The sequence below is a fragment of the Peromyscus eremicus genome, chromosome 8b, assembly GCF_949786415.1.
Source record: "Peromyscus eremicus chromosome 8b, PerEre_H2_v1, whole genome shotgun sequence".
Taxonomy (NCBI): Eukaryota; Metazoa; Chordata; class Mammalia; order Rodentia; family Cricetidae; genus Peromyscus; species Peromyscus eremicus.
In genome coordinates, this window is record NC_081424.1 from 4,536,901 (window position 1) to 4,681,079 (window position 144,179).

Below are 144,179 nucleotides of genomic sequence, written 5' to 3' on the forward strand. Positions count from 1 at the left end.
TCTACAGATTTAATGCAATTCCCATCAAAATGCCAACACAGTTCTTCACAGACTATGGTGATATTTTATTTGTGATGAAATATGATTTTATTTGTATGTTAATAAATAAAGTTGCCTGGATATCAGAGGTAAAAGTGAGCCATTAAGCAGAAGTCTGGCAGTGGTGGTACACGCCCTTAATCTGATCACATGGCAGGCAGAGTCTCTGTGTGGTCAAGGACACAGCCAAGCTTAGTGACCTGAACCTTTAATTCCAGTACCAACCATAGAGACCTGGAGGTCTGTATAGATAGGCAGTGATGAGGAAGTCATGTGGTTGGGTTTAGAGCCAATGAGAAGGCAGAACAGAAAGGCAATAAAAAGACAAGTCACACAGGGAGAAAGTCTCTCTCTCGGGGAAGCAATGGCGGCAAGGTGGTTGGATAAGGTAGTCATGGCTCTTGCTCTAATCTCTTTGGCTTAAACTCTGTATTTGGCTCTGTGTTTCTTATTTACTAAGACTGTTTAGAATTTCATCTACAACAGACCTGGAAAGAATAATACTCAACTTCATATGGAAACACTAAAAACCCAGGATAGCTAAAACAATCCTGTATAATAAAGGGACTTCCAGTGGTATCACCATCCCTGACTTTAAGCTCTACTATAGAGCTAAAGTAATAAAAACAGCATGGAACAGGCATAAAAACACACAAGTGGATCAATGGAATTGAATCAAAGATCTGATGTAAATCCACACACCTATGAACACCTGATTGTTGACAAAGAAGCCAAAATTATACATTGGAAAAGGAAAGTATCTTCAACAAATGATGCTAGCATAATTGGATGTTCAAATGTAAAAGAATGCAAATAGATCCATATCTATTTTCCTGCACAAAACTCAAGTCCAAGTGGCTCAAAGACCTCAACATAAATCCAATTACATTGAACCTGATAGAAGAGAAAGTGGCAAGTAGCCTTGAATACATTGGCACAGAAGACAAATTCCTGAATATAACACCAGTAGCATAGACACTGAGATTAACAATAAATGAAACCTCCTTAAACTAAAAAGATTCTGTAAGGCAAAGGATACTGTCAATAAGACAAAACAGCAGCCTACAGAATGGGAAAAGATCTTCACCAACCCCATATCGGACAGAGGCCTGATCTCCAGGATATATAAAGAACTCAAGAAACCAGACATCGAAATACCAAAAAGTTCAATTAAAAAAATAGGGTACAGATTTAAACAGAATTCTCAACAGAAGAATCTCAAAAGGCTAAGAAACACTTAAAAATCAGTTCCACATCTTTATCAGGAAAATGCAAATCAAAATGACTCTGAGATACCATCTTTACACCTGTCAGATGGCTAAGATAAAAAATGCTAATGACAGCCTATGTTGGGGAAGATGTGGAGCAAACAAAACACTCCTCCAGTGCTGGTGGGAGTGCAAACTTGTACAACCACTTTGGAAATCAATATGTCAGTTTCTCAGAAAATTGGATATCAGTCTACCTCATGATCCAGCTATACCAATCTTGGGCATGTACCCTGAAATGTGATCCTAGTTAGTCTTATCCATAAAAAACAGGAATCAAATATTGGGGTAATAACCTGAAAGATCAGAGAAGCAAAGGAGCAGCCACTAGTGACTTCTTACCTCTCCAGATCTCCTGAAGGAATGGGAAGAGATCCTATCTCCACCCACTTTATATTTCTGACTCCACCTAATGATTGTTCTGAGATTAAAGGAGTCAGCCTCCCAAGTGCTGGGATCAAAAGCTTGAGCCTACACCCCCGGTCCTATGTGGTTAACTATTGGCTAGCTTGGTTCTCTGATCTCCAGGGAGGCTTTTTTTTTTATCAGAATACAAACAAAATATCATACAACAATACACAAAGGATGCTCAATCATATAACAAGGACACTTGTCCAACTATATTTATAGCAGTGTTATTTGTAAGAGCCAGAACCTGGAAACAACCTAGATGTCCCTCAACAGAGGAATGAAATAGATAAAGAAAATGTGGTGCATTTACACAATGGAGTATTATTCAGATGAAAAAGCACTGACATCATGAAATTTGCAGGCAAATGGATAGAACTAGAAAAAAATCATATTGAGTGAGGTAACCCAGACCCAGAAAGTCAAACATGGTATATACTCACTCATAAGTGGATATTAGATGTAAAGCAAAGGATAACTAGGCTACAATCCACAGCCCCAGAGACACTAGGTAACAAGGAGGATCCTAAGAGGGATGCATGGATTTCCAATGGAAGAAGAAATAGATGAGATCTCCTAGGTAAACTGGGGATAGGAGGGAGTGTAGGTGAGGGAATGGGGTTATGGGACCATGAAAACTTGGATTGGTCTAATTGGTGCGAGACAGATTGGGAGAGTAATGAAAGAGATATCTTCGTAGAGGGGGGCATTTTGGGATTAGGGAGAAACCTGGTGCCAGGGAATCTCTTAGGAATCTACAAGGATGGTCCCCAAAATAAGACTCCTAGCAATAGTGCCTGAACTGGCCTTCTCCTGCAATCAAATTGATGACTACCCTAATTGTCATCAGAGAACCTTTATCCAGTAACTAATGGAAGCAGATGCAGAGATCCACAGCCTAGCACTGGACCAAGTTCCAGGAGTCCAGTTGAAGAGAGAGAGGAGGAGTTGTATGAGTAAGAGGGGTCAAGATCATGATAGGGGAACCCATAGAGACAGCTGACCTGAGCTAATGAATGCTCACAGATTCAGGTCTGACAACTAAGGAGTCTGCATGGGACTGACTTGGGCCCTCTCCATGTGGGTAACAGTTGTGTAGCTTGTTTTGTTGTGGAGCCCCTAAGCAGTGGGATCAGGACCTGTCCTTGGTGCATGAGTTGGCTTTTTGAAACCTATTCCCTGTGTTCATATGCCTCTCCTTGATTCAGGATGCCTTGATTCAGGGGGAGGAGCTTGGTCCTTCTTTAACTTGATATGCCATGATTTGTTGACTCCCATGGGAGGCCTGCCCCTTTCTGAATTGAGGAGATGATGGGAGGTGGGGGAGAAGGAACTGGAAGACATGAGAGGGAGGCGAAACTGTGATTCGTGTGTAAAATAAATTTAGAAAATGTAATGAAAAAATTATCAAAAAAGCTAGAACATACACTTAAAGCTAATTTTATTTATACTAAATTAAATTTCATTTTTCTACCAAAAGACTAACATGTTCTCATGATTTAGGACCTTGAGATTTACCTGAGGAATATTAAAAGTGTTTTCTTAATGATGGCATTTAGTGAATCTCTCAACTCTCATTAAAGAAGCATCTTTCTGCAGTAGACGGAAACTTACAACTGTTCAAGTGGCAGAGAATAAGAGACTGAGAATTATTCATTCTAAGTAGGACATCTATAGGCATGGCAGGCATGGCATTAGAGCAATAGCTGTGATCTTGCACCTGATCAATAAGCATGAGGTAGAAAAAGAGCTAATTGGGATGGTGTGGGTTTTTTTTTAATCCAAAAAGCCCAACCACAGAGACAAGCCAAAAAGGTCACATCTACTAATTCTTCCCAAACAGTTCTACCAACTGTAGACCAAGTATTCAAATATATGAGACTGTGGGGCCCATTTATGTTCAAACCACCACATTCCACTTAGTAGTCCCATGTACTTGGAGCTCTATCATAATTTAAAGTGCATTTAATTCAACTTCAAAACTCTCCATTGTCATCATAACCTTGACACAGTTTATAAGTTCAAAGTCTCTTCTGAAACTCAAGGCAATCTCTTAATTATAACTTCTTATCAAGAGCAAAAGCAAAAAGTAAATTACATACTTCCAACAGTCAATGTCACAGAATATACAGTGCCATTACAAAGAGAAACAAATGGGGCATAGTAGTGAAATGCTCGACTGAAGTAACACCAAAACTAAGCAGATGAAACTCCAAATTTCGAAGCTCTATATCTGATGACCCTTCAGATCTCCTATTCCTTGGCTTTATTGACTACAACATACTTCTCTCTCTGGGGCTGCTCCCACACCCTGTCTGCACCTCTCCTTGGCAGGTATCCCATGGCTCTAGTATCTTCAACATTTTGAGTGCCCCAATGCAATCTAGACTTCAATTTTACATCATACAGTGGCCTCTTTGAGCCTCCATGGGAGAACTACCCTGACAGAACCTTATTTCAGCAGTTTTCCTTGACTGAGGAGAAACATTCTACAATTCCTTTACTTTGGCATCCTTTTTGACTCTAAAGCCCTAACCATGTGGCTGAAGATATCAAGTTCCTCTGCCTGCTTGAGATAAGACCCTGTCCTCTCCTTGAATTATATTTGTATAAGTGTGGTGGTATTGTGTTCCCCAAAATATTGTGTACCCTAATAAACTTACCTGGGGTCAGAGAACAGAAAAGCCACTAGATACTTAGGTTAGGCAGTGGTAGCACACACCTTTAATCCTAGCATTCCAGAGGCAGAAATCCATCTGTTCAAGAATACAGCCAACAAGTATGGCGACTCACACCTTTAATCCTAGGGAGTGATGGGAGATAGCAGAAAGGTATACAAGGCATGAAGACCAGGAACTAAAAGCATTTGACTGGTTAAGCATTTGGCTGGTTAAGCTTTTAGGTTTTGAGCAGCACAGTTCAGCTGAGAGCCATTCGAATATGAGGACACAGAGGATTCCAGTCTGAAGAAACAAGATTAGCTGAGAAGTTGGCCAGGTGAGGTTAGCTATGGCTTGTTCTGCCTCTCTGACCTTCCAGTGTTCACCCCAATACCTGGCTCAGGTTTGATTTTTAATAAAATTAATATAAGAATTAATAAACTAATAAAATTAATTAATTAATATAAAATTAATATAAAAATTAATAAAATTAATATAAGAACTTTTAAGATTCCTGCTACATATAAGATTTGATTTGAGTTGTTCTTTAGGAACAGAGAATTCCTTGGGCTTTTTATTTTCACAAATTACAGGATTATCTCAGTGTGGCCTTCCCCTGAAGGTACCAATCCCTTTTGTTATAGCAGATAAGTAACTAAGATAGGAGTTGGTACCAGGAGTGGGGTATTGATGTGATAGGCCTGAAAATGTTGTTTTTGTTTTTTGGTTATTTGTTTGTTTTTCTTTAGGACCTTTAGGACATGGGACTAGGAAATCAGTTTAGTGCTGTAAGTGGTACTGAATGAGCCATCCTAGCAGGAGCTTGGACGACAACGACACTGAGAGCAATGTGGACAATTTCAGCTCAAGGGGATTGAGAAAAAAAATATTAGCAGATTAGTTAGAGACTGCTTCTGATATTTTTTCCAAAGAATGTGACTGTTTTCTGCCTTTATCTTCAGAATCTGCCCAAGGCAAAATTGAAGAGTTCTGTAATTTCATTGGCAGAGGAGATTTCAAAAAGCCTAATATTGACTATTATTAGTGTGGATGTCGTTCTTTATGCCGTGAATATGTGTTGCTCTGATTGGTTGATAAATAAAATGTTGATTGGCCAGTAGCCAGGCAGGAAGTACAGGTGAGATAAGCAGACAACAAGAATTCTGGGAAGAAATCAGGAGACACCGCTAGCCACTAGAAGAAGCAGCAAGATGTAAAGTACCAGTAAGGCACAAGCCACATGGCAAAGTATAGATTTATAGAAATGGGTTAATTTAAGAAGCCTGAGCCATTAGGTCATATAGTTTAAAAATAAAATAATCCTCTGTGTGTTTATTTGGGACTAGGCAGGACACAGGAAAGCTTTCAGCTACACAGTTCCACAAACTGGGGACCAATTATTCAAATTTATGAGCCTATTGAGGGCATTCTCCAAACCACCACAGCCATACACCAAAAAGTATATGTGTAGCATCAATTAGATGTGATGTTAAAAAAAGGAAAAAAAAAGAAAAGAAAAGTTCCTAATGGAGCAAGAAAGAAAGGAAAAGAATAACTGTCATGTGTATTTTATTTTTATTTAAAACAGAATTGTTTTTCAGTTAATCAAATTTAACTTTAATTATTTTTAGTTCAGAAGTAGATCTAGTTACATAAGGTGAGAATTGGCTACAAAGCCAACAGAGCTGCCTGTCTTATCTCATGTATCATCTCCCTGATTTCTGGCCCCTAGAGCATTATTTTGATTCAAACACAGCACTTAATTCTCACTTTGTTCTCTCTGCTCTATCTTCCAGAGCTCTCCTTTTCAAGGCATTTTATTGACTATTAGCTTTCAATTCAAAATATCCCTTTAAAAAGAATTCTTTATTAGAAACTTTAATGGGAACATTCCATGTTTTTTAATAATGTAAGACTTATTTGTTTAATGTTTCATGTGTCTAATGTCATTCACTCTCAACACCATAAACGTCTATGGAGGCCAATAACTTTTTGAACCACTCACTGTATGATGAAACTGTAGTGAAAAAATATACATAAAAAGCAAACAATTTTCATGTGATATTTTCCAAGTATTTGGCATGTAATTTTTATTTAAGAAATGCAAATCTTTTTCTAAATTCCTATACTGCTTGGATTTTTTTCATATATATAAATTATATATATATATATATATTTTTTTTTTTTTTTTGGTTTTTCGAGACAGGGTTTCTCTGTGTAGTTTTGGTGCCTGTCCTGGATCTTGCTCTGTAGACCAGGCTAGCCTTGAACTCGCAGAGATCCACCTTCCTCTGCCTCCCAAGTGCAGAGATTAAAGGTGTGCACCACCACTGTCTGGCATCTCATTTATTTTTCTAAGCTATATTATTACTGTCACCCCCTCAAATTTTAAAAAATCATTTATTAAAATATTTGTGTTCCTAGAAATTTCATGTTTAACTTTTCACATTAAAAACCTGATGTTTGTTATTTTAAATATATGCAAAATGGATCACTGAAGCTGACCCATTTTTTCTAATGTTTACCATGATGAGAATAAGAAACACCTGGCTTTTACTTGTGTATTATCCTTGTAAAATTAACTTGTGTTGATACATTTTGTTTTTACAGAGCCAAGAAGATAATATGAGGTGGTCGAAGGTGATAATTATTACTTCACAAGGTTACCTAGCAGAAGGTACCACTTGGCAGCAGCTACTGTGTTTGCCCCACCTCATCACCTCAACTACACTACACATGTGCCTTTACATATTTAACTTACTAAAAAGTACATTATTACAAATTACTGACTGAATTCTATCACAATAACACTGTGTGCAGCATATTTAAATCACAGAACTAATTTTACATACATACAAGGAACTGAAATCACTTTTCAACACAAAGACATTATTATTCTAATACATCAAATAGTTTTGTAACTTGTAGAAACAGCTTCACACACTAGAAAGCAGGCTTAGGGAAATGCATGCGTGTATTGAGTGGTTTCTAATAATGAAATGAAGGAATAAATGGCAAGGTATGGTACAGTGGGTCATAGTATAATAGATATACATAACTAACCTTTCTAAGGGAGGTTATTGAGACAATATCAGACAAAGAAAATTGTTAGAAAGTGCTGTGCAATAGGAAACTGTACCTAGTCACATTAACCACTCACCAGTTATCGAAATACTTGCTTTCTCCTGTCCCTCTCTGAAAAAATCCTTGTTGAAGTGTGGTTTGGGACATGAAGGTTTACTTATAGTTTCTTATATACTAACTTTCTCATCACACTGAGGTGTTCCAAGGTCAGCAGTACCTGGCCCAACTTTGATCAGTGATCATAATTGTGAGTCTATGCACACAGAGAGTGCTCAATAAATGGTTGATGGTGATAATAATTTTCATTGCTTCTTTCATAACCAAGATTTATTTTCCTTCTCTCTGTATAGGAAGATAAAAATTAGTTCAATATCTCAAGCTGCTTAGTGCACACATTAAATCCCAACTTCGTTCAGTAGTTTCACCATATGGTTAATTTGTAAAAGAGCTCTTTTTTTTTTTTTTAACTGTATTTTACTAACTGATTCACTTTTCAAATTCCCTCTTGCTGCAATTGATAGGCTTAAAAATAGATGAGTTCTTTTTGTTCTCTTTATTTAACTAGTCATTAAATTCTACTTATATGTGAAGAATCTAGTTGTAGGATTAATGCTTCAATTACTCTGCCCAGGTGGGATTATTAAATGTGTGTGGGTTGCACATTGGGTTGTAGACTTAGGTCCCTTTCCTATATACTTCACATGGTAAAAGATAAGCATATTCAAGGTCGTGTCCTAATTGGGTCAGAAAATCAAAGAAAAGAAATAATCTAGATGGGTCTTCTCAGAGGTTTCAAAGTCTTAGAAGATAACAACTCCAGTTGGTTATTTTTAGAAGTAACAAAATAGAAGAAAGTGCAGAGTCCAGGATTGATTTGTATAATAGAAATTTGTAGCTTAAGAACTATTAGGTAGAAACAAGAATAACTTGTTGCAAATGCTGCAGAATAGCAATATTTTGCAGCAGGTTTGAGAGTTATATTGAGCTCACCATACAGATCAAACAGGAAGATTCTATCCAGAGAAACTAGCCCTTACAGATATACTGAATATTTTCAGAAAGCCACCACTATTGAATATACTGCAATCACTTAAATTTTCACATTGAACTTCTCTGCTGAGTGGCCCCCAAATTGTATAAGTACTATATTTACGAGGACAAGTTGTACCTTTAAGATGAGCTGTGACCTGTTTTTTAATTAATAACTTTAATTTTTTGAGATTACAATTACATCATTCCACTCTTTCTATTTTATCCTCCAAACTTTCCTATATATTACCCCTTGTTTTTCATTAATTATTGATATGTATGTATGTATAAATGTTGTATATTCCTAAATACGTAGATCCAGTCTTCTCAGTCTGCATAGTGACACTTGTATGTATGTTTTCAGAGCTGACCTTTGATAGTAGATAACTAATTGGAGAGCTCTTCTCTCCCTACATGCATTGCTTACGTGCCTGAAGTTCTTTGGGTAGCGTTGAGATCATGTGGTCTTTCCCCAGTCCACTTTGTCACATCTATAGTTGTTGTCCGTGTTCGGCACATGTTTAGGCAGCATGTTGGTAAGACTTTATGGGTGTGGCTTTTGATATTCCTAGGAGACACAATCTCTCAACCTACTCCCTGATCCTCTGGATCTTAAAATCTTCTGGCATCTCTTATCCAATGTTTCCTGAGACTTGGGTGCAGGAATTGTTTTGTGGTTGCATCCAATGGGACTGGGCTCAGCGATTTTAAATTTTGATTTGTTGTAGATTTGTGTAACCATGTAAAGGGTCTCCTCCACACTTTATTGAGGTTTGCTTTCATGGAGTAAGCTATGATCCATTTTTGCTGATGTTCCATGGATATTTGGAAAGAATTTTCAGTAAGCTTCTATTTGTTTTAATATTTCATTTTGTTTCGATTCTACTGCCTTATTATGTTAGGTTTTAGTGTGTCCTTGCTAATTTTCTATTAGTCCTAATCAGTTTCTTAAAAAGATGAAATTCATGACATGTTTTCCCCAGCCATAAAAATATTACTTTTATGTTTTGAAATTTAAAACATGTGTTTCCACTGAACATTGCCATATATTACTAATTGAGTGACATTATCATCATTGTGCAGTTCTTTTTGTTACTTATAATTTTCTTTATTCTGAAGCCTATTTTGCTTTGCTGGGTGTTATTATGCTACTCCAGACTAGCTTTACAAGTAATGCCTAAGGGAATTCTAAAATAGAATCATAAGAATGTTAACAACTATCATGAAAACACATGAAATTACCAAAGTTAACAATAAACTACATATATACAAAAGAGAAAAATAAATAATATTGATATCAAATTACAACCAAGACACAATGTTGAGCACCCAGAGAGGAATAAATTAACAAAGGATAAATAAAATAGTAATAAAACAGACATTCACTTGTATATATTCATGTTTTCCAAAAGTACTGCTGAATAGAAACAAATTAAACTCTTTCACTTAAAAGATGTAGACTACCTAAATTGATCAACAAAATTAGAGAAAACAATAATTTTCCTGAACAGAATTCATGTCATTGCTAAAGACAAACATATACATTATAACTAAAAATTAAATACTAGAAAACAATATATCATGCAAACAAATTAAACATGAGCAGAAAGTAAATGGAATGACATTTCTATGAGATAAAACCGATTATTAAATAAAAAACAGTAAAGTGACAAAGAGGTTACTGTATAATAAAAATGGATTAATTAATTAATATGAAATAATAATTACAAATATATTTACATTTATTAATGAAATAGGTAACTAAGTAGGGCAAATAGTCTTATATCTAATAGAAATGTTATCTTAATAAAATAACAGTCAGGAATTGAAATTTTCAACAATGTAATCAAGGAAAAAAATGCACAAGAAATGTCAGATTTAAACTGTAGCAGGAATCAGATGAACCTACAAAACATTCATGAATATTTAATTTGTGCTGGTTAGATTTTATCAATCTGACACAAACCTTGATATATTTAGGAAGAAGTATTTCAATTAAGGAATTTCCTCAACCAGACTGTTCTGTGGGTATGGTTGTAAGGTATTTCCTTGACTAATGATTGCTCGGGGAAGGCCTGGCCCACTGTGGGCAATGCCATCCTTAGGTAAGTGCTTTGAGCTTACATAAAAAATCAAACTGAGCAAGTAGTGGATAACAAACCAGTTAGCAGTGTTCCTCCATAGTCTTTGCTTTGGTTCCTGCCTCTAGGTTCTTGCCTGTAGTTCCTGCCCTGAATTCCTTCAAAGAAGGGCTATGACCTGTAGAATAAAATAAATCTTAGGACATCACCCAAATGTTTCATAATGCATATCCTTCTCCACTAATAGGTGGAGTACTCTATGGAAAAAAAAAATGTCTGAAAAATTTTGTAATTTGGAGTCACAATGTATTTTATTTCAAATCACAATGGAATAAAAGTAGAAACCATAAGAGGGAACTTAAAATTTTATGAGTAGAAGGAAATTAAATATTATTGATAATGATCATATATTAGTGAAGAAATTTTCCTTTATATGGAAAAATGTAAAAGTTCTTCAAACAAAATTGGAAGCACATCACACTGAACTATAAAATATAGAAAAAAAATCAGTACTAGGAGGAAATTTTATTTAGCTTTACTAAAAATGCCTACATAAAAACTGAAATTTTTCAAATTAAAAAATCTAATATACTCCTACAGAAACTGGAAAGTTAGAGTGCAAATAAATGAAATAGTACTCCCTATGGGTAGAGCGATAAGTCATTAGGAGTCATTTTAACTCTATGTCTGCTTACCAAAATAGTAGTACTATATTATCTCCTAGAGGCCTATGACCTGTCTAGCCACAGGTTCTTGCCCTTATGGACAGTGTCAGGTATGGGTTCCACCTCATGGTGTGGGCCTTTAATCCAATAAGAAAGTGGTTGGTTACTACCACAACATCTGTGCCATTGTTACTGCAGTGCTATTTTTCCTAACGTCAGGCGTTGTTGTAACTTGGAGCACTCACATCTAAGTGAGACTGATGTTTACTTTTCTGCTCCAATAGCATTCATAGCATCCTCATGCACCACAAAAACTAGCTAATAGGCATGAAGTTGCCAAATGAGTATGAGCTAGATTTCTCCATGTTCTATACCTCTAGTAGGTGCTGTCTTCAGCAATAAAGTCTTAACTTTAACTTATGGATCCTAACCAAGATCAATGGTAATAGACAATAATGTTTGGGGTCCATGGAGCCCCACTGGCCAACAACTCAAAAAAGAAGTAACCCATTTCTGCCACTGGGGTCCTTGTTTAGTAGCCTACAGTGTCTAGTTGGGGTATTGTGCCTCCATTATAGGGTAACTCCATCCAAAATCTTTTAATTTATGTATTCAGGTAGCTTATACAGTAGTAGGTTTCCATGTGGTTTTTTTCAAAAGGCCTTTAGTGTTAGCTATAACTCCCCATGCCCCCCCTTTATCTTGTCCTCTGAATCCCACCCCACTTAATCCTTCTGATTTGATTCTTCCACTTTTCACCTTTAAAATTTCTCACCATTCTTGAAAGATCCCCTATTCCTCCATGACCCCTTATTAGTTATGTATGTCTTAATTACTATTCTATTGCTGTGAAAAAACACATTGACCAAGGCAATTTATGTTTTTAAAAAAGCATTTAATTGGGTTTATGGTTTCAGAAAGTTAGAGTCCATAATGGCAGACCAAAGGCATCATGACAAGTACAGCTAGGAGCTTTCATCTTGATCCACAAATAGGAGGCACAGAGAACATTGGGAATGGCAGGAGTTTTTTGAAACTCTAAGCCTGTCCTCAGTCACATACATACACACCCTACTTATTACCAAATATTTCTGTCAACTGTGGGCAAAATAGCTTATGGGGGCTGAACTCATTCAAACCACTACATCTAAGGTGTTATGAATGAAAAAAAAATGTTAAAATTTAAACACTAAGATGACATATGAGACAAAGCATGCTAATTTGTCTTTCTGAGTTGAATTACCTTAATAAGGATGATTGTTTATAATTCAATCTATTAATCTGTGAATTTCAATTTCAGTTTTTAATAGCAGAATAATTTTTGAGTATAACTATACCACATTTTCATTATCCATTAATCAGCTGGTGGACATCTGAGCTATTTCTACTCCCTGACTATGCTGAATAGACCACCAGTGTACTGCTGTGGATATTGCTCTGTATAAATAAACACTGATTGGCCAATAGCCAGACAGGAAGTATAGGCAGGACTAACAGAGAGGAGAATTGAGGAAACAGGAAGGGAAGGGAGAGATGGTCTGGAGCTGCCGCCAGGACAAGGGAGATGTAAGGTACGGATGAGCCACAAGCTATGTGGCAAAGTATAGATTAATAAAAATGAGCTAAATATAAGAGTAAGAGCTAGACAATGATAGGCCTGAGCTAAGTATCTCTGTAGTAAGGACCTTTGTGTATATGCCCCCAAAGTGGTGTAGCTGGCTCATGTGATAGATTCATTCTCAGCTTCTGAGGAAACTGCATACTGATTTCCATAGTAACTGCATAAGTTTGCACTCCCACCAGCAGTGAGTAAGTGTCTCTCTTTCCCTGATCATTCCCCATCATCTTCCATCATTTATTTGTTTGATCTTGGTCATTCTGTCCTGGAGTAAGATGAAATTTCAGAGCAGTTTTATACTAACCAATTGAAAACCTAGAAGAAATTTCTGTTTTGGAGTGCATACAATACATAAATATGGAACCATGAAGTTACTGAGTAAATGAAGGTGCAAATAGCAAGACACAAAATGAACCAGTCATAAAGTTTTTCCCAATAAAGTGTATCCCAAGATTAGATGAGCTGGTGTGTCAGCTTAACTGACAGGTTGACTACATCAGGAATTAACTAAAACACAAAATGGCTGGATATACCTGTGAGGAATTTTTTGTTTAACTGTATCATTTGAAGTGAGAAAGATCAACTTCTAATGTAGAACCTTGAGGTGGGAAGAAATATCTTTAATTCGGATCTTTTGAGGTGGGAAAAAGACACATCTCATATCTGTGTCACACCTCCTACTGTAAGCCTATATAATGACATGGAAGAAGGAATCTTCTGTCTTCACCTGCTTGCTTTGCCTCCCCAGAAAGTCCTTTAGTTCATTGGCATTATAGCCCATTGGGAGGGGCTGTACTGAACACTAGCTAAGATATCCAGTGTCATATACAGAACAATTGCTGGATTTTTTTTTTGTTGTTGTTCATAGGTAGCTATTGTTGGGTTAGCTGAGCCACTGCCTAAAAGTTATTTTAATAAATCCCCTTTCTGTATATATATATATATATATATATATATATATATATATATATATATATATAGAGAGAGAGAGAGAGAGAGAGAGAGAGAGAGAGAGAGAGAGAGAGATTTATTCTATAAGTTTTAAAGAGAACCCTGACTAATAAGATGGTTTCATTAATGAATTTTACTAAACTGTTAAAAAGAACTAAAGTCAATTCTTTTTAAACTTCCAGAGATTCTTGGCAATTTTATTCTACAATGACAATATTATCTTCATACTTAAACCAGATTAGTATACAACCAAAAAGCAAAAGTACATTGTGGTGGTATTGTGTTCCCCAAAATATTGTGCACCTTAATAAATTTATCTGGGGTCAGAGAACAGAAAAGCCACAAGATACTTAGGCTAGAAAATGTTAGCACATGCCTTTAATCCTAGCAGTCCAGAGGGAGAAATCCCTCTGGATCTCGGTGAGTTCAAGGCCACATTGGAAACAGCCAGGCATGGTGACTCACGCCTTTAATCCCAGAAAGCAGCCTTTAATCCCAGGGAGTGGTGGTAGAAAGCAGAAAGGTTTATAAGGCGTGAGGACCAGAAACTAGAAGCATTTGGCCTGGTTAAGCATTTGGCTGGTTAAACTTTCAGGCTTTCTAGCAGTAGTTCACCTGAGAGCCATTCGGATATGAGGACACAGAGGCTTCCAGTCTGAGGAAACAGGACCAGCTGAGAAGTTGGCCAGGTGAGGTTAGCTGTGGCTTGTTCTGTCTCTCTGATCTTCCAGTGTTCACCCCAATACCTGGCTCAGGTTTGATTTTATTAATAAGAACATTTAAGATTTATGCTACAGTACATATCAATATCTCTGATGATCTCAAAACAAAATAATAGAAGATTAAATCTAAAAGCACATAAAATTTTAATTTCCATGACATATAGGATTTGTCTCCATGATGAAATGAGGGTCTAAACAATACACATTGAGAAAGATATCACATCACAGTAACAAGAGAAAGAAAGAATCCATGAGGTCATCTCAATAGAAAAGAAAAATAGTTAAACTTAACTTTCTTCATATAGAAAACACAAAACAAAATGAAAACCAAAAACCCATGTATGGAAGTAATACACAACAGTTAGTAAGTACAATATCTGAAAAACACAATTTTACCTGAGTGGATTACTACAGTTGCCCTGATTCAGCATACTGCACAACCTACTTACATCATTAGTACTGACTACAGACTTAGTAATATTCTGCAGACCAACTAGGTAAGAGACATAAATAAAGAACACCAAATAGAAAAGAAAAATTCAAAGTATCCCTATTTACTGGTAAAATAATTTCATAAAGAAGCTAACGAATCCATCAAAAAATCTAATGATTCCACCAAAAACTAGAACAAAAGAATTCAGCAAAGTAAAGGATACAAGATCAGAAGGTTTTCCAAATACCATTAAAAACTGATGAAAATGAAATTAAAATTCAATCTCATACAATAACAATTAAAAATCTTAGGTAAATTCAACTAAGAAAGTGAATTATCTTTGAAATTAAAATGTGGAATAAAAAAGACAAAATATTGTAAAGATATGCCATTTTATCAGTTATGAAAATTAATTTCATTACATGTTTATATTGCCATGTAAAACAAGTAGATTGAATGTGACACCTACCAAAATACCAATCTCTTCTCATAAATATCTGAATACATCCTCCTGAAACTTGAAAGAAAAACATTTCTAAATAATCAAAGCAATGAACCAAGCTGGTGGCCCCATAGTAACTCATCAATTCAGCAGCAGATCCATAGGCCAGTGAAACAGAATAGAGAATTCAGAAATAAATCCATGTACTTATCACAAATTAAAGTTTTATAAAAGCAACAAAAGATATAGTAGACAAAAAACTTTCACTAAATAAATATTTCTAAAGAAAAAGAAACTGTGTTTTGCTGAAGAGAGAAACTAGACAGATGTTTTTTGCACATATATATACATATATATATGCAAAGAAGAACATCTACATATGTGGTGAATATATATAGATGCTTATTAAATACACACACATGCACACACACACACACACACACACACACACACACACACACTCACACTTACAGGTGTGCTCAAAGGGGTAGCCCACAGTCTGCATGCAGCCCGTGATACCAAAGAAGAAGTCTCTCTGCACAAAATGCTAAATTTACTTACAGTGTCACGACATTTTTTTTTTTTTTTGCAATATTTGTAACTCAATTGCATGGTTTTTGAGCATGAACTTTGAAGATGACAATGGTGCATTGCAGTGTCACAAAGGTTGGCATGCCTGGAAGAACTGAAACTATGAAATTAATAGAAGGAAAACACTTCAGGACAGTGATATGGAGAAAGACATTTTTGGATACGACCTCAAAATCATAAGCTAAGGGATAACAAAATGACTTTATGAGGTTACGTGAAACTAAAAACTTCAGAGCAGTAAAGAAAGCAAAATATGAGCTGTAGAGTAAGATTAAATAATGATGAATTCCCCAACAAGGTGTTAGCATCCAAAAGATCCCAAAGAACTTCATAACAAAACAAATCCAGTTAAGATGGACAAACAAACTGAAAGGATATTTCTCAAACAAAAATATGTAACTGCCCATTATAAAATGGTACAGTGAAGTTTCAGTTTTCTCTTTGGTATATAGATATACAATTCCCAGCACTATTTATTAAAGAGAGTTGCCTCTTCCCTATGTTATTTTGTTTTCTGCTTTTCTTAAATATAATCAAGTTATAAATTGGGGGTTTCATACTGCTTTTAACAATGGAGATCTTCGAAGATTTATAAAAACTACAACCATGGCATTCAGCAATCCTTTACTAGGGTGTATCTAAAGGAATTGAAATAGGTATATAAAAAAGACATAAATGCTTCCATTTTATTATAGAACTGCTCGTTACAGCCAAGACATAGAGTCAGTTGGGCATCCTTTAAAGGTCATGTGGATACTGAGACTGTGGTATGTATTTGCTAACTGCTTTTGAAGACACCAACTGTTAAAGAAGGTTGCTTCACTTTGTGCTAGGATTTGGTGGTCAACATCTGCCCTTGGGGGCAACATGGATGGAACTACATTGCAGTATGTTTAGGGAGAAATGCTAAGTACTGAAAATCAAACACACTTTATTTTCAGTTACATATGGGATATTGATTGTGTATTTCCAAGAGGGAGAGAATAAAGAATCCATTCCCTATTCATAGGAATGGCTATGGGCATGTGTAGATGGGGAAGGATTTTTAACGATATGAGATACAACTGTATTGAAAGAGTAACTGGGTAATTTGCTGGAGAAAAATATATCTACAATTAGCAACAGTAAATTGAATAATACAATATAGAAGCAGAAAGCATTTTAAATGTTCCCAGCAGAAAAATTGACATGTGTCTGAGGTGACATATTTGTCAACTATCTTAATGTGATTAATGTGATTATTTCACATTGTATTCATTTATCAAAATGTCATGATACATATATACAAATGCTATGTCAATAAAAATAAAAACCATCACTTAATGTCTGCTTTTATTAATACAGAATGGTACATCCCCATCTCTTAGCTTTCAACGATTGCACCTTATTGATTGTAACTTGATGTTTCTGAGAAGCATGTCACACATCTGCAGGACACTGCCTTTATTCTGGCACAGTTGAGGCTTCTGTTGGAGGGGAGTGTAGCTGCATCCAACTTTGCTGTGCTGTTTCATTATTCAGCTTCTACTTCTTCTGGTTATCCTGTCTTTGTTTTTCTTTCTGACCTTCAAATGGTTACTTGGGTATGTTTTAATATTCCAATTATATATATATATCATGCTTTTTATACAATTGGGAATTTCCCATCATGCTTTCCTAAACACATATGAACATGTATATAACTTGTAAACTCTAGATATCAGTATTTGTCACTTAATGAAATTTTTGAAATCACTTTATTTTTCCATAATATTAAATATAATTATATTAATAGCAAATAACAATTTAATTAAATTATTAAATATACTTTCTAAAACTTATTAAGAGAGTAATTCCACCATACACTCTCATATTTTTACTTTCTACTGTTCTTTTTTCTTTTCTAGTACTCCAGTTTCCTGTCACTGTTTTCTTTGTGCCTAAAAATCTTCCCTTGGTCAATATTTTAGGATTCATCTGCTAGTGACTACTTTTCATCTGAGAATATCCCAGTTTTCCCCTAATTTCTAATAATAACTTTTCTATAGGTAGAAATGTTATGCATGATCACTAAAACCACTCATGATGTCCTTCAATAAATAAAGAGAATTATGTATGTAGATGATGGAATTATTACTCAGCAGTAGAACCTAAGTAGTTATGTCAAGCAACAGCATGGATCAGTGCTAATGTGTATTTCTCTTGTGGGCTGCAAGAATATATTGTGGAGAGGCCCCAAAATAGCTTGACCACAGAGCATCCATGACAGGCTTAGGGGCATGGACACAGCTTCTGTGACAGGCTTACTGTCAGGCAACATCAAGATCCAGGAAAAGCCTTAAGCTGATACCACCCAGGGATCCACCCAGGGGTAAGGAAGTACCTGACATCCCAAACATTCCAACCCTTAGATAAGGTGGCCAGATGTCCTTGAGTCTAGCACACACCTATTTTTTGTTTTACAGATACCCCCAGACAGTTGTCAGCCAATCAGGGCCCTGGACCCTGGAAATCCCCTCACCCCAACTTTTGCTAGGGTAAAAACTCTGCCCCACCTGAGCTCTGGGCTTTGCTCTCACCACTTTGTCAGACAGAGGGACCAAGCTTCTTGAAATAAAGGCTCTTTGCTTTTACATGGGAGATCATGGTAGTCTTTTGGGGGGGGGGGTCCCTGCGATCTGGGCATAACAATATCATAGAGATTCAGCTGTGTGTTATAGCTATACTTTGACCGGCCAGGGGTCTGTCAAAAGGCAAGCCATTTATTATGACATATTTGGTATTATCCAGTTTTTAATATTTCGGGTGTCTTCTGCTATGAGATTCTTGCATGCGCAAATACTATAGATCATTTGGCAAACAGCTAAGCTTCTCAGACGCTAAACCTCTAGGCAGCCTAGGAGACAAGCAAGCTATAGAGGCTTAGCTTTGCTTCTTGTGCAAATGAAGTTCATACCATCCCCTTCCTCCTTGCCTAGGGCCTTGGCAGAGAGATTGACTGGGAACAATAGGGCGTTTTACATAACCAGGTGCTATAAGGACTGAAGTGGAATTTCAGAGGCTGACACAGAACCATATGTTCAGAGAGAGGAGAGGAGGGGTGAAGGGTGAGGCAGGAACAGAGGACACAGAACCACGTGGCCAGAGAGAAGAGAGGAAGACAGAGGTTCAGTAGAGGGTAAAGCAGATCTCTTGCAGAGTTTATCAGGGCCAGGGGTAAAAAGCCAGAAAGGATATAGATGGTGGACTATGGAACAGAGGACGACAAAGATCAGGTCAAAAACAAAGTGCTTATTAAAACTGTGCAGACAGGAAAACTGGACACAGAAAGGAGCTGTATTTGAGGACAGAACCATAACTGTGTAGATAGAATTGAATTAGAAGAATAAAGTGAATGGACTAAAGAACCCAATGTGCTTAGATTCATTTGATATCCCTCAGATTAGTATCCTTAGTGGCTTGTAGCATCTGTTCTAGACACTGATAGGAATCTCCTAAAGGCAGGCACTTGGGGGGGGGGGGGATTTGTTACATTTCTATGTAAAAAAAAAAAAGAAAGAAAAGAAAAAACTTATTCTGAACATAATACTGAATCAGTCCATTTTTGTGGCTTTTTTCAAAACACCTGACTATAGAAACAGTAAAGTGGCAGTTGTTGGAGCTTTGAGAATGGAGAGTCAGTGAGATAAAGTGTAAAAATCCTATAAGGGCCGGGCGGTGGTGGCACACGCCTTTAATCCCAGCACTCGGGAGGCAGAGCCAGGCGGATCTCTGTGAGTTCAAGGTCAGCCTGGACTACCAAGTGAGTCCCAGGAAAGGCGCAAAGCTACACAGAGAAACCCTGTCTTGAAAAACCAAAAAAAAAAAAAAAAAAATCCTATAAGGAAGTGTCATTGTTAAGTAAGATTGTAGGGGCGGGCAGCTGATACTACAGACTGGCTAAAGTGCAATATCAAAGTATAATCTATGTGGAATAAGTTTTATTACTTAGGTAATTCCAACATATAAAAGAGGCTGTGAAGAGGTAATCAAACTATACCACAAATATAAGATAGAACACTAAGCACAGGAATGGGGCAGAGGGCTAAGCAAGGAGGATCTGAGGCCATTCCAGAAACAATGGAGTTTAAGGATAAACACAAATGAAGAGGAAGGAGGGATGGAATACATGTGAGATGAAAATAAGATCTACTTGGGAGAGTTAGGGGGAACCCCAAGCAGAGAACATAAAATGGAGGAAGGTATTGGGAAAGGAGATGAATAAGAATAAAATAAAATGACTTTTATGCACAAAAATGCCCCAATAAATCTATTACTTCTCATGCAAAGTGCCAAAATGTTTCAAAGAATTTTAAAGGAACTGAAAATGTTCCTGAACTCCAGTTAATAATGTTATCCTCCATCACAATCAGGGTTTATCAGTTCTGAAAACAGGAAGCACCACCACTGGATTTGAACAAAGCAGAGAAAGGATGTTGGGCAGGAGAGGCCAATTCCGTCTGTGCAAAGTGGCATGCGAAGAACCAAAGCAACCCCATTTCAAGCAAGTCCCTCACCCCAGCTTGAAACAGTCTTGAGTTTCAAAATTCTCAGAGCTGCTGACATAGGTCAAAGGACAAAGTCAGGAAGTTTGAAGAGCCATCTGGTAGCAACTGATTAACCATAGGATGCCTCAATGCCAGAGATGGTCAAAGTACAAAGTCAGGATCTGGCAGCAATTGATTAACCACAGAATGCCCCAATGCCGCAGGTAGTCTATAAAGTTTAACAAACAACTAGTTAAAACTACAAAGTAAGATAACACAGAAATTCTGAAAAGCACCTAAAACTTGAGCCAATCAGAACTGTACCCGTACTCACACCCCTAAATGATGTAACCTTGTGGTTTTTGCCTTTAAAAACTGAGCTTGCAGAGGGGTGGGAACCTCCTCTAGCCTCGTCTATGTCGGGGTGCTCCACCGAGGTCCCTGCTAAGGCTTGAATTGAAATAAATCTTGCTTTTGCGTTTTCGTGAGTTTGTGTCTCTGGTGGTCTTTTCAGGGGTCTTGTGCCCAGGGCACAACAGCATGTTTAGTGAGGAAAACATCAGAACAAATGAGTTGCCATTCTGTAAAGTGTCTGACTGATGATCCTGCAAATCTGTCATAAGATTCTGAACAATGTAAGGCCCTGAAGTGCCAGACAAGACAATGTAAGGAGGTATGACAACAAGCACACCAGCAGGAAATTCTGGTTAGAATATTAGAACCAAAAAAGAACAGATTCTAAACCACTCTGAATTAATTTTACAATGTAATGTTAACATTGATTCACTAATTTAAAACTACAAATTCAAGATTGCATTATTGGGAATATTAAATGAGAGTATTTGAGAGATTCTTACAAAGTTTTCTCCTGTAAATTCTCAACTATTCTACCAAAATAACTTATTATATAAAGATGAATCAAGAAAAAAGCAAAAGAACCTAATATAAGATAAATACTGTCTTCCATTTTCAGCAATATAATTCTATCTTTTTATGAGTTACATTATAATCATAAAACACTTGTAGTGTGATTAAATATGGGTTTATATTTACCTAGTTACCTCCTCTACAGAACATGAAGGTAAAAATGAGGACAGAGACAGGATGCAGGAGTGTATAAGAGTGTGGTAGCCTGCATGCTCAAGAAAAACCAGAGTATCTTCTATGTTTGACTAATGACTGTGATCTAGCTGGGAAAAGTAGGAAAGTGGGGAATTCAATACCTCTAGTTATTGCTGACTCCTTCCAAAGGTACTCTTTGAGACCAAAATGAACCATCTTAGAAATAAGACCAAAATGCTTTCACCCTAAAACTAAGGCCTAGGATTTCTCCTTTTAGGTACAGGCGATGAGTTACTGGAATAGGCCATGAGTTACTAAAACCAGTTAGTTCAGATTCCAGAAACCAGGAAGTGCAAAAGTACAGAGTCACAAGGTAGTCACAAGGCAATGACTGCCAGACTATGGAATGTCCTCTCCCTGGTTTCCAGGGTAACTGACCACAGAAATGTCCCCATCTGAGGGCAGCCAATGAGAAATGGTGGCAGGTAACCACTCCCTTAGAAGTAAGATTAAGCCATGATTTCTAGGGAGTCCCTAGAAGCGAGCCAATCAGAATTGTACCCGTACTAGCACCCCTAAATGATATAATTTTGTGGATTTTGCCTTTAAAAACTGAGCTTGCAGAGAGGCAGACACTTCTTCCAGCCTCCACTGTGTTGGATGTATTGGAAGAAGTCCCTTCCTAGGCTTGTATTGCTCTTTTGGATATCTCGAATTAAACCTTGCTTTTGCATTCCGGCATGCTCGTCTTTGGTGGTCTTTCTGGGGGTCGCGATCTGTGCACAACAACTGTGGCTTGAAAGAAACCACAGATTGTGAAAACTGTTTAGAGAAAATTAGCAGCCCCTGTGTGACACCTCTCCTTTGTTTTTTGGTCACCTAGGATTCTGGTTCTGCCCAAGGAAGAGTGTTGTCATGGAACAACTAAAATGTTATCAGAGGTGAAATACTTTCAGAATTTTGATAGTTATTATAAATTAAAGTTTGCACCAAATTATACACATGTGAAACAAAGATGTCCATGTACCCTACACCTTCATTGGTGAATTATTCAACTTAAAATGTAATTTGATGGATTTTATCTGCACATATTAAAATATACTGACTTTGATTATGTCCCATGTTTTCATTTGTGATTATAATCATTCTCTAAATTTATTGTTCTATATAAGTAACCTGCTTTTCTTCTTTATATGAAGGCTTCATATATAAAAACAATTTTCATTAGATTTTAAGTTCTATTATTTTTCATTGGCTTCAGGTCTTATTATTATTTTTCATCTATCTTTTTGGGAAACCTGTACCTATCTACCTTACTAAGAAAAATTCTCTTGGTTCTATAATATTAAGATCGAAATATTTGTTCAAAGTAACCAACAGCCACGAACAAAGCCATTCTTCATTCTGAGACTAGGCTGCATGCATTTGAAGTCTTTGCCTTCCATGTGCTTCAATTTAGGATCAATTCCTCCACTAAAGCCTTGGTGCCACTTCCTATCAGGGATCTCAGAGGTAATTTGCTGAGTGCATTAAACAACCAATAGTGAAAACGCAGGGATTGTAAATGTGTTCCTGTTTCATTGAATGATCTTGCCTCGGTCATTATTAGTCCTACAGTCCATCAGGGTCAATGTCACATTGTGGAAGCCAGCAAAGCCGTTGTAAGGAAGCCACAGCTGACATGTCACAGTCTGCAATGTGCTTCACTAGAAGCTTCCCAAACATTCAACACAGTGTTCAGCAATGGAGATCTCAGTCTCTATTTTCCCTGACACATTGTCAGTGACTTGGTCTTTGACAAGAATTATTTCCAAATAGAAGGGAGTAGTAGCCCCATGCATACCCTTACGTCCTGTGCCAAATCCCAGCCAGAATACATGGAGGAAACACAGTGTCAGTTCCTAACTGTGAAGAACTCTCAGGTAGTAAAAACTCACTGATAGAAAACCTGATCATTTTTTTTTTCCTGAGTATATTTTAAAAGGAAACAAAAAAAAAAAAAAAAAAAAAAAAAAGACTACCTCTTTTCTGGTAAATCTAACTGCTGAGAACTATTCTGAGCCAACACACTAAAAGAGAATCTGAAAACTATCCTCATTCCTCACCTACGCGTAGCTCAGTTTTTATCGATTCTTGTCAGCAGGTGTTAATTGTGTCAGTAAAGGTCATCATCTTTGTTTTTGTTTTTTGTTGGCTTGTTTTACATATTTTGACATTTTATTCCTGCAACAAAATTGACATGTGGGTCAAAGTTCACTATTAACTATTGTTTTGGCAAGAGCTTTACATTCACTGGGGCTCTAATTTATTATGAGTCTAAATCCACGTAAGTATTGTAAGGTTTAATAAGCTGACACACGGCAAGTGTCTCCACATTTTTATTCTCTTTGAAATAATTTAAAGAGAATCAAAGTAACAAAATGCTCTTTATTTAGTTCTCTTGCTTTTTTTAATTACACTATTTCAACAAAGATAATAAAATTCCTCAATGTGGAGTAGACTCAAAAGACACTAGGTCACATATTCTGAGAAACAAAGCTTCTATTTCCACCCTGATCTGAATTTCCTTAAAGTTTGAACAAGACACAGAAAATAATTATCAGAAATAGATACAAGTATCTTACTAATTTTGCTGGCAACGGAAAGCATTTCATAAACAGAAAGAGTCAGAAGACTGGAGAATGATCCACTTGTCAAGAGAATCACAGGAGTGTCCACACAGTCTCCAGCCTCCCCTCAGCTATCACTGGAGGTGGCTGAGGTGGAATGGGACAGTGCCTCAGCTCTGCCCATTACTCTGGGCCCTCCCCGTCTTTCCAAAAGCCTGCAGCTTGAGGAATCAGTTGTTACTCATGTTCCATTAATGCCCAAAATGCATTCTTTATTGGCCTTGTTCACGGAGAAACTATAGAGGAAATAGGTGGATTATAGATAAGAATATGCCAACTAATTTTATAGGAGTGGTTTTTTTTTTAATTTATTTTAACTTTTATATAGACAAATGGAATGCGTTCAGGAGAATGAACATACCACACACCTGTGTGACTTGCTAATAAAGATAAAAATGCCTGTAAGGGCAGACATAGCAGTGACCTGTGAAGCTTACAGTTTCGTTGAGAAGAAATGTTAGAATAATGAGATTTTTTTCAAAGAAACTACCAATTTGGTAAGTCTTTCAACATAGTGGGATGTGATTTTGTGAAACTCTATGACAAAGATCTTCCCTTGCCATGGAATACAGAGAAGTTTCCACAGAGGAATATATAAGAATATGAAGACCAGATAAATAGCAAAAGAAAGAAATAATAATACTAGAGAAATTTGTCACATAAAAAGAGAGAACAATGTGGAAAAAATGCTAACAGAGGTACTGTGAACACCTTAAATAACTAACAGGGGGCCCATGTGCTGGAGCTGGGAAAGAATAAGTATAGTGCAGTGAGAATGTCATTCAACTCTTTCATTCAGACATGAGGAATTTGTTGAATGAATGTACACTGAGTGCCAGCTACATGCTAGTCTCTTTGGGGACAGGCCGGTGAATATAATCTAAGACTCTTTGAGAAAGATAATATCAGGATATGCATAGTACTTCATAGAGAGCTGGAACAAGTGGACATAATGAGAATGGAGATTTTTCTGTTCCAGCCCAATGAGGGTGGTGCCATCCCTGGGCTGATGGTCCTGGGTTCTATAAGAAATCAGGCTGAGCAAGCCATAGAAAGAACACCAATAAACAGCACTCTTCCACAGCTTCTGCATCAGCTCTTGCTGCCTTGTTTGAACTCCTGTCCTGACTTCCTTTGGTGATGAACAGCGATGTGGGAGTGTAAGCTGAATAAACCCTTTCTTCCCAACCTTGCCTTTTGGTCATGGTGTTTCATTGCAGCAATAGAAACCCTAACTAAGACAAGTTGGTACCAGCATAATGCGGTATTGCTGTGACAGAACTGACCATGTTTTGGGTAGGTTTGTGGAAGGATTTTGGAACTTAGGGACCAGTACTTATCCTGGGTACATGAACTGGCTTTTTAGAGCCCATTCCCTATGGTGCAATGCCTTACTCAGCCTTGATGCAAGGAGGAGGGGCTAGGTCCAGCCCCAACTTGGTATGCCAGCCTGTGTTGACTACCCAAGGAAGGCCTTACCCTCTATGAAGAGGGAAGGGAGTGGGATGGGGGTGGAGGTGAGGAAGCAGGGGAAGGAGAGGGAGGTACAACAGGTGTTGGTATGTAAAAGGAAGAAATTTTTTTTAAATAAAAAAAAAAAGAAAGAAAAGCCATTGAGTGCTAAGAGATCAGTAGGATGTTCTTGAGGAGCTTGGAAGAGAAAGAATGTTGAGAGCAGTACAGAAGATTGAGGCCTGGTTTCTGAAGTTTCAGAGGGACATTTATAGACTTACCAGGGACATTTGCTAGTTTAAAGATCCTGTCCTTCTGGTCAGCTGAGGTTGAAGAGTCAGCCACAGTTAACAAAGCAACATCAATGAAGTGAAACCTTTGCCTTACTGGGACAATTGGTTCTGGTCAGCTGGAGCTAAGAAATTAGCGGTGATTAAAAAGAGACCAGCATCTCAGATTTGAAATCTTCTAGGAAGTGTTTCCTGAGAGCACAGAGAAGCTACGTGCCAGAGACGGCCAATGTTGTACCGTGTGCTGGCAGCTAGACTTGGCAATGTGCAAGAGTTACCCAGGTGGTACTGGTTTGGAAGGCATGGAGGGGTCACGGAGAGCAGCAGAGGCTTGGCACTGTGAGATGCCTGGAGAAGCCATTGGTGAAGGTGCAGCCTCAGTGGCAGTTGAAGGCCCAAGATTGAAGGGGTCATGCAGAGAAGTTGAGGGTTGGCACCAGGAAGAGAGCCTGCGAGAGGCTGTGGGTGAATATACAGCAAGGGATCCCAGCGGTTTGGGAGATGTCAGTACCACACAATAACCACCAAGGACAGCAGCAGCAGTGGAGCCAGCCAGAGCCTGGGGGACAGATGAGTGTGCTGCAGAGGGCAGAGCTGGACAAGTGACCCAAGCCCCCGGGAGGAAACTGGAAGACTGTAGGTGGATCCCAGGTAACTGGACATTGTGGTGTGTGTGTGTGTGTGTGTGGTGTGTGTGGTTTATGTGTGTGTTGTGTATATGTGTTGTGTGTAGTTGTGTGTATGTGTGCTTGTGTGTGTGTAGTGTGTGTATGTGGTGTGTGTGTGGTGTGGTATGGTGTATGTGTGTGTGGTTATGAGTTAGGAATTATTCTGCTAAGGATTTGATTGTCCATGACTTTTATAAAATTCTACATTCCATCTTCTTAAAATTCTCATTTTGATTTCTCATGCCCATTGCCTGCCTCACCCTTCTTCATCTTCAGAGTACATTTATTGAATCGGTTTTCATCATGAAAATTGTAATTGCTCATTGTAAATCTTTTCACAGGAAAGAAGACTTAATCATTAGTAGTTTCAATATATTTATAGGAATGCACTAGCACTTACTGCTTGCTTCTTTAATTCCCTTCTATTTATCTTGTCTCTAGTCTACCTTAGAAATAAACACACATGTTCTTAATCAATGACTTAATATTACGAAGAAGCATAGCTCTTCACAACATAATTGTATCAGTTCCATCCTTTGATCATTTTTAGTTGGTATTTTGAACACACCATTCCCTGGTACCCACTTCCTAATTCATTAATTTTATTTAATGTTTCTTACAGCACACATCTTTTATACCTTTGCTCTGATCCTAAAACAGTTTTAAACCCTATAGTTAATTATCGTAATCTTGTTCATATATTCTAGTTCATGACCTATCTTTAGCTTTGTGTGTTTACCTGTTGAATTTGAAACTTGTTTGATCCAAATTTATGACTTTTATATGTCTGAAATTGGTGCACATCAACATAGAAAAAGCAAACGGAGTTCTTAATTACTTTACTATGAATTCATATGCAAATGAATTTAGGTCTTATAGTGACTCCAATACTTCCTGGCAATCACATCACAGCCTCCTACCTACACTTCATCTCCGGTGGTCCAAGACAGCAGCAGTTACAACTTTTCTAATATCTCCCCCAGTATTTAATACCTTCTCTTTGATATTAAAGGTAGTCTTGATTTCTACTTTCTGTAAACCAGGTGCTCCAAGGAAAGCTTCGACAGGTTCCTAATTTCACATTTGCTTAAGGGTTGTCCACACTCAGGGCATCAGCAGGCAATTTCCCATTTTTCTTTTTAGTAAGTGTACCTATAATCACACCATTCACTGACACTACAGCTATTATTACCTTTTCTCCACTATCACATTTTATCTCTTTACTAAATTGTTCTGATTAGGATTCTTAAATTGCTTATTTAAATAAATCTTCTGACCCTGAAAGTCTTTTTTTTATTTATTTTTTTAAATTTTATTTTATTTTACAATATAATTTAATTCTACATATCAGCCACGGATTCCCTTGTTCCCCCCTCCTCGCCCCCCTCCCCTTCCCCCCAGCCCACCCCCCATTCCCACCTCCTTCAGGGCAAAGCCTCCCCTAAGGATTGAAATCAACCTGGTAGACTCAGTCCAGGCAGGTCCAGTCCCCTCCAGCCAGACTGAGCCAAGCGACCCTGCATAAGCCCCAGGTTCCAAACAACCAACTCATGCACTGAGCACAGGACCGGTCCCACTGCCTGGATGCCTCCCAAACAGATCAAGCCAATCAACTGTCTCACCTATTCAGAGGGCCTGATCCAGCTGGGGACCCCTCAGCCATTGGTTCATAGTTCATGTGTTTCCATTCATTTGGCTATTTGTCCCTGTACTTTTATCCAACCTTGGTCTCAACAATTCTCGCTCATATAAACCCTCCTCTTTCTCATTAATTGGACTCCCAGAGCTCCACCCGGGGCCTAGCAGTGGATCTCTGCATCCAGTTCCCTCAGTCATTGGATGGGGTTTCTAGCACGACAATTAGGGTGTTTGGCCATCCAATCATCAGAGTAGATCAGTTCGGGCTGTCTCTTGACCATTGCCAGCAGTCTATTGTGAGGGTATCTTTGTGGATTTCTGTGGGCCTCTTTAGCACTTTGTTTCTTCCTATTCTCATGTGGTCTTCATTTACCATGGTCTCCTATTCCTTGTTCTCCCTCTCTGTTCTTGATCCAGCTAGGATCTCCCACTCCCCCAAGCTCTCTTTCCCTCGAACCTCGCCCTTCATTGCCACCACTCATGTAGATTTCATCCATTTCTCCATCAGTGGGCGATCCCTGTGTCTTTCTTGGGGTCCTGTTTTCCAGGTAGCCTCCCTGGTGATGTGAGTAGCCAAAAGAATCCTGTACAATAAAACAGCCTCTGGAGGCATCACGATTCCTGACTTCAAGCTCTACTATAGAGCTACAGTAATAAAAACAGCTTGGTACTGGCATAAAAACCGACATGTGGACCAATGGAATCGAATTGAAGACCCTGACATTAATCCGCACACCTATGAACATATAATTTTTGACAAAGAAGCTAAAAGTGTACAATGGAAAAAAGAAAGCATCTTCAACAAATGGTGCTGGCATAACTGGCTGTCAATGTGTAGAAGGCTGCAAATAGATCCATATCTATCACTGTGCACTAAACTTAAGTCCAAGTGGATCAAAAACCTCAACATAAATCCAGCTACTCTGTACCTGCTAGAAGAGAAAGTAGGAAGTAGTCTTGAATGCATTGGCATAGGAGATCACACCAGTAGCTCAGACACTGAGAGAAACAATCAATCAATGGGACCTCTTGAAACTGAGAAGCTTTTGTAGAGCAAAGGATACGATCAACAAGGCAAAGCGACAGCCTACAGAATGGGAAAAGGTCTTCACCAACCCCACATCTGACAGAGGACTGATATCCAGAATACATAAGGAACTCAGGAAATTAGACATCAAAATGCCCAACAGTCCAATTAAGAAATGGGCTATAGAACTAAACAGAGAATTCTCAACAGAGGAAACTCAAATGGCTGAAAGACATTTAAGGAATTGCTCAACATCCTTAATTATCAGGGAAATGCAAATCAAAATAACTCTGAGATACCACCACCTTATGCCTGTCAGAATGGCTAAGATCAAAAACACTGAAGACACCTTATGCTGGAGAGAATATGGAGCACGAGGAACTTTCCTCCATTGCTGGTGGTAATGCAAGCTTGTACACCACTTTGGAAATCAATATGACGCTTTCTTAGAAAATTGGGAATCAATCTCCCCCAAAATCCAGCTATACCACTCTTGGGCATATACCCAAGGAATGCTCAATCATACCACAAGGGCACTTGCTCAGCTATGTTCATATCAGCATTGTTTGTAATAGCCAGAACCTGGAAATAACCTAGATGCCCTTCAACTGAAGAATGGATAAATAAAATGTGGTACATATACACAATGGAATACTACTCAGCAAAGAAAAACAATGACATCATGAGGTTTGCAGGCAAATGGATGGATCTAGAAAAAAATCATCCTGAGTGAGGTAACCCAGACTCAGAAAGACAAACATGGTATGTACTCACTCATAGGAGGATACTAGATGTGGAACAAGGATGACCCTGAAAGTCTTACTGAGTGCCATGCATGTTTGGGTTTGTTCTCCCTTGCAGTGATAGTCCCCTGTTAAGAGCTGCTTTTCTTTAATTCTAAACAAAACTACATGAATAGAGCTGCCACCTACAGAAACCGATGCATTGTTTTACTCATGTCCTCTATTTTACATTAGTCTGAGTTTCTGTTGAAACTTCCCCTCATCTGTTGTCACAAGGTCACTTCTGCAGTTTGATGATACTCGCCACATGATCCCAGTTTATTCCCTCCCTCTGGCTCATTTCAGTCTCCCACCTGCTCTTGGCTTTCTTCAGTCTTAATTGTCATTCTCTTCATTCTTAAAGGTTTATCCTCTTCCCCTTGGTTACTTGATTTTGCAAGTTTCTCATCATTTAATCCCTGTAGAATCTTCATTCACGGGCTTTCAAGATGTTAACAACATTTTTCAAGATGTTAACCACTTTCATGATCTTAAATACTCTGAGTGTACTTACCATTTACTTGCTAGATGGTATCTCTCCCGTGGCCTACTGTATTAACTCAGTATCCACTCTTCTACTTCAGGAATCCACTAAATAACTATTAGGAATTGATAAATATAAAATCAACTCTAAATTACTCAGAACAAATCCCAATATACATCATTTCTTGTGCTTTTTGTCTCACAAATATCTAATCCATAGTAAACATAAGGTTATATCATCAGTATATGTCAATAATATGAGCATTTCTAATGTACATGACATATGCATATTATGTCAGTTATGTTGGTCTCCAGTTAAGATTTCTCCAGTGACATCTCATTCTAGCCATTGTAAGGTATATTTTCATAAAGTTTTCATGTGATGAGTTCTGCGTAGAGTCGTAAAATCCAGTCAAACGCGAAGTCCCTGTTGCCATTTGTGTTTCTGATGACCTTCACACCAGCTACAGAGGTTCCCTTCACACCTGAGTCCTGAGCTCCCATGCCTGTTCCCTGGCTGTTATATACCTCCTAGGGTATACCCCTCTTATTTCCACACAGTTGTCTCCTCTAAGCCTCCTCAAAATGTTTCAAATACTGATTCACTAATTACCTCCATTATTACTATCTTTTACAAAGTCACGGCTTCCACAATATGTTCTTTACATTCTTCATTTTTTTTTATCTAGGTATATATTTCATTTAAGAGCCATCACTGACTTTTAGAAAATAAAGAATTCTCATACTCCTACACACACATTCCTCTACTACTAAAATTATATAGTAGTGTGTTACTTTTCATAAGTTAATAAATAATAATAAATGAACTCAACACTGTAATTTAGTCACAATTTCTATGGGTTTTACCTAATATCTTTTTTTCCCCCTGCGTAGACTCTCTTCAGAACATCGCCTTCAGATGTAGCTTTAAGGCTCTCTGGCTTTTTCTTTGGCTATGAAAGCTGTTCAGACAGGCCTTGTTTTTGATGCCCTTGGCAGACTGGAAGGTAATTAACCTGACTGTGTAGACTGTCTCACAGTTGACAAGGGTCCGGTGTCTTTTTCGTTCCTGATTAAACTGGGCTCATGTGTTTGTAGAACACGATCACAGTAGAAGAGCCTCATCTGTGTCACCTCCTACCGGGGTTATGTCAACGCAATGCTGATGTTACTGTTACTGTTGTTCGTCTGGCTGACGTGATGCTTGTCAGATTTCTCAACTGTACAGTTCCTGCTTCCGTCTCCACATTTTAAACTCTTTCAGAAGAAGTCGCTTGTGCAAGTCACACTTAGGCGCAGGGATGATGCTCTGTTTTCTTTGCAGTGGAATAGCTACATAAATCTTTGAAATTCTTCCACACAGATCTGTCGTCTTTTTCCTCATTTATGGCTTTATACATGAAGCAATTTATGTAAGTGCAGTCTGATAACTCTTAATATGTACCAGAACGCAATGATACTATGTACTGGTGTGGACATTTGTGTTGTGATTTGTTACATTCCAAACTATTTTATTCCATTGTCAAGTTGTTAGGACTTTGGGCAATGGGGTTCTAGGGTTCTCTATGTATCATTGCTACATATTATCATAACATGTGCATGTTTTTTTTTTAGTACTTCCTTAATCTATAGCTCTAAAAGACATATTTGCTCATCATTTGTATTTCCTGCCTGACTGTTAAAATTAGATATCTCCTCCTCAGAATTCAGGTTCTTAACACTGCAATACAGTATTAGATAACAAGATCTGGGTGCTAGATGAATTCATTACTGGTAGGAGGTTGCTATATCTAAGCCTCTCCAAAAGATGTTTGTGTCTGATCTGTATAAAGCTAATCCCATCTTCTCATAATGAGGAATAGATAAATGTCTGAAGTGATGGCTATGCAAATGTCTTAGTTACTTTTTTTTTCCACTCTGATAAGGCACCATGACCAAGGCAACTTGTAGAAGAAAGAGTTTGTTGGGGGATGATTTCACAGGGTGAGTCCATGACCATTATGGCAGGGAGCATGAGAGCAGGCAGGCATGGTGCTGGAGAGTAGCTAAGAGCTCATATCTCTGTGTGTAAATAGGAAGCAGTGAGAGCTAACTGGAAGTGGCTTGGGCTTTTCAAACCTCAAAGCCATGCTCAGTGACATACCTCCTCCCACAATGTCACACCTCCAAAGCCCTCACAAAAAATGTTAACAGCTAAGGACCAAACAATCAGCATATGAGCCTATGGGGCTATTCTCATTCAATTATTCAAGCCACAGCTAGAATCCTGATTTAACCATTATGCAATATCTATAAAGATATCATACTAAACCACACAATATGTTTAATTACTAAAAGTCAATTTGATAAAATATAAATTGTTAAAAGGTAAGGTCACATGTGCTTTAGTTCCAGAGCCAATGTGTCATTGTCCAGTAAATTACAATATAGCTGTATAGGATATTTGATCTTTTGGTGACTGTGACAATTACAAAGAAAATGGCCCCCAAAGGGAGTGGCACTATTAGGAGGTGTGGCCTTGTTGGTGTAGATGTGATCTCATTGGAGGAAGTGTGTTACCGTGGAGGGAGGCTTTGAGGTCTCAAATATGCTCAAACCATGCCCAGTGAGACAATTCACTTTCTGTTGCCTGCAAGATGTGAACCTTGTCTGCCTGTACAATGCCATGTCCCACCATAATAATAATGAACTGATCCTCTGAACTGTAAATAAGCCAGTAAGCAGCACCTCTCCATACCTTTGCATCGGCTCTTTCGTTGTGAAATATTACTTTAACTATGTAAAGATGTGTTACATTTGTTTATGCTGCATTTATTTAACTATGTGAAGATGTGCTACATTTGTTTTACCTTGCCTGCCTAAGGCATCTGGTGAGTCTAATAAAAAGCTGAATGGCCAATAGCTAGGCAGTAGAGGGATAGACAGGGCTGGTGGGAAGAAAAAAAAATAAGTAGAAGGAAGAATCTAGGCTCCAGAAAGAAGAGAACAAGAGAGAAAGAAAGGGAGGGGGCTGGGGCCAGACAGACAGACAGACATGGAGGAAACAGGAAAGTAGGACATACAGAAGGAAAGAAAGGTAAAAAGCTCCAAGGCAAAACATAGATGAAGAGAAACAGCTTAAATTAAGTTATAAGAACCAGCAAGAAATCAGCATAAGATAAAGCCAAGCATTCATAATTAGTATTAAGTCTCTGGTGGCCCAAGAAAGCCTGCTACACTCCTGCCTCCAAGATTCTATCCTGTTTGAGTTCCTGTCCTGACTTCCTTCAGTGATGAACAGCATTGTGGAAGTATAAGCCAAATAAACCCTTTCCTCCCAAACTTGCTTTTTATTCATGGTGTTTCATCACAGAAATAGAAACCATAACTAAGATAGTGATCCTAGTGAGCTTTTGCAACTTATCTCAAGAAACTTAGTAGCTAGCAATTCCCCAAATGTACAAGCCTTCTTGTTTATGCACCCATGAATCCTGGCACATGAGTATTTTTCCATCCATGCCTCATCTCTTTTCAAGAGCAAGACAGGAAACTGTTAACAACTAGTAGCCTAGAGAGCTGGAGCATCAAGATGTCATCTTACAAAGATTTATTTCTGTAATGTCATATCCATTCATCACTTGGGTACTTACTCTCAGATTTAGCCTCATGTTTGCAACCCCTTTGCATTCTCTCTTAGTAGCTATTATCTTATAAGTGGTTTATGAATGTTCGTAACAAGTATTCCCTGTGATAGTTGCTACGGGATTTCTCTTTCATGATGGTTCCCTCCCACAAACGCACACTTACACGGAGTTGCAAAAGTGATTATTACTGGATTCTTGTATTTAGTTTCTATTATTACCTTCTATTGCTACTTTAATACAGTGTCGAAAGTCACTATCATAGCAAGATTTGTTTCAGCCACAGAAAAGAATGAAACCCTGACATGCGCAATGACTTGATCGGAGCTGTAGATTCTTACATTAGAGATGAGCCTGATGAAGAAAAACAAGTAGTACCTGACCTCAGGTAAGGTGGAATCCAGAGAAGTTGATTTAGAGGCTGAAAGTAAAATGGCAGTTACAAGAGGCCAAGGAGACCAGGGAGAGGTGGTAGCCAATCAACAGATAAAAAGTTCTAGTTATATGGAGGGAATTATGGTGTGTTATCACGCCATGTGGTGGTTACATAGACACATCTCTAGTGTGCCATTGCTCTATGTGATGCTTATAGATAACAGTAGTATACTTCCAAGAACTAAAAGAAGAGATTGCAAGTTTTCACTGTAAATGATAAATGAATAAGTAGATTTATTTTATTTGACTTAAAATTGATATATTATATATATATCATATAGATAGATAGATAGATAGATAGATAGATAGATAGATAGATAGATAGATATAGATATAGATATAGATATAGATATTTATGCATACTGAAACTTCACCTGGCACTCCATTAATACACATGATTCTTATGTAGCCATTGAAAATAAATTTTAGTTAAAAAGCAAAAAATGGAAGTTTAAGAATTCAGGAAAAAGAAAATGAAAATGGTCCTAATATATAAAAGCAAACATACCGTACCTATCTAACCATACCAGGGTTGAGATTCTTCAAGGCTCAACCTGAGAGATTTTTAATCATTACAATCTTATGTTCTATTTTTAAGAGAATGAAGTGAAATGATAAAGAGCCAACACAATGAAATGAATTCAACAGAAGATGTTAGATGCTGGTGATGCTGCAGTTGTTATTATAGACTAATTGCTGCTGCCGACAAGACAACACAAAGTGGAATTACTATTACAAACTTGTCCTCTATCAAAATTGCTGTATTTAGTGCCCTTTAAATGGAAAGTGACAGAGCATAGCCCAAGCAGATAGTACGGTGGCTGCATTATCAGCGTGCTGACATGGCCTCCTGTTCCTGTGCTCCTTGATTTAATGTCATCAGACACAAGGTGATTTAGAGCCTCGCTGGTGATAATGGAGAGGCTGAGAGCAGATGTGTAGATGTTTTTAATGCCTTCTCCTCCCCTGAAGTTTGTTCTTTAGTGAAGGCAAAGCTATAGAGACAACCAGAATGCTACAGAAGGTAATGAAAATGAATATCTGGAGTAGATCGTGTTGACAAGAAAAAATCCGTAACTTTTTTTTGGTAGATTGCTGCCCAGTAAAATAGAGCCACTGTTTTGTAACCCTGTTCTCTGTCAAACTTTTAGTACTGTGCCTGCTGCCTCAGTCTCTGTGAGGTAGGCACGGAGACATGGCTTCCCATCCTGTTGGTTTAGAGGGCCTTGTTTTGTTGGTGTCCTCCATGCTTCTGATCCTTACACTCTTTCTGCCTTCTCTTCCCTGGGGTTCCCTGTGTTCTGAGGGGAGAGATTTGGTGAATCCATCCTGTTGAGAAATGAGTATTCCCAGGTCTCTCACTCTCTGAATATTGTCTGGCTGTGGGTCTCTGTAGTTCCTCCCATCTGCTGCAGGAGGAAGCTTCTCTCATGATGCCTGCAAAGCGCTGACCTCTGAATATAACAGAATGTCATTAGGAATCGTTTTGCTGCTATTTTTCTTTTTTTCAGAAGGGTAGTATTTGTTCTTACCCTAGGTCCCTGGGCTATCTACTGTTGGTTCTTGGTCACCCAAAAAATGTCATGTGTGAAATCCATCTCATAGAGTGGGCATTAAGTAAAATCAGATATTGGTTACTCCCACGAGCTTTATGCCACAATTGCTATAGCATTTCTTGCAGGCAGGACACCATTGTAGATAAAAGGGTTTGTGACTAGATTGGTGTTCACATTTCTCTTTTAGTTGTGTGCAGAGTACCTTCCTGTATCTGTACTAAAGACATTAGAACATGGGGGAAGGTTCTGTGGAGGCACCAGCTCACCTCTCCATTTAGTGAGTTGTGTAGGTGTTGTCTTCAGCAATGGGTCCTTACTCTCAGTTTGTGGAGAGCAACCTATAGTCTTGGAAATATCCGGGGTTGTATGGGGATTCCTGTGGGAACCCTTCAGCCAACAACTCAGTTATGTGTAATCCAGCCGAGGTAATGGAAGCTTCATTTGGTGATGAAAGATGGCCATTTGGGATTCTATTTCCCTCATTATTTGGCAAATGCTTTTAGATGTTTTCATATATGTCTATGCTTCAGGACTCTTCTACTGTATTTGGTGTCCATACTCTCCCCTTAATGACCTTTAGTTTTTGTTGTCTCTTCCTGTATTCCCTCCCTCATACCCCTTCCCCCTACACATCCTACTTGTTCCTCCCGCTCTATTCCCATCCATAATTATACATCCCATTTCCCTTTCCTAAGGAAATCTTTCTCTACCCCCTGTTTCCTTACTCTAAGCTTTGTGGTTCTGTGGATTATACCTTGATTGTCACTGACGTAACAGCTAATATCCACATATAAGTGAACACATACCATACATATCATTCAGGTCTGGGATACACCATTCAGGATTTTTTTCTAGTTTTATCCATTTACCTGAGAATTTCATGATACTTTAATGGCTGAGTAATTCTCCACTGTATAAATGTACCATATTTTATTCATCCATTCATCTGTTGATATACATCTAGGTTATTTTCAATTTCTGGCTATTACGAGGAAAGCAGTAATAAGCATGGTTGAGTAAGTGTCTTTTGTAGGATGATCGAAGCTCATATTAACTTACAGAGACTGAGGCAGCGTGCACAGGGCCTGAATGAGTCTGCACCAGGTCCTTTGTATACATATTGTGGCTTCCAATTTAGTGTTTTTATTGGATTCCTGAGTAAACAAACAAGTGGGTCTCTCTCTCTTGGTCACTTTTTCTTCTGTTTGATTTGTCCAATTCCAGTTTTTGTTTTATCTTATTGTATTTTGTTATTATCCCTTAGAAGCCCGTTTGTTTTCTAATGAGAAATAGAAAAGAGTGGATCTGGATGGAATGGCAGGTGGGGAGAAACTAGGAGAATTAGATAGAGGGAAAACCATGATCAGGATACATAATGAGATAGAAAAAACCATTTTCAATTAAAAGGAAAAAAATGGCATCTTCTTATATGTCACTTTAGTAAAAGAATGATAAACAGGAAAAAAATGAATAGCAAACTCACACTTCAATTTCCCAGAAGATATTTAAAACAAAAATATTCAGAAAAACTTGAAATTTATTAACTCCATGTTTTACTTTACAGCATAGTAAGCCAAAGATCCTGTAAACTGCTAGAACTAAGCTCAGATCAGGTGTTTTCTCATAAGTCAATGTGCTCAGGAGCCTTCATATACAAAGTATGGACAACATGTTTCACAATTACTATAATCAGTTCTTAAAGCTTTAACTAAAATCCTACATGAGTCCTAAGGTGACATAGAAACTATGTGTTTGATTTGTACTTACATGTAACATGCATTGCCACACATCTTAATTAATGTCTCCATATATCAATGCAAACTCCCAGTGTCATCAAACATGTTGAAACATGCTCAAACACCAACAAGCTCACATATGAGACACACAACTTTGAAACAAAAATGGCTTACTTCTAAGGCCAAAAATGCATTGCTTAGTTTCCAGATTGCTTTTCATGGATTTCTCTCTTACCCACTTGCCTACAGCTGCACTAGATAGAGCCCATCCATGTACTCTGCTTTGACTCACATACCAACAAGCACTCTAACTTGAAACAACAGGACCTTTTACTCTGATTTCTCTGAGCTGCCAAGCCAGGCACAGCTCCAGCAGGACTGGAAACAGTCTTACACACAGCAGGATGGACATAAAAAGCATTGCTGTTTCCTTGTGCCAGGATCTCAACTTACACTTGTACTCTTAACCTGATGTCATAAGGTTAAGGTTAGTCTTGAAACCAAATTCAAGTACTCATTCTGACTTCCTTTTCCTCTTGGGCAAGTTGTTTTAAAATCTCTTATTGTTTACCAGCAACAAGACCAGTTAAATTGTCACAGAAAGATATAGAATTCTTCCTTCAACTGGAATTATTCAAGGTCCAAATAATGCCAACATCCTAAACTACCCATCCTCCAAGGCTGGAAATATATCTTCAATTATATTAAAATGATTGTTCATTTTCCAACTTAAAGTTTAGTTTATTATTTTCAAATAACTGCTTTTATGCATTACTGTTCCACTGTTCTATACTCTGACACTTGAATTTTTTACTATATTTCTCTTCTCAGATGATTCCAAGTCAACAAAATCTGAATTATCTTTTGTATTAGATTTCAGTCTTACAAAACAAATTTAGTTTTATTCTTCAGCTTCAAAAACTCAAAGGTCTTGGTTATTACATCTTTTCTATCAATTATTCATAAATAATGACTTCTCTTTCAATCAACCACCACTTATGATTCATTATTTGTAGTAAAGTTATCTACATAGATGTATTATGCTTCCATTTGGGACAATTGTCTTATTCTCAGATGTTCTTTTATATTTTCCTATATATCTTGAGTCATATGTTTAATTTTAATATATTATTGTAGTAGAGATTCACAAACACAGCTGTTCATTAGGACCTGCTGTGGCAGAATTCAGTGACTAATGATTAGAAGTGAAATAGTTGGGGGTGGAGGAACATCTGGGTAATTATTTGACACCTTTTCCAGTCAAAATGATTCTAAGGTACAGTGAAGAAGAAAAAACATTGTGATGTAGATCTTGACAAAACAAACACTGTGAGTACAGATAAGTGAAACTGGGGTTGAAAATGGACTTGGGTAAATTCAGTAAACAATGAAGACATTATGGAAATTTGGGGAATGATAGCCGCAGGTGTCATGCCTTCTGTAGCTTACCATTGAAGATGATTAAGCCTTGTGAACAGTAGAACACATATATTTGAAAATTGTGAAGGTACAAGATACACTCTGGAAAATCAAAGGAATTTGCCTATCTTCTTGCCCCACCTACACTATTCTTAATGAAACTCAGACAAATTAGTCAATGAATTTAAAGAGCTTTGTAAAAATTGATTTCTAATCCCACTATTTGAAGATATATATGAAATTTCAACTATGCATATGAATATGAACCTAGTATATTAACATAGTAAGTTGGAGATATTCCATCTATATGATAGAAACAGTAAATGTTTGGCTCAATACGATACATGAAGCACTAGATTAGATGAAGCAGAGAACATTCTCATTCTTACTAGCGTAAAAAGGTACTCTGGAAAAGGTATGGATATGCTAATAAATTCATATTCTTGACTCCTCTGTTGAAGTGAGTGGAGGCCTGGAACACACACTCAGAATGCGACATCAGTAAAAGCAAACATTTAGGGCGAGATTCCCGATAAAACGGATAACTAATGAACAGATGACTAATGACCAGCCAAGTCATGGAACCTCCTGTGAGACACAAGCTAGTCGACTACATAACACAGCCCTCCAATAGTGTAATTCAAGATTCAAGAGTAAAATTCGGGGTTGGGCATTTAGCTCAGTGGTAGAGCGCTTGCCTAGCAAGTGCAAGTCTCTGGGTTCGGTCCTCAGCTCTGAAAAAAAAAAGAGTAAAATTCTATTGATTGCTTAAGCAACTAACTAAACTCTTATGTAAAAAAAAAATGGCTTTTAAAAATCCAACTTTGGGATTTATTGCGTGAACTAGGGCAAATAATACAAGTAAAGCAACTAGTAATTTTTACATCCTAAACAATCTAAGTGTAGTGAAAGAATCACTATTGTAGTACAAGAACCTACAGGAGATACAGTAAGTTACTGATCTACATCTTAGCTACAGAATGAAAGGCCACTGCTACAAGTCACATCAGAGCTTAAATTTACAATCAGAACTTGAAATTTGTAGATTCCCAGGTTAAGAAACAGTTTTCTTGAATGGATGCCCTGGAAAAAAAGCTGGCCAATAGAAGAACTGCAGTAACTGCATTATTCAGATACCCACACACATGACAGGCTTCCATGGGTAAGAAATACGTAGGTAAAAATGAGAGCTGACAGAAGAGAAAACTGTTCTCAGAGCCTCAAGATATGAGGACTATGGTTGCTTTATTAGAAGGAAAAAAATGTAATCTGGATTTCTGCTTTGCACTCTTGGATTAGAAGCTCCCAGCAATGATTCTGTCTCATACCGTTCTGTAATACATAGTTTTATGTTTATATTTTCATTTAGCCTTTACAATTGTAGTAATCACTGAGGTATTGTTCTTGTCATTGTCTTTCCATATCTTCCTACAGAAAGTGTGCTACATTAGAGGTTATGTTCTAAGATAATAACTTTAAAGTTGTTACCACTGTTTCCATGCAGATATGAAAATCTTCATGACTAAATCAACCTGAGAGCATAATTCTCATTTTAGAGTGTCTTCTACAGGCTGTCATTGCCAATGTAGATATTTTAAGAGTCATCTTGATTTCAAATAACCACAGAAGCCAGATATTTTTTCTACTGATGAATCCTTATAGGAATATCCTATCATGCACCAGCTACTAAGGTAAGTTTTTAGGATTTTAGTAAGCCATATGACATTGAAAATAACTTCCAGACTCTTTATTTACTAGGATGCTATTTATTATATATGTTTACCACTTCCCTTTGTAGTAGGTACTTGATCATAACTTGGATGTTAAAATAATAAATCACAACTGAACTATACTTAATTCTACAGATATTTTTTGTTTTATGAGGCTCTCCAGAGGCTCATAAATATTCTGATTTTCCTGCTTGGAACATATTACCACTTCACATATCTAATTATTAGTAATTTTTCAAATCTTAGTTTAAATATCAGTTCCTCTATGATATTCATCGCTGTAAATATCACTTCTCATTAGTTATTAAAAGATCTTGTTATAGTGTCTCATAATATCCTGTCTGTTCTGTATACCATTAATCATAGTGGAATCATGGCTGTATTGTGTCCATATGTCCAGTGTCTCCTTTCCCATATTCACACTGGTGTCCAAGTGAATAAGAACTGTGTCCCTTCTGTCCATTGTTACTTCCTTAGAGACATTACTTGACAAGTGATGTGACCACGAATTCAGACATGTTTGTTGTAATACTGGATAATTTGTAATATTTCACTGGCACATAGAGGCCAAGATAAATTTAAAGTAGAAGGGCACTGGAAGACTCCTTTTGAGAAGATGACAAAGAAGAGACTTGGAAGAAGGTTCAACAAGCTAAAGGAAGACGTGAACATCTTGTTTGGGATGAAAAGGCAATGGAGCACTAAAAGGTAAAGGGTCTACCAGGGTTAAATAAAACTTATATAGAGTATTTTATAAAAGTATATATATAAAATATTTTATATGAATTTTATCAGCCAGAAAGAGGAGGGATTGTATGAGCGAGAACTGTTGAGACCAAGATTGGAAAAAGCACAGGGACGAATAGCCAAACTAGTGGAAACACATGAACTATGAACCAATAGCTGAGGAGCCCCCAACTGGATCAGGCCCTTTGGATAAGTGAGACAGTTGATCAGCTTGAACTGTTTGGGAAGTCCCCAGGCAGTGGGACTGAGACCTGTCCTCAGTGCATAAGCTGGCTGTTTGGAACCTAGGGTCTATGCAGGGACACTTTGCTCAGCCTGGAAGGAGAGGACTGGACCTGCCTAGACTGAATCTACTAGGTTGAGCTGAATCCCCAGGGAAGTCCTTGCCCTGGAGGACATGGGAATGGGGGGAGGATGAGTGGGGGGTGGGAGGAGGGAGGACAGGGGAGTCCGTGGCTGATATATAATATTAAATCAAATTATAAAAAAATAAAAATAATAAAGATCAAAAATTTTTTATAAAAGAATGTACACAACAGATTAATAAAATTTTTAATAAAACTTTACTATGTTTTCTGACTACGTATTAATTAGTATTATATGTAAAATCCTGACCTTCCTGCCTGAAAGTAATAATAGAAGAAGGTTTTGTGACAATGTTCAATAGTTCTTACTCCTGTCTTTCATATGCTTTTCTATTTAATATTAAACTTTGTGAACTCTTACAAAAAATGAAGTAATGAAGTAATTAATCTTTACAATATCTCTTGCAGGAAGTTAGATAGTTTGATTATGATAAAAGAAATATGAAGAGATATTTATTAAATGAATATCACCATATCAGGAGCTTAACATGACTAACAGTCTTTAAAATCATAAAACAACAGTGTTTGTTCTTCACAGTTCCCATTAAATATGTGAAGCATCTACATTTTTATTTTCAAACTTTTATTATTATGCTCTTTGGGATGTTCTTAATATTATAAAATCTATATTAAATATACTCATTTCTTCATTAAAATCATAAATTGTACTTTATATCCTCATTACTGAATTTGTCAAAATGTTCATTTTTATAGCTTATGTCATCATCAAATAAAATACAAATCATTTAAAAATATGTAAATTTAAGTTTAAATGTGTTTTTAATTGAAATCTAAAAGTATTTTAAAAACTCATTTATATTTTATATATTATAATATATAAATCACTACACTTGAACTACTTAGTGAAAATTAAAAGAAAATCACCAAGAAAATCAACCAACCCTTATATGGAGTACTGTTCTTCATTTTCTTTTTAAAAGTATAAATGTATGTGTTAAATCTTTTCTTTTTTCTTTCTGACCTTTGTTTAAATTTTTCAAAAACTTGAACTTATTTTTTCCTCAGATTTAATTATTTGAGCTTTGAACTATTAATGTTTATTCACAAACCCATTTGTTTATACAAATTGTTGTTCAAGATTAAAATGACAGGATAGAGACATCACAATTCCAAATAACACCATTAGTCACCTCTCTTCAGCTAATTGGAGTAAGAGCACAGTAAGTCAGCCATTTATGAATATGTAGAAAGAGAAATGGAATTATCATTTCTGATTTTTTTTCTCTGAAAATACTGTGTGGGCCTTTGCTAAACAGCTTGATGGAATGTGAATATAAAATGCCTGCAATATTTCCCATGTTCCCAATCTTTAAGAAAACACATAGTGTTTTCTTGAGTGCCTGTATTAGTTTCCATTATATCTCACCTCAGATAATACTTCTGGGGACATGGGACCCTTATATTTACAGGACTCACACTAGTTTTCTCACATTCTTACATGTATACCTTTGCATCTACTTTTTTCCATTTTATCTAAGACTAGTGTAAAGGCCAATTGTGTAGCATTATGCTCTCCATATTCTACATTTTGAAATACTAACCCTTAATATGAAACAGTTTAGCTCTTAGAGAGTGAGTACTACATGGGAGTGCGGTCATAAATGAATCAGTGCCCTAATAAGAGGGGTACCAGAGAATCCTATTGTCTCCTTTCTATAATGTGAGGACGCAAAAGAACCAACATCTTGTTTTCCAAAAGACAGCCACCAAACTCGTGTGGTGTGTTCACATGTGAGACTTTAAGTCTCCAAAACTGCTAGAAATAAATTCCTATTTTTTAATGCCACATTGTGGTACTCATTAATAATAGTTTGAACTAAGCCTATCTTTATTTTATCCATTCCTCAATTATTTACCATAATAGGTTTCCAATAATTACATTTTCTAAAATATGACATTTTTACTTTGCAGATTACTCAGAGAATTACATATTCAAGAAATCACCTGCTTTTTAGCTCATCTAAATTTTAGCCAAGATTTCGCACATAATGTCCAATGTTGTACAATGCCAGTTTTGCCTCCTTTGCAGCATGTAATAGTTTTGGTTGCTGAGTATTTTACCTACTGCAATGATCCCCTGGCTTCAGCTATGCCATTCATCATTATACCTTGAGAGTTATTTCTATCAATATAGAAAAAATGTAAAGAACTAGTGAAATTAGTTTGTGTTTTTAGCTCAAAAATATCATTAGGCACATCTATCTAAAAAAAAGAAAAGTAGGTGGTCTGATATGATTTGCTTATTCTCCCATCGTAAAACTGGTGCATCACTTCCTATTCAGTTTCTCAGCTGATCTTCAGTTATTATTTCACTTGAATGATCCAAATACAACTTAGTATTTCTTTTAAACCATGCAAATTACCTACAATGTAGAGTATTTCATTCTGTAATAAATTATTTTTATTTATGTGTATTTGAGTGTGTTTGTGTGAATGTGTGTGTACACACATGTGTAGGTGCTTAAAAGCTTAGAAAAAAGTGTTGGGTCCCCTGGAATTGGAGCTATAGGCAGTTGTGAGTTATACAATGTGGGTATTGGCAACCAAGCATGAGTTCTCTTCAAGAGCAGTATGCCATGGGATGTCATTCTTTATGCTGTGAATATGTGTTGCTCTGATTGGTTGATAAATAAAATGCTGATGGGCCAGTAGCCAGGCAGGAAGTATAGGAGGGGTGAAGAGAAGAGGAGAATTCTGGGAAGAGGAAGGGCTGAGTCACGAGTCGCCAGCCAGGCACAGAGGAAGCAAGATGACAAGGCAGAACTGAGAAAAAGTACAAAGCCACGTGGATAAACATAAATAAGAATTATGGTTAATTTAAATGTAAGAGCTAGTCAGTAATAAGCCTGAGCTAATGGCCAAGCAGTTATAATTAATATAAGCTTCTGAATAATTATTTTATAAGCAGGCCACAGGACTGTAGAGGTTGGCGGGACCAGAGAAACACTCCAGTTACAGCAGTACATAATCTTAAATGCTGAGTCATCTCTCCAATTCTTTGTTCTTTCAAAATATTTTATTCAATAATGTATCTAATAATATTGCTTTCAGAATTATTATAAATAACATATTTTACCAAAATCATTTTGCAACAACATGTTTTGTATAGTGGAAGACTATAACATCACTTTTTTTTGTGTTTCACAAGCCACACTGGTAATGTTTAATTGTATCTAGGTATGACAGAATTTTTAGAAAAACTTGTCAAATTATTGTTAAATCATTGATTAATATTTTTTTATTTTTAAAACATATTCACTCATAATTACCTTGAACTTTCTAAATTTTGTGTAAGTTATATATCAGTTTCATGCCTTTGCTTTAAGAAATTAAAATATTTAAAATATACTTTAATAGTATATTTTAATTAATTAAATTAATTAATTCCTCATCTCTCACTAACTGAAACCTAATGAATAAGAATTTATTCACTAATAAAACTTTCGTATGAAAAGGAATATTTGAAGAAATTGGTTTGTGTGCCCCAGAGTCTGATGTAAGCCTGAGAATCAATATATATATATATATATATATATATATATATATATATATATATATACACACCAATAGTCAAAATGAGACAAAAAGGAATACTTGTGGTTTGCATTATTCTTTCTCTGCTAGCAAAGGTAGGGAAGAACATTGAAAGTCATCACATGGACGGCTTAGGTCAAGAACGTCACCAGGAAGGCTAACAGGCACCAATACAGTGCATGTATAGCACATTTCATTTACTAAAACACCAGTAAATGCAGCACCTTTCAAGATGTTGTCCTCAGACATTGAGTGCTCCAGTCATGAGCAGCATGGACTGTACCACATGCGTTATTCTTGAATATTTCCTGGGAAGTCTCTAAGAAGACATGTATTGCACTATTTCATCAGAGTGAATTTCAGATGTATGACACACACTAACCCCTCAACAGGATAGCAGTGGCAATACGTGAGGGTATATTTGCTTTGCATTATTCTTCTCTTTTTCAGCTTATATCTTCTATAAGTCAGAAATGGTCATAGTCAAAAAGAGAAAGACAAACGCATTCTGTTGAAAAGCAACAGAAATTTCCTACAGTCCTTTAACCCATTGCAGGCTTTTAGAGAAAATTAGGATGAGGGAGAAGAAAAAGGGAAGGGACATGCAACACACTTTCTTTCTGATGTGTACCCTGGACCAAAAGAGAATTCTTGGAATAGAAGGTATCTATAAAACATTCTGTTATCCAAGAATGAGGAAAGGAGTTGTGGGAGCTGTTTAACATTTTGTTCACTATGAGGGAAAGCGTTAACAGTGACTTTTAAAGCAAAGGTGAGAAGGGACAACGGTGATTTTGAATGAACCCTATTGAGTATAACTCCATCTCTTCCTCCCCCGTCTATTCTCCTTCCCTACATAGAGTGTAACACAGGGTAATGTAAGGTAGTGATCATGAACTTTAGAAAGCATTTGCAAGAAATTTGTGTCCATGTTTGTTGACTATAGCTCAAATTTCTCTGGATCAGGAAGAATTATGAGGAAATCTATATCATCAAATCAAATTTAAGAACCTATTGGCAAGATAAAAAGTAAAAATCAATGATCAAGTACACCCTGTTAGCCATGTCATTGGTCAGCATTAATCTTTATCACACATCAAAGAGCTGATCAAACATCCAACACAGCACTCTGACAGAGGCAACCATCTTCATTCTGAGAGTTAAAGGAGAGTGGGTGTAAGGAGCAAGGGCCTGGGGAAGCACAAGGAGCTCCGTCTCATAGAGGACACTGCACACTCATGACCTTTCAGATCCAATAGGGAAAAATGTTTCCACTAATGCTGGCAAACTTTCTATAGTCTCTCTCTCTCTCTCTCTCTCTCTCTCTCTCTCTCTCTCTCTCTCTCTCTCTCTCTCACACACACACACACACACACACACACACACACACACACACACGTGCTCGTACTCAGGGAAAGAGATAACTTTAACAAGCTGAACTGAAGAATGCTGTGATTATCTTGTGAAACTGGAATACCAGAATGGAGAGTTGCTCTCCCCTTTAGAAGAGCATTAGCGGGCAGGTAGCCACTCCTGACACCCCATCTACAATTGGCTTTCCATAAGATCTCTCCATTTTACTGTGTTTTATATATGGTAGATGCTGCAGGATTGTGTAAGAGGAAAATATTAGGCCTAAAGATGGGAAAGGCTTTAAGGTCAAGGATGCATCTGGTTGCTCAGACTTGTTTTGGGTTTGTTCTGTTTCAAGATGAAAGTCAAAAGCTGAAACTAAAAATGACAGATGATGACACTTGGTAATATTTCAAATGGAGGGATGCTCCTGTTAAGCTCTGAATACAACAAAGTGAAATAATACTGTCCTTAGACCTGTATTGGAAGAATAATGCCAGCTCCCTTTCATAGGGATAAGAACATGGGTAAAGAATGCAGAGTGGGCAGTGGACATGATCACACTGGCTGTGAGGACACATAGCTGTGAGTAAATACTTCTGATGTAACATATTTTTAGGGGAACTAACACCTCCTGGATAGATGAGTTAATTGCCTGGGTTATCAATTTTAAAAGATATTAATCAAAGGAGAATGAAGTTAGAAACCTCTATGTTTATATACGGCATCTCCTCAAAAATTACTTCTGTCCACATAATCAATGAATAGTATATTGTTGACAGAGTAGAACAATCCTACCACTTTTTAATAGTTTAATAGACATTTATTACCCATATTAAAATCAACACAGTATTCCTATCATGAACATAACTCTCTGCTTTTTTGTAATAAGGAAATATTTACACCCAGCAAAATAGTGGGGTTTTTTTCAATGTAAAAAAATTGAAAATGGGGCAGGGCAGCAGTGGTGGTGCATGCCTTTAATCCCAGCACTTGGGAGGCAGACGCAGGTGGATCTCTGTGATCCAGCCTGGTCTACAGAGCAAGTTCCAGGACAGGCACCAAAACTACACAGAGAAACTCTGCCTCAAAAACCAAAAATAAATAAAGAAATAAATAGATAAATAAATGAATGAATAAATAAATAAATAAAATTGAAAAGTGTTGAATTAAATAGTATGCCACAAAGTTAATTCATAAAAATAGCACAAACTAAAAGAAATTAGTTTAAATGTCTAGGCCAGTTGTTCCAATTAGAAGTGATATGAATATTTTTACCAATATTCTTGTTTTTGCTTCTAAATGCTTTCCATGTCTCCTTTTCTTCAGATAGACAATTTCTTTTCTAGAGGTTTCTCAGTTAATTTCATCTATCCACCTTCAGACAAGCCCATTAAAGTCAACTTTTTTTCACAAACACCTGCCTCAGCAGAATCTGGTCATAACTCACAGGATCTGACCTAGGCTTTATCTGATTTGTGGCTAATCTCAGACTAGGGACCACAAGCCATTCTGGCTGACGATCTGCAGGTAGAGAGAGGATGTATTTCTCTTTATAAATACTATGCAAAATGCTCATTTCTCATTCTTTCAGCTGTGTGTGTGTGTGTTGTCTATTCACTGAAGTAAAATATTCTCCAGGCCAATAAGGTCTTTGCTCAAGGATATAGACCTGTGGAGAAAGGCCTGACATTCTCAAGCTATAGAGAACGTCTCCTGAAGATGAGAGTGTGCAGAGCCGAGCATCATCTTACTGATAAAGCCAGGTGGTTAGTCCTAAACTGAGAGGATGCTTTCCTGGGACAGTGCTGTGACTCTTCGATTTGTTTCCAATGAATTAGGACCAGTGATTAATACCCTGAAGCTGCTTTGGTGCTGATTTCCCCAATTCTGGCCTTGCCATGTATCGCCTGCTCTATTCCAAGGTCTGTTTGCAGTTCACCAGCAGCTAAAAGGAAGATTCTGACATTTAGACTATTTTTGGCAAGAAATTTAAGGGTTCTTTTCTGTGCCTTCTGAAATTTCACAGGCACACTACTGCATAATTATAAACTCCCGATAAAGGATTAGTTAATTTTACCATCAAGCTGTGATTCAAAGAGAAACCTACTTTGTAAATCCTGGAAGGACTTTCAGATGGCTATAGATGGATAGTGGTGCAGTTGAGGTGAATTCTAGATCCAGCCTCAGCAGTGTGAGCCTCAACTTTACCTGGATAGTCAAGATTTTTGCTTTTTCCAGAATTACTCCTCTCCAGAACAAATTAACTTATTACATAACACATTCACATTTAGGAGAGATGGAGTAAGTTTTAGGATGTGGTACAAATTTTTTTCCATTTTTTTTGAAAATTGGTATTTTTCTCACATAAGTATATCCTGATTCTATCATTTCCGTCCCTCTCATTCTTCCAGTTACTCCCCACCTTCCTACCCATTGCATCCCCTTTCGGTTTCTCCTTAGAAAACAATCAGGATTCTAAAGATTAATAATCAATTAAAATATAATATAGTTAAATAAAACAAAAACATCAGAATAGGGCAAAAAGAAAGAAAACAGCCCAACAGAAAGGACAAAAAGAAGACCCACTATTTTCCATACTCAGGTTCCCTTAAAAACACTTAACTGGAAGCCATAACATGTACACAGATGACCTGTAGGGAGCGAAAAAGAGAAGAAAAATATATATGTGAACAAATTGAAACAAAAACTAAAGGAAAAAATAAAATTAAAACAGAGGAACAAGCCGGGCAGTGGTGGCACACGCCTTTAATCCCAGCACTCGGGAGGCAGAGCCAGGCGGATCTCTGTGAGTTCGAGGCCAGCCTGGGCTACCAAGTGAGTTCCAGGGAAGGCGCAAAGCTACAACAGAGAAACCCTGTCTCGAAAAACCAAAAAAAAAAAAACAAAAAAAAAAAAAAAAACAGAGGAACAATCCTGACACAACACTGTGAGTAAAGGAACCCCCAAAGATGCCATTGAGTTTGTTTTCTCTTGACTATCTACTAACGACATGTTGAGTACCCTTAGAGTAGGAAGTTTCCCCAGTGAGAGTCCACTGGAGAAAGCTAATTTTTTGCTAGTGGTTATCACTGGAGATTGCTTACGGGCTAGGGATGGGGGCATGTGCCTGCTTCTCTCAGCTCTAGAACCACATCAGGTGCAGTCCTCAGTCTCTCTGAGTTCATATGTACTTCAATCCTGTTGATTTAGAGGACCTTGTTTTCTTGGTATCCTCCAATCTTTCTTGCTGTGGGATGGTCTGTATGTCAAGTGTGTTGCTGATTGGTCAGTAAATAAATTACTGATTGGCCATTGGCTAGGCAGGAAGTATAGGCGGGACAAGGAGAAGAATTCTGGGAAGTGGAAGGCTGAGTGAGGGAGACACTGCCAGCCGCCATCAGGACAAGGAAGATGTAAAGTACCGGTAAGCCACAAGCCACGTGGCAAGGTATAGATTTATAGAAATGGATTAATTTAAGCTGTAAGAACAGTTAGCAAGAAGTCTGCCACGGCCATACAGTTTGTAACCAATATAAGTCTCTGTGTTTACTTGGTTGGGTCTGAGTGGCTGTGGGACTGGCGGGTGAGAGAGATTTGCCCTGACCGTGGGCCAGGCAGGAAAACTCTAGCTACACTTTCTGGCTCTTACTGAAAGACCCCCTGAAGGCAGTCTTCCCTCAGGAGAAACCCTCGCCCAAGGATCACACCGAGACCACGAATCAGATGCAAACAGCAAGAGGCTTTATTCGGGAACACGGGTACCCGGGGTGACACAGTCTCTCAAGAAGCTCAAGGGACTGGCGTGCCCACGGGCTGGAGCAGAGGGTTTTTATAGGGTCGGGCAGCCGAAGCTCGGGTACAGAAGCAAGAAGCCTGGTTACAGGGTTTTGATTGGATGATTCAAATGAGGCCAGGTTCAAACCCAGGTCAGCTCGTGGTTTCTCCCCGAGCTCGCCACACCTAGCTTTTGTCTAGGGTACAGGGTGTTTTTCTGACCTTTTAGTTCCTCGCTCTGGGGCCAGGTGGCTAACCACAAATGTTCTGTTTATTCCATGTCCGTTAACTGAACTCCTCAGTACCTCTCAGGCTTTATTCAAAAACAGCTGAGCTAAGCTATGTTAGGCGGGGAGGCTGGGGGTCTTTCATTCCCCCATTTTCTTATCTCAGGAATGGAATCCTCCATTCATGGGGAAGATTGGTGACATGACTCGAGTTCCATCTGGTTGAGCCTTTGGTATTGCTGGGTTAATACCAAAGTCTGAATAATAGAGACGTGTTCCCTGATAAATTGGACAAGTCTACTTAGGATACAGGGCCCAAACGTCAGGAGGAGTAATAGAATCAGAAGGGGTCCCAGAAGGGTGGAAATGAGGGTGGTGAGCCAGGGGGACCTTCTGAACCATCCTTCAAACCATCCCTGTTGCTCTTCAAAGAATTTTTGTCTCTGTTCTAATCGTTTTCTCAACTTAGCCATGCTATCTCTTACCACCCCAGTATGATCCGCATAGAAGCAACATTCCTCTTTAAGGGCGGCACACAACCCTCCCTCCTGTAAGAATAGAATGTCGAGTCCCCTTCTGTTCTGGAGCACTACTTCAGAGAGGGAGGTCAGGGATTTTTCTAAGGCGCTTACTGATTCCTCTAGGTCCCGAATGTCCTGATTCATGGCCGCTTGGAGCTGTCTGAATTGTTGGGTTTCCATTAGGGCGGTGGTGCCTGTCCCTACCCCAGCTGCTATTCCTCCCATAGTCAGCCCCCCCAATAATAGGGCCAGAGTGAGAGACGCCGGCTCTCTCTTATACCGATAGGGTCTCATCTCAAAGTGTGGGTAAATCTCCTCTGGTGTATGGTAAACAATCTTTGGATACAACTCGATGAGCACACAAAAATCAGAGGTAGCATTGAGGGCTGAGGCTGAAACGCAGGGGGTGAGCCCAGTATTACATGCCCAATAGGTACCATTAGGGCCGGTGACATAACCAGAGACAGTGCTTATGGATAGGGTGCGGTTACACAGGTGTTGGTGGGTGCGGGGGACGCTCCCTAGACATAGTCCTTGTCCTGACACCTCTGAGATTGTGAGCTTATGTTGGGCTGTCCCTAGACATTGGCTCGGAGGGGGACTGTGAGTGTTAGTATAATTACCCTGGGTTGCTATCCCCTCGTAGTAGGGAGGTTGGGAAACCAGACATAGCCAACATTCTTGCGTTCTATTTGGGTAGGTTACATTTAAGGCCTGGTAAGCACCTGCTAGCAGACCCAAGAGCCGGTCTCTGGTTCCTGGCCGGGGCGGTTTGGTAGTGGCCGGAGTTATACCTGGGCTGGTAATCGAACCGGGTCGAGGGGTAATCTTCGGGGGTGCTGGAACAGGTAAGGAGGGGCGCTTCTGTTCAGAGAGAACCTGATTGGGGCCTATAGGGGTGGAGGCCTCCTCAATCTTAAGTTTGATAGTGAATCTTACGCCCCGATCATATCCGGTTTCATATAACCTGAGCCCCCAAGTGCGCCCCCGTTGCCAGTTTCTATCAGCCTTCGCCGGGCCAGTGAAAGTTATATTTAGGGGGAGTGAGAGCCCGGGCTCGAATCGGCTAACCTCGGTGGACCCAGCTGAGCAAGACCCCCCGCCTGTAGCCTTCCTGAAACCTCTATTGGTCTGGATCAGGTCCCAGCTGGAGCTAGGACTCCAATATGCCGCGCCAGTGGTCTCGCAGCCCCATTGGGTGCAGAAGAAATCTCCTTCCCCCCCGCATTTCTTGGCGAGGGCACAGCCCCTCCCATCCCCCGGACAGACATAAAAGTCCGACTGGGCGAATCTACATCTTGCTTGAGGGTGACGGCATCCCGGATCCGGCCAATGCACCCCCCCCCGGGTGGGTGGAGGAGTTTAAGGCATCAAGCTTAATGCCCTCAACCCCCCAGAGTCCCGAATTCAATGCCAACTGACAGAAGTCAGGGGTTGGGGGGGCCACCATGTAAAGGGGGTATGAAGGGCGGTCGTCTGCCAGACCGTTTCCCCAGTTTGTGAGATGACCTGCCAAGTGAGTTTCTTGACTAGGTGCGGGCTCTCTGCCGCCCTAGTCCCCTGGGGGTAGACAGAGAGCAAGAAGAGGGGGAGGAAGAGGAGCCGCGGGCCAACCTTATTTTTAGGGGGTTCTGTGTGCGGTACACTGTCCATGTTGATTCTCTGGATCCTGCTGGGTCGGTCTCCCCGGCAGCCTTCACATGAGAGGCGTGGATCCATGCAGCAATCCCGTCGACTTTGAGTGCAGTGGGGGTGGTCAGCAAGACAGTGTAGGGCCCCTTCCACCGTGACTCTAGATTCTTAGTCTGGTGGCGCCGGACCCAAACGGAGTCCCCAACCTGGAAAGGGTGGGGGACCACCGGCTTGTCCAGCTGCTCTCGGTAGGCTTTAGCCAAGGGTTTCCAGATCTCCTTCTGCACCAGCTGGAGGGCCTGTAGATGTGCCTCTAAAGTGGGGCTGGTGGCAAAAGATGAGATATCAGGATGGAGAAATTTCACGACTGGAGGTGGGGCCCCATATAGAATTTCAAAAGGGGTTAGGCCGTGCGGCCCAGGAGTATTCCGGGCTCGGTAAAGAGCCAAGGGAAGTAGGAGCACCCAATCTCTAGTGCCAGTTGCAAGCGTTAATTTGGTTAAAGTCTCCTCAATTGTCCTATTAGCTCGCTCTACCTGTCCTGAACTCTGGGGGCGGTATGCGCAATGGAGTTTCCAATTAACCCCCAATAATTTGGCCACTTTCTGACTTACCAGAGAGACGAAGGCAGGCCCGTTGTCCGACCCCAATATATGAGGCATCCCATACCTGGGGAAGATCTCTTCCAACAGTTTCTTTATTACCACGTTAGCCGTTTCATTCTTGGTTGGAAATGCCTCAATCCATCCTGAAAAGGTGTCCACGAAGACCAGGAGGTACCGGTACCCGTAGAGTCCGGGTTTTATTTCTGTAAAGTCTATTTCCCAATGTACACCAGGACGATGGCCTCTTTGGCGGGCCCCTTTGTTTAGATGAATTTTTCCTGCATTGACCTGGGCACAGGCTGGGCAGGTAGAAGTTACCTGCTGAAGCACCCGGTCCTGGTTCAGTAGTACTGTCCCGGTGTTTTCTCTGTCTAATAGGGCCTTTATTTTGTTTCTGCTCAAATGGGTCAACGCATGGAGGAATCTCAGCATATATCGGGTATGGGAGGTTGGCATGACCACCCGGTCCCCTAATATATAGGCTTGCCTCCGTTGTTCCCAGCCCGCCCCCATTTTCTTTGCTAGCTCATGGTCTTCTGGGCTATAGGGCATGGGGTCTCTCTCAGACTGTGGTTCTTGGATAGCCATCAACTGGCTGCTCTCTACTGGCTGGGAAGCTACTGTTCGGGCAGTCAGGTCCGCCAATCGATTCCCTCTGGCCGCCGCGGAGTCATTCTTCTGATGCCCTGGGCAGTGGATAATACTGAGTTGGAGTGGAAGGAACAGGGCCTTTAAGAGGTCTAGGATCTCTTTTTTGTTCTTGATCTCCTTACCCGCAGATGTCAGCAGACCCCTCCGTCTGTAGATTTCCCCGTGGACATGTACAGTGGCGAAGGCGTATCTGCTGTCAGTATAAACTGTGAGCTTCTTACCTTCTGCCATCTGGAGGGCTTGCGTAAGCGCAATTAGTTCTGCACGTTGGGCCGATGTCCCAGGCGGGAGCGACGATGCCCATATCACTTCTGATTCGGTGGTAACAGCTGCCCCGGCTCTGCGTTCCCCCTCTTCCAGAAAACTGCTCCCATCTGTGTACCAGACAACGTCAGGGTCCTTAAGCAGCTGATCTGTCAGGTCAGGGCGGGTGCCATGTACTTCGGCTAGAATCTGGAGGCAGTCATGTCCCTTGGAGGGGCTAGGTAGCGGTAGCAAGGTGGCAGGGTTAAGGGAGACTATCGGTCCAAATTTTATCCGGTCTGAGTCCAGTAGTAAGGCCTGGTAGTAAGTAATTCTGGCGTTGGAAAGCCATCTGTCCGGAGGTTGGCGGACCACGGCCTCCACTGCATGGGAAGCCAGCACAGTCAACGGCTGTCCCAAAGTTAGTTTCCCAGCATCCTTGAGTAATATGGCAATGGCTGCCACCATGCGGAGGCATGGAGGCCATCCTGTAGCCACCGAGTCCAACTTCTTGGACAAGTACGCCACAGGTCTCCTCCAAGGTCCCAGTCTTTGCACCAGCACCCCTTTAGCAAAGCCCGAGTTCTCATCTATAAACAGTTCAAAGGGTTTGGTAAGATCTGGCAGACCCAGAGCCGGGGCCTCAAGTAAGGCCTTCTTGATCTGTTGGAATGCTTTCTGATGCTCCTCTTCCCATTGGAACATGGCCCCTGGTTTAGTGAGGGGGTATAATGGGGCTGCCAGTTTGGCAAAGCCAGGAATCCAAAGGCGGCAGTACCCAGCCGTACCCAGGAACTCTCGAACTTGGCGGGGGTTCTGAGGAGGGGGGATGGAGATTATCGTCTCCTTCCTTGCTTCTGTTAGCCACCTTTGCCCCCCGCTCAGGGTGTAGCCCAGGTAGGTAACCTTGTCTCGGCATATTTGAGCCTTCTTGGCCGAGGCTCTATAACCCTTCTGTCCAAGTCTGGCCAGTAAGGCCCGAGTGCCCTCCAGGCACTCGGTTCGACTCCTGGCTGCCAGGAGTAGGTCATCCACGTACTGGAGCAGGGTCAGGGTTGGGTGCTCGACCCGGAACCCGGCCAAATCTGCATGTAGGGCCTCATCAAAGAGGGTTGGGCTATTTTTGAAGCCCTGAGGGAGCCGGGTCCAGGTTAGTTGTCCCGAGAGCCCTTGTTCTGGGTCCCTCCATTCAAAGGCGAACAGTAGTTGACTTTGAGGGTGTAGTCTCAAACAAAAGAAGGCATCTTTCAGGTCTAGTACCGTGTACCAGACGTGGGTCGGTGGGAGGGTGCTCAGAAGGTTATAGGGGTTAGGCACCGTGGGGTGTATGTCCTCCACCCGCTTATTGACCTCTCTCAAATCCTGGACTGGCCTGTAGTCCCCTGTCCCCGGTTTCCTAACAGGCAAGAGAGGGGTGTTCCATGGGGACTGACAGGGCTTCAGCACCCCTTGGTCCAGGAGCCTCCGGATATGGGGTTTGATTCCCTCATGAGCTTCCCGTGACATTGGGCATTGTCTGATTGAAACGGGAGTCGCGGAGGCCTTTAATGAGATCATCAGCGGTGGCTGATCGCGTGCCAACCCCAGGCCCCCAGTCTCTGCCCAGGCGCGAGGAAACTCTCTCAACCAGTTCTGTAGCTCCTCAGGTGATTTCTCCAGGGGTTCTGACTCAAACAAACGGTATTCTTCCTCTAAATTGAGGGCAAGGATTTGTAGAGGGTCTCCTTTAGGACCCGTGACCCTCGGTCCCTTCTCATCAAAATAGATTTGCGCTTTTAATTTGGTTAGTAGGTCCCGTCCTAACAGCGGATGGGGGCATTCAGGTATGTGCAGAAAGGAGTGAGTTACTTGCCCTGAAGCCAGTTGGACTTTTCTCTCGATAGTCCAATAATATCTCTTGTTTCCAGTTGCCCCCTGCACCAGTGCAGAATGCCAGCTAAGAGGCACTCCGGCATGAGTTAGGACTGAATGTTCGGCACCAGTATCAACCAGGAAGGTCACGGGCTGCCCCCCGATCTTGAGGGTTATCCTAGGCTCAGGGGGGGGCTCCTGGCCTCGACCCCCCTAGTCCTCCAGACTAAGGAGGTCCACGGTCTTGGGCTTGGGCCGGCGGGGTCCTTGTGGCTTCTTGGGGCATTCTCGGGCCCAGTGTCCCTTCTCCTTGCAGTAAGCACATTGATCTTTATCTAGGGGTGGCCTCCTTCGTTCTCCCGACCTGTCTCCCTCTCTCCGCTGTCCCTGAGATACAACGGCGGCCAGAACCTTCTTCATCTCCCTATGTTGTTTCTTATCCCTTTCCTCTTGTTTCTGCTATATCTCCTTTCCTCATGCTCCTCAGGAGTTTCTCTCTTATTGAATACTTTCTCTGCTTCCTTCAATAGGTCTGGCAACCCTAGCGCCTGTAAACCCTCTAACCGCTGCAATTTGGTTCTGATATCTGAGCTAGACTGATAGATAAATGATAGGATGACACCTGGTGCTTGACCTGGGTCTTCTGGATCATACGGAGTGTACATCCTATAAGCCTCCTTCAACCTTTCTAGAAATGCAGCGGGTGTCTCTTCCTTTCCCTGTATCACATTCCTTACCTGAGCCAAATTGGTAGGCCTTCTAGCTGCCGCTCGGAGACCCGCTAAGAGCAACTGGCGATAGAGACGTAGATGTTCCCTACCTTCAGGCGTATTGAAATCCCAGTTAGGGCGAGTCAAGGGAAAAGCCGCATCGATGACATTCGGGAGTTGGGATGGCCTCCCGTCATCGCCCGGAACCTGCTTCCGGGCCTCCAGGAAAACTCTCTGCTTTTCCTCTACTGTTAAGAGGGTCTGCAGGAGCTGCTGACAATCGTCCCAAGTCGGCCTGTGAGTCACCAGGATGGATTCAATCAGGTTAGTCAATGCCACAGGATCCCTGGAAAAAGGGGGGTTATGTTGTTTCCAGTTGTAAAGGTCTGAAGCAGAGAAAGGCCAATATTGGAGTTGTTGGTTCAGCCCTTCTCTGAGTGGGAAAGCTTGGGACTCAGTAGGGGGTCCCTCCCGGCGGCTGCGGAGGCGGCCGGCAATGGGGGACGACACCTCATCTTCCTTGTCTTCATCTGAGGTCCTGCTGGTTGAGGAAACCTTAGCATCTGCCAACGGCCGGATTGTGGCCGCTAATGCGGCCGCCGCCGCCTCCTCCGCGGCGGCGGGAGCCGCCTCCGCAGCAGCGGGAGCCGCCGCCGCTCCGCCGGGTCGCCGAGCGGGTCCAGCCTGATAGGGAGGGGGCTCCTCTGCCAGGAGATCTATGAAAGGGGAGTTAGGGTCCGGGGGGAGGACAGGGGGCTTGGGAGTCTCCTTGTGAGGGAGCACAGGGTAAAGGGAAGAGTCCGGGTTGAGGGGTGCAGAGGGCCCAGAGACTGGAGGGGGCTGTGGAAGGAAAGGCTTGACCCATGGAAATGGATTTTCGACCAGAGATCTCCAGATGGCGATGTATGGGACCTGGTCGGGGTGTCCATGGGGATTAGGGGCAAAAACCTTGCCCTCCACCTGTGAAATAAGAGAGAGGTTAAAGGATCCTTCTCGCGGCCAGCCAACATTCATCATGACCCATTTGGCCTCGCAGAGGGTGATCCATTTTTTCTTTTTGACAATGACACCTTCATTGTTTCCTCGGGCCTTAACATCGGACCAGTGGTCCGTGGTTAGGCTCAGTGGGGTGGTGACGGTCTGTCCCATGGTGGTCTCTAGATAAAGAAGTGTTAGACAAGTAACGATAAACAAAAAGACAAGACAGACGACAGAAATTCGCGCTGCGCGGCTTCGGCGTAAAACTGAAAGCAGAAACTCAGACGGGGATGTGGAGGAACCTCGATCTCCGTCCCCTGCCAATACCACGTATCCTTCTGACACGGGAGAGGCCCCGAAAAACCGTGCCCCAGAGGGGACTTCAGTGACCCGTGGAACGTCTTCCAGGGTTTCGGTGGGCGAAGTCCAAGCTCGTCAGCTCCTTCAGCCCCCACCGACTCAGACCTGAATTAGGGCGCCCGACGAAAACGGAAGACAAGTAGACAGACTGGGACAAGACAGATAGTGGCCGGCCAACTTACCTCCTGACAGTGGTTCGGTGGTCCCGAGGCAGGGGGTCTCTGATCCCGGACGAGCCCCCAAATGAAAGACCCCCTGAAGGCAGTCTTCCCTCAGGAGAGACCCTCGCCCAAGGATCACACCGAGACCACGAATCAGATGCAAACAGCAAGAGGCTTTATTCGGGAACACGGGTACCCGGGACGACACAGTCTCTCAAGAAGCTCAAGGGACTGGCGCGCCCACGGGCTGGAGCAGAGGGTTTTTATAGGGTCGGGCAGCCGAAGCTCAGGTACAGAAGCAAGAAGCCTGGTTACAGGGTTTTGATTGGATGATTCAAATGAGGCCAGGTTCAAACCCAGGTCAGCTCGTGGTTTCTCCCCGAGCTCGCCACACCTAGCTTTTGTCTAGGGTACAGGGTGTTTTTCTGACCTTTTAGTTCCTTGCTCTGGGGCCAGGTGGCTAACCACAAATGTTCTGTTTATTCCATGTCCGTTAACTGAACTCCTCAGTACCTCTCAGGCTTTATTCAAAAACAGCTGAGCTAAGCTATGTTAGGCGGGGAGGCTGGGGGTCTTTCATTACACTCTTCCTGGCCCCTCTTCTTCAATGTTCCCTGAGCCTGGAGGAGAGGGATTTGAAGGAGACATCCTATTTAGAGTTGAGTGTTCAAAGGTCTCTCACACTCTGAATAATATCTGTATTTGTTTCCACTTGTTGCAGGAGGAAACTTCTCTGATGATAGCTGAAAGTCCTGACCTATGAGTATAGCAGGAGTAATTTTATTCTCATGACTTTTTCTTCTAGAACAATAATATTTGATATTACCCTACATCTCTGGGATATCTTTTCTCGGATTCTTGGACACCCAAGTAGTATCAGGAATGAGTTTCATCTCAAGGAGTGGCCTTAGGTCAATCAGATATTGGTCGCTTACTCCCACAGCTTTGTGCCACCATTGCGTTAGCATAACTTGCAGGCAAGACAGCATTGTAGATCAAAGGTTTTCTGGATGAATTGATGTTCCCATTTTGTGGTCTGCAGAGTACTTTCCCATACCAAATACACTAGAGAGCAGTGGTGAAGGTTCTGTATACATACCAGCTGACCTTCTTCTCCATTTTCAGTGGGTTGTGTAACTGTTGTCTTCAGTAACCAGGTCTTGCTCTCAGTTTGTGGAGAGCAATCTTTTTATTTTTTTTTTTTTTTGGCAATAGTCTGTGTTGTTTGGAGATTCCCACAGAACCCCTTCAGCCAACAATTCAATTAGATGTAACCCAATGCAGGTACTGGAAGCTACCTTTGGTGACAAGAGATAACTAGTTGGAGTTCTGTCTCCCCAATTATTTGGTAATTTGATTTAGATTGCCTTCATAAATGTTCATATTTTACAAAGCTGCTCCTATGTAAGGTTTCCACTCAGGATGATTTTTTTTTCTGTAGTTCCATTCATTTACAAGCAGATTTCTTGATTTCATTTTTATAATGGATGAATAATACTACCTTACATAATTGTACCACATTTTCTTCATGCATTCTTCTATTGAGAAACATCCACAGTGTTTCAGATTTCTGGCTATTATAAATATAGGAACAATGAACATGGTTGAGTAAGTGCCTCCATGGTAGGATGAAGTATCCTTTGGCTCTTGGATATATACTCAAGAGTGGTTGTGGGGATCTGAATAATCATGACTCCCATAGGGTCATATATTTGAATGCTTTGTCACTAAAGAGTGATGCTACTTGAAGGGGATTGTGAGGTTTTGGTCTTATTTCAGTAGCTGTGGCCTTGTTAGAGGAAGTGTGTCATTGGGTGTGAACTTTGGGGTTAAAAAAAAAAACTTAAACCAGCCCAGTATCACTCTCTCTTCATGCTATTTGAGGATCTAGGTATGGAACTCCCAACTTCTCCACCACTATGTCAGTGTTAGGCCTCAATCCAGAAACAAATGGCCAACTTATTTAACATATCAAAACAGACCTGACCACCAGGTACTTCCAGCATCCCTCAGTCCCTACCTGTTACAAAGTACAGTTGGCATACCCAGGCGCCTATCCTAAATTTCTCTAGCCAAGGGTCTGGGCTGTCCTTCCCCCAGCTGCCCTTCCCTATATAATCCAGACATTTTGGTTATCTGACCCTCTTTTATCTATCATTTACTCTCCTGGTGCGTTCCTCTCCCCTTCTCCCTCTCCTCACGTGGCCTGGCTTAGGGTCATGTTTACTCTAGACTCTCCCAGATATCTCTGTCTCTTATATGTTCTCTCTTTATCTACAATAAACTTTCTTCTCCACCATACCTGAGAGCTTCTTTATTTCATTCAGTCTGCCTATGTGCCACCATGATCCCTGACATGACAATAATGGACTAAATTATAAAACTGAAAGCAAGCCTCAATTAAATGTTTTTCTTCATAAGAGTTGTTATGGTCAAGGTCTTTCTTCATAGCAATAGAACACTAGGACAGAAGTTGGTATGAGGAGTGGAATGTTACTGTAAAGCTTGACCATATTGCCTGTCATCAGAATGTGGACTTTGGGACTGGAGATTAGAAAAGCAGTTTAATGTTTTAAACAGGGCTTAATGGGCCATGCTAGTAAAGACATATACTGGTGCTAAGAACAATGTTATGATGTCTCAGCTCAATAATCTTTGAAGAATATTAATAAATGTCCTAGAGATAGTTCTCGTGGTATTTTGGCAAAGAATGTGTCTGCTTTCTTCCCTCCCTCCCTCCCTCACCCTCAAAATCTGCCCAAGGCTAAATTGAAGAAATTTTGGATTAAAAGCACTAGCAGAGGAGATTTCAAGACAGTCTAATACTAACTCTGTTGTGTGGCTATAGAGGTCACTCTTATGTAGATCTATAATGAAAAGGCGCAAGCTGAGCAAGGAAAAAATATAACTATATAGTTTGAGAATTCTAGGAACACCAAGAAGTGTATTAGAGCTAAATCCAGTGCTCAAGGAGATGAAAAGTTTAAAGAAAAGCTTGAGGCTAAATGGAATAAAGGAAGGGGTGGCTTCAGGGCAAGACTCCACCCAGATAAGCTTTCACCTTGTGAAAAGTAATTACAGAAAAGCCTAAGCAGTGAAGAAAATCATTAAAAACAGAAAACTGGCAAAAATTTATTTGAAGGAGGGGGCCAAGTTCCAGCCCCAGCAAGAAGCAGAATGTGATATCTTCAACTACATGTTTCTGGCTTTTGAATCAAGAAAACAAGAAAAAGGCTGTGAAATCTCTGCCCATGGCTACTAGGCATGTATCAGTGGTGTCTCTGCATGGAGGCTCAGAGATTCCACTGAGTAAAGCTGTGAGGGCAAAGTCTGAATTGTGTTGGAGACATCAAGATGCCCGAGTTGACAAGAATAGCTACTAACAGGTTGTGGAACCAGCCCAAGATAGAGAAGTGTGTTGCAGTCAATAAAGCTGAAATGAGTTGGAGAACCAGAATTTTGAGTTTGCCCTACTGGGTTTTGGTCTTGCTTTGGTGCAGTATTTCCACACTATGCTCCCTTTCCTCCCTTTTGGAATGGTAATGTATATTCTGTCCCATGTATATTGGAAGTATGTGATGGTCTGCTTTTTTATTTCTATTTTACTGGGTGTTTCAGTTAATAGATTGCCATGAGTCTCAGAAGAGACTTTGTTGTTTTAAACAGTGTTGAGACTGTTATAGACTACAGAGACTTTTGAAGGTAGATTGAATATATTTTGAATTATGATATAGTTATAACCCTTTGCAGGCCAGGGAGTAGAATGTGCCAATTTGAATAGGAATGGCTCCAATACACTCATATTTGAATGCTTGCTCATTAGGGATGACTCTATTTGAAAGGGAGTAGGAGTTGTGGCATTGTTGTAGTAGCTATGGCCTCTTTGGAGGAAATGTGTCACTGGGGGTGGACGTGGGATTTCAAAATGTCCAGCCAGGAACAGTGTCACTCTCTCTTCCTGCTGCCTATGGATCCACATGTAAAACTCTCAATTTCTTCAGCACCAGGTCTGCCTGCATGCAGCTGTGCTTCCTACTATGGAGACAATGGACTACACCTCTAAAACTGTAAGCATTCCCCTATTAGATATTTTCCTTTATAAGAGTTGTCTTGGTCATAGTGTCTCTTCACAGCAATAGAACAGTGACTAAGACAATAGTAAAAACCATTTAAATTTTCTCTTTTGAGAATTCTCTGTTTAGAGATATATCTCATTTTTAACTGGATTATTTGATTTCTTCATATCTAGTTTCTTGAGTTCTTTATATATTTTGGATATTAATTCAAAGCATTTATTGATAACAATATTTCATAAAGATATTTTCCCTTTTTGTACGCTGCTGCTTTGTCTTAATGACAGCATCCTTTTCCTTGCAGAAGCTTCTCAGTTTTATGTGAACTTGTTGCTAATTGTTGATTTTAGTACCTGTGCTAACTTTGTTCTGTCTACACAATCTTTACCTGTGACAATGAATTCAGGGATACTTTCTACTTTCTCTTCCATTAGGCTCAGTGTATATGATTTCATGTTGAATTATTTGACCCATTTGGAGTTCTATGCAGGGTGACAAATATGAATCTGTTTAAATTCTTCTGCATGTAAAAGGCCAGTTTAACCAGCACCCTTTGTTGAAGATGCTTTTTCTCAGTGTCTATCTCTGGCTTTTTTTTTTTTTTTATCAAAATTCATGTGTCTATAGGTGGGAGGATTTATGTCTAGCTCTATAATCAGAAATTTGTCTCCTGCCTGACAATTCCCAAATAACCATTCAGAGGCTTAATATTAATTATAAAAGTTTGGCCAATGGCTCAGGCTGTTACTAGTTAGCTATTGTTATTTACCAAGCTTGAGAATGGACCAAGAGATACAAAGAAACCAACTTTAAAAGTTTTATTAGGGGAATAGGAAAGGAACAAGAGTAGGAAGGCCTGCCAGAGACAAATGTGACCGTGGGGGAGGAAATAGTCCGCTTTTAAGGATAACCTTGCTCATGTGTATATGGGCTTATGTGGCCATGCTGTGCACAGATTGCATAAGGATGTTAGACCCTGAGGTGACTAGGTATTTTGCCTGAAAGCTGATGGTACATTTGCAGCTGTGGAACTCCAGAGGCAGCTAGGAGGATGCTGAGAATGATATCATTGCACACTTTTTGTTTATTACAAAAAGTGAGGGGTTAAGGGTAGCGGGTAGGCAGGAATGGGGACACTGGGGTTCTTGAAACTGCTTCCAACTGATTAGTGGACGTCAGTCCACTTTGGGGGAGCTTGTTCTAGGGTGTCTGGTTGTCTTTCCTGTTGTCTAAGCTCTGTAGAATCAACTGGCCCTGCTTGAATTTGACAGCTTGGACCTGACAGTTTGGACCTGACAAGATGCTAGTGAGGCAGAAGATGAAGTTTAGAAAAATGTTCCTTAGATCTTGGTAACTGAGGGAGGAGGGTCCCAAGATTGGAAGCAGGGTATGGGGGTGTCCTGAGAACAGGGAAAGGTTGAATGATACTTATCTGAAGTGAATCTGATCTGTTCAGGTGGATACAATTCAGCTACCTCGAGTTTGAAAGAATTTTTTAATTTACAAAAGAGAAAATTTAGGCACACTAAGAAGTAACCAAATGGAATTTAAAATCCTGAGCTTGTGGCTATGATATTATAGTGGTATGGTGTTTATATTACTCTGTTAGAGTTGGATTAATAGCTTATCAGAATTTTATTGGTTAGTGTTAAAGTTATGGAGTCATATAGTGAGAGAAAGAGAGAGCAATCTGGAATATCCTTTATTTGTTTTTGTTACCAAATAAACTTTCTAGTATCTGCCTAAACAAACCTTAAGGCACCTGTTCCTTTTTTGTCATCATGGAAACACCTTAACATTCAGGAGACACAGGGGCAGTCAATAATAAACTTTATATTAAAATATGTTCTGCGAGTCTCCCTTTTGAGTCTGGGGGTGTGAATATCTCTGGAGTGTAACTATTTTATACCACCTGGGCATGTCTGATAGTCTCTGTGCCTCTGGCTCTGAGGCTAATGGTGCCCCTGTAACAACAGCTGAGTAGTTAATTAGAAATTTGAGTATGTCATTGGAGACACATGGAGAGGAAATAAATGAAGCAGGGTGTGATCAGCAGAGACAGGAGAATACAGAGGGGTCAGGAAGGAAAACATATGGGGTTCCCAATCCAGTAGAGTTGAATATGGTTGTGAGGTGAGACCTCATTCTTCTGGAGTTGGAGACAAAGCAATTGATCTCAGTGTCCTCTGGAACTTAAGGGAACAGGTCCCTGTTTGCTTTGCTGTGTATGAGGAGAGATTATCCTGGGGTTGGTGGTGGTGGTAAAAGGTTTTACATGAGATAAGTGAATCCAGTGAGAAAAGCCCTCAAGCTTAGCAGCTGTGGGGGTTACAAGAATCACCTTGAAGTGTTGCTACTATTTAGGGGAAAGGGGTGAGAAGCATTAGTCTTGGAGGGAAAGAAGGACCTGATCCCCAATGATGATGGGGTTGGCAGAGGATGTCGCATGGCCGGGGTAGAGAATCTTCAGTAAGATTCCATAGGGGAAAATAGAGGTGATAGAGTAAGGAGGTGAGCAGGTGGTCAGGGAGGGACAAAGGTCTGGAAGGGAGGCTGGGGGTTAGAACTGACCTCCCATACATGGGTTCAAATGGTGCTGTTGAAAAGGGTTGTCTGGGAAGAACCTGGAGCCTGAAAAGAGCCAGAGGCAAGAGTTTTGACCACTCAAGGTGAAATTCCTGTAACAACTTAACAAGAATATTTTTTTAAAGGAGCAGTTAGGTTCTTCTACCTTTCCTGAGAACTGAGGATGATACAGGATATGAAAATTCTAAGGGATGTTAAGAGGTTTAGATAGGGTTTGGGAAATCTGGGAGGTGAACTCAGGACCATTCTCAGACTCAAGAAAGTTGGGAACCCCAAATCGGGGGATAATCTCCCAGAGAAGGAGGTCAGAGACTGTGAGCACATTTGTTAGTCTTTGGAAAAGCCTCAGTCCAGTCTGAGAACATATCTGCTAGAACCAGGAGATACTCAACCCATCTCATTTGGGCATGTGAATAAAATTAAGTTGCCAGTCAGTCCCTGGGAGGGAGCCCCTAGCCTGGTTGGTAGGAGAAGGATGGCTCCAGTATTTGGAATTAGGATCTGACTTTTGACAAATTTTACAAGAAGCAGTAATAGTTTTTAAGAGCTCTAAGTCCTCAGAGGTGGGCTGGAGGTAATCCTTGACAAAATGAGACAGAGTCTGATTATTAGGATGAAAGAGCTGGTGTAGATAGGACAGAATTTGCTGAGTGTCAGGGGGTGGCTGTGAGGATGTGGGTTGTAGTGTATGGATTCCCCATGGTGGGTGGGATGAGCCTGGGCCCTGGAGGGCCACTGTCCTAGCTGCCTGGTCAGCTCAGTTATTTTCCTTAGAGATAATAGATCTGTCAGTCTAATAAGATAAGCACTGAATAATTTCTATAGCATTTAATCATAACCATCCATCCCACAAAGCCATCAATAAGTACATGTTTTATTCTCTCTTCCTCAAGAGATTCTTCTCTCTTCCTTAGTCCCTTATGCTTTACCTAAAATCTATGGTTATAAATTATTGACTAACAAAGTACCCCTTAATCAAAGCATTAATAATTTGCAAAGCAGTCTAAGTGAAGTTCAATTCAGGCCATTGTTTGGACTTCTAGAATCGAAAATAAAAACCTTTTTTTTTTCTGTTTTTTGGGGGTGGTGTTTGTTTGTTTCAGGCAGGGTCTTATTTTGTAATGTTAGCTAGCCTGGAGCTCACTCTATACACCAGGTTGGTGTCAAATTCGAGATTCATATGACTCTGCCTACTGAGTATTTAGAATAAGGGCCTGTACTACCATGGCTGGCAAAAGTATTTGTTTTTTCCAATAGCAACAAGTGTTCAATAATAGAGATTGTCAAAATGTCATTCAGAAATAGGTATACATGTGATGATTCCAAAAGAATAATTAATTTGAAATCAAAAGGTGCTCACTGGCACTTCAAGCACAGATTGAATGTACCCCTCTCAGGGGTGATCCGTGTTCCTAGAGAGGAAAATGAGTCAAAGGCAAATGCAAAGAACAGTGTTATCCTTAATATGAGCGTGCTCAATGCGGAACAGCAGCAGCTGCCATCTCCATCCAAGAGAGGATTGCATTTCTCTAAAGAAAGCAAAGGGCAAATAACAGCTATTAGGAAGGGGAAAAAAGAGTAACAGATCTAATCACGCACTGTAAATGTAATCTTACCTGAGACAAAACATGGCCCTGTAAACTGCCCACACAATTGTAGACTCGGACAGCCTTTTATTCTTAGGTTATCATGAAAACACACATACCAAAAACACATAGTAAATACTAAATTTTTGTTTGTAGTTTACAATATTTATACTAAATTAAATTGTGTAATAAGAAACAAACAATAAAACCTGATCTTAACATTAGGCAAGTATTGCTTCATTACCGTTGACACAATGAGTCACCTTGAAGCTCTTCAAGGTCTCCTTAGCATGAAAAGAAGCCGCTGCTGAGTGCTGATCACTGTCCACTCTTCACAGAATTCTTGCAGTTCATGGGAAACTCTGGAGTCTAGATTTCTTTGTGAACTTTCAGTTTATTACGAAAATGAACTGAATCGAAAACGTTTGCTTCGACTTCATCTATCCAGACACAAGTTACTAAGGCGTTGGTCAGAAAGGAGAAGTTCAGTGATCTCATAAAACAGTGGGAGCTTTATTTGTAGATTTTATCTGTTCCCAGATGCAAATACTAGACAATAACGAAAGTGACTCCTCCTTTGGTTAAAATGTTAGAGAATTTTCCTTTTTCTTTCTTACCTTCTCATCTTGCTTCCTAAGTGGCAGGGAAGCACCTGTGAAGGAGAATGGAGTCCCCGCCCTGTGGGCAGCAGTCACGCATCAGCTGGTTATTAGCAAAGGCAGTCTGAGCAGATGCGTGATGTGAAAGTTATTGAACAAAGAGCACCAGCCCATGGAGCAAACAACAAAAACTAATTCCTTTACTGGACTTTTAACCATGCATATTTTAATGATAGCAAACCCAATTCTTGTGATAATTGCTTTCAAGAATATATTATAGAAGGAACGTCAAGTGAACAAGGAATTGTCATTCCAGATGTGTTTATATACAGGTGCATAATTTTATAATAGTAACCAAATTCATTAAATATAGATAAATAAAATAGTTATTCAGTGAATATCATGAAAAAGCAAGTTAGAAAAAAGAGCTATAAATAGGATTCAAGCCATGCAGTGGTGATGCATGCCTTTAATCCCAGCACTAGGGAAGCAGAGGCAGGCAGATCTCTGAGATTGAGGCCAGCCTATTCTACAGAGCAAGTTCCAGGACAGCCAAGGCTATACAGAGAAACCATGTTCCAAAAGCAAAAGCAAAACAAACAAACAAAAGCAAAGCACAACAAACAACAACAACAAAAGGATTCAATTATTTAAAGGAAAAAAATTTCACAGAAGAAAAGCTATCCAGAAAGACTTCTGAATGAAGACCTTTTAATATATTGGAAATTACTAATCAAAAATTCATAAACAAACTCTCTTAAAAGGCCAAATAATATTCATAAGCAAAGATTAGTCAAATGCAATAATAATCAATTGCATAAACAATAGGTTTTTGTTCTCTTGACAATAGGTCAAGCTTTCTCTTGCTTATAAAATACCACGGCCAAAGGCAAGTGGGTAAGAAAGGGTTTATTTCAGCTTGCAATTGTTGTCCATCCTGAAAGGAAGTCAGAGCAGGAATTCAAGGCAGGAACTGAGGCAGTGGCCATGGAGGACTGCTGTTTAATGGCTGACTCCCATGGCTTGCTACCCTATTTTTTGTAGCACTAAGGCCAGGTGCTAAGAGTGGCATTACCCCTAGTGAGCTTGGTCATCACACATCAATCGTTAATATAGAAAGTGGATATAGGCAATCTGATGGAGGCATTTTCTTAATCAATGTTCTCTCCTCCCAGATAACTCTAACTTGTATCAAACTGACAAAAATCCAGCCAGCCAGCACAGTATATTTCATGTATACTTCAAGTATATTTCATGGCTCATTTCACGACATTTTGTAGTATTTTTTTTAAGAAAACATGGTTATACTTAGAACCATTTTCTTAAGTGTAAAAACAAAAAGATATTCAAAAATACTCTTAAAAAATAATACATTTCAGCCAGGCAGTAATGGCACAGACCTTTAATCCCAGCACTGGGAAGGCAGAGGCAGGAGGATCTCAGTGAGTTCAAGGCCAGCTTAGGCTACAGAGTGAGTTCCAGGAAACACGCCAAAGCTACACAGAGAAACCCTGTCTTGAAAAAGCAAAAGAGCAAACAAAAAAAAAATACATAATACATTTCAAACAGGAAATTAAATGAGAAAAGTTTGTAGTTTTACTTAAAGTTATGGAAGCCAATAGAACTGTTAAATATTTTGGGGTTAGAGCATTTGAGTTTCTTAAAAATTAAGTCCTAAATTTATTTTTTATGTCAATAGTTTTATTTTATAATTACAAGCAAGCCTCTTGCAATTATTATTCTACTTGAACATCCTGAGACTTTATATTGATCCAAATTCTTTCAATTTATTCTGTTCAATGAGATCAGCATATATTTTTCTTCCTGTTGTAGGTGTGCTACTATTCACTTTGGAACTAATGATTAATGTTCTTCAAAATATAATAAAATAAAAATAAGAAAAATAAATGACATAAAATTTATAGAAAACAATTTTTCTCCAAGTTTCTGTAAGTTCATTCATACAGTAAATGATGTCTGAAAACCATTTACAAATAGATGAAATATTAGCTGGAATATTAGGTGGAAACAAGACAGGCACTGTACTCAGGCACATGACTGAATGTGAGGCTAATAGTAATAAATGTGTTCCACAGGATGCAATTATAGAAAAAAAGTAGAAATATGACCATGACTGAGCCTTAAATCTCAAAGTCAAGGCTCTGTAAGACAATAAAGAAATGGAAAAAATCATACATTATGAATAAACTGACACTATGTCCTTTAAGAAATGGATGTATTTTTGATAAAAGTATGACTATCCATGATGTTCATGTTCCAACAAGCCCAACCATGTTGATAGGCATTAAATATAGTTTCAGTGATCTCCTTCCATACAAACCAGTGTATGGCAAGTAATCCTCTGCAGTTATACCTCTCTTGGGAATCATTCCCTCTTTAATGATGCTAATGAGTAATGAGTCTCAGTGGACTCCACGAACTATCAGACCTTGGGTACTATGCTTTATTGAGGCTAAATTACCACGAGTGTTGGTGGGCTTCTAAATCTAAGTTCTTCAAGAGATTTGTCAACCTGTATTTACCTCTGGATTTCAAAGGAATAGATTGGTAAGGTGAGTTTTAACAAATCACTTTACAAGTTGCAATTCACCTACGTAGTCCTTTGTAAAAGATCTGCTTGAGAATTTGGCAGCAGGCTTTGAAACTATAAGGCCTTTTTCTTCTCCATCCCTCTTTCCAGAAGCCATATCATGCTCTCAAAGATAATTATAATAATCTAATATCCTCAGATCTTATATTGTTCACATTTCTTTATTTTTTGTCTACTACATTGTTTTGACTTCTTAAGAAAAACTCTGAAGAGCTAGCAGTGAATCTCCCATATGACCAGCAATATCATTCTTTGGTACATGCTCAAAGGTCTCCACATTCTACTTCACAGATCCTTGCTCAGCATATTCATTGTTGCTCTATTCACAATAACTGGGAAATAGAAACAACCTAAATATCCTTCAATTAATGAATCATAGTGAAAATGTGATACATATACACTATGGTATATTTACACTAGTCAGCTATAATTAAACTGAATTCATAAGCTTTTCAGATAAATTGATGCAACTGGAAATATCATATTGAGTGAGGCAACTCAGACACATATAGACAAACATTACTTGTTCCCTCTCATCTGAGACTCTTAGCTCCAAGTCTTCAGATATGAGTACATATCTTAGAGTAGCTTCAGAAACCAGGAAAGCAAAAAGGGACCATAGCTGGGGAAGAGGAATGGGGAACAGAGAAAATAGCAGGGTACAAGTGATCTAATCAGGAAATACAAAAAAAAGGGGGGGAAAAATTAAAGGAAGAGAAAATAGGAATTTGGAAGGAAGATGAATTCAGAAGAAAGAGGGTAAAATAACAGTATAGCTATCTGAAAAAGTCATAAAAATATACATTTAACTATTTACAAAAGACTATGATACATTTACTTATGCATATAAATAAACATATATAGTTTAAATAAAAATTCCTCATATGGGTTGAAAATTCTCCCTCCAAAAGCCATAGGCCATCTACCAAAATCCTCAACACCAGGCATGAGAAGCCCTCTTTTGAGTTGTTGGTTAGGTTTGTCTAGGAGACTCCCAAATCATATAAGCTATTGTTATTGCCTTTGATTGCTCCTCAGAGATGAAGTTAAGCTTCTAGTCATAAATGCACTATGCAGTTCAGACACACCATTCAGAGGCCCCTAAGCCAGAATTGACATGAATACCTCTTCCCTGAGGACTTAGCATATATGGTACCAGAAAGTTCCATGGAAGCTTTGAATGAAAGAAAGGATCCAACATCCCTACCAAGCTATGATGCTTAAGAACCACAATAATGACCAGCATAATACTATAACCCTAGAGTGCTGTAGTGGTACTCTTCTTACCTTGGTAATAACAAAGAGCTCTCTAACTATACTTGAGACCCACTGAACAAGAGGAAACTCATTCATGGCACTAGAAACCTTGCAAACAAGTATGGCTAGAGAAGTCATGGATCTTGGGGAAGAACTTAACAACCACCACTTTACTAAATTACCATATTCCATAACTGCATTCTAAATATTTGTCCTTTTATCCACAGATAAGTGTAGTCCTCACCCCTCATCAAGAAAATTCTCTTTGAAACCGTCTGAGACCATTACAGAAAAACCACTGGACAAGAAGAACTGGAAATATTGTAGGAGCCAGAAGATCAGGGAGTTTTCCGTGAGACTGTTTCTCCTAATAATGTCAGAAGCTACACCCAAAGAGTATCATCAACATGACTGCTAAATCATGAACTGAAAAAGGACAGTAACAATAGTTATGCCAAAGTGGACAAGGGAAAGGCCGTGAGGCATCAACCCTATACAAGAACCACAGGCAACTACAGATAGTTCAGAGTGGGAGAAACAATCCTTCCCATAGAAAAGATCACCAATTATCCAATACCAAATCTGAAAACATATATACAAGTAACATTCTAAAGACAGACCAGGCTATATTTAGCAATGCATATGCATATATGCACATGAAGACTATTAATAAAGAAAGAGGCCATGAATTTAAAAGATAGCAATGAGGGATACATGGGAGGGTTTGGAGATAGGAAAGTGAAGGAAGAAATGGTATAATTGTATTATGATCTCAAAAACAAAAGAAAAACTGAACCAGGGACAATTTTGTAAAATTTTAAAAATGTCTGTCTCTGGAGGAAAATTGTTCAGTCAAGTACGTATCTGTGGAATTCACACTGAATAATCATTCACCTCCTGATACCTCTAGGAAGACGTATACCCTTTATCTTTATCATCCTAGAGAAAGAAAGGTACCAAGTAAGTAGGCACTACCCCCAAAGCGTTAGAGACGGAAAATTATCCATGTGATCCTGATCTAAGCTCTTATCCTTCCCCCTTCTGCATTTCCAGGGGAAAATCTCATAAAGCAGCTGTCCTCCAACTGTTACTTTCCCATGTGGCCTTGAATGGAGTGTCACACCACCTATTTCCAGAATTTATAACTTCAATAAATCCTGTTCCCCTGCATCTTCATGTAATGCCGTGTAGCTGTATTCAATGAGCCGGCAGGTAAAATATCACAAAGCAAGCTGCCTCAGTGTGGGAAGTTATCTGGGTAAGTATCAGAGGAATAATAGAATAGTTGGAAAACTTCTCTATGCCATTTTTTTCTTGTTGTCTTATGTGTGTTTTAGACAGGTTTTCACTCTGTAGCCTAGGCTTTGTTCAAACATGAGATCCACCTGCCTCAGCCTTGATATGCTAGGATTACAGGGCTGTGCTTGTCATGTCCATCTCTGTGTCATTCTTGTCCAAGAATGAATGACAGTTCAAAGTGAATTGTTTAACCTAAGACAAATTAAGCCAAAGAGGAAGTCCTAAGGAACAGTGAAGGAAAAGGAACTATCGTAATTCACTCCACCCTGAACTAGAGATGCACATTAACATATTCAAATTGAGAAACAATGTCAGATGTATTACTAAGAAGAAAGTTTGCTCATAGTTTTGACAAGAACTGGCCATTTAGGTTGTCTCCTATATACTGAATTAACTATGTTTACAATTCAAAATTCCAAGATATATAATATACTAAGTAATAAAAAAATCACTTATCCAAAATTAATATACAAGCCTACTGATACTATTGAAATGGTTTTGACTTTATGTTATAAGTTATACATTTCATATAAAACAAGTGCTTTTAACTAAAAGACTTAGGAACATAATTAACATTGATTTCCTGAGTCTTGATAAAAACTTTGTAAAATACTTTCAGGAATTACCTGTCTTTTGTGACTAGTAGATAAATTTGTGTGTAGGATGAGAAAGCTTTTCTTTAAATAAGGCTGATGAAAGATTTGGCTGAGTCCTAAAATCAATTTGATGAAAAAAAAATCACTCCACTTTTTTTCAGTGACTTAGAAGATCAAAAGTGTATGTGATGTTGCTCTTCATATTCTGGACACTTGTTAAAGTCAGTAAGTCTTCCTAGTATCCCCATTCATAACAAGAGAACAAAACAAAAAGAATTTCAATTCTAGTTTCATTACAAATGCAGATATTTTCCTATATCTCACATGAGCTATTTTTAAGGGAAAATAAGATGACTTTTAAAAATTTATGTTATTTTATTTATGTGTTTGTGTATATATGTGGTGGTATAGGTCCACATGTGTATAGGTGCCCACAGACCAACATAGGGTATCTGCTCTATTACGGCCGGAGTTACAGGTGTTTGTGAGCTGCCCAATGCTAGTGCTGCGATCCGACCCCACTACTCACAACTGAAAGGCAAGCACTCTTCACCTCTGAGCCACCTCTCCAGCTTAAAGAAAAACTTCTGTTGACTTAAATTCCTGTGAAAATTTCAGAAGCAATCTGTGTTAAAATATGTATAGTTTCCATATTTCTTTGTGGGGGGATGTGCTCCTACCTTTTTTCCCCAGGATACTCTTGAGGAGTGAGGGATAAGAGATTTAGATAGAAATATAGAGGGAGAAAGACAGACAGAAACACAGGATAGCCTCAGGAGGACCTGGATCTTTATCAACCAGCCCTTTCTGTCTTTTCTAAAGGGCTCTTTATAGGAATGCCAAGAAGTGAAGCAAAGGACCTCCCCCAGCACAGCCAAGTGCAGACCCTTCCCAACACCTGGTAACCACACACGTGGTCAATCCAACCCCTTATGCAGCCGTGCTGGGTAAAGCAAGCTCAGATCTCACCAGGAAACCTCTGTGGAAGTTCTTATTTTTCTAGCACTAACTCAATGGTTACATACATAATCATTTAGATGATTCTTAATTTAAACTGGTTTTTTTAAAAACTTAGATTATGAATTATATCAACTTGTTTCCAAACATTTAATCATCCTAAATTTCACGGACCAAATTCCACATGATTATAGTACAACCATGTCCCATCTGACAGCAAGACATTACAGAACAATGAATCTCTAGGTAATCTCTACATTGAGTGGGCATCACCCAGCACACTGTACAAACCTAGACTGTGTAGGCCCACCACTCTACATGTCTGTTTCCTGCTTCCAACATAGCATGGCATGTACTGTTTTACAAATAGAAGGAGTACAATCTACAATTATGATTAAAATTACAGAATAGTAAATATAAAAACTACTAACATGGTTCTCATTACTATCAGCTAATATCTAACACTGTTTAGATAATATTTCCACAAATATGTGGCCAGTACATACTACTAAGAAAGTGGTCCTTGTGACATCACTGTACAGTAGGAATATTCTTAGCTCCATTACAATCTTATGTGTGCATACGATTATTTTAATTAGTGAACTTTTTTTGATTTAGTGAACTTTTCTTTGTATACATACAAAAGATTTTTTATTGTGTATAATCATCCAGTTTTAGTGCCAAGGTGACTGTTGCTTTGAAGCATTTTGGAAACTTTTCTAATGTACATGTTATTTAGATATTTTAGTGCTTCTTAAATATTAATGAAGCTCTCTCTTTTAAATACCTAGAATATATGCCTTTTCTGTAAAGCACTCAGTACATATATCTGTATAGTATACAGGAATCAAACTGTCATATTCTCATTTTTTTACTTAAGTCTGCAATGAGATTTGATTTTTACACAGTAAAATTACCTCTTGCAGTTATGGAACTAAATCAGATTTTATAAGTGCTAGTAGTATTGTAATTGTCAAAATATTCATGATATGGGATATTCTGGCAACTCTAAATATTTTTGCAATTAATTTTTACAATGTTGTCACTTAAAAAACAAAACAAGAACAAAAATAAATGCCTTCTGCCATCATTGGCCTACTTGTCAATATCATTTCCCCTTTCTGTAAAACCTATAGTTTATGCCTAGATTCATTCAATATTTACTCTTTGAATATTTACTCATGTTTAATGTTCATTCTTATATTCATCCTACTATATAGGCAAGAAAATTAACTTAACATTAAAATTATAATACAAAAACTAGGATCAGATATTTAACCTTGCATGGCCAATAAGTATGTGGAAATATATTAGTCATCACCAGTCCTTAGGAAAAATAATGTCAAGGATACCCTTTTAGATAATGCCACATTATGCCCTTTTGAAAGGCCAGATTCTAAAAGAATAACAATATCAAGTGTTGTAGAATATGTTGGTCACTTATAAGATGCTGCCTGGAGTTCTAATTCCTGCCAAGAGTTCACAGACGTTTCAGAAACAGATAAGTAGCTTCTGGAGTTCTCTTCTCCTCCTGGGTTTTCAGGAGGGGCAACAGACAACAGTATAAATGGACTCGCTGTCTAATATCCAAAGAAAAAAGAAAACACAGGCATGCATCACACTCAAGTCACTAGCTTATTAATAAATTTTATTCCTTTTATCCTTCAGTGTTTCATTTACTTTCCACTGAATATAAGGCACAAGTTACATGGGATGTAAGTCCTTGTCTAAAGCCCTACAGAGCAAAGGGAGATGGTAAATAAGCATGAAAGAACTTGATAAAATCATTTGGCATAAAACAAAAAACAAACACCAACAAAAAGCCTATGGTGTTTATGAGGAAACTACGAGCAATCGGGGCTTACTGAAGGGTAACCTTTAAGCAAAAATTGATTTCAGATGAATCTAGAGAGGAGGGCAGGAGCTGTACTATCAGCATTTAAATGGCATCTTGTAGACTGTGGTTTCTTCAATAGCTTTCAGCACAAAAATGATTATGCTGATATCTTCTTTATCTGCATCCCACATTCAAACTTCCAAGGAACTTTTCTTCAGAAAGTCTTCCATATATGGGGGCATTTAAGTGACGATGTCTTTTAATTTTAGAATTTATACCTCTTTATTTCACTATCAAATGCTTTCTCACATTTACTGTTTGTGTTATAGATTATTGCTGTGTTGTGGTAGAATCCTCTACCTCCAAAAGAATGCTCCTTTCAAACCAGCCATTAAGCATTGGTGGCTCAATGGTAAAATTTGCTCCAGCCAAGCCAGCAAGGTTGAAACCATCTGCATTCCTGTATATGACCACAGTGAGCTATAAGAAATCTTTCATCTTTAGTATATTTCTGAGTTTACTACATTGTAAAAAACAAAAGCAGTATTTATATCTTCACATTTGGTTAAAGAGTAAATGTATCATTTACATTTTATATAATATATATACATATATTTATACTTAATAAACATAAGTAAAATTTTGTCTCATAATTAATATAGTCAATTTCTATTAGTTTTTTAAAAAGTACAAATATGCCTAAAAAAGAAAACTATGGAAAACTAAAGGAGCATGGGACAGGAAAATTAGAAACCAAACTAACTTTGTAAGTGTATAATAGAGCCCATCTTTACTCCCACACCAGGCCCAGGTCCAGACACATTTCACACTCTCTTGCCTTGTCTTACTAACCTAGGACCCTCACTGTATACTGTCTTTACATGCTGCCCCTCTAGGCTCAGGCTGGAACAACATACAAGCTTTCTTGGTGAGTCTAATTCAATTCCCTCCTCTTACCTCTGTCCCAAGTCCTCTCATGACCTCCTAGGCTCAGGCCCAGCCAGGAACCCCATCTGTGTGTGCTCTTGCTGAGTCTGACCCAGATCCTCACTCCATGCCACCTGTGGTAGTTTGAATGTAACTGGTCCCCATATGCTCCAAAGGAGCAGCACTATTAGGAGGTGTGGCCTCGTTAGAGGAGCCATGGGCTTTCAGGTCTCCTATACTTACGCCGCACCCAGTGTCACTTCACTTCTTGTTGCCTGTGGAATGAGGATGTAGCTCCTTCTCCATTCCCAGCTCGTTCTCCACCACCATGGCTGCAAGCACTCCACCATGTCCCACCACGATGATAAAGGACTAAACCTCTGAAATGTAAGCCACCCCAATTAAATGTTTTTCCTTTATAAGAGTCCCCATGGTTAAGGTGTCTCCTCATAGTCAAAATTATTCATAAGAGATAAAGAAGGCCAATTCATTCTAATCTAGGACACACTTAACAAAGAGGACACGGCAATCCTAAACATATATGCACCAAATTTTATAAAAAGCAATTTACTGGACTTAAAGATACAGAATAATCCCAATTCAGTATTAGTGTGTGATTTTAAGATGTCACTTTCTCCAACACACAGCTCATCCAAAAAATAAATGGAGGGACTATGGAATTAAAAGATATCATGCATCAAATGAATCTAGTAGGTGTTCTATTGGAAAAAGAAAAGAAAGAAAGAGAGAGAGAGAGAGAGAGAGAGAGAGAGAGAGAGAGAGAGGAGAAGGGAGGGAGGGAGGGAGGGAGGGAGGGAGGGAGGGAGGGAGGGAGGAGGAAATGACTGCTCCTAGGTATGGTGGAGGAGAAAGTTTAATGTAGATGTGAGGGAGAGAATAGCCAGAGGCAGAGATATCTGGGAGAGTCCAGAGTGAACACAATCATGAGCAGGGCCACGTAAGTAGAGGGGGTAGAGAAGGGAAAGCCAGGAGACCAAGAGGCCAAAGGGTAAGAGGGTAAAAGGATTAAAGGAGCAGCTAAATGACTGGATACACAAGGAAGAGCAGTGGGGAGAAGAGCAGCTTAGTCCTGGGCTGGAGATTTCAGGTAGGGTGCAGAGTACGCCTACAAGGAGGACCCTGTAACACCTGGGCGCCAGGGTCCAACTTCATATGTTAAGTAGGTACCTTGGTTAGCCCTTTGTCCCAGATTTGAGTCCTAACACAACCCAAATACCCAAGAATACACATTCTGCTCAGAGGTGCATAGAAACTTCGCTAAAATAGACCATGTTCTGGGACAAAACAAGTCTTTACAAATGAAGAAAAAATGGAATAACTCTATGAATTCTACCTGGCAACAACGCAATGAAACTTGAAATCAAGAGCAAAGCAATCTTTAGAAATTAAGGCCTGAAACTTAATTAAGGTCACATGAATGTTAGGTCTCAAACTCTAGACAAATGGTTAATGCCTATTAACATATCAAAACAAACACTGGCTGCCAGGTTCTCTCAGCATCCCTCAGTTCCTACCTGTCTCAGGGTCCCCCTACTGGCATACCCTACACCGTACCCCGAATTCTCTAGACCAGGTACAGGGCTGGGCTTCCCTCCCACAGCTCCTCTGACCCCACAGGACTCACCCATTTTGACTATGCCAGTCTTTTGACCCAAGCTGCCCTTCTTGTGCGGTGGCTTCTTTCTTGCTCTCACTCCCCTTCTCCCCTCACATAGCCTAGCTCAGTGTGATGACCATGTTTACTCTGGACTCTTCCAGATGCCTCTCACTGTTTTCCCCCTCATATGTTTAATAAAACTTCTCCACAATACCTAGGATCGGTTACGTCCTCCTTTTTATTTATTTTTCTTTTTTTCATTCAATGGACACTAAACAACGTACTACAGAATCATGAATGAGTCAAAGAAGAAATCAAGAAGCAAATAAAACACATCTTAGAAATAAATGAAAATGAATATACAACACACCAAAATCTCTGATACCCATTTACATTAGTCCTAAGAGGGAAATTCATAGCTCCAAGTGCCATGGGGGAAAAAAAGAAAGATTACAAGTATATGACTTAACGCTTGTAGTGGTTTGAATGAAAATGACCCCTATAAGCTCATACATTTTTTTTGCTTAGTCCCCAGTTGAATAACTAGAAAGGATTAAGAGGAGTGGCCTTGTTAGAGATGTGTTGCTAGGATAGGCTTTGCGATTTCAAAAGCGTGCCATGCCCAGTCTCTGGCTCACTGCCTGCTACCTGTGGATCAGGATGTAAAGCTCTCAGCTACTGCTCTGGCAGGATGCCTGTCTGCTTCCTGCTTCCTGCAGTGATGATCATAGCTAACCCTCTGAAACTGTAAGCAAAGCCCCCAGTTGAATGCTTTCTGTTATAAGAATTACCTTGGTCACAGAGTCTCTTCACAGAAATAGAATAGTAACTAAGACAATGATGAAATGCAAGAGTTTAGAGGAAGAAACAAAAAATCCAAATCTAGTTTATGAAAAGAAATGATAAAAACAGGGACTACAGACATAGCTTAGCAGCTAAGAGCACTTGCTGCTCTTGCAGAGGACCAGAATTCAATCCCTGGATCCATATCATGCAACTTACAATAGCGTATTCCAGCTCCAAGGAATCTGACTGTTTTCTGTCCTCCACAGCTACCCACAAACACATACCCTGTACCCCCCACAGTGAAATTAATGAGCTGAAGTAACAACAACAATATATGCATGCACATACAAATACAATGAATTATTAAGTCTAAATGCTGGTTCTTCGAAAAAAATAAAATAGATTGACAGACACTTAAAAAAAAACCACCAAAATAATAACAACAAAAAATAAGAACAATAAAAAAGGATATGTTACAACAACCACCAAAATATCCAGAAATTTACTTGGAAGTACTTTAAAATATGTGCTCCATTAAACTGGAAAACCAAAAGTAAATTATGTGAAGTTCATTAATTTTTCTTATTTCATTATTTCCATTTTCCAAATGAGAACCAAGGTAATACTTGATGCCATAGACTCCTGTCTCACTCTATAAACTGTCTGATGCCAATAACTTTCTACACTTTTTTTATTTACCCAAGAATATAAAAAGATGTCACCAATTACGTTTAACAGAACTTAAATACATGCTCATTATGATAAACCTAACCTACAGAAATGAAATTATCTTACAGTCCTGAGGCTACATTATCTCCATGTCTCTTAGTCTCCTGATGCTTTGCAGAGCCTCTCTGAACCTGCCAAGACTTATGTGAACACATTAAAGTGCCATTTAAGAAGTGAACCTCTAGCTAGGCTTCTGGGGGAGTAAGAGAGATGTCTTATGATTCCAGGATCACTAAATATATTGTATTTGGAGAAAGTTGTAAAAAATTTCCTTTAAAAAACTGGGACAGAACCATGACTCTAAAAGTGAAGATGGAAGAAAAGTCATTGGTTTTTATTTTCACTCAGGCTGTGGCATGTTCTGGAAAGGGCTTAGGATGTCTCAGTTAAAACCTTTTTACAAAGAAGGAATGGTGTATAAAAAGGCAAAATGAAGAGGATCCTGGACAACCTTTTGAAGGGCACAGTTTTGCCTGGAGCCAGTACTGAACAAGGGAACATGTAATGAGTTGCTAATTTTATGGTTCAGACAAAAGGAGCTTTTGAAGGAGGAAATCAATGTGAATCAAGCCATCAGGGACAATTAGATGCTTTACATAAACACCTCCCAGCATTGCCTGAAAAATAAAGGGAAAGGTCAAGACAACAAAATAGTTTGATTTCTTTAAAAAGGAAAACATGAGCTCTAGAAATTATGAATCATTAAAAGCTATAGATGAAACAATTACAATTTTCCTCTTGTTTATTCTGTAATAATTTTTAACTTATACTTAAATAAGTTGTGGTTATCACTTCTGAATATATTTTCACAATTACCATAGAAAATTTCAGGGCAGCATATTTTATTATTTTGATTACTAAGCAAAAAATGAAATATTTGTACTTTATCTTATTTATTTCTAGAGAAAAAAAATAAACAATTCAATTTAGAGAGAAAGATAAATTCTGCGTATAATCAGGCAACACATCTTAAAATCTTACTTAAAATAGCATTATTAACTTTTACCTATTGGTCAATGTTTCTTGTACTTCTTCTGAAATATATTCATATGTAAATAATTGTTTGAATAGTTTGTGCAACACGTTAATGAGAAGATGACAGGGTTGCAGCCCTCTTAGAGAAGAGTCAGACTGGGGGCAGTAGGCCCTAGGAAACCCACCAGAGGATGTGCTACCCCTCTGCCTTTAGACCCTGGGAAGTTCATCAGAAGCTGTGCTGTCCCTAGATCCAGACAATTAGGGCCTGCACACCAGACATTTCCTGCTATAACCTAAAGGATACGATATAACATAACTGGTATAATAAACAAAGCATCAGATATGTCCTGTGAGATGTTTTCTGCTGTTATAGATAGTATACCATAGCTGTCAGAAGGAATGAGTTTCTTGCAGATAAAAATGGGATGTCTAACTATCAGAGGAAATGGGTCTGCTGGCAAAACAGATACAATAACATAGACTGCAGAGGAGATAGCAATTTCCTTGCAGCTGCAACTCTCCAATCAGTTCAAACCAAGCATCTCTAACCTGAAATAAGGACCAATCCTGAGCTTGTAACTATATAAAGTTGGAATTCCCCTAGATCCCCTACCCTAACCATTATAAAAACCCTGCTTGATTGCTACTCAGGGTCTCTCCTGCTCTGCTGCTGCATCGGGCAGAGGGAGAGACAGATTCAACAAAAAGACTTTTAATAAAAAGACTCTTCACTTTTACATCAGATTTGGTCTCTTGGTGGTCTTTGGGGAACTCTGGGTACAACTGTTAACTCACATTGAGGTATTTTTACCTACAATTGAATGGACAAATTAAAACTTCATTTTCTGATATACAATTATTTTATTATTTTGCATAGAAAATCATTATAAAAGAAATAACTTATTATTTACTTATTTGCCTCCAATTCAATTTTTACTTTGAAAAGTAAATTATTATTCAGCATTAATAAACATCCTCATGTAAAAAAAATGTGATTTTAAAGTATTCATCCTCTCTGACCCATCACATTTCTTATTGATTTTTACCCCGATGTACAAATTCATTTAAAAGATTTTCATTGAAATCAAGCCACACACTTAGAGATTAATAAAGAAAAAAACTCTTTAATAATAGTGCACATATGTCTCTAGCTAATGTCCAAGGAGGAGGTGGCCTCAAATAGTAGACTTTACTGCCTTGTGTATACCTTAATCTTCCTCATTCCACATAAGTCGTCTTTAAATCTCTTTCAGGCCCTGGCCTGGGTTCCACTTTGAACAGTTTAAACAAAGATGGGAGTCTTCAAGTCTGGCTACTTGGGCAGATGAGAGATCTGCATAGCAAAGTAATATTAATTAAGCACACCAGTGTTGTTCTTTTCTAATACTTGTTACCCAGGTTCCTCTTGTCTACCTGCAAAAGGATGTTTTTCCTGAGAGGAGCACAGGGGCCAGGACGTAATGATGGCTGTGACCCTTGAGTTTCTAGAGGAATGTCCTTCGATACAAAGAGAGGCCAAACGGCTGCTTGCAAGTCAGGGTTATCTCTTTTTGTTGGAAAAATGAAGCAAAATTAAAGGTCAGTCTTAGTGAGTAAATACTGGCAGAAATTTCTCAGCTATGCTAATTTTCAATTATGATACAAAATGTTATTTTTTCCAATTTTTAACAAGTCTGGTTAGTACACTAACTGAAAGGACCAAGCAGATGCCATAACAGGCTGCTCAGTCTTCTCTCAGAGATCAGGCCTCAATTTCAGTTTCCTGAGACTTGAGCAAGCAGTTTCTGGGAGGGCCATGAACAAAAGACATAGTCCTTGCAGTAGCTCCCTTTCTGCATGTACTCTGACTGCTCAAAGTTCAGCCAGATGTTTACTCTCTGGGGCCCCTCACCAACTTAGAGTTATGTGCAGTACATGCTTGGCCAGCCAGCCCCCATGGTGGCTCAAGGACAAAGCCTGGGACTTGTGCTGGACTGCCCCCAAAGTAATAAATTGTAACCACCAACCAGTAAATTCAAAGGTTACATACCCTCACCCAATTAAAAGAGAACAGAGATAAAAATAAACCAATCCGAGTTGCACACGTGCAAAACTCCCCCAACCCCCCTGAAGGGCTTGTGGATTTTGCCTTTAAAAAGCTAGCCACACAAAGAAAAAGCAAGTTCCTCCTGGCCTCATGGTTACTACGAGTGAGTGCTTTGGATCGAGCTTCCCTGCCCGCGGCTTGTAAACAGAAATAAACCATGCTATTGCATTCTGTACCTAAGGTCTGTGGTGATGTCTTTGGGGTCCCAATCTGGGCATAACATTACCACTTAGTTACCTTCCAGTCACAGCTGTTAGAGAAACTGTACTTTGTATAAATTAACATTTCCTAAGTGAGTGTATTGTCAAAGCCTTAATAACATCAATATTACTATTTCAAGTTTATCCTGCTTTGAGTGCGCATAGGGATTGCTTGAGGAATTTAAAATAGTCTTCTTGCAAATGATGGATCCTTAGGAAGCTGGATGGATTGCGTACAGATGTGTATAACCATGAGTTTCATTTTATTTTCTAAAATTCTCAAGGTAATTTTAACTGAGCTTTAATATCATCCCTTCACAGTACAACTCAAACTTTTCACCGTCCCATTTGAAAATACTGACTCCAGCCAAGGTAGCAGGGAAGCTACCTGGAGATATTCCCCTTTCCCTGAGCTCCTTCCAAATCAACCTCCCAGTTTTATCCTCAGTTCTGTAATAGACCACCTGCTGAAATCCTACACAACCCTTTTCATGACCCCTTTAGAGTGGATCACCCAGATCTTCCTCTTCAAATTTTCTTCCCCCACTTTCTGTGTTACCTCGGTTTCCAGCCTTAAAGGACATTTCCTGGGAACCCTCAGGCCTCTCCAGCTGGCAAAGAAGGTAGTCTAACTGCAGATCTTCTCTTCTCCCTCCATCCCTCCAAGTCAGGTCCCCAATCTCATTCTCATTCCAAGCATTGTAGCTGACCACCAGACACTGCCTCTCCTCACTCCCCTGACCCCATTCCCAGGGGACTAAGCAGATCATGGTGGAGCACCCTGCTTTCCTCATCTTGTGGACAGGTTTAGCCTCCTAGGCCATCCCCATCTAAGTGTCAACTCCCTATACCTAGAAACTCATTTTACCTGGAATCTACAGTGTGCACACCTATCAGGATCCCAGAATTTCCAATCAGGCAGCACACAGCCACCACACTCCCCAAAGAACCAGACAGGGCAACAGAAACCAAGGGGAAAAAAACACCCATTCAACAAAGACAAGACCAGATATCAACACCTAAAATTACAGCCTCCCCACATGCAGATGCCTGGACACTAGAGTGAAAATACAATCAATAACAGCCAGGACAATATGTCCCCACTAGAGCTAAGCAACCCTACCACAGCAGGTCCTGAGTACAGCAACATAGCTGAGTTACAAGGGAATGACATTAAAATAGCCTTTATGAGTGTGATAGATGTCCTTAAAGAGGAGACGAGTAAATCCTTTAAAGAAATCCATGAAAACACAAATAGTGGAAGAAAATAAATAGAATAAGTCAGGAACAGAAAACAAAAATAGAATCAATAAAGAAAATCCAAACTGAGACAAATATGGAAATGAAAAATTCAGGAACTCCAGCAGGCGTCTCAGATGTAAGCCTCATCCACAGAATGCAAGAGATTAAGAGAGAATCTCTATTGAAGGTACAATAGGAGAAATAAATACATCTGTCAAAGAAAATGTGAAATCTAAAAAACCATTCTTGGCACAAACCAGCTAGGAAATCTGGGACATTGTGTAAAGACAAAATTTGAGAATAATAGTGTAAGAGTCCAAGAAAATGCTGAAGGAAGACCCCAGACTCAAACAGTATGAAAGAGCAAAGAGTGTGTATTACCAGCATGCAGGGACACTCACCTGTGCGAAATGGCTGTGATTCTGAGAGGAGTATGCAGGCTTCTTTTAAGCAGGGCTGGGGGAATTTCAGGAACAGTTAGGTCATCTGAAACATAATTGGTCAAGCAAGCAGCCATTACATCAATATATACTTTTAATTGGCTGAGGTTCCGTTTTATCATTTTTGGACATATTTGAGCAAGTTTGGGCAAGTCTGGATATAAGCCAGAAAGAGGGGTACAGGATTTGTCCTTGAGAAATTGTGGGGCTGACTCTCTCTCTCTAGCCCCCCCATCCCTGCTGCCAGGGGTGTTTGATTAATAGCCCTTTGTTTAAGAAACTGAAACTTGTTTGCTCTTAAAAAACTGAAACCTACATCCAGTTGTAAAGTGGGGGAAATTTAGACCTCTCAATAGGAATAGAGGAAGGAGAAGAAACCCAGGCCAAAGAAACATAAAACACTTTTAACAAACTCATAGAAGAAAAATTCCCTAATCTAAAGAAAGAGATACCTATCAAGGTACAAAAAGAATATAGAACATCAAATAGACTAGATCAGAAGGAAATCCCCCTCAGCATATAATAATCAAAACATTAAACGCTCAGAACAAATAAATAACAAAAAAGGCTGCAAAGGGAAAAGACCAAGTAACATAAACAAAGACCTACCACACCTGAGTTCTGAGCAGAGTTTCTGAAAGCAGAAGGGCCTGGAAAGATGTTCTACAGACACAAAGGGAACAACAGATGCCAGCCCAGAGTTCTCTATGCAGCAAAACTTCCAATTACCATAGGTGGAGAAAATAAGACATTCCATGGTGAAATAAAGTTTAAGCAATGTCTACCTACAAATCAGCCCTACAAAAGATGCTAAAAGGAGAATTCCACACCCAAGAAAACACAATAAATAAAGTAATCCTGCACCAGCAAATCAAAAGAGTGGAATAAGACTAATAAACAGACACACACACACACACACACACACACACACACACACACACACACACACACCACTACCACCACCACCACCACCAGAACAAAACAACAGTGTTAAACAAGGACTGCTCATTGCTATATCTCAACCTCAATGGTTTCAATTCCTCAATAAAAAGACAAAACTACAGGGTGGCTATGAACATACGATCAATCCTTCTGCTACATCTTGAAACACACCTGAATATTAAGAGTAGATATCACCTTAGGGTAGGGGCCCAAAAATGTTATTTGAAGAAAATGAACTTAAAACTATACTGGCGTGGCCATTTTAATATCTGAAAAAAAAAAAAAAAGACAGACTTCAGACCAAAAGTAATCAGAAGAGAAAGAGGAGGACACTCCATATTCCTCAAAGGAAAGGTCCACCAAGAGGACATTGAAATTCTTAATATCTATGGACCAAGTCAACAAACAAACCACTACTACAAGTTAAATCACATATTTTCCTCACACACTGGTAGTGAGAGATTTCAGTATCCCAATCTTGCCAACAGCCGGGTGATCCAGTCAAAAACCAAGTCAAGAAATGCTGGAGCTAACAGACTTTATAAACCAATGGACTTGATGGATATTCACAGGAAAAGACTTTCAGAACAGAGTGCCATTAGCACAGGCACCAAGATCAACAATTAGTAAATAGGATCTCATGAAACTGAAAGGCTTCTACACAGCAAAGGACACTGATAAGTTTTCTGTACCCCATTTTAAAAGGTTTCTGTGTTGACACAGTAAGCTAGAGTAAGCTGAATTTAAAAAAAGTAAAAGACCGCTGGGTGGTGATGGCACATGTCTTTAATCCCAGGCAGAGGCAAGTGGATCTCACTGAGTTCAAGGCCAGCTTAGACTATATAGAGTGAATTCCAGGACAGCCAGGAGTGTTACACAGAGAAACTCTGTCTCAAAAACACCAAAAAAAGAAGGAAGAAGAAGGAGGAGGAGAAGGAGGAGAAGGAGGAGGAGGAGGAGGAGGAGGAGGAGGAGGAGAAGAGGAGGAGGAGGAGGAGGAGGAGGAGGAGGAGGAGGAGGAGGAGGAAAACAACCAGGTTTATTTTGGCAAAGCAACCCCACCATGATTCCTCCTCCAGCTCTCAGAGATCAGGGCAGGAGAAGGGGCAGGAAAAATCACATGGCCTAACTAAAGAACAGAGCTTAAATACCCCATAGGTGTGGGGTGAGGATGTGTCTACCACAAGCTGGGTTTGTGCCCAACTATAATGGTTTAGGCAGGAATTGGGCAGCAGGCAGCTTCAGGGAAGGAGCCACCTCAACCATCAGAAATGGAGGACTGGACTTTTTGGCCTTTTTTTTTTTTTCTGAGGGGATGGATTTGGAAAGGCAGGAATGTTCTAGCCAAACAGACACCATCGATTGGACAAAGTGGCAGCCTACAAAATGGGAAAAATATTTTTACCAGCTATACATTTGGTATAGGACTAATAACCAAAGGATATAAAGAACTAAAAAAATCTATATAAGCATATAACCTAATTAGAAAATGGAGTACAGATCTAAACAGATAATTTTCAAAAGAAGAAATTCAAATGGCTTTGACACACTTAAAGAAATGTTCGGCCGGGCGGTGGTGGCGCACGCCTTTAATCCCAGCACTCGGGAGGCAGAGACAGGCAGATCTTTGTGAGTTCGAGGCCAACCTGGTCTATAGAGCGAGATCTAGGAAAGGCACAAAGCTACACAGAGAAACCCTGTCTTGAAAAACCAAAAAAAAAAAAAAAAAATGTTCAACAGACTTAGCCATCAAGAAAATGAAAATCAAAATTACTTTGAGATTTCATCGTACAGTTCTCAAAATGCCTAAGATCATTAAAATAAGTGACAGATAATGCTGATGAGTATGGATTTCAACAAAGGGGATCACTTATCTATTGTTGGTGGGAGCACAAACTTGTACAGCCACTATGGAAATAAGTGGCAGTTCTTCAGGAAAATGTGAATTGATCTACCTCAAGAACCAGCTCTGTAAACTCTTGGTCATATACCTAAAGGACACTTCATCCTACCAAGAAGGCACTTGCTCAAATATGTTCACTGTTGCTCTTTTCATAATAGCCTGAGAATAGAAACAAAAGAAGTAAAGATAAAGAAAATGTGGTACATGTAGGTGGAAGGTTCTGTCTTGAAAGCTGCTTCCAAGTAACCACCTAGAGGCTTAACATTAATTATAAATGCTCGGCCAATAGCTCAAGCTTATTAGTAACTAGTTCTTACAACTTAAATTAACCTATTTCTATTAATCTATGTGCTGCCTGAGGCTCATGGCTTTTACCTCTTCTGTAAGTCCTGCTTCCTCTCCATCTGGCTGGTGACTCCTCTGACTCCGCCCTCCTTCTTCCCAGAGTCCTCTGTGTCTAGCTATACTTTCTGCCTAGCAAACAGCCAGTCAGCTTTTTATCAAACCAATCTGAATGACAAATATTCACAGTGTACAAAAGGATTATTCCACAGCAGGTACATTTACAGAATAATGTATTACTCAGACATTTAAAAAGTGACATCATGAAACTCAGAGGTAAATAAAATGGACCCAGAAAAAAAAAAGATTATATGTGAGATAACCCAGACTCAGAAAGACAAATTACAGTATGTATTTGCCTATATGGGAATATTAACTGTTAAGTCAATGATAATCAAGCTACAATGTACATAACCACAGAGGTTAGGTATAGAGTAAGGTGTGTCTGTGGGGGAGATATACCATTAGAAGTGGGAAATAGAATAAGTAGATAACCATAAGCATGGATGGGTGGGGCTAGAAAGGGAGGATAAACTGAGGAGGGGGAAGGAAGAGGGAGGAGAGGGAAGGAATACACTGAGACAGCTAAAATTAAGGGCCATTTGGTATTACTGAAATCTAATCCAGTAGAAGATTTATAAAATATATGAGTATATGAAGGCAATTTAAACAAAATCAACAAGTAATAGGGGAGGTACATCCCTAACTGCTCCTGTCACCAGATGAAGTTTTCATTAATGGCAATTTGTTACCTTTAATTTAGTTCTTGCCCAAAAGGGTCTGATGGGAATTACCAAATAACAAAGGCTGTTGCCAGGACTGCAGGTTGCTCTCTACTCATTGAGAACAAGTCCACATTGCTGAAGACAACACTGATACAACCCGTTGAACATAGAGAAGTAGAGCTGGTGTCTGTGGAGAGTCTTCAGCCCTGCTCTCTAGCATCTCTGGAATAGTATGGCATTCTGAACCAACTCTGTCTCAAACCCTTTGATCAACAATGCTGTTCTGCCTGGAGGATATCCTAGCATAATGAGGGCACAGAGCTTGTGGGAGTAACCAAACCATATCTGATTAGACACAAGGCTCAATCCATGAGACAGAACCCATTCCCAACACTGCTTGGGTGAACAAGAACCTAAAACTAAATAGCCCAGGAACCTAGGGTAAAACTGAATACCAATGTCTTTTAAAAAAGGAAAGCAATTAAATGACTCCTAAATTAAATGACTCCTAATGACATTTTGCTATAGTCATACATCAGCGTCTTGCTAGCCATCATCAGAGAAATTTCATCCTGCAGCAGATAGAAACAAATACAGTGACTAACAGATAGGCATTATGCAAGAGTGAGAGACCTTGAACACTCGGCCCAAAACAGTGTGTCTCCATCAAATCCCTCCCCTTAGGGCACCCTGCAGAAGAGGAGGGTCAAAGGATGTAAGAGCCAGAGAGGACACCAAGAAAACAAGGCCCTCAAAAACAACATGATCAAAGCTCACATGAACTCACAGAGACTGAGGCAGCATGCACAGGGCCTGTACCGGTCTGTACCAAGTCCTTTGCATGTGTATTATGACTTTCAGTTTAGTGTTTTCATGGGATTCCTGAGTGTGGGAATGAGTGGTCCTCTGTGTTTTGTGCATTTTCTTGGTCTGTTTACCTTCTGTTTGATTGTTTGCATAATTTCAATATGTTAACTTGTGTTTTATCTTATTATGTCTTATTTTATTCTATCTTATTTTATTTTATCATTTCTGAATTAAAAAAAAAAGAAATCAAAAGGACAAGGAAAGGAAAGAAAACATGACTGTTATCTTTCTGTCCCTGGGTTTGATGGAGGAGAAGGTTTATTGTAAATATGTGGGAGAGCATTGCCAGAGGCAGGAACAGAAACATCTAAGTGAGTCCAGACTACTCATTACCTTGAGCCATGTGGGGAGAGGGGGAGGGGGATGGGAATGGGAAGGGGAGAGATGGGAACCAGGTGCAGCAACCAAGAGGCTCAAAAATACAAACAGAGCAGGCAACCAAAATGGTTGGATTATACAGGGAAGAGCAGCCCAGCCCCTGGGCTGGAGAGTTCAGGGTAGGGGGCAGCGGGTTGCCATCCAGGAGGGCCCTGCAACAGCAACAGGTAGGTATTGAGGGATGCAGGAAGAACCTGGCAGCCAGGTTTGCTTTGATATGTTAAATAGGCACCTCAGCCATTTGACCCAGGTTTGAAACATAACAATTCGCACTTAGAAGCCTGTTTTCTAATGAGAGATGGAAAGGGCATAGATCTAATTGGCAGGGGAGGTGGGGTGTGACTGGTATGAGTAGAGAAAGGGGATACCATATTCAGGATATATTTTATGAGAATATAATCTTTTTTTCAATAACAAAAAAATATAAATACAACTAAGTCACTTAAAATATTTGAGACTACATCAAAAATATTCAGTTTCAAAATTAGTCTCTTTAAAAAGAGCATTTTTTAAAAGTCTTGAGCAGTTATAGTATATCAATATTATTCCATCATGGAGCACTTTAGAAAAGAGATTTTAGTATATTTTAAATAATGTCTTTAAGGTTTTTTTTGGAAAGTGATCTCACACTTACTAAAATGAATCCACTGGATGGCATCCCATATTTTGATTATTTTTATTAAGTGTGGAGATTGAAACACAGACAATAAGTACAGTATTCAACAAGCACACCTAGGCTTTACTGAAAGAGGGTGCCTATGTTTATCGCCATTTTAAAGTGGTTACTTTGAACTTTCAACATTCTCATTTAGGAGACAGGATCCCAACACAAAAGTCAACTTTCCGCCAGTCAGAATTTTCTGCAGGAGGCCTCTGAAGGGACAGCTGTGGCAGCTGCTTAGCTTACATGCTTAAAAAAGAGTCTCTGCCCAGCATGTTTCTAGATTCTTTACAGAATCCTTAAAGAGCCATAAAATACACACATTTGACTGCTACAATTGTACCTCCAAACACAGCATTTATTTGTGTAAAGGGCCTTCATCTACCTTCAGAGAACACAGGATAAATCCTCAGCCTCACTGGTTTAGGCCCAGTCCTTGGGATTTATGCAGCGCTGTGTAGATAGCACAGCACCCTGACTTACACTGTGAGACTCTTGAGGTCAGGAAGAATGACCCTTTCTCATCTTTGTTCAACAGGGCAAATACTTATTAAATCAGGAGGAGGTGACTAGACTCACCACACTTCTTGGTATCCTCAACAATAATAACACAGAGATGGACTAACAGTTTTCAAAACTAATATTGGAAAATATTTAATGAATGTGACTCAGATATAAATAAAATTAGGTGACTTACGCCAGTAGAGCATAATGACAAATGGCAACAACCATGCTGGAATTCAGCACCCACAACAAATAATTAAACATTGACTGATCCAGACAGAAGACCTTTAAAGTGTTGCCAAACTCTATTTGGATAAACTGAATGTTTACATCAAGCCTAATGATTTCATCAGTCTTAATTATAATTGTGGCTCAGTAAGAGACTCACATCCACTAAAAGTAATGAGGAATGTGTCAAATGTTTGAAGCAAAACAATCAACCACTGCCCAAATGGTTATTGTTGTGCAAATAATCAGAAACTGGGAAAACACTGGAAACTGGGAGGCAGAGGCTGCTGTCTCTGAACCGCCAGAGGTTCCTGTCCCGAGCAGCCCAGTGTGGCCAGTTACAATGCACGCACCCCTGCCTCTTTCACGAAATCTTGTGCTGTTATTACTTAGTTTTGAAAAAAATCTGAATCCATTTAAATGAAAAAGACAACTAACTGTTAGAAACATATTCATTTATGTAAGACAAAATAAAGCAAAATGTGCTTAAAAGGAAGTTTGATATTTTACACATAAAAGTCTTATTAGTAGAAAAGAGTATTAAGTTTTGAAAATGATAAAATATGCAAAATGGTAAGACTTATAAAATATTGACCAGGACTTATTTATTTCAACATGTAATAGAAAAAAATTACATAGTGAAAAATACATTGTAATATTTGTACAGCAATAGTCATGCATCAATTAACATTTCTTGTAAATACTTCCATCTTTTGATATAGGATACTTTTGTCTAGCTATTACATCACTGTTGGATAGTTGGTTCATTTCACAATACTGTGGAGATCATCAAAGATTTGTTGAATTTACCTTAATTTTTTTGGTAAGTATGATTTTGGGGGACAATGTTCATAAAGGAAAAAATATTTCTGCAAAGTATATAGGTACTTTGGGTGACTTTGTTCTTTATTATCAAATTTAACTGCAGATAGAAAAAGCAGGAAATTTAATCTGATATTAGAGACATCTAACTTATATGTAGTCAAGGAGCCTATGTATGGTATTTACAATCTATTTTGTTTCAGCAGCATAACAGGAGCAAAATAATTCCTTAAAATTACTGTGAAGTTCTTGTCAACTGCTGCAAAGACTACCCTTTTCTCTGTAACATTACATGTTTCATAGTTTTTTTGTGTGATAAATGATTAATTAGATGTTATATAGACTTTGTATTAATTTTCTCCCCCGAACTTATATTTTACATGTATTTGTTAATTTTAACAGTTACAATCTGTAGTTGATTTTTATTTTCAGACCAAGACAAGACAAAAGATCCTCTGGTATATCTTACATGCTCATAATGAAGGAGATAAAGACACAGGTGTGTGGGAAGCAAGGTATATACTTTGAACAATTTTGTGATATGTACATGGGGGAAAGAATCTTTGTGAATGCTCTCTCAATGCAAGGGGAAGAGACCATCTACATCCCTGAGTCCGGTGGTTCTCAAGCCCTGTGGATCTTGACTCTTTTGGGTGTCTAATGACCCTTTCACAGGAGTCACATATCAGATATAGTACATAGCAGATATTTACATTACAATTCACAACAGTAACAAAATTGTAGTTATGAAGAAGCAAGGAAATGATTTTATGGTGTGGTTCTCTACAACATGAGGAACTATATTAAAGGATTTCAGCATTTAAAAGGTTGAGCAACACTGCCTTAGTTGTTCCTGTAAATACCAGTACCAAGGCAGTGGACATGGTTTCATCCAAGCACAGCAAACAGGGTGAAATTGATGACGTAGAACTGAGTCAGTCCTGACATAAGAATAAAATGAGCTATACACAACATGAAGGTGTGTCCTTCCCTGTCGAGTCCACTCCAACACAGCAATAATATTGATAAAATGGTCTTAAACCACTTAGATTTTAAGATATTGTCCCAAGTATTTGAGGTGAAATTTATATCCTTATATTTAAATTTTTTGTAGTAAAAATTAAAAAGTCATAATTTTTTACAAGGAGTAACTGGGGCTAGATTTGCCCTTAATTAAACATTAATCACTAGGGGGAAAATGAATGCACTTGCTGACTGCAGAGAACTGACATTTGTCAATGACTAGATGTGTTCTCTGAGAAAAGAGAAAGAAGATGGAGGCTTCTAATTCCCCAGAATTGTGTCTGAATTATACAGTCTGCACTGGGGAAGGAAACCCCAGCAGGAAAGGGTGTTCTCATCCAGCAGAGGTCATTGAACCAGTTCAAGGAGGTGTAGATGCACAGATTTCTGAAGCAGAATGTGAAGGGGACAAAAGAAAACAGCTCAGAGGTTCCCTTGAACTCCACTCATGAGAGGTCAGAGGCCAGCTTCGCAAGTGTGAAGAGAATCTTCAGGGGGCACCAAAGTGACAGCAAAGAGCCCAGAAAGAGCAACTGGAAGGCTCCGCCCACAGAATTGTAATTCTATCAACAAGAGTTTGGAATAATTTGAGAATATCTACTTAAAAGTAGTGCGGCTAATTTGCCTAATAAAGTTTAAAAAAACATTTTTTTTCCTGTTTCTTGGATACTGTACATAATGTGTCAATTAACATGTGAGTGAAGACATTGTCACACTCTAATCTCTTATGGCGGTTTGTCCAGCAGTGGACCTGCTAGGTACATGCTGGCTCCATCTTTAATTTTTAAGCAAACTCCATACTTCCCTCCTTAATGTCTATCAGGCCTCTAATTTTATACCATTTCTAAGGACAAAATAGTGGAATGTGGATTCAAAATCGATGGGAGTGGAAGTGTATAGCATCTGACTTACTACAACAGACTCACTTCTCTTGTCCCTCGATAACATCTTCTCCGCACACTCCCACTTCTCACTCTTTCTCCATCTCTAACTCTCTCTAAGGACAGATTATAGTCCAATAAAGAACAAGAAAAAAAGCCTACCAACAGCAACATGAATGATGTTCCTTTGTTGAATTCCAGATGAACTCATAGTCCCATCTGGTACTTTACCACATTGTTAAAGACCTTGAGCTGAAGAGACCCAGGCAGTTTATTCCCATTCGGTAAGTCAAAGGATACTTGTGGATACATAAGACATAAGATGAAGCTCATATTCCTTTTTCTGTTTAGATATAAAATACATATCTGTTTAGATGTATTAAAAATAACAGGTTTTATTGAATTCTTCAATGCATTTAAGTCCAGGGTGCATAATTAAGAATATGGAGGAAGACAGAATCCTACATGAAGAAATAGTACTTCAGTATTTGCCTGCCTTGGAAACATGTTGATAAAAGTCATATAAAACAGTAAGAAAGTTCAGATAGTCATTAATGAGAAATTCCTAAGCATCAAGTGAGGACAAGTGTCAAGGTGTTGGGTCTCTGTGGGTGGCAGACATACATACGGGATTCATGAGCTCCTTTGTTCTTTTCCTCCATGAACTTTACTTGACTTCATAGGGAAGCTGTGTGAGCATCTTGCCAAAGCCTGCTGTTGAAGGAGCTGTGAGAAACATGCTAAAGGCTTCTAAAGCTCCACTCCGCAGCATCTCCTTTGCCTCTGATGCTGCATACAAACTTGCTTTGTAGAAAGAAATATGACAAAAGGTGTGATGTGAGAATACAGGTGTGTCCTGGCCAGTCTTATGTCAACTTGACACATGCTGAAGTCATCTGAAAGGAGGGAATCTCAATGGAGAAAATGCCCCCATAAGATAGGCTATAGGCATTTTCTTAGTGACCCATTGCAGGTGGTGCCACCCCTGGGCTGGTGGTTCTGGATTCTATAAGAAAGCAGGCTAAGCAAGCCATGATGACAAAGTCAGTAAGCAGCACTCCTCCATGACCACTGCATCTGCTCCTGCCTCTAGATTCTGGCCCTGTTTGAGTTCCTGCCTTGTCTTCCTTCAACAATGAACTATAATGGCAGAAGTATAAGCAAAATAAACCCTTTCCTCCCAAAGTGGCTTTTGGGTCATGGCATTTCATCACATCGATAGAAACACTAAGACAAGATGGAACTGGACTGTAGCTGGACCTAGAGTTGTACTGTTTCTCCAAACCCTCTCAGACCCACCTTTTCCACACCTACTAAGGAAAAAAGAACTTATCTGTAAGAGAAGGAAATAAAAATGATACAAGTTCACCAGAACTGAGGAAAGGAAGGGGTATGAAATCCCTAAAAGATGAAGCAGAAAAAAATGGGGGGGGGGAGTGCTGGAGAGATGGCTCAGAGGTTAGAGCATTTGTTGCTCTTCTAAAGGTCCTGAGTTCAATTCCCAGCCACCACATGGTGACTTACAATCATCTGTAATAAGATCTGTTGCCCTCTTCTGGCCTGCAAGGATACATGCAGACAGAACACTGTATATGTAATAAATAAAATCTTAAAAAATGGGAAGCTTATCATTATATTCAGAGCAAACAAAGAAAGATGTGTGAGGCTGGATAGATTGCTCAGCAATCAAGAGCACTTAATGCTTATAGAGAGGACCCAGGTTTTGTTCCCAGCACCTACATCAGGCAGTTTCCAGGGAACCTGATTTTGTTTGGTAAATACAGACACCTGCAGAAACATAGTGCACATAAATTCATGCAGGCACACACACATAAAATAAATAAATAAATAAAAAGACTCATCAGGGTCACAATTCTGAGAGACACATGGTACTTCTCTAAGAGTGAGGGACTTCATCAGAGTTTGAAAGAGTGTCCCCAGCCTTTCTGGGGCTACTGTGCTAACTCAAGTAAAAATCAACAGTGGAATACAATGGAGTGCTGCTTTCTGGGAGAAGCATAAACAAAGGGCTCAGGTGGAGAGGAGACATTAGGAAACCCCTCTGAAATTTGCCCAGCTTAAATCCAGACCTTGAGTGAAGAAGGATTTGGAGGCTTTGATGCACTGTAGAGAATAAACTTCAGACTCAGCTCTTAACCAGATAAGCACAAGCATTACAGTGAAGGTCTAGTGGGACAGATGTGCTTATCTCTATGTACAGACTGGGTTTATTCATTTATTATTTTATTTTGTGTGATAGAATCTAGGTACATAGCCCTGGATGACCAGAAACTTGAGGCCATTCCCTTGCCTTTGCCTAGAGAGTGCTCCCCTGAATAACTCTTAAAGCTGTATTATGTTAATTACATAAAGTCCATCTTCCTTTTCTTCTAAAGTGAATTTTCTTATTACTCACATTTCCCCACATCCGGTATATTCTAATTTAATACTGACCACTGAGTATGCTACATTTTAACTATGGATTTTGTCTTCCCTTGACAGCTGTGGAGTTCGTGTGTCTGATGTTTCTGAGTTCTACTCACTAGCTGATCTCATTCTGGGACTCCTTAAAATTGGCAGGTCATCAGAAAGCAGTGGTTACTCTTGCCTAATAACGCGTAGAAAATTTTGAAGCCTGGTCATGCCCGAGATAGTCAGCTTGCCTCTCGGCTGTGCCAATCTGTGACTCATACATCTCAGCTCTGGCCAGTCCTGAACAGCCTACAGCTGCTGTTCTCATCCTTGCTCTGTTTCAGCTGTCTGTCCTGGGCAGGATCGCCACACACATCTTCAGGCTACACTCAGAGACTCGGGTTGGCCGCCTGTGGATTCACATTGTATCCATGGAAGTTCTTCCTCTCTAATATCCTTTCCCTCAAATTCAAGTGGGCTCTGAAACCAGATTTCAACCCCAACCTTGTTAGTCACACTGTGTTATTGTTCTCCCCACTTTATCTTCTCTTTAAAAAAAACCTGGGACATACCTCCAAGAACAATATGGAAGTAACTCATCCTGTTTTTTATCATTGTCTTCTGGAAAAATCATATTCTAATGTTTTAATTTCATTTGTAGGATTTAGTTATTCATCCTCAGAGGCTACACCCAATATCAGGTATCAGTAGAACCAGAATTTCACTGCTGAATGTTCTGAATGTTAAACTCTGTAATAGTATTTCTTCCTAAAATTTCAATTCTTAAAGTAACTGCTATGATTTATTTTTATATCCTTTTTCCTGTAGATATGTTCACAGTTTATTCTCCTGTTTTCAAATAAAATTTTCTGTTCTAGTTACTAGGGGAAGGAGACAACATCAATCGAGAACTGTGCCTGCCAATGCTTTTTCTGTATTCATGGTGTCTTCCATGCTTGCATTAGTTCCTCGGCCTGCTGCTGATTTAACTTGGCATGTGATTTCTGAGACTTTCCATTCTCTAGGACACTAATAGAATTCTTCAGATATGATTCATGCTTATGCCAAAAGAGATGTAGAGGAAGTATTAACCCAAGTCCATCCAAGTTACATAGAAGGGTTGAGGTTTCATTGATGAGAATTTGATGTAAATTATGTGCACAAATCTGTGGGGTATCATTTAGAGTACTAGTGCCAGGATAACCCCTGGGAACTCATGCATACCTCAGCACACAGGTGATTTCTTTATTTACACTTCCACATAGACAGGGGAATTAGTTTTCTCTCTGGACCATCTGACACCTCAAACTGCTTCTGTTTTGTCTTTTTTTCTCAATAGCCCCTGGAGTTCTGTGAATCCCAGCTTAAATTCCTTAGATTTTGCAACTATATTCAAATCTAAAGCTTAATTCTGTTTTTCTCTTTGGCTACTTGTTTTCACTGACAGTTTTTTCTATATCACGTTACCAGCTTGTACTTAAGGTCTTGGAAAAAAATTAAACGCATTTTGCTTGACTCTAGGATTTTTTTTTCTGAGATGGTTTTATGTAATAAAACATAGCAAATGTTTTGCCTCATAATTTGGAGATTCATTTAGAACATAGAAGTTGCAGCATGAATGAAAACATCAAGTTTCAACTCATAGTGAATTACTGTGGGAGTGTGCTTCTTTATAATATGGGAATATATTCTACAGAACTAAGGATAGAGGGAAGTTAAGATATCTTACCTACATACCCAATACTGGTGAATATGACATTAGCTCAGAAAAGGAATATTTAAAATGCAGAAAGATCATAAAAATAAAGAACCCAAAGTACTGTATTCAAAGAAAAAGTGGTGACATTTAGGAGAATATAACAAATCTTGGAGAGATGTGAGTATCCTAATAAAAACCATACTCAGATAATAAGAAAAAAATAATTAAAACCATAGAGGGTGTGCTTTCAGGACCAGCTTCTGAGTAAAGAGGCACGTTTAACACTGAAAGTGTATTGCAGGAGTAAAGCAGAGGGATTAAATACATTTTATAATTGATTGATATAGAAAATTGAAATTATGTAGATTTAGTTAAAATCACTATTAATTGAATAATAACCATAAATAAGCCTTAAGATTTTCAAAAAGGGAAAATATAAGCATATTGAAAAATTAATGCTATTAATCATAAGGCCCAAATTTAATTGCATTCCAACTTTTTGAAACCTAAAATATTTATAAAGCCAATAAACAGCCAAAATATGAATGTCAAGTAAATACTAGGATTTGTAATTATAACAAATACATATAATTTGGACATGTAAAACATGTATAAAATTTGTGCATGCATATCTACATACATTTTGAAAAATTACATACTCAGTAATGTAATTGCTTCTATATAAAAATTGCATAAAGTTTGACATCATGAGATTAAAACACACAAAAAGAAGTAATCTTTTGATAAATTACTTAAACATAAATGTTGACTCAATGAAAGCAAAATCCCGTGTTCACTGCATATTGAGATTCTGAGTATTTAAGGAAGAAGTTTGGATAATCTGAAAATCTACTGAAGAAAGCTAAACAAATTAAAAGGTTTATTAACTCATCACCACATACATAGTCCTCCATCTAAATTGACAAGAACTTGTGGGTTTATTTTAACACATCTATTTAGAAATAACAATGAAAGAAACCAATGTGGGTCACTGTGCTACTTAGGACACATAATTTTAGAGTAACCTTCTTGTCAACTTAAAATAAAAATGAAAATATTTAACATAATTTAGATATGGGGTACCATTGCACACTTAAGGTGAACAAAAACTAACCATGATTCAATGCTAACTTTTCTTTCAACTTTCTTCTCTCACTTTTTGTCATATGATTCTAAGGTTAAAAACTCAAATTTACTTTTACAGCAAAGATAAACAATTACAAAAATGCAGGCATAAGTATAAGCTGAAAATATAACTAAAGTATTAGAATATTATGGATACAAGAAGCAACACAAAATATATACATCAATATGGAAAAGTATATCTTCAGTTTAAAAACCTCTTTACTGTGCACTGTACTATAAAATCTCCAAGTAATGTCCTACTGAAAAGGATCCAGACACAAATAAAATTTCAAAGAAAGGCTAAAAGTAAGATGACAAGGACAGATTTATAAAACCAATGTTAAGCAGCAAATAGGTGTGGTAAAATTAGTATTGGGAAGAATAAAGGAGAACGCAAAGGGAATGTACTGGGATGCAGAAGAATAGTTTTCTATTGATGAAAAGATACAAACCCACAAAAAGCCTGCAACGATCATGAACCTTTAGCTGACAAATTACATTTCATGAGTGTTGTATAAAGCAAAATCTATTAGAAGCAAAAAGGGAAATTGATAAAAACACAATTGTCATCAGAGATTTTAGCACACCATTACAGATCCATGGCAGTTCAACTCATCCTAAAGTAGAAGCACACCACTTCAGAATGCGATAATAAACGATGCTACAATAATTCCAAATGTTTTCTCCCCACAAAAGCCTCCCGAGGAGAGTTTGTTGTGTGAGCACCACACTAAACGTGAAGCTGCAGTGCTGAAGCAAACCTGGCACTGTGGCATCTCCTGTGCCTCTTTGTCCTTACCAGGGAGGGGAAAACGTGTAATCCTACAAAGGGACGGCATGACAGCTGTTAGAGTGTCTGCTCAGCTTACGACCCCCACTTCTTTAAAAGTACCATTAGAAATGGCCAGCCCCCAGCTACTCAGACAAATTGCATGACCATCTACCTAACAGTTGACTGCTTTATACTTGCCCCCAGTGATAAGATATGTGAAGCCAGGTACAGTGGCTCATACCCACTCTTAGCCATGAATGTCCAGGGGAATATGTCAATGATCTCCAGCACTTTCCTAGTGTTATGAATCTAGATAGTGCTGATCCACATATTAGAGGAGTGGATAGATGGCTAAGCATTTAAAACACGCACTCCTCTTGCCATGGTCATGAGTTCAATTCACAGCACCCATTGCAGGGAGCTCACAATGACCTGTAATTCCAATGTCAGGCAATTCTCACATTCTATTCTGGCCTGAATTGGCACCAGCACTCATGTACACATTCCCCCACACAGACACAGACACATACACATAATTAAAAAATAACAATAAATTTGAAAATCTTTATGAAAAATACTTTAAATTCAACATAATTAAACACGCTTCCATAGATTTCTTCTTGTCTATCATGTTGTACATAATTGGAGTCACACCAAATGAAAGTTTGCATGTGCACAGCCATTTTCATTTGGTAGTGAATAACTTATAAATAAACTATGAGTTGGACTTGAAATTCATTTTTGTTTATGCTAAGCAACCCCTAATTTTCTTTCTTAGCAGTACTGTGAGATAAACTCTATAAATATTATTTAGATATTTTGCAACAGGATGTATTTATTTAAGCAAGTGTGAGCTCCAGTAACACCATTGTCTTCACTGAAGATTGTACTTCTCAGTCAGTCATTACCAGATTCATAACCTTTCACTCCTTTGGTTCTATCTACATTGGTAGGATTCAGGCACTTTAAGTTCAGTTTGCCTAAGAAATTTCCTATATTTATTTTATTTTATTTTTTTTGGTTGTTAACAGTATGCTTATGTGTCCAATATGTACAGATAGATAGATAATAGAGGGATGATAGATAGATAGATAGATAGATAGATAGATAGATAGATAGATAATAGATGGATGATACATAGATAGATAGATGATAGATCTTACATTATTTGTGTGTATGTGTGCTTGTGTAGTGTATGTATGTGTGCTGAAAGTATGGAAGCATGCAGGTGCATGTGGTTGGGTTATTCTAGGCCAGTGCAAGATGCTAAGTGTCATCACCAATTACCCCCATGTTATTGTCTTAAAACATGGTCTCTCACTGAACCAGAAACTCTTCTTTTTGTCTAGGCTATACAGCAAGTTGTAGGGATACAGTGTTACTGTCCCCAGTGGTTAAACATCACTGTGGGTCCTGGGAATTTGAATTCAGCCCCTCATCACGCTTGCAGAATAAGTGTTCTTGCCACTGAGCCATCTCGCCAGCACTCACCATTTGTTAATGGAATGATCAACCACATGTTCCTGAACTGACACTAGAATTTCACTCTAAGTTGAAAATCTGCCTTTGGGTTTAATGCGCTAATGAAATTCATCTCATTATATACCATTAAAGTTAGAACATACTGATCACTATTTTTATTTTACTTGATTCTATTTCCTCTAAATCTATTTATTCAATTAATTTCTCTCTGAAACCATTCTACATCATGATTTTACTTCAATCAATTTCTGAATGTCTCTACATGATTACTATCTTGGTGATTAAATACAACATGATAGGACTAAAGGTGAGTATGCAAGAATCACTTTTTATTGGGAAAATTTGCAGTACATTGTAGTTTCACCTCTATTGATTTCCCTTTCCCTCATCAATCAGAGCCCTCCATGTTTCCATCACTTTTTCTTTTATTATCAGTTGATTCCTGCTTTCCCCCACTCTAGCACCACCCATGAAAACTTTACTGTCTCTGCTTCTGTAGTTATTTCAGGCTATATATTCATAACCGAACACTTGGCTCTAGGAACCACAGATGAGGGAGAGTAAGTGGCACTTGTCTTTCTGGGTCTGGAAGGCCTCACTAATATAATATTTTTTATTCCATCCCACAAATTTCACAGATTTATTTTTCTTTACAGCTGAATAGTATTCCACGGTTTATATGTACCACACTTTCGTTATCTCTTCATTTGTGGACGGACACATGTACTTGAGACAAGGACTCGGAGCTGAGCAGGATCTGACCTGAAAGCCTCCTCCCTGAGGACCCGATTCTACAGCACTGGCTTTGCAAGCTTCCAAGGGAGGAAAGCAACCAATGGTATCACCCAACTGTGAGGCCTGTGAACCGCAACGACAATGCCCAGCATGGCAAGCTATGCCTAAAAGTGCAATGACATCGTTGATAGCTTGACAATAACCCACAGCTGTCTAATTGCACTTAATACATGCTCAACAGGAGAGAAATTATCCTGGTACTGGAAACTTAATCAATACCCAGGGCTAGTGATTTCTTGGATCACAGAGGAAAATCTGCTACCATCAATTTACTAAACCAGCATGATTCCTAACTGTATACTAAATATTTATCCTTATACCCACAGGTAACTATAGTCTTCAACACTCATGAAAAAGGCTTCTCTTTGAAACAGACAGAGACCATCACAAAGCAACAACAAATCCACCACAACTGGTCAAAATGTGGAGAAAATGGATTATGTGGTACCCAGCACCAGTGGATACAACTAGAAAACAATCCCTACCTCTAAGACTCAAGGAACATCATGGAAAGGGGGGAGGAGTTAAAACTGCAAGAGCCAGAAGATGAAGAAATCTGTAAGAGAATGTCTCCTAGAAGTAACAATTAAGCTCTATCAATAATAGTTCAAAAGTATGGCTGCCTGAACAATTACTGGGTAAGGACAACATGGATATACAACATTGTCATACAAATGTGGAAGGGGAAAAGCTCATAGAGCCCCACCCCATGAGCTAAAGGCAAAGAAAGTACGCTGAAAGTGGAAGGAGTAGTCTTCCCACTTTGAGGAGCGTTTGAATTGGTTAACCAATACCAAGTGTCAGTCCTGAAATCATGCACATTCAACAATAAATGGACTCATCAGGTTACACCCATCTATCTATGTGTATGTATACAGATACATATTATAGAGACACATATTACATGTACATGTGTGTACACATAACAGATAAGAGAAGGCCATGAGTTTGGAAGGGGATGGGGCATAAGAAAATTGGATTAAGCCAGGCAGTGGTGGTGCATGTCGTTAATCTCAGCACATGGGAAGCAGAGGCAAGTGGATCTCTGTGAGTTCGAGAGATCCAGCCTAGTCTACAGAGAGAGATCCAGGACAGGCACCAAAACTACACAGAGAAACCTTGTCTTGAAAAAACAAAAAAAAAAAGAGAGACAGAGAGAAAATTGGATTTAAAAAAGGGAGCAGAAAGAAATATTGTATTTTCTCATGTATATATATATATATATGAATATATGAATATATATATTTGAAATTGTAACTTAATTGCATTTCTCCCTTCCCTTTCCTCTTTCAAACCCTCCCACATACCTCTCCCTGATCTTCTTAAAATGCATGGTATATTTCCTCATCAATTATTATTGCCCGCACGCACTTGTATATGTATATACAATCCTAAATATGACCTGTTGAGTCAATGCAATGTTACTTGTATGGATGTTTCCAGAGCTGACCCTTTGGCACTGGACAGTACATTAGTGCACTCCCCCCTGGAGAACATCACCTTTAACTCTACTTTATTCAGTTGCCTGTGGTTCTTCGTGTAGGGTTTTGGCCTCGTGGACTTTTCCCTGTCTGTTTTGACATTTTTGTTGGTGTCACCCTTGTTCAGCTCATTATTGGGAAGTTATGGGAGTGACAATTTATAGGTATAGTGTCTGATGTTACGATGAGACACAATCTCACAGAAAATTTAATAAAAATGTTGGTTATAAAACTCTCAAAAATACATCTTATCTGATGATTTAATGATCCCCAGGAATAGTATGTGAATACACGCTTTTTTTCTTCTTCTTTTCTTTGTGTGTTTATCAGTAGATGGACATTTGGCTAATTTCTACTTTTGTCTATCATGACTAATGCTCTTCTAAACTCTCATGCATAAGTGTTTGAATACCTGCTTTCAATGTGCTTGACTAAACATCTGTGAGTAGTGTTGCTCCACCATAAAGCAATGCTTGTCTAACATTGTTAAGAACTGTCACACTATTTTCCAGACTGGTTGCAATATTTCAACTATCTTAACATTTCATAGACTTCTAAATTCCCCAGATTGTTGCACTATTTTCCTCATTTACAGCTAATGTAGCATAGGATTTCCCTTTGCATTTGCCTAATAGCTAATGATGTTAAACATTTTTCATGTGATTACTACTAAATGTACGTCTTCCCTGAAATTCTACTTTATTCTTTGACTCAGTTTTAAATTTAGTGATTTGATTTTTCTTGTTGAATGGCAAGAATTCTTTACATAATGTGGATATTCAATTCTTTCATTTATATGATGCGCAAACATTTTCCTATGTTACATTGTTATCTTCTGACTTGATTAGTATTGCCCATTGATGAACAAAGGAGTTTAATTTTAGTGAAGAACAATATATTCATCTTTGTTTTACAGCTTGTATGAGTAATAGCATTTTGTTTTTGTTGTTGTTACCATTGTTTCATTTTGTTTTTTAAAGTTCTACTCCTCAAACTAAAGTCATGAATCTTTTCTCCAATAAGTTTTACATATATAGCTATTGCAAGATTTTGAGTTAAGTTTTTCATGTTTTTCATGAGGTAAGGGTCCAAATGCATTCTGTCACCATGAGGGTCCAGTTGTACCAACACCATTGACTCCTTTTTCACAATGAATAATCTTTAAGACCTATTTTGAAAATTATGAATTATTGAACTCTGGCCTTCCTCCTTATCTCTTGATCTCATTGATCTATGCAATAGTTCACTCTTAATGTTTGAGAATAGTTCTAAAGTAGGTATGGTCCTGTTAAAGGAGGTGTATCACCAGGACCAGGCTTTGAAGTTTCAAAAGGCCCATGGCATCTCCCGTTATCTCTCCATGCTTGTGATTTAAGACTCAAACAGACTTCATCTTCTATGAGGTGCCGGTGCCTTGGTCTCAGTTACACAGCAATAGAAATGTAACTAAGACATCCACACTACTTTCCCACATTTTCAATTAATGCAAATATGCAACAAGATTTGAAATCAGATGGTGAGGCTTTTCCCAGCTTCAGTTTTCCATTTCAATATTCTTCTTGATAGAATAATTGAAATTCAGTGTAAATCTCAATCAGTTTTTCTATATCTTAAAAAGGACAGCTTTTTGATGGGATTAAAGATATTTTAGTATCAGTGATCTTGATAAACACATTATGGATTTCCTTTTATTGAGGACTTTAAACTTTTTCAACAATGTTTTCTTCTTGTTAATGTGTAAACCTTCTAGTTCCTTAAATTACATATTCTTCTTCTTCTTCTTCTTCTTCTTCTTCTTCTTCTTCTTCTTCTTCTTCTTCTTCTTCTTTCTCCTCTTCTTCCTCTTCTTCTTCCTCTTCTTCTCCTACTTCTTCTTCCTTTTTGTTTTTTTTTTTTGAGACAGGGTTTCTCTGTGTAGCTTTGGAGCCTGTCCTGGAACTCACTCTGTAGACCAGGCTGGCCTCAGACTCATAGAGATCCACATTTCTGCCTCCCAAGTGCTGGGATTAAAGGCCAGAGCCACCACTGCCCAGCTTTTTCTTCATTTTGATTTCATTATAAATTAGAATTGCTTATCTTATTTACAGATTGCTCATTGATAATCTACAGAAATATAAAAAGAACTTTCATGTTGAATTTATATCACTGCTCGGCTGAGCTCTCCAGCACTACCTCTCTGTTAACTCACCCAGTGTAGCCTGCAGCAAGGAGTGGGACTGGTTCTCCTGCTCTCAGGCTCTCAGATCCCCCCACCACCTCCACACTCATACCACTACACCAGCTCTGCTGTGTTGCCCAGGCTGTAGGAGACATAGGAAGGCAGATAGGGGCAGCTCTCCTGCTCTCAAGTCCCCTGTGCTGGCTCAGCTGCGCCCCTGACAACAGTCAGCTGTAGTGTGCTGCCTAAGTGGAGGGCAGGACCCACTCTCCTGTGCGCTGCAGCTGGTGTGGGGCAGAGCTAGTTCATCTCACTCTCATGACCCCAAGGCTTGCCTGCCACAAGTAGCAAGGGGCAGAGGGAGGAGGGCAGCTTTCCCTCATCCATGCCACCACACATGGCAAACGAGGTGGGGAGTTGGGCCAGCTCTGTTGTTCCCATGCCCTCAGAGCTGGCTCACCTGTGTCCCCTACAGGGCAGCATAACCCCCAGGTGTCAACAGGGTCCCAGGTGGCTGGCCAGACCCGGGGCATCTACAGAGCCCTCAGTGGTAGCAAGTGGAGCCACAGACACCATCTCAGAACCCGGCTTCCACAAGCCCACAGACCCAGACATGGCCCTAGGCAGGGCTAGTGCCTGGATGTCTCAATGGCTCCAGATAGCAATACCTGCCACCCAGATCAGCATGGCCCTGGGAGCAGTATAGTCCTTGGACACCGACATGATCCAAGGTGGCCGACCAGACCCTGGTCATCAACATGGCCCTTGGTGACAACAGGAACCCAGAACTCAGACCCTGGTTGCTGTAGAGCCACGGACCCAAACATGGCCCTCTGCAGCAGCCCTGGCCCAGATGACACCATGGCCCCAGGTGACAGTGCATGCCACTTAGATCAGGATGTTCCTGGTGACAGCATGGCCCTCAGATGCCCTCATGGCCAGAGGTTGCAGCCCAGTTCCCCAGGCATCTATGTCGCCTTCCATGGTAATACAGGTCGTGGACAACAATACAGACCCTGGCTGTGGTGGAAACACAGACCCAGACATGGGCCCTGATGTTACTTACCATGGTCCTAGGTGTCATCCCAGATTCCTGTCATTCGCATGGTTTTTGATGGTGAAAGGAGCTGCAGACCCAAAAGTCTAGGGGCGGGGGAGAGCACAATCTGTGTCCACTGCTGATTCAGACCTGATCTAAATTTTTAAAAATATTTTATATCAATTTACATACATGTTAGAGCTAGTTTTGCCTTTCTTTGAGTTTATGTGGTAATTTTTTTTTAATGCTTTCCTGTCAGATCTCCCAGATGGAAAGGAGTGAGAGCAACTTAACGTTTCTATTATTAGGGATACTTGTTATCAGGTTTTAATATTAAATATGGAATATAATAGTTTTCATGCAAAATTTCATATTTCTTAGGATATTTCTTCCTAGTCCTATTGCTAAGTGTTCATCACAAAGACTGTTCAAATGTTTTTATATGCTTATTGAATTTTTTAATTGCTCTTTGTTTTTGGAAACATGACATCACACTGTAGGTGAGGCTGTCCTGAACCTCACTATGCACCTCAGGCTGAACTTGAACTCTTGACAGTCCTCTTACTCCAACCTTCTGAGTAAGGGTTGCAATTAAAACATTTGTGTGAACTTCATTGTCCTTATGTAATCAATGATATTGACTGATTTTCATATTTTGAACTATTACTCTGTGGCTACAACATGTGATCATTTTAATTTATTGATGTGTTCAGCATACTAGTATCTGATGAAAACTTTTCACTTGTTTTTATAAAGTATATTACCTGTAGTTTTTATGATATGGTTTTCTGTTATTAGAAAAAAATTAATCTGAAACAATGAATTAGGCAGTATCCTTGTTAATGATTTTCAATTATAGAGGGACTGATAGTAATTCTTTATTAAATGTTTTAGAATTAACCAGATGATAATTAGTAGGATTTTTCAGGTCTTTGTCTTGCTTTAAGATCAGTTAATTTTTGTTGTTGTTGTCAATAATAATATTGTTATTATTAATTATTACCATTTTTTTAAGTAGGGCCTCATTATTAGCCCTCACTGGCCTGCAGATTACTATGTAAACCAGGCTTGTTACCACTATAAGGAAAGTAGAACCTGGGAGAATGGAATCCATAAATGAGGCAACTAAAGTCTCATGCAATACCCAACTTTATTTAGAGCATCAGACAATTTGTACTCGTAGGGTTAAGAGAAATCACCTGAATAAAGTTCTCATGAGTTTAAGCTGTATACAATCACAAGGACAAGATGCATGTGGCAAAAACATGTTTTTCCATAGAGGTATATTGAATAACAAGAGCAAGCAATAATGAGTAATCTGAAGTAAACTCACTCCTATCCACTGCATCTAGGAGAAGTGAAAAAACACGTTCCAAAAACAATTCCATGTTTTGAAGATTCTGAGCTCCCAACACTCTTGTCTTATTTTCTTGGAATGTTCCCACAAGCATCAGGAATTCTCCTCACATGACTCCATTCCTAGATGTGTTCTGACACAGGCTGACCTTGAACTGTGGCAGTATGTCTGCCTCTTCCTCCCACATGCTGGAAGAGTAGATGTGCTCTAGACCACATCTGGCATTCTTATTCCTTTTATTTTATTATTGTATTTTATTTAATTCAATGAATCTATTTGATATAGAAGATTCTGAGCATACATATTTTTTCAGTTGTGTCTGGGCTTGCTTCAAAATCCTAGAGCAAGTAGTGAACTTGAAGTTACATTATGAAATATTCTTGGACTGCTAATTCTTCCTCTCCAAACCTTAATGGACAAATGTATAACTGGTGAACTTTGCTGAAAAATAGTTGGGAATTCTTTTATTTACACACATACAATGAAGAATTTGGCCGGGTGGTGGTGGCGCACGCCTTTAATCCCAGCACTTGGGAGGCAGAGCCAGGCGGATCTCTGTGAGTTCGAGGCCAGCCTGGGCTACCAAGTGAGTTCCAGGAAAGGCGCAAAGCTACGCAGAGAAACCCTGTCTCGAAAAACAAAAACAAAAAAAAAAAAAAAAAAAAAGAATTTAGGCAAGGAAAGGCAAATATCACATTAAGTTACTCACTTCCAGAACATAAAAATTATAAATTTTATCTAACAGAGGTTGAAAGTAGAACTGCAGTCACCAGAAGCTACAAGTGGGAAAGAATGATTGTGAAAGGCAGGACAGCAGGGACAAAGTTCCTGGTAGACAAAAGTCAAGTATGGTGTTGGCTACATATCAGGATGAATTGGCTGATGATGCTGAATTGCACATTTCAAGATAGACATGGGAAGAGGAACTTGCATGCTTCTACTGCAAGGAACTAATGGAAGCAATTAGTTTGCTAACTGCCCTGGTTTGTTCATTTTATAATGCATGTATGTACTGAAACCTATATGTGGTATGTTTCATAGAATGAAACATACTGTTGTGCATTTCAAAATATGTGTAAGAATGAAGTGTCAACTGTAATGAAAACTTACCTGTTGTGAACTTTATTCTGGTTTATTTGGCCAGCAAACTCACAGTTTTATTTGAAGAAGTGAGAGAGGGATGAAAAAAATATTTCAAAGTAAAGTGGTTGTTCTCTCCTCTGTGCTGGTAAATAGTGGTTTGGTAAAGAGCAGGGAGGAAATTCACGGCATTATAGTGCCTTATCAACATTTATTTGGACACAGGCCAGTGGCAGGCCGTAATGCATTAGTTTTACCAGTGTTCTCTCCTTTGAAAGCAACCTCTACGGCATTATTAATTTTATAATTTAAATTGTTTGTCTCCAGACATTGCTACATAAAACATACAGTGAATGCTCAAGGCCAGAACATAACTTCTGGCTTGACAAAATGTTATATGTACTTCATTTGGCTAAATAAATTAGGTAGAAATTACCATATTGCTGATCTAATCTTAGACCTCAAGATTGTTTTTTGGTTTTGCTCCTCTTTTAAGTATGTCAGTGACCTTTGATAAGAAACATCCAGCTTAGCTTAGAGTGATGACTACCCCAATAATCTACAGATGTGTAGCATAGTTAAGTAACAGACACCCAGTGGTTCATTAAACTCAACTAGTTACCAGAGGCAATAGGGACATTATATGTACTCACCTATACAGAGATAACCTAAAATAGAAAACAACAACAATACAACCAAACCAAACAAACAAACAAAAATGTGAATCACATACTAGGTGTGTGTGTGTGTGTGTGTGTGTGTGTGTGTGTGTGTGTGTTACAGAATCATAACCGAAAAAGTTAGGCAACAAGGCAAGCAACTGCAACTTGATACTCAAAATAATTAACAAAAGGAAATTGAAATACAAAATTAGAAAAAGAGATATGGTGACTCAGATGTAGCTCAATTCAGAAAGGACATCATTGTAACGAAGAGGACAGAAAAAAAAAAAAAACAGCATGGACAGCTGAATAAGGTGGTGCAAGCCAGAAATTCTGGGTTTCTACATACAGAGGCAGGAGGATTGCATGGTTCATGTCAGTCAAGGCCACACAGTGGGATCAAGTTCACCAAAAATACAAAAAGAATAATAAATCAAACTCAACAAAAAATTATAAGTAGAAAAGATTATATATTGTACATAAGGATGACACACAGAAGATGATAAAGATGAGTATCTGGATAATAATATAAATGATGACACTTTGAGACCATAACCCAGAAAGTAAAATAAATATAGTTCTACACTAATGTGAACAAAAGGTTAAAAATAAGTAAGGTATAGAAGGAGCTGGAGAGATGGTTCAGCAGTAAAGATTGAGTAATGCTCTTGCAGAGGACTCAAATTCAGTTCTTAAAACACATGTTGGTTGGCTCACAACTGCCTGTAACTCTAGCTCCAGGGGATTTGACCACCTCTTCAGGCATGTGTACTCATTTACATACACACTGATTCCCTCTCTCTGTCTTTCTGTTTCTGTCTCTGTCTCTGTCTGTCTCTCTCTCTCTCACACACACACACTCACATACTTATATACATACTTAAGCTCACTTACACATGATTTCAACATAGTACAAATGAACCTTAAAGAAAGGTACATAAAAGTTTTAATGAGTACAGAAAAGAAGAAAAAAAATAACCAGTGACCAGTTAATGCTACAATAATTGTTGAAACCCATACCAAAGGTTAGTGTGAATTCTAATTAGGATATAATCTGAGAAGAAACACACTACTTTCATGTCTCAATGTATGTATACCAAAGTATTACATTCAAAGCTAAAATTAAATAAAATTTACTGTTGAAGAAATCTGGTAGGCTTTGCTTTAAGTAAATGATGAAGGTCCATCATCCACAATGGGGCCATTAACATCATATGTAGATACAATGGATAAAGAAGGGCACACTATCTGAGGGCTAATCTTGTCAAAAATACATACCACCAACTTAATAAAATAATGGTATATGAAGAGACAATTCTGGAGAAAATAGAGTCAAATGAATGCTGACTTATGACAATAAGTTGTACCATAAATATAAATGAAGTTATATTTAAAATAACAATCATGTAGAACAAAAGTGATAATGACAGGAAATCTGCAGTTTATAAGAAATAATTACCAGGAGCATGCACAACTGCAATGTTAGAGGTGAGGAAAGGAAGTCAAGCTTAACCCTGGCCTTTAGGTCCATTTCTTCCCAAGACTCTGCAAAGCGTTAAGAGCTGGCTGAGAGAGTGAGCCACTAATTGAGGCATTCTGCAAAGATGTGCATCACAATAGAGGCAGACAGTGCAGCGCTCAGCATATGAGGAAGGAGAGCTCACAAACAAACAGGCTTTGAAGGAAACATAAAAGCTTTTGTTCTCAGAAAAGTGTGAATTGGAAATGGACTGGCTCTCACAGGGTGAGAAGCTCAGCTTTGTATGATTTAATCATCAATGTTCTGGGTTTATTAACTCCTCCAACTCACCTGGTGGTGATAGAAGAATGGTACTTTTACACAATGCAGTGTGTCCCCGCAGACCTCAAGTTCCTTCTAAATTTTTAAATATGCATTGTTTGGGGCCCATCCGAAGAAGGCAAGTTCTAAAGGACACAGATAACATGATAGGAAATAAAGGTAACAGGCCTGAGAGCTGTCAGTCATGAATGAAACATTGCTTACACTGATGTGTGGACAATAATAATCGATGAGTTTGAAAATGTCTTAAAGTGCAGATATAGTCTAGAATTAATCTGGTTGCAACAATTTGAATTATTAGCTCCCATTACCCTGAAAATACCTTATATTTAGGTATGCCAAGGCTTCCTCTCTGTGAGCTCCTTTTGTGCTGGTTTTCCTTTTGCACTCACCTCAGAGTCGGCTTCACACGGATCTCAGCAGTATTCTGTTGTTGTTTTGACTGGACATTGAAGAGTATGACTTCGGTGTTGATGGTTCGCGGTGACTGATACTCTTCACTGCTGTTCCTTTCCTTCCTTCAGCCATGGTTGTGACACTACCACCTATTACCACTCCTCACACAAGTGGTTTTGTTGTTTGAATATTTCCATTTTCACTGCTATCAGTCATGTTGGGAGACATTAACACTTCTGTCACAGTTACTGACAGGAAACTGGTGTGTATGGTAGGATGGTAATTAGAAAATATGAAGCTCTGAATAGCACAATAAAGACTCTCGACCTCACTGAAATAGAAAACACTCAGCACAAACATAATGCTTCTTTTCAAGTATGTTTTAAACATTTACTGACATAAATCCTTAGGGTGGGTTGTAAGCAAGCTTCCATCAACTTTCAGAGAACCAGATTCATGCAAAGAACTAGGTAAGTCACAAGTACAATTATTTGGAAAATATTTTAGTAGGATAAGACTTGCATCTAGATGATGAGAGTTTATATGAAAAAAACTAATGATCTATTAAAATTTATTTCCTATACAGATGTTTTATACTATATCTAAAAATGTCTTCAATATATATGATAAAATATATTCCACACACTGGAATTCGAAGACATTTAAAATCATTCTTCTGCTGTTGTTGTTTTTCCCTTTAAACCACAGTTCATATCCACCTTTTAAACCAGGAGCCTGAGTATTCTCAATAAAACTAGTGGGACAAGTGCAGTGGAACATGGCTGTAGACTTGTCAACCTTCCTTCCTGTACTGCAGTCACAACTGAAATGGTTGTATTCTTCCTCCCTCCCTCCCTCCCTCCCTCCCTCCCTCCTCTCCCACAACTCTGTAAATTCTTGTATTCTCAAAGCAATTGGAGGACATTATGCTTGGTACAAAGGGAATTTCAAGCAAATAGCTTGGGATTCATTTCATTCAACTAGAGAAACATATTCTAGAGCTCCCTGAAAGACATCTGTGGTTCTGTGTTATTTTTTCTTGTTTTAATTTTGTATTTTGAGACATGCTCTTACTGTGTAGCCCAGGTTATCCTCAAGCTATTGAGTCTTCTGCCTCCAACACCTAAGTACAGGGATTACAGGTGTGCCCAACATGCCAGACTAAAGACACAATTAACTTTATTCTGACACAGAATTTACTATTTCAGAAAGAAAATATGTTAAAACTACTAAACAAGAGATAGTTTTCATTTGGTGTGGAATTATCTCCTCTCTTATTAGAAGTTTAGGTAGATAAGTGAATAACTTCCAAATCTATACGTGCACCAATTTTGTATTTATGATGCAAGTTCTGGTGAGTTTCCATAAATTACTTTAAAAAGTAAGAATATGGGTAACTGTGAGATGCTTTAAATTAACAAAGACCATATAAGCATTTGGAAAAAAAAAACCTCACTTTAATTCTAGTTCATATGAAGCAATAGAAGCCAATTTTAATTCCTGTAGTTGAATTTTGAAGATCACAATATTTGACTGAATTTTCCAAAGACTCACTTTAAAAATAACTCTTTGCTTATTTGAAAACAACATCTCAAACTTACCTCCTTGTAAAGCTATTCTTTTCAATATAATAACAAACTAAGACAAGTTACAAAAGCTCTGCAGCATCCATTTCTGATACTCATTTGATTGAAGAGCCTGTCACAACAGGATTTTTAATAGAAGTCTTGGTATTTTTTTCTCTTTGAAGAGGAACATACTATCAGCAATGTAACAATCAGAAAAATGCAGTGGTGTCTCCCTAATAAAAAGATAAACCATTCACATGCATCCTTCAGTAAAGATAGTGAAGAGGTGTTTTTCCATAATTTTCAAAGGAATTACACAATTTATTGATTTTCATTTTAGAAAACATAACAGTATTTGAAAAGCAAATTCCTTAGGCTGTGGTGTGTGAGAAAATGAACAAAATTAAAATAAATGTGTAAGAACTCAAAGTTTGTCACATAAATGAATAGTGACTTCTACTTAGGAATGACTATATGATTAAAAACATAAGGATGAGTATCATGCTTTACAAATTATCACATCAATAACCAATGCCATTCCTTCTGTAATTATCTAAGCAGTTAATAAAATGTATTGATAAATTAAGGGCATAAATTTAGTCAAATATATCTTAAAATTGTCTTAAAAATTGGTGCTTATTTTATGCATGAGAAATTTAAAAAATAATAATAGATACTATTAAATACACTGTAATAATAATAATAATAATAGATACTATTAAAAAAAACTTCACATAAAGCACCACTGATGAAACTTAATAGCCATCTTGTATTTAATACAGTATAAAACATATACAATTAGTATAGGTTTAACATCCTTAATAATTTTAAGTGCACTTATTATCTCAATTACTTTCTTTCACATATTATATTGAAAATGAAGAAAAATTAATCAAAGTACTCACCTGAAATTGTAAATATTTGTAATTCTCTGAATTATCCAGAACAAACAGTTTCTGAAAGAAGTCAGAATTAGGCAGATCACAGAAACACTCACCATGGTGGTAATGAAGGAAATTTGAGAGATAACTAAATATATATCACTAACAGAATTGCAGATGAAATCCAATGTTCACAAACAAGCTTGTGTTACCAAGCCTACTTTGTACATGGTTGAAAGTGTCTGTTTCCCAGATCATTGAGGGCGCCACTAATTGCAGCAAGAGGTTATGTGAAGAACAGATAGATCCAAGTACATCCTATTACCACTTTTCAATGAAATTAGAAATTTGAAGACATTTCAGAGACCAAAATCACATATCCAGTGGGACAGAGAAAAAAAACAATATTTTTATTTAAAGCAGGTTAATTATAAATACAATCTCTTTCTAAAGAAGATAAGGGGATAGTATAGAGATAATAGGATAAAAAGGTAGATTAATGAACCTACTTTTAAAGAGCAACAACTTGTTTAGAAATGTTTTACATTGCTATAGATTTCAGTTTATTGATATAAGTTTAAACTTAATTTTGTTATAATGTATATATATTTCTACTCTCTTTTGAGGTATTTTGTTTATGTAACTCATTTGGATTGTAATGGATAATTAAATACAGATTAATAATTAGTCTTCTATAATAGTCAAAATTATAGTCATGTTAAGTTTTCTAGATATACATAGATATAATTCAATTAGGTAGGTAATCTTCAAACACTTCAAAGACCTACAGAATATGACATTTAAAATGTTTTAAAAATTTAGACTTTCTGGACAGTGAGACATGTCTGCTACTGGCAGCACCAATTTACTTCAGAGAGGAGGATGGGTATTGAAGACACTTTATGGAGTTTATCTTCTTGGCAAAAATAGCCATTTGGGCAAGAAACTGTTCTTGCCTGGACTGCTTGATTGACTGGACATGCAGGACCCATAGGAAAGTGACCACTGAGCTTTACTTGGCAAAATGGTCCTTCAGGTTTCTGCTTTGCAGAAGAAACTGCCAGACATTCTACAAGACACAGAGAGAAGTGACTGAAAGACTCTAGGCCTGTGGGATGAAGACAGACGCCCCAACTTTACAGAGGAACTTTGGATGACTGTCCAGGCTGCCAGCTGTCTCTGTCTACTCTCACAAGTCTCTTGAAAGTTGCTTGCATCCTTCTCCCATTTCTCAGGTAACATTATATCCTTCTGAGGTCTTTGATGTAGTTGAAGATTAGATAGTTATAATTTCCTTAGTTATGATAAAAGATAAATTAAATATAAAACCTTGGATTCACAAATGTATGATAGATAGGATATCTTCTTTAATTTTGCCAAATACAAATAGACTAGATGTTGTAACTGTAATTCTTGCTTGATAAGTGTTTTGTTATATGTAATTTTACTATGTTAAAATTAAAACCTTCCTTTTTGAAAAAAAGAAAAGGGGAAGTGCTGGGGATATCTTTCTGTATGCTGTGAATGTGTTGCTCTGAATGATGGATAAATAAAACACTGATTGGTCAGTAGCCAGGCAGGAAGTATAGTATAGGCGGGATAAGCAGAGAGGAGAATTCTGGGAAGTGCAAGGGTGAGTCAAGAGATGCTGCCAGCTGCCGCCACCATGAGAAGCAAGATGTAAAGATACTGGTAAGCCATGAGCCAAATGTCAATGTGTAGATTAATAGAAATGGGTTAATTTAAGATAGCAAGAACTAGCTAGCAAGAAGCCTGCCACAGCCATACAGTTTATAATTTATACAAGTCTCTGTGTGTTTACTTGGGTCTGAGCAGCTGCGGGAACTTGGTGGACACAGGAAAACTCCAGCTACAATCCTGAAAAGCAAATATGCTAAGACTAGTCATAAATTTGTCAGTCCTAAATATTAAACCGTGAAATAAGTTTGTGAAGAATTGAACAAATATGGCTTTAAACGTAGAAATTATGCTTATTCAAATTATTGTTTAAATTGACCATGCATGCGTATTTTCAGGTTTAATATATACTTTTGTTGTTGGAGTTTTCTCCAGTCCTGCTTGGGTCTGTAGGTCTTTGAAATGTTTGAAGATTACCTACCTAATTGAATTATATCTATGAATACCTAGAAAATTTAACATGACTATAAGTTTGACTATCATAGAAGACTAATTATTAATCTGTATTTTTAATTATCCATTACAATCTAAATGAGTTACATAAACATAATACCTCAAACAAGATTAAAAATATATATACAGTGTAACAAAATTAAGTTTAAACTTGTATCAATAAACTAAAATCCATAGCAATGTAAAACATTTCTAAATAAGTTTTTGCTCTTTAAAAGTAGGTTCATTAATCTACCCTTTCATCCTATTATCTCTATACTATCCCCTTTTTTCTTTAGAAAGAGATTGTATTTATAATTAACCTGCTTTAAATAAAAGTATTGGTTTTTCTCTGTCCTACACCAGAGGGTTCTTCTGATATGAGACAGAAAAATCTCTCAATCTTTTTTCTTTTTTTAGCAATATGCTTGAGTTTAGAGAAGAAGTGAGCCAATTTCATCTCCAAAGCCAGCTTGGTATATTTGGGAATTTGGGCATAGCTTCTCATACTACTTCCTGCTAGATGAGGGCACTGTATTCTTATGGGGACACAAAGAAAATTTTAGGATTATGGAGTAGTCTGTGAGAGTGTATCGTCTGAGCCAGTTGCCTTGAAACCGTTGTGGATGTTGGATCATCTGGGCCATGGTGTCATCAGAGACCTTTCAGAGGGTCTTGGTTGCTCAAACCTGATGTATCTGAATCTGGAACAAATCCATAGTCTCTTGCTTTTTGTGGAAACAAAAGCAGAGCCTCCTTTCCAAAGCAACATATCCTTAGATCTAAATTTTGAAGTCAAAATACCTTTAAAATATACATTAACTTATCTCAACTCATCTGCCTTTACAATCAAATGCCTTTTTGCAGTTAAAAATCCCAAAGACAACACAATCCAGATTCTCTATCCATCTTTACGTGGCTTATTTTTTATATTACTTTTACTTTTTCCTTAAACACCTTATTTTTTAAAACTATTTTTTTATACAACTACATATATTACTCTTTTTCTCTCTTCCAAGCCTACGTACATTTTTACATACATTGTAAACCATTTAAAGTCTTGTTCCATCTGAATCTGTCTTACTGTGAATCTATTGCTTTAAACTGCAGTGGTTAGTACTGAATGACTCTGCCCACCTCAGCTTCCCAACATGGTGGTGGTATGTCTACTGCCAGCTCTGGATCTGGGAGCTATGTATACCATCAACTCTCAGAAGCAGTGGGTCTATGCCTATATCAAAGCAGCATGTAGCCCAGAATTTTTTTTTTTTACTAGCAAAAGTTAAATCTGCCACATAGTATTCTGTGCGGCTTGCAGAAACCTCTGTATACTCAGTGGGAATGTGCTACGCTGTAGCTCCAGCCTACATGCTGCCATGAACCCACCATAGAGTAGCTCAAGCTTGCAAGTTGTGGTGTCTGGCCACCCACATAAGACATGAAGCAGAACCTGGTTTTGGCTCCATTTAGAATTGGTTATTAAATATTCTCAGGTTTCAGGTGGAAACTCCCCCCCCCTTGCAAACAGAACTGGAGGTGGTTAATAGCCTGGGTGACCTCAGCACTATCTGTAGGGTCAAGACTATACTAGATCCTTCTCCAGGACCTTAAGATGACACATGTAGTCTATCTATAGAGCCCATCTTCATGGAAGAGGTGTTATGTACTTTGAAATGAGTTTCAATGTAATTTTGCCTGCTCATGGCCGTGTCAGAGGGGCAGCAGGTGGCAACTGACTTCAGGGGATCAGCCCACCAGAATGCAAGGCACTGATGCAGGAGTCTCAGTTAGGCAAGGCCCCAATAATAGCGTTAGCTAAAATAGGGTTTTGATGACTAAGGGTCTTTAATAAATATAGAAAAGGATTATGATAGAGATTAGCTTAGTGGGAAAACTAGTACAGATAAAAGCAAGATATTGTATTGCCCCGACCTCCGATAAAGTAGGAGCTGCAGAGCATAGAAAGGGAGCAAGGAAATGTCGCAGTGAAAGGACCCTGCAAACGCCATAACAGGCTATCAGTCTTCCCTCAGAGATCAGGCCTCTATTTCAGTTTCCTGAGACTTGAGCAAGCAGTTTCTGGGAGGGCCATGAACAAAAGACATAATCCTTGCAGTAGCTCCCTTTCTGCATGTACTCTGACTGCTCAAGGTTCAGTCAATTGTTTACTTTCTGGAATCCCTCACCAACTTAGAACTACATACATGGGTCAATGTGAATGTTCTAGGACAGCCAGCCTCCATGGCAGTTCAAGGACAAAGCCTGGGACTGCCCAAAAATGGTAACTGTGATCCCCAACTAACCCTAGCCAATTAAAAGTTACTAACACGATTGCCACTCATATAAACCAATCCTGAGTCTGTTCCTATGAAGTCTGTAGACCCCAAGCCCCTTTTGCTTTAAAAACCCTACCCCATTGCAGACCTACTAGGGGTCTCTCTTGCTCTGCTGCTGCTTCAGAAGGACCCGGAGTTAACTTGTAACAATACAAAGACTCTTTGTTTTTGCATTGGATTCCATCTCTTGGTGGACTTTGGGGGACTCTGGGTACAACAACAGGACTAGTTTCTCTTGAGAAGCCATATAGACAGTGGCTTAGGTTAATGATTAAGAAAAACATTTGAGTCCCAGAAGCTAAGTTAGTTCAAGTTCTTTTAATCTTAATACTGAAAAATGTGTTCATGGGATTCAGTGTGCATTATAGCTAAAACAAAGCTTTAAAAATGACTTAAGGTTAGGTTAAGATGTTTTTGTTAGTGGTTTTGAGGTAAAAAACCTTGAAAAGCAACTTAAAGGCATACTTTCAACAGCTAAGTGAGGGGCACGTTGAGGTCAAGAAACAAGTCTGATGACAGCCTGGTTATGGCTGGCTGATGTATCTTTCTTGCTAGGATGCATCAGTGATCAAAGATGATGATTCCTTGTGCCCAATTCTTCCCCGGCTTCCTGATATAAAAACTGTTGAACGGGTATGCACCCTGAGGGTTTAAAGTACAGGTGACTGATTCTTTTTAAGGTATAAAAGTTTAGACTTGTGATTCTTCTAAGATTTCTTATAACGTTACCTTTTGAGATAAATAATAAAGTGTTTGATCCTTTCTTTGTAACCACAAAATGCAGCCTCCCAGCAAAAGAACTAGCTGAGAAAAATACCTTGTTTGCTTACACTTTTCTAATCTATGACAAGTTGCTTGGGTATGAACGATTGTGGGTTCTTGGGACAACTCTTTTTTTCACCTGTAATTTGTAAAGTGTTTAATCATATAAGAGATATAGAAAACATATTGTTTCTTTACTTGTATTTATTGTAATCATTCACTGGAAAAATAGAATGTAACCACAATGTAATTTTTATACTGCTCAAGAGATTTTACTGGGGTATATAAGCTGTAAGGGAAAAAATTAAGTTAGTTAGAAGGAAGACATCAAGAAAAACAGAAAGAATATATCTGGATAGAAGTAAGAAAAGGAATAAAGAGCAAAGAGAGATGATGATAGACATACCCTAAAATGGTGTGAGTGAGTGTGATTGTGTGTGTGTGTGTGTTTCCCCTTTTTTGCCATCCCCAGAAAGTTAAGTTTCACTCCCTTAGATAGAAAAATCAAGCTGAGTGAATATTCCGCCAACTCCCTTAGATCCCCCTCAATCCCTGAGCTACTGAAGGCTGGTCCTCACTGCAGCGATATATGCCTTAATCTTTATTGTGAAAACAGGATTCTGTTAGGTCAGGAAACCTTTTTCCCAAACGGTACTGTACTTAAATTTGCCAAATCTAAACTACCCAGTGTCAGACTCTCAAAGTTTGAACAAACACTGGCTACCGAGTCGTGTTGAACCGGACTTCTGTTTTGCATCATGTGGATCAAAACTGCTGGCTATAGTGTTTGCAGAGAGCCCCACAGTGTATGACACAATTGAGCTGTCAGAGAACATGTGCCCAATGCTGGAAAACTAGCAAGGTTATCAGGCACTTTCTAAAGAAGATTTTAGACCCACTTCATGGGTGAGAATCCATGGCTAGTCTTTCAGACATTGTCAAAGACTATTCCTGAGGAAGTCATAGACTTTAGCAGTGAAGCTATCAATGCTGGTTTTTCTAAATGTCCATGATCTATGCATCCAGTTGCCTTTTGAACAATTATGACTATGTCCATATATTAACATCTATTGGCTTTACCCAGACATGATTCTGTTTTGTAGTTGGGAAATGTTACAGAATGATGAGAATAAGTGACTGTGGAGTTCTCTATCACCCAAACCAAGGACCAGGGAATGTTGCAGAAGAGGAGACAGAAAGAATGTAAGAGCCAGAAGAAGGGGTAAACTCCTAGTCATAGAAAATATGGAGCCTGAATTGGCCATCTTCTATAACTAGACAAGGCTTCCAGTGGAGGGATTGGGGAACCAATCCAGCCACAAAACTTTCACCTACAATTTTTCCTGCCTGCTAGTTGTGCTGAGTAAAAGTGGTGGGAGTAGCCAATCAATGACTGGTCTAGCTTGAGATCCATGCCACAAAAGGAAGCCTACCCCTGACACTGCCTGGGGGTCCAAGTACAATTCCTTTTCTTTTAAATTACATGCATATGTGGATCGGTGCTATCAGATGTGTGTTTTATGTGAATGTTTGTGTGGAGGTCAGAGGACAACCTCGTGTTTTGGGAAGAGCATGAAGTCTCATTATACTTAACACTGTACTACCCTTTCTACAGGAAATATAGAGTTGCTGTAGACTTAATTTACTTATGGCAGTTGCCACTATATTTATCCTCAGAAGGTTAAAATAAATGAGATAATTCTGGGTTCTGCAACTAATTGACAATCCTCCCACTCTATTCCAGAGCAGCAGCATGTTCAGGTCCAGAGATGTCTGTTACAGGAACACTAGGAAATCACAGATCCCACATTAGCCTCCGAATGTCTAAGTCTGAGTTATTACCTTTCCTTCTGTCTAGCTGCATTTGCTCCTCCATATCTGTCTTGTTCAAATCCTGAAAATGAAAATGCCAATCTTTACCTGCTTGAGGAATGAAGGTATGTACTGTTTTTTTTTCTGCTCATAGTTAAACATCAAGCATATTACTTTAGACCTAATTATAAAATTACACTCAAGCATGGCATACTAACATGTCACTTAAAGGTAGATGTGATCATAGGTGGCACACAAGCTAGTCAGAGAATTAAAAAAGAAAGAGGGATGAGGAGAGGAAGAAAAGAAAAAAATAGACACTGGAGAACAAACGTGTAAGCTACGTGTTTGGCCATCTTTGGGAACAAATGTGAAAGAAAATTTTCATATCGAATAATTTTATTTCTCTTAAAATTTACTTAAAATTTTCAGATTAAAAGTTATAAACTTGCCTCTTTTGAGTCTTGGCTCCAAGATGACCAAAAGAAGAAGAAACAATGGTTGTGAAAAAAACGGGTCACGGTGTGTGTAGCCAATTCGGTGCACAAACTGCACCTGGTGTGTGCCCAAGGAAAAGGCCATTAAGAAGTTTGTCATTCGGAACATTGTAGAGGCCGCTGCTGTCAGTGACATATCCAAAGCAAGTGTCTTTAATGCTTATGTGCTTCCCAAACTCTGTGTCAAGCTCCATTACTGTGTGAGCTGTGCTATTCATAGCAAGGTAGTCAGGAATCGATGCCATGAAGCCTGGAAGGATCAAACACCTCACCACGATTTAAACCTGCTGGTGCTGCACTGAGACCTCCACCAAAGCCCATGTAAAGAGGTGGCTTCATAAAGACAGAAGAAAAAAACACCTTGGAAAAATAAAATGGGACTTATACTTTTAAAAAACAAGACATAAATTTATGAATAAAGAAAAATAAAAAGAAGTATGTATAAATTCTTTAAGAAACAAATCATAATACTCATATTTATTGTATTTTATTATACCTTTATTTTCAAATCCATATGTCTGTATTTTCAGATGCTTTATTTATTTGTTAAGAGCACATATTCTAAAAATGAATCAATGTAATTTTCTCTCTCTGAAGGTGGACAAGGAAATGAAAAAGAGGAATTCCAAGTAAGTACAAAGAAATTAGAATATTATGCAAAGAATTTGAAGATTTGATTAGCATGGAATGTCAAACATAATAATCAATTAAATAGAATTTTAAAATTTAAATCAAGATAGTTTCATCAAATATTCCAGAGGGATGTTTCACGAATTGTTTTGATTTTTATACCATCTGAAATCAGTTATGTCTCTGGAACTTAATGGTAACTACAACAATCTGTCAAACTGAAATTGATAGAAAATTAACATTGTAATTCATGTGGACAAGAACTGGTGGATAATACCAGGGATGAAGCTGGAAACGGGGAGATGTATGTGAGGGAAGGGACTGCGTCACTCTGCTGCGTAAACACTGGATGATGTGTATCTGTTGCTATCATAGCAAATGCGATAATCCTCCAGCGGACTCAGAGCTGTCATGAACAAAATAATACAACTATTTTGGTGAAATTACAAGTCCTGTAAGTGTTCTGGTGATTCTGGATTGTCACAGTTCTTTTTTCTTTCTTTCTTTTTTTTTTTTCAACTTAATGCAAACCTCAATATACCTGGGGAGAGAGAAACTCAAATGAGGAACTGGCTTCATCACCTTGGTGTGTAAGCAAGTCCGAGGGGCGTTTTTATTGATTGCTAACTGATACAGAAGGGTCCATCCCACTGTGAGCAGTACCACCACTGGGCAGGTGGATCTTTGCCCTATAAACAAGGGAGCTGAGCATGTCAGGGGAAGCAAGGCAGTGAGCTTCAGTTTCTGTCTTGAGTCTCTACCTCAGCTTCCCTCGAAGGTGTAACCTGTACGATGAAATAAACCCTTTCTCACTGTCAGCTCCATCATGAGGTAACAGGGGCTGTTTTCTACATGATAGAAAAGAATCTCCAAGAGACAAAAATCATTTCTCTGCTTACAACCAGTGTTGAGTCCACATACCTACTCATTTGTGTGTACATATGAATGGGCTCTACTGCAGTTAAAAGTTACTTTTCACAATATATTACTTGATGCTCAGAAGAGAGGTTATATGTGGCTTTGTATTGGAGACACTCAGAAAAGAAAATGACTGGCTAAAATCCCTATTGAAAGTAGATGCAAATGTCTTCAACAAAACCCTCACACATCAAATCCAAAGGAGTCTAAACAAGGAATTACAACATGACTGAGTTCCCTGAGAAGAAAGGGTGTCAAAGTGATGATTGTAATGAACCACACAAATAACACGAAAAATGAAAAGCATGTAAATGTTTCAATTGGTACAGGAAAAGTATTGCATTAAATCCAATGCTCCTGCACCCTAAACTCTCAAAAATAAAAGATGTATCTTACCTTAAAAATTAATGGGTATGCATACCTGCTCAGGATTATTGCCCTACTTGATAATGAAAGTGGAAAGCCAGTCTATATGACCAGTCACACAGCAAGCTTAATACCCTCACCAATTCTACTCTATCCAGCATCTGAAGTCCTCACCAGAGCAAGTAAGCAGGAAAAAAAAATGTCCAAACCAATGAGATAGAAGTGAAGCAACATGTTTTCCTGAGAAATCTTATGTAGAGAAACCCAGAAATGCCATAGGATGCTTTTACAGTGAATTTTAAAGGTCAGCAAAATTGCAATATACAAATCAGCATATAAATTTATTTTTCCTTTATTACATTTACAACAAGTTATCAAAAAAGAAAATTAAGACAAAAAATCTATTTTTGATAACAGGAAATAATAAAGTAAACAAGGACTTAACATTTTTAAAACATACAACCACTCCCTAGAATTAATACAATCCCTCTCAAAATCCTTTTGACTTTTTTTTTTGCATAAAGAGAAAATCATATAGGGACTCAGAAAGGATACTAAGGAGCCAAAATAATCTTGAGGAAGAATAAAACTATAGGTATTGTACTGAACTGAGTTAAAACACACTATAAAGCTACTAATTAATGTAGTGCGGTACTGATATTAAAAACAAATTTGTAACTAATGAGAAGACTGGAAAAAGCCCACCCTAAGTGTATTCTGACATAAGTTCTAAGAACACACAATGAGAAATGGTAATCTCTCTTTAAAATGTTGCTGGGAAAACTGTTCATTTACATTCAAAAGAATGAGGTTAGACCTTTATTTGACCTGGCAGAAAGAAGTCTACAAAATTAATTAAACATTTAATTTGTAACTCCAAATTCTAAGACTAATATAAGATAGACAGGGGAAAGCTTTGGAATATTGGACTTGGCTAGTTATTTGGTGAATGCCGTATCAGAATCACAAGCTTAAAGAGCAAAACCAGAGAAGTGCAAATAAATCAATTGAAATCCTGCACAATAAAGGAAAAATGAAACAAAGTCTCAAAACAACCTATTACTGAAAGAAAATATTTGGAAACAACATATCTGATAGACAAATGATATTCAAAATAAATTACTAGGAAGTTGAAAATAACGGTTTAGACAATGGATGCGTTGGTTAGGATTTTGTAAACTAGACACCAGATAAAGTTATCTGAGAAGATGGACTCTCAATTGAGAAAATGTCCCCATCAGATTGGCGTGTGGTCAAATCTGAAGGTCAATAATGATACATGTTGGAGGGCCAGCCCCCTGTGGGTGGTGTCGCCCTGGGTAGGTGAAAGCAGGCTAAGCACTAAACAGCATTCCTATATGGCTTCTTTTTCAGGTCCTGCTTCTAGGTTTCTGCTTGAATTCCTGCTCTGACTTCCCTCCATGGACTACAAGCTGTAAGCTGAAATAAATACTCTCTTTCCCATGTTGCTTGTAGTCATGGTGCTTTATCACAGTAATAGGAAACAAACTAAAAGAGTGGGCAAGGGAATTGAATAGATGTTTTCCTAACACATTTGTAAATGAACAATAGGACATTAGGACATTGATACACAACAATATTCATCATCAGAAAAATGAAAAGCCACAAGGAGAACTCATTACAGCCTATTAGATTATCTGTAATCCAGGGCAAAATTAAACAAACATTTCAAACTCTAACAAGAATAGATGGGGATACGGAGAATATGGAACACTACACTATTTGTCATAACCACAATACAAATAATATGGGGGGTTTTGAAAATTTAAAAACAGAAACACCATATATTCTAACAACTCTATTCCTATGAACATATCAAGAAGATTGATGTCATGATCCCCAAAAGATGTGGGTCTCTATACTGTATTTTTAATAATAACGAATATGTAGAACAACCTGTGGTCCACATGTACATAGAGATAAAGGCAATGGAGGCATATACAGATGTGACTATGATTTCCAACATAGAGGCCAGTCATATACATGCACTAGAATGTACTACTAAGTCTTCAATATGAGAAAATCTTTCCACACGCAATAGCATGATTAAAACTAGAGATCATTCTGCTCCATAAAAAGGCTTATCACAAAATATTGCTTTATGATTCCACACACAGGTGGCATCCAAATTGTACACCTATGAGCAGTGGAGTGATCGGTATTAGAGCTTCATGGTTAAGAAAAGAAGATAAATGTTAGACTGGTGTATAATATGTTATGTAAAATTAGTAAAGTGTAGTAATGCACTGCACAACACAGAATCAATAGTGACAGTGCTGTGCTGTGTAACTACAAAGCTGTCGCTCTAGCGGATCTCGTGTGTTCTCGTCATGGAGTTTTTCAGGGGAACGTGCTGTTACCGAGTTGCTGGCCTCACTGGTGTGGGCACCGATCTCAGCTCAGACCACATACGTCCACTGTGTATAAGGTTTTTGTTCTCTCACTTGAGAAGGTAATTATGAGTATATTCAATTTGTCCTTATCCACCTCGAGATAATTTATATCTGACCTGGTCCCATACTTTTTTATAACATTGTGCAGCTAGATTTAATAAAGATGAGGTTAAAAAAAATAGACCCGTTTACTTGAATTAATTTTCAGGTGACTCTAAGAGAGAATTATACACTTGTTCATATTGTGTTTTCCACATTGTTATCTCTTATATTTTGAAGCTAGAAAAACACTAACGTGGTGATTAGAATAAAATAAATGTTCTGAAAACAATTCTAAAGTAAAATGAACACATTGTAAGAAAACAGGATTTTGATTTAGCAAACCCATATATGAACAAAACTGAAGAAAGAACAAAATACTCAGATCTATGATAGAGAATAGATAGAAGACACAATAAACACTTTTAGTATATTTCACAGAGATAAAAATGTCCCTGGACCACAAAACTTTAAGACAATAATTTAAAAGACTTAATGAGTACAAGTGTGAATCGTCATTACAATCAAGAAATTGAATCATAATCAAAACCATATATACTCTATTTCCATGGCAGAGACAGTGTTGTCTTCCTGAAATATTGATGAACAATGCATTGATGTTGATATATTTAAAATTACAACCTATGTGAATGTAGAAAAGGAAGTTACCCATGCGTGAACATGTAAAATGAGGAAGTCAACCTAATGGAGCTGAGATTAAGATCCTGGAAAATACCTTGATATTGTGATCCGAATTAAGCCTAGAAAATTTTATGAGAGGACAGAGCAAATGGTTAACAAATATTTTTCTTAGATGACTAAGCCTGTCAGAAATATACCTTTTGTCCTGGCGTCACACTTGTAATGATACCAAGGGAGAGACGTAAGTCTGGCATAGAGGAGCATGACAGAATGAATGCATCTGGAGCATCTGGCCCAGGAGCTCCCACATGCTGCATGGTCACATCTGTATTGGGAACAGGAGATCAAACTCACCCTGGGATTGCTCATGCTTACGTCAGAGGTCACAGAAAATGCATCTTCAAATCCATCTTCAAAGGGTCCCCTTTACACCTTTCACTATCATATTCATGCCTTATCTAAACTGATCCTCCATTTATTTGCTAAGTGATTTTCTATACTTGAGATAATCAAATTTCTCCTGAAATTTACATTTTAAATCCTTTAAAGGAATATTTAAAATTGAACTTCAGCCAATATAGGTAACACGTAAATGCAGAATCCAAATTAATTTTGTTTAATAAAAGCAAAGTACAAGAGAAGTTAGGAACACCATAAACCATGACTCTTAAAGCCATAAATATACATGTACCTTTAAACAAACCTAGCAATGATACTAGATGTAGTACATTCAGAATGAATCTGTGCCAGATAAACATTTTGCAAGAAATATGTCTTCTTTTATACTGCATTCTAAAGTTGTGAAAAATCACTGTGCTTAAAATAATAGCAAAGAAAGGCTATCTGGAAATAAAAACAAAGCATATAGTGGCTGCACATGATAATCAAAATAAAAGAAAATATTATGGTTGCTGAAAACTTACATGAACATTTATAATGTGTACATTAGCCCTGCTCAAAAAACTAAAGAAATCAGAAAAAAAAGACCAAATCTAAGTAAAAAATAGCAGCCTTTGAGATGCCACTCAACAACAGAATAACTCCATTCTTAAGCCACAGCAAAAATCAATCATATGTATTAAAATTAATGATGTACAAAAAAATTCTACTTAATTCTTGATAAATTCTAAAAATTGTGAGATGTTTTATGAAATCATGTAAATAGGAGGCTTTCCAGCTTGGACTTTGCAAAATTGCAAAAATATTTATTATTATATACCCAATATTCCTTAAAAGAAAGAATTGAGATGTATTATCCTACCAATACCCTTACAACCAATCAATGGATGCTGTTTTATTGACTCAGTACTGATGTTTTTCTGTATTGAGAACTGAACCTAAAGCTAAGCATATGCTTGGGAAGCACTCTGCTAGAGATGGTTTCTCAGCTCTTCGTTGTTAGATCTTGAAATAATATGCATTTTCCTGTTTCCAGTCTATCCTTGAAGGTATAGGTAGAGACAAGAATTTAATACAAAAATGTTTTCTTAAAGAAGATGATTTCCATGGAAAATTTTGGAATTTACCATAAAATTTTATTATATAAGAAATAATATCCTCTAATATTTTATGACACATTTTCCTTAAATTCACAGTATGTGTTTGTGTATGTGTGTGTGTATGTATGTGTGTGTGTGTGTATGTGTATGTGCGTGTGTGTGTGTGTGTGTGTGTGTGTGTGTGTGTGGTGTGTATGTGTTTGTGTGTGTGTGTGTGTGTGGTGTGTATGTGCGTGTGTGTGTGTGTGTGTGTGTGTGTGTGTGTGTGGTGTGTATGTGTATGTGTGTGTGTGTGTGTGTGCGCGCGTGTGTGGTGTGTAGTTCAGAGAACAGTCCCAGGGAGTTGGTTCTCTCCCTCTACATTTGTGTCTCATGATCCAACAGTGTCAGGACTGTGGCAGGACCTTGTATACATTGAGTCATCTGTCTCAATGCAATCACAGTGATTAAAACCAAATTAGTTTCATAGTCTTTAAAGTTACTCCCACTTGAGAATAGTAATGTTCTCTTAAAAGACACAATTTTCTCAAGAAGGAAATAAAATAACAGTAATGATGTCTGAAAAAGTCATACGGAATCATACTATTAATCATCTACCCAAAATACCTGTAAACACACACATACACTTATAGTTTAAATCAAATTTTCCCTTCTGGGCTGAGTGTACTCCCTACAAGAGTCAAAGATAATCTAAAAAAAAAAAAAAAAAACCTAACACCAGGCATGGGACCCTTTTACTAATCCCTAACTAACCACAGATTGCTACGGGCTGCAGGAATATATTATAAGAACTCAGCTGGTTATGGCAAAGCCACTACCTGAAGGGATCAAGGAATTCCTTCAGAGGAAGCCAAATTCCAGGGAGCATTTGGTGTTATTTGGCTTTTTATATATCAGCTGTCTTCTGTTATGAAAATCATGTGTGCCTTCACAGCTTTCCCAATTGATTTTTTTCCTAAGAATTGCTAACAGTATGGACTGATGACTGTTTGGACATATACATTAGAGGTATTTGGAGAACAACCTCAGGAAAGATTTCCTTCCCTCAGGCCCATCCATTTCTTCTCCTTTTAGCACTGGAATCAGATATCTCTCTTAGCCACATTTAAGGGCTAACAGGAGTAACAGTCCAAACCACCACATAATAAGTCTCCTGAATTAAGGTAAATTCCACAAAGAGACACTGCCTAGGTCAGGTGGACCTTAAGTAACAGCTTTGCACAATTTAGCTCGGACCCTCCTTTTCTTACAGCCTTATTAACTTTATAGACCTCTAACTCCTTACCTAACCACTTCTAGGAATATTTAGATAACCTTCTGTGCTGACAGCTATGTACAGCCAGAACCCCAGTTCAAGCCTCCCTGTAATTATTGTTATTGGCAGTATCTGGCCAGGTCCATCCCCAGACAGAGTAAAGTTCCTTATCAGAGATTCCTCTGTACTCTCTAAGAACAGACTTAAGTGTCCACACTACCTGTTTGAGAAGGCCTGGCTGATGTGCTAATTAAGCTTAACTTTATCCTTTCCAAAGTCTTGTCTCCAGTTTTAGATCCACCCTTAACAATTAACTCAGAACTAAAGGGTTCCAATTTACAGGTACATCTAGCTGTGATGGAAGTTGCCTAGCCAAGTTGCCTAACGATGGAGCACATTTGCCAGAAATGACAGGAACAGAGATAGCTTGGAGAGATAGGGGTCAAAGGGATAAAAGGGCAGTTTTATTTTCAGAGAAGGACTTAGAGTTATAAGGAGATGGAGAGGAAGAGAGGAGTAGAGAACTTGAAGACAGAGAACTGAGAGAGATAAGGAGGTTTTGAGCAGAGAGAACATGTGGATGAGATGGAAAATGAGGAAGAGCCAGATGGGGAATTACTACCTGGATAAGAATGAGATGAGAAGGAACTAGATGAGGCAGAATCAAGATGAGAGAATTAAGATAGAACTTAGAGGGAACAGTAGATAAATACAGGGAGAAATCAGGCAAGAAAGGAGCTAGGCACAAGAACAGAACTGAAGCTGTGTAGATAGGATTATATCCCAGAGAAATAAAATAGATGGACAAAGAGCATGGTGTACTTGGATTCATTTCCTGAAAATAGTTCTTGTCGTTCATAGTTTCTCTTCTTAGCCCCTGGGAAGTGTATTATTAAGGCTGGTCCTTTTAATAATATACAAGAACAGATAAGTGTAATTCTTACCACACATCAAGAACCCTCTTTATAAAAGAAGTAAACCCTTATAGAAAGCCAGGACCAATCAAATGAAGAGCTGTAGAACCCAACCAACACATCTACAACAGAGCTCATTCACTTAAAGACCAAGGATCATTGCATACTAGGAAGATGAAAGATTCTAAGAGCCAGAGGAACAGGGATTCTGCTGTGAGATTATGTCTTCAAGTAATCTCAAGAGCCACACCATGAAAGCTTGCCTGCATAACTGCCTAAACATGACCTGGACAAGGACAATAACAACAGACATGTCAAAGTGAGAAAGTTCACATTACCGAACCCTATACAAAGATCTACAGGCAAATAAGGGATGCTGAAAAAGGAAGAATTAACTTGTCCACCACCCTGTACACATAGATAGACTAAAACTGTGTAAGGGAATGAAGGGCACTAATTGAAGGAAGTACAGGAAAGAAGGGGATGACAAGAATTAGAAGGAGAGGACATGGTTGGAGTATAATATAGTTCAATAAATAGACACCACTAAAAATATTTTCAACAATATTTGGAAGCAAGAGAGTAAGAATGCATGTCTTTACATCTTATCCTTGATGTTCTTTAGTTCAGTGTTTTAGTTCCACAAACATTAATGTCAGCTCAATATTTAGTGAAAGATAGCATATTGATAATTCTTTTTCTTAATTTAAGTAAAAGTATTTAAGCTAAATTTACTTCCTCTGATGTAGCATATAACTGTTCTAAGTAAAACTAGATAAATGATGGCAGTATTAATTTTTATTTTCCATTTCCATCATTTCTTTTTATGTCCCTGGAGCACATCTGGATAGCTGTCCTTAGACCATAGAGTCCTGCCTGAGCATAGTACCCTTAACTCTCTGTTGACTTGGATAAAGTAAAGACATTCACAGGTTCTAAGACTATCTAGATTCTAAGACAAAACAGAATTTTTCATAGTATTATTTAATTAAAAGTTTTCTGTAGTGTCTACTAAGGACTTGAGTGTCCAGCAGCTCCTGTGGGGGTCTCTCTTTCCAGTCAGAATTGTTTCAGAAGTGACAGGCAGGAGCACACTCTTACATGATAGAGATATAAATAAATAATATACATTTTGATTATCAGATTTTTAGTGTATTCACTATCACCTCCATCCTTTTGCAGTCTCAAACTTAGAACTAGATGTATAGGTGTACTGCCTTAGGAATCAAGGAAGCTGAATGCAGTGGGGGCAGTGTAAATGACTTTGCTCTACTCTTGTGTCAGGGATTTGGCCTCCATATTATTTTATTTACTCACAAAAAATGGGGAAAAAATCTCATGCCATATTTTACAGATTGCTATGGAAATAATGTAAGAAAAGATTTTGTTGATGTAGGATCATGAACTTCAAGGTGGTGAAGAAATGATAAATTTATTGGTAGGTAAAAAAATTAGTGGATTACTACTTTCAGGCAATGTGGCAATTTTCTCAATACAAGCAAAAACCTACATGCAAGTGAATCCTAATATTACTCTACCCCACTCCTACTTAGTAAATTCAGCAGCCTTTGTTTTTATACAAATCAAATTCTCAGCAGAACTGAACTTTTAAAAAATCCACACATAAAAATACAAAAGCTTTTAAAATCTCACACAGAAATTAGATTTCATCTTCAGGTTTGAGATCTATTACTCAGTATTTATTGAGATGGACATATGATTTAAAATTGAGATGAGAAAGAAAAGCAATCATTATCCATCCGTTTGACATGTCTGTGGAAGCTATTATGACATATTTTATTATACTTTTCATCATACTATTTACTATGCTAATCCAAGCTCTGTGAAGTCTGAAATATCAAAAAGATTGCTTAAGCACACAGCATATACCAGAATAAATCCATTGAGATACTACATTTTAAAACTCACATTTATAATAAGAGGCAGATTTACACATGGAAACCCAGAAAGCAAAGGCAAATGGTTGCCCTGTAAGGAGAATGGAGAGAAGTGACCAGCATATCCCCTTCATACATATCCCTAGTTTAAAACATCCTTGGTGGTGTCATAGTTTGCTTTCTGCTGCTGTTATAAACACTATGACCATAAGCAAGTTGGGGGAGAAAAGCATTTATTTAGCTTATCGGTTACAGTCGTCCATTACCAAGGGAAGTCAAGGCAGGAGCTCAAAACAGGAACCTGGAAGCAGGAACAGGAATAGAGACAATAGCTTACTCAGCTACCATTGTCACGAAGCCCAGGCCCATCAGCCCAGGGTGGCACAATGCACCCTGGCTTGGGACCTCCTACATCAATTGCAATCTAGAAAATGCTCCACAGACATGCCACCAGGCCAACCTGGTGGAAGCAATTCCTAAATGGTGGTTCCCTCTCCCGAGGTCTGTCAAGTTGACAACTAAGATTGTCCATCACATCAGGTCAGTATGCATTCCCTGAACCAAAGTCCTTATTTGCAGGAAAAATAACCATGGTTTTCCTACACTGGAGACATTTTTGACCCCTGAGTACTGCAATGTTTATCCTTGATGTCAGAGTGTTGAAAGATAGAAGCTTTATTTCACAAATTAAATTGTCTCAAAGCACACATTACTAATTTATTTATCTGTGTGCATATCAGTATGAGTTTTGACACATTAATGCCATCATGCGCATGTGGAAATAAGACAAGAACTTATGGGGTCATTATTCTTCCACCCTGTGAGTTCTGGGGAACAAACTCAGGTTCTCTGTCTTAGCAGCAGGCATTCATACCAGCTATACCATCTTTCCAGACCTACTTTTTTCCCTTAAAATTTCATTGAAAACACATTTAACTATATTTTGTAAAACATTTTAATTTAAAAAAATAAACAGTAATATTATTTCCAACTTGTACCATTGGAACAAGACAGTAGTCTTCCTAGGTGAATGCAGATTTTGAACAGTTCATGCTGACAGAGGTATTTCTTCTTCAAATGTTACACTTCATGGGAATAGATTTTTTAAATAGGTGACTAATGTTTTTGACAAGCCTGAAATTTCTGGAAATGTTCTTTCATTCATTGGAACAAAATGATTAAGTGTGAGTCTCTGGGTCATGATACTCGTAAGTATTTAGCAGGAAAAAAGTTCTAAATGAAACTTGCTAACTTATTTTTAGTTGAGGTAAACATGCTTAGGTAGAATTAAGCAGCTCTGTCTTATGTTCTAAGAATGAATGAAATATCTGAGACTTTATTTCTTACCTTCAAAAGACTTTAAGTCTTAATAAAAATAAGCCTCCCTCCCAGACGTTAACTTCAGAATACCACACACATACTCACATCCTTCTTTTAGGTGAGAACATGATAACTAAACAGGAAAGGGCACAGATGTTTTTTCAGGTTAGATCTGGCTCTTCGTCTAAAATAAAACCATGCCTTTCATACTAAGTTTTCCTAAGCAGAGAGAGGGTGGCTAACAACTGCTAACTTTTTCATTGAAAGTATACTGCAGACTCAGGTTTAAGATATATTTTGCATTGCAGGAATATGATAAGTAGTTAATCAGGCAATTTTTAAGGTACATGATTTTATATCTTGCTACCACATCAAACAGAGTAACGTAAGCTTAGCTCTTCACAGCTAATCTTCTGCAAAATGTCAAAAAATACACACACTGTATATCTGGCCAACAGCTGCCTCTAAAGATAAAAAAGTTCTAAATTATATTTCAAAGACAATCCAACTATATTGCCATTTCTCTAAACTTAACTTAAATAGTACATTAAAACCGTCAAATTCTATATGCAAGGAAATAAAAACAGGGATTATCTGCCTAAATTTAGGAGTAGATGCTGAGATCCGATCTTAGTAGTGGTCATTAGTCACAGGTATCTCTGTACTTTCCATGATAATCATTTCATAGCAGCATAACAATATTTGCAGAGGAAATCATCTGAAAGTATCCATTTTGTGGATTTTATTCCATGTTGTCAAGCCCATGATAGACGATGTATTCCCTTTTTGTACATTGGGCTACCAACAATGTGCTGGACATCACACAGACAGCTTCTGTGTGTAGCAGCGATATGGTTGTGTGACTCAGTGATGGTTGTGTTCCTCGGTGATGAAGCCTTTTTTCTTTTTCTTTTTTTGACTTAACAATATTTAAGACCAAATATTTAGCTTCAAATATTTAGGACGTGCTGCTATGATTCCACAATTACTACCAACCTCATCAGGCTCCTCACCTGGTGTGGAAGTAACAGTGGAAAACTGTGAGGAACAGCCTTGCCTTGTTTTTCACTAAATATTTTGCTTAATTTTGCAATATGACTGTGCTCCCCGACACGTGGTTTTTCGTGGTTGCTGCCCCCCCCCCGTTTTTTTGTCTGCATGGACCCTGTCCTATGCAAGGCTCCAATGTGTATCCATTTTTTTTCTTTTGACTGTGTACACACAAATGGCTTTCCTTCCTTAACAATACCTGCTATGTGTGTCATCATAGCAGTAACCACAGTAATTTACCCCATCCTCCCCTTCTCTTTCGATTCCAGCTATGTATAACATTTGTTTCTTTTTCTTTGCCTTAACTCTACCCTTCTCCTTTCCACTAGGATTACCGCTAAAGCACCTAAGTATCTTCATCTACACAGAATGCTGTCTGAGAACTCTGCATGGTTCTGTGACTAGGAATTAGAATTCATCTTTCCATTACAGATATTGAGAAACTAACACTCAGAAGCTTAGTAAAGTTGTGCTTAAGCCATATGTGGAGGTAGGACTTAAACCTTCATCAGCCTAAAGGCATAGCAGAAAATCTTCCTACTGTATTTTAAGAAACACCGATTCCTGTGTATCTTATGTTTTATTGTTTCAACTCAATTATCTTTTGCAATCTAATCTTCATTCTTAAGTTTACAATTGAGACCAGGCTGATGTTTGGGACTCACCATCATTTTGAAGCTGGGAAAAAATTAGTAGGAAAGCATATCTCCAATTTTCACCAAAATACCTTGACCACAAACACCAATGGGCTAGAGACCCTTGTATTACACCTGCTTCATTATTTGAATGTGAAGACCTAAAACTTTCAAGCGTTTTGTGTACTTTGCTCAGAAATCTGTCTATTGACACACTTGTTCATATGAAAACAAGGCTTTGATCTTCCAACATGCTACAGATACCCACTCAGTATAATATTATAATGAAATTCTAATTTAATGCTTACAAAGTTTACAAAATTTTATTCATCATACATGTTATAAGTCTAAAATCTGAGCTTAACGTTAAATATAGCAACAGAAAATTAATATAAAAACATGAGTCTGAAATCAACATTCTTACCTTACTTTTAAAAGTTTTTCACTCATTTGAGCAGTAGAGTATCAAAAATCTCAAATATTAGTACTTTAGTCAAAATAACATTATTAATATTTTATTTTTCAGCACATATTACATTTTCTTCAAAGACCAGCAATATATATCCATATTATGCACTCATGTAAATAAATAAACAGAGCAGATGTAACTACGGTTATACAGTAATTTTGATGTTAAGAAATCCCATCCCATATACAGTGCCTCAAAATGTCAAAGACAAAGACAAAGAGAAGATGTGATGTTGGCTTTCTAAGAAAAGGTACTCTAAGCTGGCATGACAGACAGACACGCCCACAAATCGCTGCAGATTTTCTAAACTTCCTTTCCTGCCCTCAGCTATGTGAAGGCAGTTCGTTCTTCACGTGACTTGTGATTGCAATAGCAAATTTCATAAGAGGTCCTGCACAAATATTGATCTATAAAAACAATCAAGATGACTTGTATGCTTTTTCAGTGTTAATATGGCCAAATGGGTATGATGGATACTTCCTAAAAGCATAAACTTTATTTGCTGTGTGTCTATATAGATTATTCTATGCAATCTTTACATGCTTTACCCAGTGCTTAATAAGTTATTGATTTTCAAAACTTATTATACCAAGTCAAAAAGAAATAAAGAAAACTAACACTTTTTCATCAACCAACGGAACATTTTTTAAATTAAAATCTTCACTGTTTGATTGGTTAAGAATTTTCATGATTTTATCATTATCATTATAAGGTATTTACATCTTTGCACACAATTTATTCTTAGAATAAGCTGTAGTGATGACATTGATGCCAGAAACATTTAAAAATGCTATAAATATCCCTTTCAATGCTTTCAAATGGTTGCATTCACAGTACAGTTAAGGATAGGGCTGTAGCTCATGGGGTAGAGTGCTTGCCTAGTACTGCAAGGGAATTGGGTGTGCTTGCACAGCATCCCTTATGGATGCAGAAGGATCAGGTCTTCTAAGTTACCCACCACTACAAAGTGAATTAAGGCCACCCTGGTTACATGAATGAGACCATATATTAAAAATAAAAGTAAAAAGTATTTATATAATAAAACATTTTTTAAAAGTTACGACAACAAAAGTCAAATGCCTCAAAAACTAATTTGTAGTTGTTAGCTGGAGTCTCAAGTTTCATAATTAATTCACATAATGTGCAAAGTGAACCAGCACATAGGAATGCAGTGGTACAGAGAGGGACATGGAACCCTAAACTGCAGCACAATGAATTTTCTTTAAGGGCCTTCCTGCCTGAAGAGAGGATTCTGTTGAGGATAGTCTGAAACCATGTGGCACTGATTTGTTTTTATCCATCTTGTCCACAAGGCACTTTAAAGATATCAGAGGCATAGTTTATTTTAAGCATAGTCACATGCAAACACAACAGGCGTGCTACAAACATTTAGGTAGTATTTTACAACTAAAATTGTTTTAAACTACACAACATTTATTCAGTCACGTGGCGAAGGTCCAGAAAGAGCTGTGTTTAGGACTGGCTAATGTTGACATTCTCCAGCTTCAGGAATTAGTTCTAGCTACTTTCCACTTCTTTGGGCTTCACACACCTGCCAGGTAGAATCCAGAACTCTCAGCATAATGTTGCCAAAGTAGCAAGGAAAAGTAGTGGGTTCCCATGTCAGAATTCCCTGACTATTCAGTGGACTCAATCGGATCAGATATTCAACTTTAAGTGAATCTGGTTACTTTGGTACTATAACTGACAATTACCAACCAAAATCCAAAATGCAGTTCTGTCTCCATAATAAAAATGTAACTACGTTATCTAATTGTATGATTTTTTTCTTAGCTTAGGTAATAGCAAAGATCAATAGATTTGGTACAAGGTCACAAGACTTAACTCTTATTCAGAATTCCTTATGTTATATAGAGAAAACATAAAAAGCATTTTATATTATGGAATACATGATTCTGTTTTTTCACATTTTTCTTATTAAAATAATTGATGGTTTTACATGTAAACATGTAATGAGTATTTCAAAACAAGAGCTCTTATTATTTTAACTGAATTTTACAAAGTAAAATTCAGTGAAAAATTACATTATCAAGGCTGAAGAGATTGCTCAGCAATTAAGAACATACACTGCTTTTGCAGGAACCCAAGTTCAGTCCCCAGCAACTGCATCAGGACACTCACAGTTCTCTGTAAATCTGGCTCCCGGGGATGAAGTACTCTCTTCTGGCCCCCAAAGTCACTGTTGTCACATGCCCAGACACAAACACAGGCAAGTACATATAAACATGCTAATTTTAAAAACTATTTTAAAAATAACATTACCTTTGCATTGTAATAATTCAAATTAGAGAATGTAATTTCATATTACAAGTTATAATTCCCATCAGAAAATGTCATTAGACAGGTAAGTTATTGATATGGTACAGTGTGATTTTTTTTATAGTTCTATTAAAATGTCCATTTAAAAATGTCTAGTTATGAGTTTGTTTTTATTTAAACACATCCATTATTTAAATTTAAAAACAGTAATAAGCGGCTGGAGGAACGGCTCAGTGTTAAGAGAGCTTGCTTTTCTTGCTGAGGACCTGGTTCAATTCCACGCACCTACACGGCAGCTCACAACTGCCTGTAACTCCAGTTTCAGAGTGTATGGCACCTTTATCTGACCCCCTTGATCGCCTGCATGCATGTGATGCACATAAACTCAGACAGGCATGCACACAGTGATATAAAAAATAAATGTATATTAATATATTCACAAATAATTATAATTTATTAATATTTTATATGAAATCTTGTTGATAGAATATAATGATTTCTCATATTCTCTTGTATTTTTATTAACTTTCAATAATGCTGAAGGAATTTCCAGATCTATATACACTGTGGTTCAGTAACAGATAGTGACCCAATGGTGAAGAAATGCCTGTATTCTAGTCCAGAATTAATGAGATTTATAAAATAATATTCATACTGAAGGTGAGGAAGAGCCAATTTAGAGAGGCTTTAAGTCACATAGAAGACAGTTGACTGTTACAATCAAAGGAAGTTGAAACCAAGAGTGCTAATCCAGACAGCGGAAGACAGACAATGCTGTGTGTGTGCATGGAATCAGGACCCGGGGCCACATTCATAGAGCTAACACAGTAATCACAAGTAGCATAAGCAATAAAAGTAAATAAAGTCAGATTAAAATCCTTTCCCTAAAGATATCAAGGGTAAATCTATTGAAAGGAAGACTTCTAGGTAATAATTATAATCAATTGCTTTATGTAGATATGCTCTTCAATGCAAAGAAAAATCTAGTAATAGGCATCACTCTAACTCATGAATCTTTTTAAGAGAGCTTAATGAAGTTTCACAATGTAATTTACAAATAAATTAGCTTAAATGAGAGAAATTATTATTTAGCTTAGGGGTGATCTTATTGACTAAGAAAATGAGAATATATGTGGTAATAAAGAGGGATAGGGATATTATTTGAACACATAATGAGTCATCTTGCTTCCTAGATTCTCCATAATTTTCTATAATTAATATATTTTAAAATTTTACATGTCTGGTAATTTCATATAGGTACTATATATATATGCTTCAACAGAATAGTGTGCATGTACACACACACACATGCACACTCATGCATGCATGTGCGCACACACACACACACACACATACACACACACACACACCTCTGAAAATAGACTCTTGCATACAAAAATACAGTTAGTTATATTGATAATCAGACTAAGGTGTGAACAAACCTTCAGTAAGTGCTGAAAATAGAGACTGGTTGCAAATATGTATATTTGTTAATATTTGGTTTTTGGTACACAATGAATTAATAAGACAAAATGCAACAGAATATACATTATCTGAAGAAAATGTACATATATGTAAAGCTGAGAATTTAAAAGAGGCATAACTGAAGACAAAATAAAAGCTTTAGATAATGATTACCATAAGTTAAGAATGTTTCTTAAAGATCATTCTCAAATATGCACACAGAATATCAGTACTTTTGCAAGACACTGAGAACTGTTTTGATATTAAACATAAGTGTGATATTTATCATCTCATACTTCATTCTTAGAACTCATAATTTATATTACTATGCTACAGTCTCAAGCCTCAAAACCTGTATTCCCCCAGCATTAATAATTTCAACAGGATTTTCCAAATCGTTGAGGAAGATCAAGATGCATAGACATTCTGAACACTTGGTTATTCTCTGTGTATTTTAGTGTGCTGTTGGAGAGGGGAAGAGTTGAGACCTCATTATGGAGATGATTGTCAAGAGGCAAATTACTTTTGTTTGCATAGAATAAAGGCAAATCTGGAGATTATAGACAGGCAGAGAAGCAAGCTGCTTCAACGTAGAGTTCGAGGGAGCTTCTGGTCAGGTCCAGTGAAGGAACTGCTGGTCAGACTCTGGCACTCACTCACCTTGTCTGCTAACTCGTCACCCCTGTAGTGTTCTCTGTGAGAAGCAAGCAGGAATCTCCAGAGAGTGAGAACTCTCTGATGTTAGATAAAGCAAATTGTTAAAATGAGTACGGAAGAACAATGTATTTTTAAACCTTCCAAAAGTACATCAAAAGTCAATAATAAAGTAGATCAAAAGTCATAAATAAAGTAGATCAAAGAGCTTTTATCAAAGATGCAAGATGCTCAGATCTCTCTTGGCAGAACTTCCCTGCATTCTTCACAGCCCTGACACAGGGTTTTAGGTCTCATATGAACTTACTCAGATTGGTAAATAGATTTCCCCGTGACAACTGTTGCTGCATCATCACCCATTTTTGTCACCATCTCTCCTAACTCTTTAGTCAACTAGAGAGCATAAACTTCTCCAGAGGAGTTCAAAATCTAATCTTCTGGCTCAGGTCTCTCTGCTGAGAATGGGAATCCCACGTAGACCTATTGGACCCTGTCTTGCTTAATCTTTCAGTAAGAGCTCACATAATAAAGAAGTTGTGTTTGGGAAGATTTCTTAAAAGTAAAGAGAGAGTCAGAGTTTTTCTACTTTCCCTTTGTCAATTTTTGAGATTATAACTACAATATTTCTCCCTTCCTTTTCCTCCCCCAAGCCCCACATACCCCTCCATACCCTCCTTCAAATTCATGTCAACTTTATTCACTAATTCTTATTGCATGCATATATATGCACACACAAACATACATATATATTGCAACATACATGTGCACATTAATGTGTGTTTGTGTGTGTGTATGTGTGGTACATATGTTTGTGTGTGTGTGGTGTGTGTTTGTCTTTATGTGTTTTTATGTGTGGTGTGTGTTTATGTGTATGTTTGTGTGTAGTATGCGTTTGTGTTTATGTATGTGTGTGTGTGTGTGTGTGTGTTTGTATTTGGTGTGTGTGTTTATGTGTATGTTTGTTTGTGGTGTGTGTTTGTGTGTGCGTGTTTGTGGGTTTTTTTGTGTATTTATGTGTGTGTGTTCCAAAATATAACCTACTCAGTCTGTATAATGTTTCTTGTTTCCATCTTTCTTTTCTGGGCTCTCTTTTTGTGACTGCCCAAACATGAGCTGAACAGAGACAACATCAATGGACATGCCAAGATGAATGAGGAAAAGCCCAGGAGGCCTCAACCTCACACAATGAACCTTAGGTAAGGGAGGAAACTTGGGAGCAGGAAATGTGGTTTCCCAGGGAAGAGCACACCAATTGATTGTCCATTCCCAAACAGTCAGAATGGTTCTTAACATGGAGTAGGAAAAACTTAATATTAATAAATATTCTTAATAGTTACAAACCTCACCTAATATAGAACAAAGAAAAGGTGAGTATATACCTTACATCATGGAGCAGTCGAAAGCTAATGGAGGGACAGCTCTGCACTCTATCTGAAGAGTTCCATGAAAACCTGGAAGACATGCATACACGCCTGGGTTAGAAGGATCACTAGGAACTGTGTTTATACAATATTAATGGCTGGACGTTTAGCTTGAACGTGATTGTATCTGAATATGAGTTAAGAATCAAAACGTTAGATCAAATTAAAGCAGCTAAAACAGCTTCATGAGGTGCAATATGCCTTGCCAGGCTTTCATCAGGGTGTCCATTTTCCCCAAGTAGCTGCCAGAGAAAAATTAATAAATAAAGTAGATCAAAGAGCTTTTATCAAAGATGCAAGCTGATGTGCCATCACCTCTGTGATGAGAAAGGCTTTAGCTGAGCCGTGTTCTTGATGTGTCCGAGATTCCTGTTTACACCAGGTTATGAGCAGTGTGGTTTCAATTAACCACTGAGAGAACTGCCCTGGAGTTTTCTCAAAGGTGCAAATAATATAAGGAAAATTGGTTGCTTTTTTTTTTTTTTTTTTAAGAATAATGCTGACTTTTGATGTACTTTTGGAAGGCTTAAAAATACATTGTTTGTCCTTTCGTACTCATTTTAACAATTTGCTTTATCTCAAATTCTTTCACAATGGGGATGGTAGTAGATTCTTCTACTCGTATACACTTACCCTTGGGCAAACAGATAAAGGCAGCCTCAAGCACTGTCATCTATAAAAATAGCCTTTTGTATCTTTCTTGAGCTTTATGGGGTCAACTGAGGATGCACGTGGTGACTTTGTAGAGACTGCTGGCCCTGACCTCCAGCTCGCTCTGATTTCAGGGCCCTGGTCTGGAGGGTACTGACTTCCATGTGCTGAGACCCTCACTAACCCCCTTCCCACAGTTCTCAGTGTTGCAAACTGTCACTTTTCTACGACTACTCTATCAAAAACAGGAATTTGTATACAAGTATAAATTCACTTCCTGTTTCCGGCTGTTTTCAAACAAATGGTTCTCTCATGTTTCTCCACCTCATTTACTGCACCTGCTCGAGGGAGAGTGGCAAATTTAAATTAATTACGACTCATTTTATTTTTATTGAGTATTCTAATATCGTCTGGGTCTTAAAGAATTTTTTGAAAAGATTGACTAGAAGATTGGAAGATTTCTCATATATTTTCTCCAGCTCGTGACAAAAATATTACACACCATTTACAGTTTCCGGCAAGATCTCTTCAGTGGGACATGCTAGCCTCTCAGGGTTTGAGCTTCTGTGAAGGGTCAAATTAGATTTTATGAATTCCCATCTGGTAAATCTTCCAACATTTCTAGACCAAGTCCTGGATTTTACCTTTATCTTTTTAGGTCTGTGCTCCTTTCTTTATCTTTTCTTGAGTCTGTTCATCTTTTCATGATTTTCATCATATTTTCCAGCATGTAGTCCTGCCCTGCTTTACATAAGCACTAGCATCAAGTCCATGGACAAACAGAGACTGGTTTCGGTTTGTGCAGTGAGGCACATATTTTATTACTGGTGGTATTACAAAATGCATATCTGTTTATATGAATCTAGAACTTCTGTCTGAAAGTTTAGATAGACCAACCTGTACTAAGGGACCCAATACTGAGGCATCCAACAG

General features: G+C 38.5%; 1 protein-coding gene and 1 pseudogene across 1 annotated transcript; one reads left to right on the plus strand and one right to left on the minus strand.

Annotated features, from left to right (window-relative positions):
* Positions 1-52,875: 52,875 nt before the first annotated feature.
* Positions 52,876-107,129, minus strand: LOC131918742 (uncharacterized). Its single transcript, XM_059272948.1, is given in 4 exon segments — positions 52,876-57,051; positions 57,054-57,646; positions 57,872-58,016; positions 107,075-107,129. Coding segments are annotated over 4 exon segments (4,707 nt in total). The 3' UTR covers positions 52,876-53,137.
* Positions 107,130-122,705: 15,576 nt separating this feature from the next.
* On the plus strand, positions 122,706-123,052 carry LOC131918719 (small ribosomal subunit protein eS26-like; annotated as a pseudogene).
* Positions 123,053-144,179: the final 21,127 nt, after the last annotated feature.